The following is a 139,788-nucleotide window of genomic DNA, read 5'->3' on the forward strand; positions in this document are numbered from 1 at the left end:
CCAGCCCGCAGGGCCGCAATAACCTTTGCTTTCTCTGGCCTATGCTGGTTGGGGAACCGTCCACGTCTTTCCACCCCTCCACGGGGTCCAGCTCTCCGGCAGCTGCTCCTCCTAGTCTTCCTGAGACTGAGTGTTTATATGCACAAACTGCTCCACCACCCTTCAGAGAGCTTTGGCTGGCATCATACCCTGCTTGCTGCGCCATTTGTCATGCGGGGTGGCCTGCGGAGTCTCAGCTCCCGCGCCCCACATAAGAACACAGGATATGGTGAGACCAAAAAGGAACACCCATGGAGCCATAGGTAGGGGAGTCATACCACTATATCTCACTGGAAGCTGGATTCACACGACCTGCAACCTGCTGTCCGCTCTTCTGCCAACCAATCGACTCCCCACTTGCTAACTGGAATCTGCACTTGCCAGCCACCATCTTCTTGCTGCCAGCGTAGCCATGGCAGTTATATTAGTGGCCAATGGCTCACTGGTTACAGCTGACAGCCAACTAGCCACAGCTGATGGCCATCCAATCACAGTTGATGGCCATTTACTACCTGAGCCAGCACCTTTCCACGTGAGGCCGAGAGCCTGGAAACTGCACTCCTGGCTCTGTCCCCACATATGGAATTAGTACTACCCATGTATAATGCACATCCTTATTTTTCCTCACAAAATAAGGCCGAAAAGTGCACATTATACATGGCAAAATTTGGTAATTGAAGCAGTACTATTGGATTATAAACCAAAGTATAAAATAAATATCAGTGAGTCCATAGGGACATAAACAAACAATTAAATAAATAAATAGGAGAGAAGAGTTCATTTGAAAGGGGGATTGCTGCTAAAAACTGCAATAGTTTATTTCAACCACCTACCCCCAGCAATCTAAGCAAAACTGATGATATATGCCAGGGAGCAACGTCCCAAATGCTCTAGAGTATAACAGTTTTGCAGTCAAGAAAGGACACATTAATGAGTGAGATTTTACTGTGGGCAACTGAGGCTCAATCCTACCAACCTCTGGGGGACAGTGTGGAACAGGCCTCAGAGTTGTCCTACCGGAGGGATGTTCATCCCTCAACTAAAATCCATCATTGGCTGAGGGTTTTCTGGGGGACCAACACCTGATACTTCCAGCCTGCCTTGTAAGCCTCACAGGTGGGGCCCTGGGTGGGAGTCACAGGTGCTGGCAGGGGGAGCAGCAGGCAGGTACTGGAAACTCTCATTTTTATGAAGCTCCTGGTGCCTCCTGGCCTAGAGACCGAACCTCACCAAAAATAAACCTCCAGTCGTCTGCTGGAGTGGGGTACGTGGGGATCTGCCTGCTTCCTAAACAGACTTCCAACCAGCCCTCTGGCTGCCAATCCACCTTAATGCCAACCTCCACAAGCTCATGCCACTCCAGTGGCTGAGCCGCTGGGGGTTCTACAGGGCACAGTTGCCTCTTTCTCCTCTTCTCCACTGACAACCTATGATGCAGCTTTCTTGGGACTGCTAAGTATAGCTATATATCCATATGATTTCTGGCTCCTAAAATTGTGTTTCTGCCATCTTCTCTCCCCTTCTCTTCGTCCATTCATGTTTAAGCCTTGCTTTATTTTAGTTCTTTACTGTTGTTTTAGTGATGTATTGAGAAGGAACAGATAAATCCTATTTGTTGGATTGATTTCTCTATTGCTTGCTGTGGGGACAGAGCCAGGGGTGCAGTTTCCAGGCTCTCGGCCTTATGTGGAAAGGTGCTGGCTCGGGTAGTAGATGGTCATCAGCTAGTTGGCCATCAGCTGTTACTGGTTAGCCATTAGCCACTAATATAACTGCCGTGGCTAAACTAGCAAGCGCAGATTGCAGATTGCAGAGAGGCGCGAATTGTAGTTAGCACGGCGGATTGCAGTTGGCAAGTGAAGTTGGTTGGCAGAGAAGCAGACGGCAGGTTGCAGATAGTGTGGCTCCTGTTTCCTGTGTCTCCAACCCAGCCGCCAGCAGGAATATAGTGGTATGAACCGCTATCTATGGCTCTGTGGGTGTTCCTTTTTGGCCTCACCATATCCTGCATTCTTACGTGGGGAGCGGGAGCTGAGACCCCGCATGACACCCTGCATGACACTTGCAATAGAAAGATTCCCTATTGCATTCATGAGAATGGCTATTTGCTTGTTGTAAAAGAGACCCTCTTGGCTGAAACAAGAGAAGTTTCTTCCCCTATTACATAGTCACATAAGACTCTCAGCCAGGACTGTTTTGGGAGACCCAGGACCCTGCCATCTTGTTGCTCTGCCTCCCTTCAGGTGCTGCTCTCATCTGCGGGGTAGAAGATGGTCGCTCCCCGCCTGCAGCAGAGCCTGTGGGGAGGAGCCAAGGGGCAGAGGCAGGCCCACCTACTCCTGTCAACCGCACACCCAGAGAGTTGCAGACTTCATCTCTGCTCACCTCTCACTGGCTAGAACCCAGTCCCAGAAGCACATAAGCTGCAAAAAGGGCTGGAATGCAGTGCTTCCCCGGGGATGATGCATTCCTGGGGGCCGAAGATCAGGGCTCACTTCATATGATCCAGAGGGAAGGAGTATACAGGATGTGACTACTAGTGACCTCTGCCATGCTGATGAAGACACCGGTCTGGACAGGAAGGTATCCTTCCTGCCACAATGAGAATTTGTGCCTGCCTCCCTGTGCCTTCCTGGGCAACAGGCTGAGTGACCATGTGCCAGAACACCATTAGCAGTGAGCGTGCCTGGCTTCCCTGACACTGGGGGCTGCTAAGGGCAGGCTGGGACCCTGGACTCCCACAGGGGCAGGACCCGAAATCCCAGGAGTCCACTGAAGCCAGGAATTTCAGGAATCCTGAGGCTGCCAGAATATGTTCAGCCAGCTCCCAACTGAACAACACTCAGCCTGACAAAAGAAGAAGGGGTATCAAGTTTTTCTATTCCTGTGTTACAGATTATCACAAATTTAGCAGCTTAAAATAATACCCATTTATTGTCTTATGGTTATAGGTCGGAAGCCCAGATAGGCTTGACTGAGTTCTCTGTTTAGGGCCTCACAGGCCAAAATCAATATGGCAAACAGACTGGGCTTTCATTTGGAGGCTGTGGTAAGAATCTTTAAATCCCCCACTTGTTTCAAATCACTGACTTCTTCTGTGATGAGCAGAGAACACTCTGCTTTTAAAGGTCTTGAGGGATTAGATTACAGCCACCTGCAAAATCTCCCTTTCATCATATAACTTTACACAATTACAGGAGTGCAATCTCATCATAGTCACAGGATCCACCCACACCCAAAAGTGGGGGGGAGTATATAAGGGGAAGGGTCACTGGGTGACACGCTTAGAATTCTGCCTGCTACAGAGGCTAAACCTGAGAGCCAGAGGTGAAGAACCAGGTCAGGGCCAGGAACACAGAGGTGGGGGCTGCAGATTCAGTGTCAGAACAGAAACAGGCCCTCTGGGACGAGGAGGCCTCACCTTCATGAGTGGGGTGTGGAAGGGGTGCTCTGTGGGGAGCTTTGCAGAGCTGTGTGCTGGGCCTCGGCAGGGAGGGAGGCCTGTCCATCCTCCTGGGTCCAGGTCAGACCCAAGTGCCCTTACTGTGGGGAACTTGGGCTTCTAGTTAAGGCTGGGGTTTTACCTTCAACTCCAAGGAAGGCCTTTGGAAGCTCTAATGAGTGCGTTTAAGCTGGAGGCATTGTTTTGAGAAGGTGTGGATTTTGGGGGAAAATGTTCACAGCTTTTATCGGATTTTCCAAGGCATCAAAGAAAGGGGATTAAGAAAAAGAATCAAGTATTGAATTACTATCCCAAGGGGTTTTTTCTTATGTCTGGCTAACAACCATGCTTCATTGACCCAACTAGGAGCCACTGAGGACACGGAAGAGATGTTTAGCTGTTTTGAAATATTCTCTAGACTCACAAGTTTAGTTCTTGCTGGAAACTGAGATCCTGTCAGGCTGCTGGCAGCACCTAGGACACGGTACACAGGAGTGTAAGTTCTGTGATTGGGTCATTGTCATGTTGAAAACCCTTCATTGTCTCTCCAAAACCCTCAGGATAAAGTCCAAGCTCCCCTTTCCCAACAGGCCTGCTATGGCCCCCCACCTTCAACCCTCCCCCATTCCTCCCACCCCCAAATTCGAACACCCCCCGCCCCAGATGATGGTGTTAGAAGGTGGGAGCTTTGGGAATTGCTTAGATCATGAGGGCAGAGCCTTCATGACTGACGTTAATGCCCTTTTAAAGAGATCCCAGAGAGCTCTCTTTCCCCTCCTGCCATGTGAGGGAAGACACAGCCAAAAGATGGCTATCCAGGAAGCAGGCCCTCACCAGACACCTCATTTGCCAGTGCCTTGATCTTTGACTTCCCAGCTTCCAGAACTGGGAGAAATAAACTTCTGTTGTTTATAAGCCACCCAATCTTGGCAATTTTTGTTATAGCAGCTGAATTGGACTAAGACACTGCTGTTACACGCCTTCCTCTGGGCAGGGCAGGGCAAGGAGGGGAGGGCAGGAGGGGAGGCCAGGGCTGGGGCAGTGACATGGCAGAGCCTGTGCCAGGCCACTCAGGAAATAGCCAGGATATGTAGAGGCTGGAGTGGGGTGAGTGTGCCAGTGAGGCTCCAGCTTTGAGGTAAGTGACTCCAAAAACGATGCCCTCCTGCCCTTTTCCTGACTCTGCTCAGGAACTCAGCCAACACCCACCCCGGCTGGGATCTTTAAGGTCACTGAGATCAACAACCATTTAGACAGGGTAAGTGCAGGCCCAGAGAGGAGGTCACCTGACCAGGGTCCCATGAGGAGTCAGAAGCTGGGCAGGGGCAGCCTCCGGTCTTCCCATTTAGTCTCCTTCCAGCTACTGTAACCCAACAGCGTGTGGCTCTGTGACCACACGGTTGGAAAGAGAGAGAGCCTTCCCCCACCCCACCTGCGAGCAAGAAGGACGGGATCTAGAAGGGGTTGTAACTCATTTTTATTCTTTCTTTCCTCTGGGGGTGCAGTGTTTGGCACATTGTCACCCCGGGACTGGTCCTCACTGCGTCGGGCTGGTCCCCAGCAGGTCCTCTTCTCAGCAGTGGGAGTGACAGGGAGCTATAACAGGAGGGTCGCAAGGGCAGACCCAGCAGAGCCCAGGATGACATTGGTTGACAGGGAGAGTCCACCCGCTCCTGGGGGAGAAGCAGAGGGTGAGCAGAGAGGGACAGCTCTGTGGGACAGAGCCATGGGGCCAGAGACCCCAGGGCCTCTCCTGAGACCCTGACACCCTCCCACCCCAGGACCCACCTCTGTCTCTCCACACCCCAAGATCTCTGTTTTGGGAGGACTGCTAAAGGCAGCTCCCCAGTGGCATAAACTCCAGGGGTTAAACCGAGAGCTGGAAGCTGCCTCGCTCTCCCGGGAAGAAGGCTGAGCCCCAGGTGGGGTGGAGACGCTCCAAGTAACCCCACCAACCCGCTTTGGGCAGAGTCTACCTGAACGCAGCACACCCCAGGCCAAGATTCCTTCCCTCCCTCAGAGAAACCGAGAGAGAACATGGAGGGTGAGAAAAGGCACAGAGACACTGACGATCCCTGGGAGTAAGATATGGGCTATATCCTCTGAGACTTTCCTCGCCCTGCACAACAAGCCCTGGGACACTTACCCACGGACTGCAGAGTAGCCACCAGGCTGCCGGCGGCAACCCCGCCCCCGTTGGCAATGGCGGCGGCTGACATCATCTTGGCCGCTATGGAGGAGGCTGCAATTCCTGCTCCAGTGAAGCCCATGGTGCCCAGGACCACGGGCACAGCGCCCACGGCCACGGCTGTCAGGGGAGAGGTGCTGGGTCAAGGGGACGACTTAGGGGAATGGACCTCCCCCACACATACACACACAGTGCGTCAAGCTTGGGGGACTTTAGGGGGTTGAAGAGGGTGAGCTCTGAACCTGAGACTACTAGGCATGGCTAGCAGTCACAGGACAAGGGGAGCACAACTTAGTGGGGAAAGCAGAGGGAAGGGCTGTGGGATCGCTGGGGAAAAGGCTCTGGCCTGGGTCTGGTCTGCAGCACGACCTTCCTTGGGAAAGTCCTTTGTCCTCTGGGACTTTTCCTGCATCACTAAGACACTGGAACTAGGGCATGACTTGCAAACATCTTATCTTTGCTGAGGAAGTCTTTAATGCAATCAATCGTACTTACCCACGGGACTAGTATAAGCAAGGAGCACATTCTGAGCTCTACTCAAATCCCAACTCTGGAGCTCCATGCCATTACCACAGAGCAGTCAGGAGCCACTAGACCCAGGCTCACTGAGCAGATGGCATCTCCTCAATATACCCCTATGTTCCAACTCTGTGCATGTCTCAGCCTGTGTAACCCTCATGCTAACCCTGAATGGGCAGCATTGGCCCATTTTTCAGGGGAGGAAATGGGAGCTCAGAGTTCAAGGACATGTCCAAGGTCACACAGCCAAGGCTCTGCAAAGAGGAGAAAGGACCCCTGCCAGGGCTGCCTCCACAGCGGAGTTTCCATGACACTCCTCGTTTCAAGCGCGCTCTTTCTTGTTTCCAGGTCCTTGCTTCCTGCTCACCTCCACCATTCCATCTCCTTCCCTGCCATCTGTGTGAGGCCTGGGGCAAACCAGGGGCAGATGGGGACTTGAGTCCCTTCCCTAAAGAGACTCACCTCCTCCGATCACAGCTACAGCAGTCTTGGCTGGAAACCAAAAGAACATTCCGTGAGTGGATCCACACTGGCCTCCCTCTACTCCCTGAGCCAATGGCCCACCTATGGGGAAGGGGCTGCCCCAAGGCGGGAAACACAGGAAGGAATGGCCCCTGACACTCCCTAGGCCCCACCCCATGGCTTCACTCTGAGAAGTGGGATTTCCCAAGAAGGACCCCACGCCCCGAGCTTGGTAAGGATTGCTGCAGAGGCAAAGGAACTGTCCTGAATGGCTGTGCAAGCCCTGGCCTAGAGCTATCTGGAGACGGGGTTGGAGGTTCTTCTTCCCCAAAATTCAATCATCATTTGCAGGTTTCTGTTTTATCTGTCTGCTGATTGGTTGGTTGGTTGGGGGGTTGTGGGGAGATCAGAAGTTATCTTTTTCTTTCTCTCTGTGTTCCAATCCAGGTTTGGTCAAACTGAAAACAAACAAAGCCTTACAGGTGTGGGAGGAAGGCAAGCCACTACAGCACCCTTTCTCCGTGAATGCGAGAGCCTTGGTGAAGTAACTTAGGGCACAGTGGTTTGATTGGGGCAGGGAGAGGAGAACGGGATGGGGGTCATGCTCTCTGAGCCAGGATGTTAGTTTGTCTGAAAATAGGGTCAATGTTTGTTTAGTGGGGCATTGTATGACTTTCTCCTATTGTCCCGAAAAAACTGCATACAGCAATGAATCCTCATGTAGAGAGAATGTGTTACATTTGCACGACCTGGCTGAAGTCAGGCAAGGACTACTGAATGCCTAAAGGGGTGTTTGAGGCCCAAGGCCAGTTACCTCCAAGTGGGGAAGCAGTCAAGGCCTCAGCAGGGGATTCTAGTAGGTAGGAGACATCCAGTGTCCCCAGTAGGTAGGAGACATCCGGTATCCCCAGCAAGGATCCCATGGTAGACACAGCTGAGCCCAGGGCAGCACTGGATGGCACTGAGCAAAGGTCAGAGGTCGGGCAGTGGTCAGAGGCCCCGTTCCCTTCCCCCATTCCACACTATGCTGCCTGTGCTGGTGGAGGTTGGAGGACCCCTGGGAGTCCACCCAAAGGAGAGAAGGTGGTGTATGCACATACAATCACTTTGAAGCAGGTGGCAGCAAGGATTAGGTGCTCACCTAGCAACACTGATGAATCTTAGAAACATAGTTCTTTGTGCAGAAAAGAAATCGCAATAGAATGAGATATACAACACACTATTCTGTATGTAAATCAAAACACATGCAAACAAAAAACCCCATTTTGCAAAAATGTATATGACAAACAGATACCCATTAAACATATTAGAAAGGCTGACTGTGAGGGAGGGGGAATGGGGGCAAAAGGGAAGATACACAGCAATAATAAATAAATAAAACTGGAAAGGGGGCTCGCATGAACTAACAAAGAAAATGGGCCCAAACTGACGATTTTTGTTCAACACTCTGGATCTGAGATCCAACATTACAAACTGCTAGGAAAGGCTGGTTGTGTTACCGGGAACAACAACCGTCCTCGCTTCTTGTCTTCTTGAAAGAAAGAATTGGGTCAAGAGACAGGAGACAAGCAGACAGTAGACAGCAAAGTTTATTCGCAAAGCAAGTACGCTCCGCGCACAGAGTGGGTTGACCCGAGGGTGGGTAGCACCCTGGCCTTATATCCCATAGATTGGGCTACCCTCCTCCTCGTCCCCTTTTCCTGTTTCTCTCCTCATTCTGCAGGTCTCCTCATCCCAGTGTGCTTGCACCAGCCCAAGGCTCTGTTCTGGCTACTTGCATCAGTGGGTTTGTAACGGGATTTTGATGACGCCACTGGGTTACCTGTGGGGGCCTCCGAGTTCCTCCTCCTCCTGTTCTTATCTACCTTCCTTCCTACTTGATCAGTTGGATCCGTAGGTAAAAACAAAGGAGGTGAGTTCTGGTGGTGAATCCAGGGGAAATGAGAGCCAGGAGAGCAGGACCCAGCCTCAGGTCCCCTCAGGCTGGGTGGGAGGAGACCCGGGCCCAGTGGGGAGGGGGCCCAGACCCCCTGAGCCCCTGGCCAGGTCCTGCTTCCCTCTGGTACGCACTTGTCATATAAGGGTGTGGGGACAGAACCAGGAGTGCAGTTTCCAGGCTCTTGGCCTCACATGGAAAGGTGCTCGCTCAGGTAGTAAATGGCCATCAACTGTGACTGGATGGCCATCAGCTGTGGCTAGTTGGCCGTCAGCTGTAACCAGTGAGCCATTGGCCACTAATATAACTACCGTAGCTATGCTAGCACCAAGAAGATGGTGGTTTGCAAGCGCAGGTTGCAGTTAGCAAGGGAGTCGAGAGTTGAGTCGAGTGGAGTCGGTCAGTTGGCAGGCAGAAAAGCGGACAGCAGTTCGCAAGTCGTGTGAACCCAGCCTCCAGTGAGACTATAGTGGTATGACTCCCCTACCTATGGCTCCGTGGATGTTCCTTTTTGGCCTAGCCATATCCTGCATTCTTATGTGGGGAGCGGGAGTAGAGACCCTGCAGGCCTCCTCACAGGACACATGGCACAGTGAGCAGGGTCTCCCGCATGACAAAGGGTGATGCTGTTTTTTCTATTTTGAGATGGAAACCTCTAGTGTAATTTGATTTAGCAGTGTAGTTTAGCTTGCAACTTTTTAAAAGTTTGTGGGGACAGAGCCCCAGAAAGCAGTTTCCAGGCTCTCGGCCTCATATGGAGGGGTGCTGCCTCGGGTGGTAGATGGCCGTCAGCTGTGGCTAGTTGGCCGTCAGCTGTAACCAGTGAGCCATTGGCCACTAATATAACTGTTGTGGCTACGGAGGGAAGGAGAGCAGAGTTGAGGAGAATGGAGGAGAGTCATTGGTCGGTTGGCAGAAAAGCGGACAGCAGGTCGCACATCATGTGAACCGAGCCTCCAGTGAGACCACAGTGGTATGACTCCCCTACCTATGGCTCCGTGGGTGTTCCTTTTGGGCCTGGCCACATCCTGCATTCTTATGTGGGGAGCGGGAGCAGAGACCCTGCATGACACTCCACATGACAAAGGTGTTTTTTTTCTTTGCTTTGCTTCCCTTTCCTCCTACCAAACCTTAATGATTCCATTTACTACATATTTACTATGTACGTCAGCTTCAGCATGTTTACTCCAGACCAGTTTCAATGACTGTTTACACCCGGCCAAGACCCTCCACCCCCCTTCCCCTTTTCCTTTGTTCTGCCTCTTCCTACAGGTTCTGCCTATAAAATCTTTCGGCCATGCTGGGGGTCCGCCATTCTCCCAGAATGCTGGCATTTTGAATGCACCTGCTTTTCTTTCCACCAACCTCTTCTCTCGAGTTTTGGCTTCCGTGGACCTTTAACATAATAATACTCAGAGAGAGAGCCAATAATACTCAGAGAGAGAGCCGGGAGCACAAGGCACTGGAGAGAGGCTGCAGGTGATGCCACCCTGTCCCTCCCCACAGGTCCCTGAGGAGGACCCTGTGCCTTCCCTCCTCAGCCACCTTCTCGTTCTCCACCAGCCCTCCCAGGAACACTCACCCACAGACACAGACGACAGTCCAGTCATGACACTGCCGGAGACCGCCCCGCTAGCGCTGGCCGCCACGCTCACTGCTGAAATTATCTTGGTGACGCTAGAGGCTAAGATGGCTTCCATGGTGCACAGAGTAACAAACACTCAACAAAGACAAATCTGCAGGAAGAGTAAAGTTTTGTTGGGTGAGGGGACACCAGACCTGGGGGAATAGAGAGGCTCCTCTGAGCTTGTGGAGGCAGCAGGCCTGGAAAGGGTCCAAGTGTGGTGTTGGGGTTATGAAAGGACTTGTGTTAGCAGATGTGGGTTGCTTTCTTCCTTCTGAAAACGCCAGCACCATCTCCTTAGATATTTCAGGAACTTCCTTAAATCTCCATGGAAATTTAAAGGAAACCAGAACCAATTCTGTTTTTAAGGCATATACCATGGCCAGGTTGCTCTGGGTTCCTGCTCTTACACAATCTCCCCATAACACAGTGAGAAAGATGAGATTACTATCCTCATTTTATAAATTAGGCAACACTGTCTGGCACAGAGACCGTGAGTAATTCACCCAGGGTCGCAAGGCTTTGTGTGTCAAAGTGACCCAACCCAGATCCAGCTGCTTCCAAAGCTTGGGCTTGGAATGGCTCTGATCTGGTTCGTCCTAGACCTCTTCCCCTTGCCTATCTCACCCCACCCAGGCATGGACAAGGCTCGCTGTCCCAGAGTCCCAGAGCCTAGGGATAAGTCCCTTTGGACCCAAGACTAATCTTATCTGATGGCAGCCCCGCCCCCATGAGAAACAAAGGAACATTCTGCTCCTGGTCTCCCCTCCACTCCCTGAGGTTGGGGGCCCCTGGAAGCAGCAGCCTCTGCCAACCCCTCCAAGACTTACCCAGAGAAGAGAATTTTCTGCAAATACAGAACTGATCCTGGGGACTTGAGTTTTGAAGATTCTGGAAACCAGGCTCTGCTAATTTTGGAGAAGCTCCACCCCAGGACAGCAAGCAGCCAATGAGATAGGTTTCATTTTACAGGAAAATGAAACTACATACAACCTATTGTGTTCCTTTCCCAGTTAAGGAAAAGGAAAAGAATCTAGTTAGAGATGGGATTTGGCCACTGTGGATTAATATAAGATGCAGTCATTTAAGTAGGAGATGGGGCCTGCCCTCTGCATAATAAAGATCATAAGAATCTGATCAGTTATATAACAAAAGGATAAATATTAATTTCTAATGGAGACAAGAAGATGGTTTGCAGAATAACATTAATCCTTGCAATAGCCAGATGTTCAGAGATTCAAAACATCTATACTGAAGGTCCACCGTGCCAGACAGATCTAGGAACTGTGTCAGAGCAGGGAGCACACAAGGCCACACTATATGTCCTCATGGAGTTACAAGCTAGTGGGGGAGACAAAATAAATAACTGAGCATATAGCATGTGATTTGAAGGCAAGTACTAAAGCAAAAGGAGGTGCAAGAGTGAGCCAGGCAGAATTATGGGGGAAAGTCGTTCCAGGTAGAAGGAACAGAGATGGCGAAGAGCCCAAGCGTCAGAGGAAGAGGGAGGAGGCCAGTGTGGCTACAGCAGGTGACCAAGGGAGGGGGAGCTGATGTCAGAGGTTAACAGGGAGCCAGACCAGGTGAGGTCTCACCAGCATGCGCAGGACTTGACCTTGTGCGTAAGGCGATGCGAGATCAGAAGCCCCTGCTGGGCCTCTACGCAGTGAGATGACTTGTCAGGTTTACAACAACTGCTGCCTTGAGAGTAGACGGAATAGAAATTTCTCTAATTTAAATTTAATTCAGCATGGCTTGCGTGACAAACATGTTATTTTCGTTCGTTTAAGCTCCATTCTGAGGGCGAGCTGTAGCCTTGTTCAGGAATCCACACACCCAGCTACTTTCAACAACAGAGAATTTGCTAATTCACACAATGAATGTGTGTGTGTGTGTGTGTGTGTGTGTGTGTGTGTGTGTGTGTCTGTGTGGTGTCATTGGTCTCAACATCCTAACAATGTTTTGGGTGGGGGAATCCATCTGATTCTGCAGGATGTGGAGGGGGTGGGGTGGGGTTCACAAAGGCCCTGAGGCTTAAATCACTTCTGGATGGAATGACACCTGGCCAGGATGTGGGCATGGTTTTTATCCAGCAACTCTACAAAATTCCAATAGTAAATTCAAATTCTAAGGCTTCTACCAGTATCTCCTCCCAGCTTAGTCTCAGATGATCACCTCTTATTTCATCAAAAAGTTAGATGCAATCAGAAAAGAATTCTCGTCCCAATGGCAACCCCACCAGCCCCTAGCATCTGGGTCCATAGACTCTGCCTTCCCTCCATCGCTTTGGGTGAGCTATCCCAATTCCTAGGATTCCCTCCCCTCATTCCTTCTCAAAGACTTTGATCTTGCTACTATCCACCCTCTTTCCTGAATTCCCGAGAATGTAGAACTGAGCTTGGCTGTGTTCCTGGAGGTTCTGGCTCGGTGTTTAACGTAGGTCCACCCAGAAAGAAGCACAGCCCCTGCAGGCAGCAAATGAGGTAGGTTTTGTTTTTCTAGGAAACCGAAACTACAGACATTCTCCTCCTCTCTTGCCAGTTAGGAGAAAAAAAAAATCTAGTTATTATAGAAATCAGTTTTCTAATCACTTTCTGACCTCAGGCTCTCACCAAGTGCCACTCAATTTCTCTGCTGCCATTACAGCATATTGATGTTTACTTTTTTTTTAGCAGATTGATGACAGAGTCATGTCCACCTGCTCTCCACACTTATTTGCCCATGACTCAGCTCAAGAACTCAAATGTTACAGGTACAAGGAACACAACTTGAGAATCCCTTCCCCACAGGTAACTACTCTCCAGGACTTGTGGTTGATTGTTCCCATGCATGGTTTTGTACTTTTACTAGAAATGAATGCTAAATGCAGAACTCCCCTGGCAGTCACTGAATGTTCATTGGTATTTCATCTGAGGTTCAAAGACAGGGAGCAGTACAATAATATGCCAAGAACCTTCACTTACTAACCTTTGCCCAGAGGGTATGCTAAGAAACTGTAAAACTAGTTTCAAAAGAAGTAGAGGAATTAATCAGGGGGTTGAGATTAGAGAGGAAAGAAAGAGGGAGAAAGAGAGAATGTGAAAGAATTGGTGGGCTGTGCTTTCCCCCAAGTGCCGTGGGGGAGAGGAGAAGAGAAGGGCTCTTTCACCTGGGACCTCAGTGGGACCCCCGTGGAAAGCTTGACATGAGTCCCTCGGAATTTGAGGGAAGTAAGGCAGATGTCTGAGTTGGGCCTAAAAAGTCTAAAGGCAGGAAACTGGCTTGCAGGCCTCCCTGGGGCAGGAGGCCGAGAACGCTGTGGGGGTCAGCTGCCCCTTTAGAGCTCACGACTATGTTTCCCATGGGCCAGATGTGGCACCAGGCCAGTGGAGTTGAACTGGTCACCAGCACCATCCGGAGGATCGAGGGAACCCGGAAAGGGTGGATTTCTGGAGAGCAGGGACCAGAACAGAATTGGAGGTGTACAGCCAGGAGAGGCTCTTCTTGTCAAGGTGAGTGAACCCTGCCGATAGGAAACTACAGCCCTCAAAGAAAAAGTGAGCAGTTTGAGTGTTGCCACCAGAGGGCGCCAAAGACAGACTGCAACAGCATCAGTGGTGTGTCTGGTCCAGACTCTTGCCCTGGGGTTGCGTACATTATTTTAATCCTCACAACAACCACATACAAAGGTACTATTATCCTCATTTTACAGATAAGTCATGCAGAGGGTTCTCTGCCGATACCCACTTCACCACTCTGCTATTTACCTGAGTTCTCTGGACGCTTTCTCTTTCCCTGACACCCTTTCTACCCCCTACATCCATCGCCTCTTCCTTATGAGTCTCCACACCTACGCAGGCACGCCTCTTGACTGGCTCCTTTTGACACAGCTCAAGCCCCATTGCCTTCCCCAGCTTCCACACAAACCTCAGAAACGCAGCTTCCTCAGGCCACCCAGCTCCAATAATCCTACGTCCCCCTGTTCACTGTGGGCCCACAACCCTAGATGGGATTCCTCCACGCAGGCAACAGACACTGGTCTCAAAGACCTCACACCCTGCGCCCCTGGGGCTCTAAGAGAGGAACCAAGGAAAGCCAAAGCACCCTCCAGCCCCCCTGTAAAAACTGCACGAGGACAGAGTCTGTCCTGTTAATCCACGTGTCACAGCACTTAGAGCTGGAGTGAACACTCGACAAGTATTTGCTCAATGGATTCCCCTTCCAGCATCTTTCCCAGCGAATTCCAATCCCTCCCTCCTGCAGGCCAGTTACAGGTGCTAGGGGCTGGTCATCACAGGACTGTGACACTCTCTTCCAACAAACCCAAGGGGCATGACCAGCAGCTCTCTTTGGAAGTGGGGTGCTTGTCCCCCACCGTTCTCAGCTTTGAAGTTTAAGTTGAGATTTCTCCAAAATTGGAAATGTTTTTTAACATCCAGCTACACAAGTAAAATAGTAAAATAGGCAAAAGGCTAAATAAAATGTGGTGTGTTCTAACCATGGAACACTAAGCAGTAATTTTTTAAAACTGAAAAAGATTTATAGAAAAAAGGCCAGCTGCACAACAGTATGTATGAGGGAAAACAAAACGATATGAATAACAGGCAGAAGACAGCACTATGTAAAATGTTTCCCATGGAGCTTTCATCTGTCAACAGAACTATCACTTTAAACGGGCCTGGGAAGCTTAACCACTGCACCGTACACCTGAAACTAATATAAAATAATATAGAATGTCAACTATAATTAAATACTGGAGACCCTCTCTGGACCCTGGGCTTGTCCAGGCCTTGGGCACGCTCTCCTCCCAATCTCCAATCAGCCCAGAAGACTGAAACCAAACATCACAGCTCATCCCTTAGGCCAAAGTGATTGGTTTAGGGGTGAATAGATGACTCCTTTTAAGATATTTACCAGAGGAACATTTACCAGAGGTGTTTGGGAAAGAAGTTTCCTTGCCCTTCAACAGAAAGTTCATGGGAAAATGCTCGTTTGGGCAAGACATGAATAAAAAAGCAGGTAGTCTCCAGTGCCTGCGAACAGCCATCTTTGGCAGCCATAGCATCAAGCTGATACCTCAGGAAGCAGAGAAGGTGTCCTGAGCGGGACGCGTGGCTATCAAAGTAGCAGTCTCACATACGTACGTGCCTTCCCACAATGTCAGACTTTATCAGAATAAAGCCATGGATCTAGTCCTACTGACTCGGTTTTACCACGGGCATTAATCAAGTCTCCCTCCAAAGGACGGCCTCCAATAGTCGATGTAGAGCAGTTTTACACAAGAGGGTCATACATGTTTGCAAGCAATAGGGTTAGGCAAGGCAAACAGAGTCTTACAAGAAAGAAGGATGAGAATCCGGTGTTCAGCAAGAGTCCCTACAGCCGGCCGTGCGTAGCTTCGGGCGTCAGGCCGGGCTGGTCAGATGGTCAGGAGGCAGGGCTTCAAGCGCTCTGTCTGGGATGAGTGCAGGTGCGGCTGTCAGCTCATCAGTTGCGGCCTGAGCAATGAGCCGTCAGAGGTCGGACTTTATGCTCAAGACAGTGCCGTGCACCCATCAGCAGTTTGATAAAGCCGTGCAGATGGTCACGCTCCACCCTGTGTCTGGAGTTGTCTGGTTAGGGCGTGCACTGAGTACGCCTTTCCCAGGATGCTCTGGCATGGCTGTCTCTTTGTGACTGACACAGCTATCAGAATTGTTAGAGTCCATTGTGTGTTCATAATTATATACAGGAGGGATAGAACAAAACAGGTCTTTGTACCAGTGTTGAGCTGCTGAGTCAAACCTCGTCTGAAGCCTCCTTACCTTTGCACATTTCAGTTCTATAAGCCAATAAAGTCCCTTGAACTCCGAGCCAGTTGTAATCAAGTTTCTATTACTTATAATTATATAATCTTAAATAAAACAGCACCTCCTCCAGGAAGCATTCCCAGATAGCTACAATTAGAATTAACCTCTATGCTTCTCTGTCCTCCATGCCATTTAGCTTGATCCTCTCAATATGGTGCACACATTGTGCTGTTATCAATTAGCTATTGATGAGTAACAAACAACTGCAAATTTTAGTTACTTAAAAAATATTTAAATCATAATTCAGTGGGTCAGCAACTTAGGCAGGTGGTTCTTTTGGTCTCAGCTGGGCTCCCTCATATATCCAGTCAGCTGTGGGCTGGCTTTTCAGATCTTAGCTGGGCTTCTTCACATGTCTGGGGCCTTGTCTGGAATAAATGGGCTGACTGCGTTTGGTGTGTGTGTGTGTTTTACTGTCCTCCAACAGGCTAGCCCAGATTCAAAGGGAGGGCAAAGAAACTCCACTTCTTGGTGAGACGAGCTGTACAGATGTATTGAAAGGACAGCGATGCAGAAGCAGAATGCGGTCGTTTCTGTAACTGATAACATGAACCTTATCACGGTTAGCTGTGTGCTGGCCTGCCTGCCCTCCCCCCATCATTGCACACCGTGGGCAGGGAGGAACCCTTCTGATCCACTGCAGCCATGGGGCCCAGGATAGAGCCCTTGACGCCAACTGGGAACTGTACAAGTGAGCTGAGGCAGCACCCGAGAGCGAGCCTCGTGTGGGAAGCCAGTAAAGGAAGCACAGATGTGAAGGCCAGGGTGGGGACCTGTGTTGAAGTCCTGGAGCCAATAGTTTGAGGCCTAAGACTCCAATCTAAGGTGGGAAAGGCCTTCCAGAAGCTGGGCGTGGATTATCTGCGTGGCAGGAAGGTGGCAGGTGCCAGGTCAGTGTGCACAGAACACCTGCCACCTAACAGAGGACTGACACACGGTGGGCCTCTGGAAGTGAGTGGCTTGCCTCTCGGGAACCCTACCAGGGAGGTATGGATGAAAAGAAGGGGTTCTATGGAGGGTAACTTCAGAGTGACCTGATCATACGTTCCTAACCGGGCAGGTCACGGTAGGTAGTCCCGCCCCAGGCACATAACTTTTAGTGAAAGGTTTATTTTTGCCTTAAGCGAGCCCTGTCCATTGTTTGTGTATAAGGACCTGGCCCACAGGCAGATGAGCTGCCAGTCAGTGTGTCCTGGCTCCAGGGGGATGCTGCGTGTCACACAGCCCGTTCTGCACGCTGCTTGTCACACAGCCCGTTCTGCACGCTGCTTGTCACACAGCCCGTTCTGCATGCTGCTTGTCACACAGCCCGTTCTGTATGCTGCTTGTCACACAGTCCATTCTGTCAAGGTCTCCTGGCTTCTTGGGACGCTGCGCACATGGGAGCAGGCCTGCAGGGCCTGCCAGATGCTTTCCCCCACAAAACGCTCTGTTTAGTTGTATCTATATAATCCATATACTCATGCTTCTTCTCTGCCTGCGTGCAGATCAGTATGCCTCGGCCAGCAGCCACACTCGCCCTTGTCAGTAAGCCTCAACGAACCTACGTCTTGCACTCAGCCAGCTGGTGTGTTCTTTGGGCTTGCAGCTTTTTTGGGCACAAATCTCGGAACAACTCAAGCTTAGTCCAAACACTGTGCAACTACGTTAACAAACCTCTGAAATAACCACCCTCCAAAGAGCAAACGATGCTGTTAACAATCCTGTAGTCCGGTCCCCGCTTTGCTTCCTCCCAGCTCCGTGTCATCTTCCTTACATTCCCTCCTTCACTCCAAAGGCACAACAGCTGCAAAACCGATACTCCCCGAGCATTTCTGATCTTGTTCCCTGGCATAGGTCATCAGTTTGGCCCCCATACACTCTTGTAAGAATTCTCTACAGGTTTGGACGTTTCTTACGTAGACAGGAAGGAGGCCGAGCTATCATCCTTGCAGGCTCTGGTCACTCCCTCCCGGGGGCTGAGGACCCTGGGCTGTGGACATACAGGGACAGAGCTCTCCATTGACCCAGAGAGCCCCAGGGTCCCCAGGCCAGGGAGACACAGTGCTGCTGCACTTCTAGAGTCATGACACAGCCAGACCCTGAGTCTTGGGTAGAGGGGGGCGGGTCAGCAATGCCTGAGAGACGTTGGTAGCTGACGGTCAAAGGCTCAGTGACCCCAGAGCCAAGCCGTCCGTTACACCGGCCCTGACTGATATTTTCGAAGACACTTGGTCCAAGTTCCCATCCAAAGAGCAGCAAACAGGCTCAAAGGGAGACATGACCTCCTCAGGGTCCCCAGTGACAGGACTGGGAACAGACCTGGGTCCAGTCATGGGGGATACCCCCTGCTCCTCCCTCTGGAGTTCCTGCTCCCTCCCCCCGCCCCCCCCGCCCCCCCCACTAGACTGCAGTGCCGCCACTAGGGGAAGGTCAGAGTATCTCATCTTTATTTCTTATCCTTCTCTGAACAATTTGGGGAGGCAGGGGTCTTGTCATTTGGGGGACTGTCATCCTGAGGCCCTGGAGAGTCACCTCCAACGTGGGGGCCCCTCTCTGCTTCAGTACTGGGTCCAGGGGGAGGAGAGGAAGAGGTTGCTTTTGCTCCCAGCAAGCCTCCAAAAGAAAAGCCAGTCAAGCCCAGGAGGATGTTGGATGACGCGGAGAGTCCAGCCGCCCCTGAGGGAGAAGAGAAGGTGAGGGCACAAAGGGACAGGCAGCCTCAGCAGCTCCTGGCAAGGGTGTGGGCTCACAGACCCCAGGGACCCTCAGGAGGTCGGTGACCCCAACATCCCCCTCCTGCTCCCCACTCTACTTCCTAAAACCCTAGGATCTCTGCTTTGGGAAGGGGCTGCCCAGAGACAAGACAGGAACTCTGGTGGTGAATCCACCAGTGACAGACAGGGCAGACCCTGTGAGAAATGGCAGGCTGCCCCACCTTCCACAGGCTGAGGCTGGGGCCCAGAGCGAGGAGGGGACCTGCCCAGGTTTTATAGGGTTGACTGGGAATGCAGACCTCCTGGTCCCCCCTTTGGACCCACCATTCCCGCTCCCAACCAGAAGAGGGGACAGTGAGGGAGGTGCTGAGACAACAGAAATGGAGGGAGAGGACAGACCCTCCCTCAGGCTTAGCCTCTGGGCTGAATCTGGTCCTAGCCCTGGTGCCCCCCACCCTCCTGCCCAGGACACTTACCCACGGACTGCAGAGTAGCCACCAGGCTGCCGGCGGCAACCCCGCCCCCGTTGGCAATGGCGGCGCTTGACATCATCTTGGCCGCTATAGAGGAGGCTGCGATTCCTGCCCCAGTGAAGCCCATGGCTCCCAGCACCACGGGCACAGCACCCACAGCCACGACTGGGGGGAAAAGGAGCTTGAGGTTGGCCCCATGGGAGGGACTCCCCTAGATCTCCCTGACATCATGCCGGGGAGGAACTGGGGGTCTGCTTTGCTCTTGTGTGAGTCCCAGGGCAGGGACAGGGGCCTGATGTAAAGAAGGCCATAACTGTGGACACGAGTGAGGAGCCAGGCTCCCAGGACACCTGGGTCCCAGGCCTGTTCGGGCCTGTTTGCTGTGCAGCTGGGAAGCTCACCGTCCTCCCTGGGCCTTGGGTGCCCTTGTGTAAAATAAATTAAGTTGAAACGACCAGTTGTCTTTAAGCTTCCCCTTTGGGCAAGGAAAACAGTCTCTCCAAACACAGGGTCAACAGAAGGTAAGATCAGAGCTGCTCTTTTGAAGAGGGGATGGGGTTCTGTTAATGGCTTTGCTTTGGCCCCTGCACCCTCAGGTTCATCTCAAGCACTCCGCTTCTGCCCCCTGCCTACTCCACTCCCACCCACCCACGTCTTGGGGCTCGAGGGAATTCTGGGCTTGGTCAAGGCCTGTTGCTCTCAGAGGCCCAGGGCAGATGGGGGCTTGAGCTCCTTCCCAGAGAGACTCACCTCCTGTGGTCACGCCTGCAGCAACGATGACTAGAGACAAAAAGAACATGTGTGAGCACACCACACTGGCCCCCGTTACCCACTGCTACCCACAGTGCGAAGGGTGCTCTGGAGCTGGGATCAGAGGAGAGAGTGGCCCCTGCCTGCTTTTCCAGAGCAGTCTGGTTTACTGAGCACGCAGAGGTGGATGGAGAATATCCAGAGCTCTGTGACACGCCAGATGGGGACACGCACCACCTTGAAAAGGCTCCACACTACTCTTTGGAGCCAATACATTTGATGTCATTTTCTCAAAAAAAGAAAAAAATTAAAAAGCAAGACAAACATGCTGTTTTTATTTGCAATGGAATTAATCAAATCGTCTGTTCTCTCCCTCTTTCAGGCAGCAGAGGTTGGAGCGTAAGCCCGCCATCCACCAGGGCTCACCCTACTTGTCACTTTCTGCAGGGAGCACCCCCAATTCCACCATCTGAGGTCACCCTGCCTCCTCTGCGTGCCCTGCCTTGTGGCGGGAGCCCCTTGCAGCACTGGGCGGAGCACATCAGAACCGGACTGAATTGCTCCGAGTTCCTGGGGCTGGCAGGGACACCTGACGGGGGCAGGGAAGGACTGCAGTGTTTGGGCAACTGAGACCAGGAGCTCTGGAGATGTCAGGGCCTGCAGGAGTGAGCTCAGCAGGCTCCCACAAAAAGGCATCTGGGTCCCAGTCAAGGGAGAGAAGGTGTCAAACCAGCCTCCAGCCTCCGGAGCACGCCCAGTCACTTCTTGAAGATAGCAGCTCCTGGCTCATCACCACCTCTCTGCTACTCCTGACCTGCCTTGTTGAGTTCAGTTTCAGCATGAATGATATTTCCAACAAACTGGGCCTTCACTCCCTCACTTCCAAAACTCTGGTCTCTATATCCCACATGGTCATACCCTAGGCCCCTGCACCCACTACAGCAACGACTAGCCACATCTGGCTATTCAAATCTTAATCAATTAAAGTAAGTACAATTAAAAACTCTGCTCCTGAGTCTCACTAGCCACATCTCCAGGGCTCAGCCATCACATGTGGCTAGTGGCCACCACACCGGATGGCACAGAAAATGTGCTCAATGCTGCAGAATGTTCTCATGGACTGTGATGCCCTAGACCTTGTTACTGACAAAAACTGCCCCCTCCCTATTATCCAGCGCCCCTCCCCCAGAGACCCCCACCTCCTCCCTTTATAGATTCGGACTCTAATACAGCCTTGAACAACTCTTCAGTAACATTGTCATTTTCAATATCTGGATTAGTTTTCTGTGGCTGCTGAAACCAATGACTACCAGCTGGGTGTATATTCTCTCATGTTTTAGTTCTGGAGGCCAGAAGTCCAAAATCAAGGTGTTGGCAGGGCCGTGCCCTCTGAAGGCTTTAGGGGAGGGTCCTTCTTTCCCTCTTCCTAGCTTCTGGGGCTGCGTCACCCCAGTCTCTGTCTCCATCTTCACATGGCCTTCTCCCTGTGTGTCTCCTCTTCTTCTAAGGACACCAGGCATTTTAGATTAAGGGCTCACCCTACTCCAATGTGACCTCATCTCAATTTACATCTTAATTACATCTACAGTCACATGCACAAGTACTAGGCATTTGGACTGGCATGTATCTCTTTGGGGGGACACAGTATAACCCACAACACTGTCCCTCTTCATCCCGTGTACTCCCTGCCCTCCAGGCCCGTGTAGATTCCACACCCACTCATCACAAGTGCCCTTTGCAGACCCTTCAACTCTCTCCCTTCCTCTTCCTGTCTTGGGCTCAATCCCTCTCTTTACTCCCCAACTTTCTGAGTATCCAGAATTTCCAACTTCTCCCAGATTTTCAAACCTACTGCACCTCCCCACTCTTGTTTCACCAACTTCCTATTTCGCTAAAAAAATAAAGGCAGCCAGAAGCAAGCTTGCCTATGGTCCCTCCACCCCTGCTCCCTCACACCTCCTGCCCACCTGCTTCTGTGCTGAACAGTGCCTGCTGCTGGCCACCTGTGCACTGGGCCTACCTGCTCTCTGCAACTCAAGGATGTGCTCCTTCCTGCAGGGATCCCCCCTCGCTTCTGCACCATTACCGTCGCCCTCTGTCTTAGACCATTCCCAAGAGGATCCAACCAGACTCCACCATCCCACACCTGGAAAACAAAGGCAGCCCCTCCCTCTGTGCCTTATCTTCCTCCAGTTGCCATCTCGCTTTGATCCGTTCCTTATGGCAAGGCTCCTGCAATAGTGTTCTACATTGAGGGGAAGGCAGTAGGCGCCGCGGTTAGGCACCGGACATACAAGGGAGAAGGACATGCGGAAATGGAGACATTTTCATGGAGGCTGGATTGACGCAGCCACAAACCAGGGAGCATCAAGGACTTCTGGCAGCCACCAGAAGCTGGAAGAGGCATGGGATAGGTTCTCCCCTTGAGCCTTCAGAAGAAACATGGCCCTGTGGACACCTTGATTGATTTTGGATTTCTAGACTCCAGAACTGTGGGAGAATAAATTTCTATCGTTTTAAGCTGCCCAGTTGGTTTACAGCTGGCCTCTGGAACACTTTCCTCACCTGGCCTTCAGGAAATCATCCTTCCTCACTTCCGTTCCGGCCACACTTGCCTCTCCTTCTCGGTCTCCTTTCATCTCCTCTCCCTGATCTCTGATGAAGGCTGATGTGTCCGGGGCTCAGTCCTCAGACCCCTTCTCTGCTTTAGGTCCATTCCTTGGGTAACTTCACCCAACCACGTGGCTTTCAGGACCACCTGTATTCTGACAACTTGCGAATTGATATGTCCAGCCCAGACCTACTCAGCATGTCCACTGGGGTATCTGAGAAGAGCCTCAAACATAACATGTCAAAAGCTGGACTATTATTTCCCTCCCAAAGCTGTTCCTCCAACGGCCATCCAGGCTCAGTGAAACGCAGTCCCATTCTTTCAGCAGCTCCGGACAAGCAGCCAGGAGTCGATTTTTCCCAGTTACCCTCTCTCCACACCAATCTATCAGCAAATCCTACTGTATCACCTTCAGAAATATCCAGTCTGACCATTTTTTATACCTCTGCCTCTGCCATGATGGGCCAAGCCACCCACATGTCTCCCAAAGATTACTGCAATAATGCCCTGCCTCTGCTCTGGCTGCTGAGTTTCCATTCAGCCCAGAGCTGTTCTCTCAGCAGCCAAAACCTAGGAGTCATCCTACACTCCTGTCATTTTATCTCACTCCACATACAGTCCGTTAGCAATTCCTGCTGATTTCACCTTTCATACGTGTCCAGAATCTGATCACTCCTAATGCCTGCACCATTGCCACCCTAGTCAATTCACCTCTCGCTGTCCACAATCAGGGACATGGACCCCACACAGAATGAGACGTATATGTTGGCTGCTGGGGTACAGGGAGCAGCTATGGTGTTGAAACCCCTCCACGCTCCCCGTGGCCCACAAACACCCACCTCTTTAACGAGGATGAGTGGTCTGGCTTCTGCTTTTCTCCTCAAGCTCACTGCTATGCTTCTGTCCTAGGAAAAGAATAGAAGCCATTCCCTGCCCCTTGGTATGCCAAATTGAGGCAGATTTCCAGGACTCTGCCACCTGACATATCCTCCAGGAAACTGCCCTGACCACCTATTCCCAGTCTCCCTCAGCCACCTCCATCTATAGACGCAAGTGTGAGTCTGCTACACTCCTTTTCTGCCACAGACTCTCCCACAAGGCAAGGTCATTCTCCGTCTCCTCTGCTGGATTTTGAGCTAAGGTCAAGGGCCAAGCCTCAGTCACTGCTGCCTACCCCAGTGCCAGGCACAGGCCTATGAGCAAGAAGGTGCTGAGTATTTCAGAGAAAGAAGTATGGATCAAGAGTACACCTTGGGGGGTGGGGGGTGGGAGATGAAGGTAAGGGGGATCGAATATATGGTGATGGAAGGAGAACTGACTCTGGGTGATGAACACACAATGGGATTTATAGATGATGTAATACAGAGTTGTACACCTGGAATCTATGTAATTTTACTAACAATTGTCACCCCAATAAATTTAATTTAAAAAAAAAAAAAAAAAAGAGTACACCTTTGTGCATTAAGGGACCAGCTATGATCTGAAATTTTGTGTTCCCAAAATGTGTATGTTGAAACCTAATGCCCAAGATGATGGTGTTAGAAGTGGGGCCTTTGGGAGGCGATTAGCTCATGAGGACATAGCCCTCATGATAGGGATTAGTGCCCTTATAAAAGAGGCCCCAGAGAGCCCCCCTCATTCCTTCCACCACGTGAGGTTCCAGAGCAAAGATGGCTATTAGAAAACAGGCTCTTTCACCAGACACTAATCTGCCTGTGTCTTGATCGTAGCCTTCCCACCCTCCAGAATTGTGAAAACTAAATTTCTGCTGTTTATTAGCCACCAGTCTATGGCATTTTGTTATAGCAGCCCAAACGGACTAGGAGAGGAGACAATCAACAGAGTGGAAAGGCAATCTACAGAATGGGAGAAAATATTTGCAAATCATATATCTGATAAGGGTTAATAATCAGAATATATAACAAATTCCTACCACAAAATACTCAAGTAACTCAATTTAAAAATGGGCAAAGAGACCAAAGAATGAAGAAAACACAAACAAAAACCCAGAAAACAACAAATAAAAAAAAGAAAGAAAAATGGGCAAAGAATTCAAATAGACATTTCGTCAAAGAAGATATACAAATGGCCAATAAACATGAAAAGATGCTCAAAATCCCTAATCATTAGGGAAAAACTGTTGCGGAAAAATGACAAGGACCGAGAGACTCAAGCGGCATGCAGAGATCAGGGAGAACACAGCTTTATTACGCTGGTGGGCTCAGTGGGATTGTTCCCAAAGAACTGAGCACTAACTGGGGTCAGGCGCTTTGTTTTATTGGGTTAGGCCTCCGAGTTGGGGGGGGAATCTGGCCAGGGTGCCGGGGAGGTCCGTCCCTAGCAGCTGTGATGGCTCAACATTGTTTTGACGGGGAGGCCTCTAACCATAGTGCCCGCGGGAGACATCTCCGATAAGAGGATGGAGGGAGACATCTCCGATAAGGGGATGGAGGGAGGCAGCTCCGATAAGGGGATGGAGGGAGGCAGCTCCGATAAGGGGATGGAGGGAGGCAGCTCCGATAAGGGGATGGAGGGAGGCAGCTCCGATAAGGGGATGGAGGGAGACAGCTCCGATAAGGGGATGGAGGGAGGCAGCTCCGATAAGGGGACAGAGCTCTTGGGGGGGGCTTGCCGGGGGAAAAAACCGTCCCGACAAAACAAATCAAAATCACAATGAGGCATCATTTCATGCACATTAGTACGGCTACTATTGAAAAAAAAACAGATAATAACAAGTGTTGGCTAGGATGTGGAAAAATCGGAACTCTTATGCACTGATGGTGGGAATATAAAATGATGCAGCAGCATGGAAAACAGTATAGCAGTTCCTCAAAAAATTAAAAATAGAATACTGTATATCCAGCAAACCCACTTCTGGGTATATTCCCAAAGGAATTGAAAGCAGGGTCTTAAAGCAATACCTACACCCCCACCCCCACCCCCCAGTTCGTAGCAGCATTATTCATAATAGCCAAGAGGTAGAAGCAAATCAAGGGTCCAAAGACGGATGAACGGATAAACAAGATGTGGTATCTACATACAATGGACTATTATTCAGTCTTAAAAAGGAAGAAAATTCTGAACCTTGGAGACATTATGCTAAGTGAAATAAACCAGTCACAAAAAGATAAATGCTGTAAGATTCCACTGTGGAGGATTCCACTGTGGAGGAATAAAAGGGATTCCATGGAAAAAAATCTCATGGGTGACCTGATCGATCATACATTCCTAACTGGGCAGGTCATGGTGGGTAGTCACACCCCAGGCATATAACTTTTTAGTAAACGGCTTATTTTTGTCTTAAGCAAGTCCTGTTCATTGTTTCTATGCATCTAGGTTAACAGACCTTTGAAATAACCACCCTCAAGAGATCTTGTTAACTACCCTGTAATCCGATCCCAGCCTTGCGATCTCCCACCTCCATGTAATCATCCTTATGGCCCTTCCTTAATCTCAAATGCATAAAAGAAGCTGCAAAACTTATTCTCTAGAGCAGGACTGTCCATACTTTTTTCAACATTTTTTACCAAGGGCCATATGCGGTAAAATACACAAACAGCCGGGCCACTCACTGGAGGTGAAGTAAACCTCACATGGTTTATTTAAGTAAACTAAATATATTTTTGGAATTTGCTGAGGGCCAATTAAAAATGGATTGCAGGCCGCAGTTGGCCCACGGGCCGCAGTTTGGATACCCCTGCTCTAGAGCATTTGAGATTTTGCTCCTCAGCATATGTCATCAGTTTGACTTACATAAACTCTTATAAAAATTCTCTACAGGTTTGGACGTTTCTTATGTCAACACCACTTATAAGAGGTGCCGAGAGGAGTCAAATTCATAGAGACAGAAAGTAGAGTGGTGGTTGCCAGGGGCGGGGTGGGGAGGACGGAATGGAGAGTTCATGTTTAATGTGTAGAGTTTCAGTTCTGTGAGATGAAGAATTCTGGAGGTTGGTCGCACAATAAGGCAAATATACCTGCTAACACTACAGGACTGTACACTTCTAAATGGTCAAGTTGGTAAATCTTATGTGTATTTTGTCACAATTAAAAAACAAATAGAGTGCACCTTTTCCTGCCCTGTTGCTGGGCTGGCCCCACCTTAGAGACGAGACTGCTCTGTAAGGACTTATCAGAGTAAATGAGCAACCAGGCTCTGGGGTATCACGGAGGAACAGGACTGGAGAAACGAAACTCACTCAGGCCTTGGGTGCTGTGGGCCAACAGGTCAGGGCAGTGACAGGGAACTTTAACTGGCAAAGAGCGGGGCCTGAGCATGAGCCTGCTGGCTGACCAGGAGCCTAAGGCCAGTGTGACTGGTCTCTGTACCACCTAATCGATGTGACCTGGCACTGGGAGACCTAGGAGAGTTACATACAACTATCCCTACACTTTGCAACAAACCGATCAAGGCCCAGAGAGGGCTCATGACTGGTTCTGGGTTACCCAGCAAGTCAGCAGCAGAGCCAGGGTCTGAAGTGTCGTCCCTGTGACTCTAGAGCATCACGTACTTCATCTCCAGTGTACACCGTGCCCCTCTTCTGACAATGTGGGTGTAGCAGAGGGTCCATCGGGGACTTGTACGTTAATGCTGACAACTTAGAAGACTGAGCTGAGCAGTGAGGTGAGGTGACGTCTGGGGGACTGGTGCCCAGGGACCAGTTACCTGCAGTGCGGGAGAGATTCCTGCCTCCATCTTTGGGTGGTGGGTCTTTGGAGTCAGAGCCATGTCCCTCTGGCCCCGGAGGGGGCCCCTGTGGTGGCCCCCCAGGAGTAGAACCAGCAGAGGATGACTGGGGGACTTCATCTTCCTCTGGAAAAGAAGCGGGGTCGGGCACAGAGAGGGGACAAGTAGCTGTGAGACCAGAGGTCCAGCCTGGGCCACCTTACCTCCCAGAGCTTCCCTGAGGGCACTCACCATCTGACTGGAACTCCTGTAGGAGGGCTTCAGCAGCAAGGCCTTCTCCATCCTCTATGGCTTTATCTGACATCTTAGAGGCAGTGTGGGAACACTAGGTACACAGCCTAGAGTTACCACTGTTTTTCCCAGAAAGAGTGTGTGAAAACCAGAAGAGCTGTGCCTGATTTGTGATGAATTGTGGTATGGATGGGGACACCTCTCCACTGCCCTGAGCCCTGCCCCCTCTGTCCTATAGCAGTCTATGGGCCACTCCCAGTACACTCCCCAAATCTGCACAGACTGCAGCTTTTTCACTTAAGGACTGTTTGGCTCCCTGATCTTCAGGATTCTATTCATCTCTAATATGCCATCTCTGTCCCCTGACTATTGCCCCATACCCAGCCTAAGTCTGAGGGCTTGACAATAACCTGGGTTGGGACAAGCCCGGTTGCCCCCAAAGTCGCGGGGTAAATGTGGGCTCAAACCCCTTCCCAGCACACTCACCTCTAATCACAGTGACAGCAGCCCTGGATGGCAGCAAAGCGGGAGGCTATGAATGGAGTCCTGCTGCTCCCTCCCTTCCCCATTTCCCGGGCCCCTGCCTACCTTGAGGTAATTGCAGTGTTGGAAATCCCGTGTGTAGTATGGCTTCCGAGGACTCCAGCAGGCATATATAGTTCCACCCTGGATGACGTCCCACCCACGTATCGAGTATCAAATGAAACAAATGAGTCATTCTTAATCTAGGCTGGTAGACCTAACCTTTGCCTTGCAAATATGAGGATCGGGGGAATGTGGGCTGGTCTACAGGATAGTCTAATCTCAACACATCCCAAAGCACCATATATGATACTCAGTTTCTCTAATCCTCTAAGGATGGCCACCTGGTTTGCATGGCAACAGGAGAAAGCTTGGGTCAAGTCAGAGGAGATGTCCACACAAACCAAGGCATATTTAGAACCCTCACCCACAGGGAGAGAGCTAATATAATCAATTTGCTAATTTTGCTTTGGTTGGGAATTCTGGTGGATGGCCACAGACTCCTTTGGTAGTTGCCTTGGGAGTTGTTTAGAACACAGAGGACATGCTGCTACTGCATTAACCAAGTCACTGTACTTCAAGGGCAATCTGCCACCCCACCCAGGCAATGCAGTGGCCACTCTATATATTCAATGTGCTATGTTTACTGAAGGGTTAGTTGCTAGGGCTCATATCTGAGCTAGGGCATCAGCTTCCTGATTGCCAGGCAGTGTCAGTGCTTCATGAACCAAGACGTGGAAAACAGTAAGGACCCAAATGTCTTTCCACGTATCTTGATCTCACAAAGGCTTATTCATGGTCATCTACCCCTCTGTTTCCCATTGTCCAAGCCACAGGGCTAATCCCTTTAGAACAGCCAAACTGTCAGTGCAAAAGGTTAATGACCAGGCCTCCCCCTCCGAGGTGTGTAACTGGCCCAGAGGAGACAGGAACATTTGACCTGCCATGGGGGGGAGGGTCATGCAGCCCTTCCTCCACACTCTCCCATCAGGGACAGCTCTGGTCTCGTTATCAGATTTCTTCAGTCACCACTTGGGTACAGGCTCTATGCTACCCAGACTCTTGGGGACACACTGTCAAGTTGCCCCAAGAAATGAGTTAAGCTCTGTCCCATGGTGGCTCCAAGCTGGTGGGGAGGCTCACTAGATCTGCACTTGGTGAATTCCGTCATTGTCCTTTAGGACTTTCCAAGGTCACCAGACAGTGTATGGGAAAGGTTCCCCAGATGGTCCCGAGACACCCACACGAAAAGGTGATTATCTATTGTAAAGCTAATTTCTCTGCATATAACAAAGCAGCCAGTTTAGCTTGGTGATTAAAGCCTGGGCTTTAAAGTCAGGCGGACCTACCCTAATCATCATTGAGCAATAGGAGAGGCGCGGAAAATTGCACCTCCAACATCGGCTGGTTGGGTTGTAAATTAAATGCTGAAACGTATGCAAGGCCCAGGCACACAGTAGGTTTAACACGTCGACAGTCACTGCACTAAACCTAGACGAAGAACACAAGAAAACACGTTTCCGTGAGTGAACTGGCGTAGAGCCCTTCTGGATGTAGCACAGCGCCCTCCCCCTGCTCCCTAATCCAGAGAGGGCCCCCGCCCGCGAAGCCAGACTCACCGTCCCCAGGGCGGTCCACTACCGCACTGCACAAGTCCGCAGTCGAGCGGCAGCGAATCAGGTGGCGGCGTCTAGAATGGGGGCGGGACATCCTGCCGCACCGCGCTCGCATGCGCGAGTATAAGCCCCGCCCCTGAACTGCGGTTTGTGCTGCAGCCGAGGCAGCGCTGTGGTGTTTAGTAAGCCGGTGGTCCTGCTCCGTCTGTGGGAGCCGAGGCGGCGTCTGCTCACTGTGAGTACCGGCGCTGGAGCGGGGCTGGGGCCGGTCCCCGAAAGGAGCTGGGGGCGGGCTCCTTGGCGCTCATGTCGGGCCTCTTCAGCTCATCAGGTCCAGAGAGGCGGCTGCCGGCCCCGTCAAGCCGCCTGTCGACCCTGCGCCGGGTCCCCTTCTGTGGGTCTCAGGGCTCGGAGGCCTCGTCTTTTCCGCTTCGTGCGCCTGTTTATGCGTGAGCGGAGGCGCTAGCGCCAGTCACAGGGCTGGACGCCGCGAGCAGGCCCGCTTGCTCTGCAGGTCGCACTCCGCGTCCCATGTGCGTGACCATCCCCAGTGCCTCTCATCACTGAGCTCCAATCGGTGCTGCTTCTGGCGCTCGGCTTCGGTGGGTGGACCTTCCTGCGCCGGCGTGCTCACCCCGCGGGGCGCCATGCTGAGCGGTTTTTGACGTGCGTCACCTTTTTGTATTCGCCTAAGCGTGCAATGACACGCAGCCTCATCACCTTCATTTTACAGACGCGGAAACAGGCCCAGAGGAATCAGTGCATTCGCCACAGACTCAGCGTTGGCTAGTGATGGTCCGGCTTTGCACGGTGGCTGGTTCACCTTTGTCTTTCTCACAGGGGCTGTTATTTTGCTTAACCTTTCTGAAAGGGGAGAACAAGGATCAAGTTCCACTCAAACTACTACCGCTTAAATGGTTTGTAAATCAATTAAAATGTGATGAGAAAGATGGACGGGATGGATCGGCTTTAAGCCATTTGGCAAAGGCCAGAATGGTGGAGCAGGCGTTTAAATGTTCTTGGGGCAAGACTTGAGGAGGACGAAAGCTCTGTTCACTTTGAATAAAGCTGGCCTCCAGCTGCCCTCACCCCCCACCCCTGAAAAAAAAAAAAAAACACCAAAAAAAAAAAAATTCTCACTCTGCCTTCAATGTGGCTTGAGTATCTCAGTCTTTATCCTCCATGCTTTCCATAATTTTATTTATTTTTCTACAACATTTTGTGACAGGTATTATGAGGCCCCTCCTTCTCTCAAAGAGATGAGAACGCTGAGGTTCAAAGAGGATTAAGCAGGGTTTCCCAAGGGAACACAAGTAGTTAAGTATTGGATATGGAATTCAAACCCCATCCAGCTCATAAGTCTTTGCTCTATATTCTGTTCTAGGCCAAGCTATCTGATTTGTGGGTGTATTTCTTTTCCTTTTTTGATCTTCTCTAGCTGGGAGCATCAGTGTTCAGAGCCGTCTTTGCAGGGCCTGATATTCTATAGGCTGCTTAGAAAATATTTGTTGCCTCAGAATCCAGTGCTTTTCAGTTGCCAATCTAATGGAACACTTCTCTCCTTTTCAGCAACCATGAAGTTGAAGGAGACAAAATCAAGGTCAAAGGCACCAAGCTATGGCAAATTTCAGACAAAGGGAATCAAGGTTGTGGGAAAATGGAAGCAGGTGAAGATTGACCCAAATATGTTTGCGGATGGACAGATGGATGACCTGGTGTGCTTTGAGGAACTGACAGATTACCAGTTGGTCTCCCCTACCAAGAATTCCTCCAGTCTCTTCTCAAAGGAGGAGCCCAAGAAGAGAAAGGCACCAGCTGTCTCAGAAGGAGAGGAGGAAGGAGATTCTAGCTCCTCAAAGAAAAAGATGAAGTTGAAAAAGAGTAAAAATGTGGAAACTGAAGGAACCAGTGCTCAGAAAGAGTTTCAGGTCAAAGATGCTGAGCCAGAGCCCTTGGGAGATGGTACAGTTTGTTCTGATCCAGAGATAGGGGAGATGGCATCAGAAAGCCCAGCCCAGGCTATTCCAAAAAAGAAGAAAAAGCAAGGGAAAAAAAAATCAGAGCCTTCCCAGGATAGTACTCCAAACGTGCCTAAGAAAGCGAAGACGTGGATACCTGAAGTGCATGACCACAAGGCAGACATATCAGCTTGGAAGGACCTGTTTGTACCCAAGCCAGTTCTCCGAGCACTCAGCTTTCTGGGCTTCTCTGCACCCACACCAATCCAAGCTCTGACCTTGGCACCTGCCATCCGTGACAAACTGGACATCCTTGGGGCTGCTGAGACTGGTAAGGGCACCCTTATCTGGCCAGGGCAAGGTTGCTTCTGGATTGAGCCTGTGGCTGCTAACAGGCTGGATGACTGGGGAGAGGGGCAGAAGCAGTGGTAAATGAAGGTGTTTTAGAAGCCAACCAGCTCTGGGTTGAAGTCTGCCATCTCCTAATTGGTACCCTAGGCAGGTCATTTTATCTCTGTGCGTCGAATAGACACTATTATAAAATGGAGATAACAGTACCTACTTCTTTTGCTGTGGGTTAAATGTAAATGCTACAGCAATCTGAAATTTACACAGTACATTGTGAGTAATCTGCAGATGGTTTTTTTTTTCCTGTTCTTCGGCCTTTTCTAAATGGCTCAGAGGGGTAAACTAGGGCTAAGATGAGCCCTCTGGAGAGGTAGCTCTTCATTAGTATAAGGGATAAGTGTCCATCTCTCAACTGTGGTCCGAAGATAAAATGGGCTGCTTTGGGAGTTGGTGAGTTTATTGTCATTGGAAGGATTTGAATGTGTGAGAGATAACCATTGGGTGGATTTTGTAGGCAGGTTTGGGCATCAGGTGATTGTTGGCACTAGGCATTGGTTAAAGTTCCCTTATTCCCTGGGCCTTCTAAGACTTTGTGAAGCAAGACAGGTTGCCGCTCCCTGGGTGGACTAAACTACTGACTAGGGGGAGTGGCTTGTACTGCCTGGAACTATTAGTCCAACTAGACCAGCAGTAATTTCTAATATGTATTAGAAATTACATATTTCAGTGCCAGTGAGCCACATATGTAATTTTAAATTTCCCCGGAGCTGTATTAGAAAGGTAAAAAGTAATAGGTGAAAATTAATGTCAACAATATATTTAACCAATTATATAAAAATATTTCAATATGTAATTAATGTAAAATTATTAATGAGATATTTTACATTCTTTTATACTAAGTTTTCAAAATCTCATGTATTTTGAACTTAACAGCACCTCTCAATTGAGAGTAACCACATTTTAAGTGCTCAATATCTATATGTGGCTAGTGGCTACTACTTTGTGTGGCATAGGACTAAACCCTCTAGACACTTGGTGCCTCGGGTTTCTAGAAGAGTGGTCAGGAAACTTGGGGTGAGGTCCTACATGAGAGTCACATAGATGGAAGAGTCAGGAAACCCCAAGAAAGGGGAATGGAGGTAATAATAACAACTTAGAACATTTACTTAGCATTTAAAATGCATCGTGCGCTGCGGTAAGTGCATTATATTGATGAACTCAGTTCTCAACCACCCTGAGGTAGATTCCATTATTATTCCCATCTAACTGATGCGGAAACTCTGCCTCACAGAGGGTAGGCAGCGTCCCTGAAACCGCACAGCTGAAAGGGGTAGTGCCGGGATTCTAGACTGGGTCGTTAAGCATTCTGCTACGTTGCTTTGGTATGTGCAGAAGCCTGGAGGTAGGTTTCTGGAAGGCGGAGGCAAGGCTGTGTGAGCCACTGTGGCTAGAACCTGACCTTGGGATTCATACCACAGCTCCTGTCAGGCCTCCACATGGATTGTTGTGAGTCTGCAGGTCCAAGGTTCAAACAGACTTGGGGCTGTGGTCAAACTGCTGCCCATGGAGACAATAAATATACCCATCACCCACACAAGATGCTTTCGGCCCCTTTGTCATCTCTCCTCCCTGACCTCTCTCCTTTTCATCCTCAGGCAACCTCTGATAGATTTTCCTATCACGATAGATCACATTTTCCAGAATTTTATATATTGGAATCATACAATATGTATTTTTGGAACACGGGTATCTGTTGTTTCAAGCAGCATAACTTTGAGATTCAACCATGTTATTGAAAATACCAGTACAGTACGTCTTCACTTAATGTCTGTTAATATTTTTCCTCTTCTACCTTCTTTTGGATTAAATATTTTTTGTGATATCATTTTATCTATTTATATTGTCTTGTTAGCTATAACTCTTTGTTATGTCCTTGTAGTAGTTGCTTTTGAGGTCACAGTATATATGTTTAATGTGTCACATTCTACCTTCGAGTGATAATGTACTACTTTACATGTAGTGCGAGAACCTTGCAAGAGTATGTTTCCGTTTCTCCTCTCCTCTGTGCTTTTTGTTTTATACTTTGTGTTAGAAATCCCAAAATACATTTTTATTGTTTTTGCTTTAAGCGGTCAATTATTTTTAAAAGAAGTGTAACTAGGAAAAGCCCATCTTTTATATTTACCCATGTTACCATTTCTGGTACTCTTTATTCCTTTTGGTTGATCCAAATTTTCATCTGACTCCACCATTTCTTCTGCATGAAAGACTTCCTTTAATATTTCCCTCCCTTCCACCCCCCCCCCCAACTCCGGTTCAAGCCGTTGATTCTCAGTCTAGTTGTGTAGGACACAGCTCCCTGGCCCATGCTGGTGTTATGAGCCTTGCACTCCCCCGGCTGAGGCAGTCGGTCGCCGGTCATTGGTCGGTGCTCACAGCAGCTCTCGTGGGCTGCCAGCCACTCAGACTGGTCACCAGCGGCTCATGGCCGCACATGGTAGCCGGGGGCAGCACACAGCAGCCTGCGGCAGCTCACGCCAACCTCCAGCTGCTCACGGCAGCCCAGCTCTAGGGAGAGCTGTTGTTCACAAACTTAGCTGTAGAGGGTGCAGCTCACTGGCCCGTGTGGGAATCGAACTTGCAACCTTCGCGATAGGAGCACAGCACTCCAACCACCCGAGCCACCGTGCTGGCCCCTCCTTTAGTATTTCTTATAGTCCAGGTCTACTGATGATAAATTATTTCAGCTTTGTACACCCAAAAATGTTTTTATTTCGCATTTGTTTTGAAAAAGATTTTTGCTGAGTGTAGAATTCTAGATTATCAACTATTTTTTTCAGTTCTCCAGATACAGATGTTGTTACACTGTCTTCTAGTTTTCATTGTTTCTGATGAAAAGTGCTGTTTTTCTCATCTGAAGGTTTATGGGTCTGTTTTTGCTCTCCTTTTTTCTTACAGTTCTGGCTTATAGTACCTTGTTTCCTTAGGAGTTATTTTTTTTACTGAGAGCTGCTGATTTTCCTCTGAGAATTCTTTGAGGCCTATGATAGAGATTTGTTCCTCCAGAGATCACTTATTTGCTTCTGCTTAGGATGTTAGAACTACTTTAAAGTCTCAGCTTGAGATGTTTTGTTTTGTTTATTTGTTTGTTTGTTTGTTTTGACCACCCCGATATCGTGAATTTGGACTCCATGTACATTCAAAGGCCGGGTTGAAAATGTTCAAGCATAGACAAAGCATGCTAATTTAAAAATTTTTCCTCAAAAACTAAGAAAAAATTTTTTTTACTCCCTCCTTCCCCACCAAAGAAAGGTCTTGGTAAAATACTATACAGATTTCCATTCCCTGCCCACCATGTGTTCCTTAGCAGTTTCTCTCTCTCTCTCTCTCTCTCTCTCTCTTTCTCTCTCTCACACACACAAACATGAACAAAACTCGCCCATCTCTAGTGTTTCATTGTTTGGACGTGGATTCAGTGCCAGCCGGCCCGATTTTTCCTCAGGCTCCTCCTAATATAGGTGCAGTGCTGTTACGGGACCTGTGCAGGGTGAAGGAGCTTTGGGTTGGTCAAAGTGGCTCTTGGCTCTTTGAAGTGTCCCTTATTCTGCATAAAACAACCCAGACGAAAGTATGTGCATCTGTTGATTTGGTTGTTTTTTTCTCCCCGTTTGTTTTACTTCTAAGGAAGTGGGAAGACTCTTGCCTTTGCCATTCCAATGATTCATTCGGTGCTGCAGTGGCAGGTGAAGAAGAAGCCTCCCCCAGCTCTGAGTAACACAGGAGCGTCACCTGGCGAGACCAGAATTGAGGCTGAAGCTGAGACTGGGTCACCCAGCAAGGCTGAAACTGACTGCGGAGCTTTGTCGGATGAGATTAGCATCGAGAGTGAGGCACTGCCCAGTGAGGCTGGAGCGAAGGCTAGAGCACCACCCAGCAGGGCGACAGCCAAGACGGGAGCTGCCATCTCAGACCACCTGCTCCCCTTCTGTGATGATGATGCTGGTGAAGGACCTTCTTCCCTGATTAGGGAGAAGCCCGTCCCCAAACAGGAAGAGGATAAAGAGGAAAAACCTGACGAAGAGCAGACTGGAAAGCTAAAACGAGAGTTAGGTGGCAGAACTGCCACCTGTACAGCACATCCAGAGCGTCCCCTGCTTGGCCTGGTTCTGACTCCCACTCGAGAGCTCGCTGTCCAGGTCAAACAACACATTGATGCTGTGGCCAAGTTCACAGGTGAGGTTTGGTTCCGTTTAATAAATATTTCCTGAGAGGATCCTAAATGCTGGTGGCAAAGGTGAATGAGCTGCAGCTCCTGCCCCTACGGGGAGCCTTGCTCATCTGTCACAGAATTTAAAACCCTACTGAAAATTGAGTGGCACTTCCTCAGTTCTCCTAAGAATGACACATAGCTAATGCCATTCTAAATGCTTAGGAACTTAGTTAATTTATTGGATACAATGGATGCTGTGGCAGGGGTTGGCAAACCACCTGTTTTTGTAAGCAAAGTACAGCCATTTTTTACATATTGTCTATGGAAGCCATCGTGTGACCAAGGCAGAGTGGAAAGTAGTTAAGCCCACAAAGCCAAAAATGTTTAGTGGACTCTTTAGGAAAAAGTCTGTCGACCTCTGCCTTGGGGCATTTAAACTTAATTCTCTCAGTGAATTCCTTTGGGGCAGGGCTACACAGTGGGTATTTTAATTATAACAAAAGCAGCAGTCACTTACCAAACTTACTGTGTGCAGAGCACTTTCCTAAGCACTTTGCCTACATGATTCTGTGTGTTTCTTTCGCACTGGATACCTTGAGAAGCCCTCCACGAGACAGAACAGAACACTAGGCATTAGAGGAGATTCAGAGTAATTCTAATTGAGGGGAAGGGGCAGGGCTTCTTAGGGGAGGTGTGTCACAGCTACAAGTAACGTTGCCAGCATCGTGCTGCACCACTCTCAGTTTTTCTGGAGCTTTGAATGTACGCGTGCCTGGGTTCAGATCCAGCCCTTTGGTTGTGGTTGGAGGGGATGGAGAAGAGAGAAATGAGGTTGAGGAAGTAGGCAAGGCCCAGATAGAAGACTTGGTAAGTCCTCTAGGAGTGGCACCAACGGTCAGGCCAGGTCAGCTCTTTTAGTACCCCCTGGAGAGAGGAGCAGTGCTATCGTGTTTCCCCGAAAAAAAGGCCTAGCCAGTCAGCTCCAGTGCGTCTTTTGGAGCAAAAATTAATATAAGACCCAGTCTCGTTTTACTATAATGTAAAACGGGGTCTTATATGAATTTTTGCTCCAAAAGATGCTTTGGAGCTCATTGTCTGGCTAGGTTTTATTTTCGAGGAGACACGGTAGTAACTGACAGTCTCTGCTAATTTGGGGGTGCCTATGTCAGCTGTGGAAGAAAATAAGCAGCTAGATTGAATAACAGCGTCCCTTATGTTTTGTGTACCATAGGAATTAAAACTGCTATTTTAGTTGGTGGAATGTCCACCCAGAAGCAGCAGAGGATGCTGAAACGCCAGCCTGAGATTGTGATCGCCACTCCGGGCCGGCTGTGGGAGCTAGTTAAAGAAAAGCACCCTCATTTGAGCAACCTTCGGCAGCTCAGGTGAGAGACAGTAGCTCCCTTTTCCCCTTCATCCACTTCATGTTCTGAAGTGGGCCTCAGGTGACACGGTAGTGTATGTAGTGCCTTCTCCCTGTTGTTGCAAATCGGTGATGGTGGTCGTGGGTGGGTGTGTGTGTGTTTTGAAGGTGGGGTGGTAGTACAGTGCTGTACATGATTCCTCTTACCTGCTCCTAACCAGTTCACGTGGGTCTGGTTCTGCAGGTGCCTGGTGATCGATGAGGCTGACCGGATGGTTGAGAAAGGCCACTTTGCTGAGCTTTCACAGCTGCTAGAGATGCTCAGTGATTCCCAGTACAACCCAAAGAGACAGACTCTTGTTTTTTCTGCCACACTGACCCTGATACATCAAGCTCCTGCTCGAATCCTCCACAAGAAGCACACTAAGAAAATTGACAAAACTGCCAAGCTTGACCTCCTTATGCAGAAGATTGGCATGAGGAGCAAGCCCAAGGTCATTGACCTCACAAGAAATGAGGCCACGGTAGAGACGCTGACAGAGAGCAAGATCCATTGTGAGAATGATGAGAAAGACTTGTATCTGTACTACTTCCTGATGCAGCATCCAGGCCGCACCTTAGTGTTCGCCAACAGTATCTCCTGCATCAAACGCCTGTCAGGGCTCCTGAAAGCCCTGGACATCATGCCCCTAACCCTGCACGCCTGCATGCACCAGAAGCAGAGGCTCAGGAACCTGGAGCAGTTTGCCCGTCTGGAAGAGTAAGGCAGGCCTGCGCCCAGAGCCCAGTCTGGCCATTGGGTCAAGGTCGCTGGGATGGTGGGGAGATGGTGGGAAGCTACCTTCTATCATGGGGGCCTTATCAGTAGGAGGTATCCTTTTTTATGTGCCGTGTGAGGCAGGCTCACCCTCATCTAGTGCATTTATTTGGTCGCTTAGTAATGCCCAATAGAAAAGAAACTTCCTTAATAATGAGTAATGGTGATAGTTATACCAACCATTATTGAACACTTACTAGTAGATTAAGTACTGTGCTGGCATTTTAGATAACCTGTCACATCCATTCACTTCTAATGTTCTTAAGAAGCAGAATAGGCTGTCTGAGATCAAACCCTGGCTGTGCCACTTCTAGCTGGTCAAATTACTTCTCTGTGTTTCAGTTTTCTCATAAGTAGCATAATAATAGAAGCGACCTCAGGGGGCTGTTATGAGAATTAAATGAATTTATGCACATAAAGTGTTCAGAACAAATCCTGGCACTTAGTATGTACTTGCTAAATGTTAGCTTTCATATTTACCAGTCGTCATTATTACCATTATTCTCATTTTATCGATGAAAACAAGTAATATCTAGAAAAGCTAATCAGCTCGCCTGAGGTTTCTCAGCCTGGCAGAGCTGGGCCTCAGACAAGCCTGGCAGCCCCCAGAGCTCATGCTGTGCTCTACATGCTGTTGTCCATCTGCTTTGGGGACAGGCTGATGCTCAGGCAGCAGGGGGCAGATTGTCAAGATAAAGGCCTGGGCAATTGAGGCCTATTTTAAACTGACATTTGCCACAGTGTTTTTTTGTCAGGACTATTAGTTTCTAGAACAAGTGTCTGGTTTACCTCCCTTATTGAATGTTGGTAGGTAGAGTTAGTAGTTGACTGGATCAGGGATTTGCAAACTATGGCCCATGGGCCAAATTTGCCTCACTGCCTATTTGTAACTAAAGTTTTATTGGAACACGGCAAGGCCCGTTCATGTATTATCTATGGCTGCTTTTGCACTGTAACGGCAGAGTTGAGTAGTTTCAACAGGACTATCACCCACAAAACCAAAAATAATGTATTTGGCCCTTTACAGAAATGTTTGCTGACTTTGACTTAGAGCAGGGGTTTAATGTTTTACAAACTTTACTTTGCATCACATTCTGCAGACCGACCTCAGAGACACAGTGAATGGGGACCCTGAAGGGCCCATAGAATCTTACGTTTTTAAGACAGGCTTCAAGTGCTTTGGGTTTTTCTCAAACTATACATATGTTAAGAAACATCATTCCACCCATATTACCAAGTTCTTACTGTGAACCAGGCCCTGTTCTAGGGGCTGGTAATAGCACAGTGAAGAGTGCGAAGTCTCTTGGAGTTTACATTCCAGGGGAGGGAAATCATAAATTGAAAAGTAAGTATATATACCGTGTTTCCCTGAAAATAAGACCCAGCCGGACTATCAGCTGTAATGCGTCTTTTGGAGCAAAAGTTAACCGGGTCTTATAGTAAAATAAGATTAAGTTTTGCTCCAAAAGATGCATTAGAGCTGATGGTCCGGCTGGGTCTTATTTTCAGGGAAACACGGTAGTTGTCAGGTGGTACTAAGTGCTAAGTAGTAAAGTTATGTGGGGAGTATGCAGACTGGGTGTGTGGTCAGGGAGGCTTCTCTGTTAAGGTGAGATTTAAGCAGAGAATAGAAGAAAGTAAGGAAATGGGAATGATCTGAGGAAGACCTTTTAAGACCTGAGATAGCAAGTGCAAAGGCTTAGAGGCAAGGCCACGTTTGACATGTTTGAGGAAGAGCAAGGACATGTATGTGACCAGAGGTGAGTAAGTGGAGGGTGACAGGAGATGAGGTCGCTGACCTAGAATATGTGTGGCCTCACTAATTCACTTGAGGTGGTCTTTAGTATTGCAGAGCGTGGCTTGGTGACTGTGGTCAGTGAGACCCAGGATTGCATCCTGGCTCCACAACTGACTAGCCGTGTATGTACCTTGGGAAGTTAATCTCGCTGAGCCTAAGTTTCTAAATCTGTAAAAAGGGGGAAAATAGCATTATGTCATAAAGTGTTTGTAAGGACGTAGTGTTTAGAGTACTCAGCAGGTGGGAAGAATTTGATTAGTGATAGGTGTTACTAATGAGCTTTCTTTCTCTACCACAGTTGTGTTCTCCTGGCAACAGATGTGGCAGCTCGGGGCCTGGATATTCCTAAAGTCCAGCATGTCATTCATTACCAGGTAGGGACATCAGGGAACTTGTAGGCATCTCCCAGCATCAAGTGGGGAATTTTGAAAGCAAAGATGGGGGGCTGGAGGAGGAGCTGTCGGTCCCGAAGCTGCAGCAGAGAAGATCACTGACGTCTAGTGGCTGGCCAGCTGCTGCCGCTTCTGGAACACAGTGGTGACACTTATTCTCATAACCTCTAGGTAGTGTCTGATGTCAGAGAGCCTGGCTCTCTTTGACTTGGGCAAACTACATGATCTTGGCAGGTGACAGTCTTCGTTTCCTCCATGAAATGGAGATAAAAAGCTTAGCATGTCCAGTGCTTACCTTGGTGCAGAGAAGTAGAAGACTGGTAGGTAAGACCTGCTTCGGCTTAAATCCCAGCTGCGTAACCTTGAGCAAGTTCTTTGGTCTCTCTACCTCAGTTTCCTCATTTGTTAAATGGCAGTTATTATAGTATCTACTTCTAAAGTTCTTACTAAGTAAAATAAGTTATTACGTGTGAAGAGCGTAGAAAACTGTGTAGCACACTGTAAGCACTTAATGTTAGCTGCTGTTGATAGCGACATTAGTGCATGCCCGAGTGAATATTAGAGGGTGGTGGGTGGAGCCACACTCCTGGGGTTCGATGCTTATTGGCTGCTTCATAGTTGGCCAGCTTTGGGCATGTGACCTAGCATCTCTTGTTTCAATGTCATTGTTTGTAAATGGAGTAATGATGCTACCTCCCCTGTAGGGTTATTATGAGAATTAAATGAGCTAATGCCGATGAAGCATTTAGCACAGTGTGAGTACTCAATAAATGGTAGTAATTCTGGCATTACAGTGCTTCATGCTTTAAAAAAAATTTTAGGGTGTCAATTCAGTTTAGCAAATCTTTATTCTTCCTCTTTTTGGTGAAGAGGCTGGGTCAGCTGTGTGAAATACCCAGATGAGCAAAATACATTTCCAGCCCCTAAGAACTAGGAGATCCTCCAGAGGAGATGAGGTGACGACAGCCGTAATTTAAGGCAGAAGATAGTAGAAGGTTACAAAATACAATGGGAGAGAGAGGTAACTGCTAGTTTGGGAGCTTGGACAGTGCTTTCTAAAAGATACTGGGCATTTAAGGATGGAGAGGATGTGGGCATGCAGAGGTAGGACAGGAAGGAGGAAAGAACACGGGAAGGGGGCAGTGGCTGAGAATGAGAAGAGGAGGTGTGTTGGTAGAGGAAACTGAAGACTGGCAAGCAGAGTTCACTTCTAGCACCATTATAAACCATTCATAGTGGTGCTTGGAGCACTGCATTGGAAAAGATATTGAGCGTTATCTGGGCTCAGTGCAGAAGACTGTTCTTGATTAGTGGTGTGTGCCGTGAGTGGGGAGGGAGGGGTTGTAGCGCCCATGCCACTTTGTCTGTGGATGACATGTCCAGTCTGTATTGGAGGAGAGGCCGCGTAGCCCAGGGTTAGCATGGACTTTGGAGCTGGACTGCTTCAGGTCGAATCCTGGCTCCGCCCCTTAGTTGGATAACCTGGGAGGAATTGCTTAATATCTGTGTGTTTCAATTTCCTGGTCTGTGATATGGATCATCTTAAGAGCATCTTTTTCATATTATTGTGAGGAATAAATGGAATAATACATGCAGAGTGCTTAGAATTGCTTGGTGCATTGTAATTAAAATGTTGGTTATGATTAAAATCATCGACCATCCATGCAGAGTTAACGAAGAAGCAGGGAGTTTTTAGAGGGGGTATGATGGTGTAGGGACGGCCACGAGAGCAGTTTCCAGGCTCTCGGCCTCATGTGGAAATGTGCTGGCTCGGTTGTTAGATGACCATCAGCTGTGACCAGTTGGCCATTAGCCACTGTTGTTTTGTATATAACTGCCGTGGCTGCGTTAGCAAGTGGGGTTAGCAAGCGCGGACGGCGGATTGCAGGTGGTACGGGTTGTGTGTTCCTGCTTCCTGTGTCTCGCCCGGCCGCCAGTGAGAATGTAGTGGTATAAACCCCCATCTGTGGCTCCATTGTTGTTGCTTTTTGGCCTCAACGTCTCCTCCGTTCACCTGCCGGGAGCGGGAGCTGAGACCCTGTATTACAGATGGTCAGAGCTCTGACTCAGGAAGATGATATTGGCAGCTTTGGGCCGGGTCAGGGAGAGTGGGGAGGATTAGAGACCAAATGAGAAGTGGCTGCCATTTTCCACTTGAGTGTCACGAGGGCCGGAACCAGGACGGGCCTGGAGGGCGGGCGTACACAGTGAGCCTGCAGTGAACCTGGGACTGAGGGAGAAGGGCTGGGTCGGGCCACAGTGCTGCAGGGGCTTCTACTGCCTGGCTGAGGGGGAAGATCCCGCATTGGGCTGCGGGCCCTGAGGGGAGAGCAGTGTTTGCTGAGGGCCACATGTTGACCTCCCAGCTCCTCCTTTGGCAGGTCCCTCGCACCTCAGAGATCTATGTCCACCGAAGTGGTCGAACTGCTCGTGCCACCAATGAAGGTCTCAGCCTGATGCTGATTGGGCCTGAGGACGTGATCAACTTTAAGAAGATTTATAAAACCCTCAAGAAAGATGAGGACATCCCACTGTTCCCTGTGCAGACAAAGTACATGGACGCCGTCAAGGTAAAGGAAGTTAAAAGCCCAGGGCTGATAAGGGGAGGGACTGTACCTCACCTTGGAAGTAAAACCCCTGGAAACCAAGTAATGGTTCTGCCAGCAGCTAAACAGAGATTCATTTTTAAAAAGGGAGGGGAATGGGGGCACTGTACCTGCGATGAGGGAGAAAGGGTGAGTGGCCAAAAGTGAGAAGTTTTCTTCCTGAGCGCCTTTTTCACTGTCTGCTCCTAAAGCCTCCACCACCACCCCCTCCTCGGGACAAGGGCAGTGGGCACTGCTGCCTGGACATCCCATGGGATGGTTGTAGGCAAATGAGGTCAGCGTGTCTTATCTAGGCAGACACTCAAGGTTTGTCACATTCCTAAAGCAGATGCTGATTGGGCCTGCTTATAATATAACCCCAAAAGCCAATAATTCCTACTTTTGGGGTTATATTTTATCTTAGCAGGCATTCACTGAGTGGGTGCTACCTACTGTGGGCTAGAGTGTGTCAGGTAGCAAAGTGGGGTGGATTTTCCTCCGCAGAGGTCCCCTGGCTTGTGAGGTAGGCCAAGCCCATGCTAACGTTCAGGTACGAATGGAGCACTGGGGACTGGTGGGCACCTGGTCATACAGGTAGGAAATGAGGTTCCCTCCGAGCTTCCTGCAGGCCGAGATGTCAAAGGTGAAGAGGAGATGAAATTCCAGTAATTGAGGGAGTGAAAGTATGGAACAGCTCAAGGACTGTTGTCTCCTCAGGCTTAAAAGGAATGTTAGCCATGTGGGGAAATACGGTGGGAGACGAAGGTAGAAAGTTGGAGATTACAGAGAATTCGCAATAGTAAGGAGGATTAGGGGCCACCTCGCTTTTCTTGACCCCTTTCCCCCACATCACAAGATTTTTTTTTTTTTTTTTTTTTTGGTGTGTCCTGTTACTGAGGTCTGACTACAACACTGATGAGAGGGAGAGTTGAAATGTTTTTGGCAAAGGACAACGTGAAAGAGGGAAGGCAGTTCTGTGAGTTTTTTGTCCCTGCGATTGAGAGCTGGAGCCTAACTCAGGGCCGTTGGGGTGTTTCAGAGTCTCAGCTCAGCTATGGAAGCCAGCTGAGGTGCCTGGGAAAGCGTTGCCTTTGGACACCTGTAGATTGGCGGTCTTACTGATGTGGGCCTACAAGGGGAGCTGTTCAAGCTTGTTGTTTGGAAAGCTGATTCTTGTGATTGTGTGTGTACACACTCACATGTAGCGATTGCCATCTGCGTTTTTATCAGAGACCACTGATCTCAAGAGTGTTTTAAAAAACACAACTTAAATGAGACTTTGTTTCCCAGAGGCCTGAACCCTCAGTCAGATGAACACTTTCTGTTCCTTTCTTCCAGGAGCGAATCCATTTAGCACGACAGATTGAGAAAGCTGAGTATCGGAACTTCCAGGCTTGTCTGCACAATTCTTGGATTGAGCAGGCAGCAGCTGCCCTTGAGATTGAGCTGGATGAAGAAATGTACAAGGGTACGTGGGGGGCTGGATGGGACTTGAGCAAGGGTACGTTCAGCTGTTTTTGTTTTTTTTTCCTTTGTTTTTCCCTTCAACTTTTGTTGGAACCTTCTCACTACCATGGGTCCTGTCAAAATTGGCAAGATGCCTTTCCTTCTTTGTGACAGGCCCTAGTTCCAGATGAGCCTGAAGCCCTCAGCCTTTGTTCCCTCTGTCTCGTCTGTCTGGAGCCTTCAGCTGCGTCCCTCTGTGGAGAGGCAGTGGGGTACAGTGACATTCGGGCAGGCTCTGCAGCCAGACCGCCCGTGTTTGAGTGCTGGCCATTCTCTTAACTGGCTATGTTACCAGGTCAGGTTTTGTAATCTCTTTTGTCTCTAGGCTGTCCTCATATAGAAAACGCAGGTTGTAAAGCACCTACCTCATGAAGTTGTTGTGAAGATGGCGTGAGTTAATGAGTATAAAGTGCTTACAGCAGAGACTGACAAGTAGAAAGTGTTTGATACATTTCAAGTTACTTACTGTCATTATTTTTACTACTACACCTGTCTTCCAAGCTAACGAAGCATCTCACCTGATCTTCACAGTCTCATGACAGAAACAGCAGGAATTATTATCCTTTTTACAGGTGGGAACTAGAGGCTCACAGAAGAGAAGCAACTTGTGCAGAAAACAGCTTCACCACCTACTCAGCCCTGACTTTGAACTTGGGCCCGAGGCTAAGGATTCAGGGGTGAATCTGTGTGGTCCCTGCTCTAGGAAAGCTCCCGAGTCTAAGTGGTAGAACCACATCTGGAACTGACAATACCAGAGTTAGGTCCAGCGCTCTTGCCAGCCCACAAGTGGGCAGCTCAGCTCGGATGTTGGCATCTCGGTGCCAAAGCCAGCAAACTCAGAGGCAGACTTACTGCTATCTGCTCAGCATGGAAGCCAGGAACCAACCACTGGGCTTGATGACAGTGAGCTGGTCCTCCTGGGGGCTTGGGCTTGGGGCCTGAGCTGCAGCTGTATGAAGCCCTGGCTTCTCTTCCTGAGGCCAGGCTGGCGTGGAGTCCTGTGGCTGTGCCTGCCTCCACTTGTGCAGCCCCAGTGCTGGTGAGAGGTGCAGGAGAGCTGGGCTGCATAGACGCTGCTCACCGTCTCCTGAGGGGTTTATAGCTGTTGAGTTGCCAAACCCCAGGCAGCAACTGGGTGGGTTGTGGAAAGAAAACAGATCTTCAAGTCCAGAGACGTGGCTTCTAATCTCAATGTGACAGCCAGCTCTGTGACCTCTGAGTTTCCTGGACTGTAAAATGAAGATAACTCCTGTCTTACAGGGGTTTTTGAGGCGGGAAGGACAGTGGCCCGAGTTTCCCTCCTAAACTGTGTTAGTTAGCCGTACTAGCTTTTGCAGAGAACTTTTGAGCCCCGCCTCCCCAAAAGTTCCAAAGCAATTTTCATCACAAGTACTATCCATCAAGAGAAACCAAATGCTTCTATAAATCATAGTCAATAACGATCTATTTTGTATTTTGTTTCCAGGAGGAAAAGCTGACCAGCAAGAAGAGCGTCGGAGACAGAAGCGGATGAAGGTCCTGAAGAAGGAACTGCGCCATTTACTCTCCCAACCACTGTTTAAAAATGACCTGAAAACCAAGTACCCAACTCAGTCTGGCAAGCCGCCCGTGCTCATGCCTGCCCCCCGAAACGGTGCGTCTGCTTTGAGCTGCCTCTCCAAACAGAAGAAGAAGAAGCAGCCAAAACCAAAAGGGCAGCAGCAGGAAGAGCCACAGCCAAGTACAAGTGCAAAGTAACAGGTCAGTCTGCTGGTGACCCCACGTTGTGTATGTGTGCCCTGGTTGTATGGAAAACCTGGCCTTTCCTTCCACACCGCCCCAGTCACGGGAGAGACTGTGCAGGTTTGTGTTGTTGTGGAGTCAGAGTTCTGTGCAGCAGCTTATGTACTTCTGTATTTCAGTGTTTACAGGCTTCTTGTGGATTCAACTTGTTTTCCTTATTAAAAACAATAGAACCAGCACGTCATCCTGTGTTTTTAGCCAGAATATGGGGGACACTGTTATAGTCCTCTGGCTGCAGGGCGCACGTGGGGTGCGTCTCACCCCACTGGACGGTGTGGATGGAGGAGATCACTGTAAAATCACTTCTGCCTGGTCCTCAGCTGTGTTCCTGCCTTTCCCCAGACAGAAGCAGAGCAACTCCTTAGCTCTGCTACTCGCTCGCAGCTCATCTGAGTCACCCCGAGAGGTGGGCAGGGAACAGGTCCTCAGGTTCCAGGAGAACACAGGCCTCCTTAATATCCCAGAGCCACTTGTGGGGAAGCCGGGAACCGTGTGCTGAGTCTAGGGGTGAGGCACTCAGGATGTGGCCCTGGCCAACTTCTCTGGCCTCGTCTCTCCACTCCCCTCGTCTGTGACAGAACTGGTCGCTTCCCTTGTCCCGAGCCTTTGCATAAGCTTTTCCCTCGGCCTGATTGCCTTTGCCATCCTTGAGCACTGCTTCATGTTCTCTAGGTCCCTGAGCCCCCAAGAAAGTGCAGTGTCCTGCTGTGGGCTCCCGAAGTACCCGTGCTTACCTTCTTCACGGTACTTGCCACACTCGTGTTGTCATCTGCTCTCATTTCTGCTCCTTGAGACAGAGGCTGTTTTATTACCACTTGCAGCCCTGCAGTTTAAGTCAGGGCTTGTAAATGTGAGTTGAGGGAACCGATGACTTTCCGCTGCCACCCCAGCTTTCTCTGCGTCAGTCTGGACGAGTAGCCACAATTGCCACAGTCATAGGGTAGGATGGCAGCACTATTCCCTCAGCTCTTCTGCGTAACTGCAACAGGGTAGTTGGCCTAAACTCGGATTCAGGTATCACCGAGTGTTGAGCAAGTACCAGGCACTGTTAGTTACTGTAGTCACCGTTTTGTTTCCATCAAGGCCCTGAGACATAAGTCTTGGTATCCTTTTTTGTAGTTGAGAAAGCTGGCACCGGTTAAGATTTGCTCAGGATCACACTCTGCCAGGTGGCAGAGCTGGACATAGAACCTGGTCCTTTCCTTGTGGGCCCGGGGCAGACAGCAGTGTTGCCAGGGACTATCTCCCCAGTGACATAGTGACCTGGGGAGGAGAAGCCGAAGAAAACCGCCCTAGTCTATGAGGTCAGCTCCTGAGTGACAGCTGTGGGCATGGCAGGGGATTCTCCATTTTCCAAACGCGTGGAGATTTAAGGCAGCTCAAGGTCCCTTAGCAGCACCTGAGCCAAGAGAGGCCCGATCTCATCACCTGATGTCCGTTGGCAGCCTGCCCTTGCTCTCTAACAGCAAATTCTTCTGTTTTTGGTGGGGTGATATGTTAAGGGGGGTAGGTTTTCAAAGACGACGCCAGCCTCCCAGGCAGTCCTGCTTTCTGACCTGGCGTGAAGTTCGCGTGAGGCCGTCATTCCTTGGCTGCCTCTCGCCCAGGGGCAGGGCTTCCTGAGTATCTGGACCTTCCACAAAACAAAGAGCCCCCCAGCTACTCACACACAAGCCCACCGGTACCAAACTAAGAAGCTAGGACAAAGGTTGTTACGGAAACCAGTTTAATGCTAGGAAGACGTTTTCAACGAAGCTGCCTAGGGAAGCTGTAGGGTCTGGCCCACGTCCCACAAGACCTGGGGCCCTGGGCAGCCACTCACTGAGCCACACCCCCACCCGCATTTCTCCTTAATGTGGGACTATGTTTGGTGCCCAGACCACTGTTTGGGAATCCACAGAGCCACTGCCAAGATGACACGTCCCCCCCGTTGCACTGTCCCGCTACTCCCCTTGGGAAGTATCCCATTTGTAAAACACTACGTGTCAGGTCTTGTAGATGTTTGTGCACATAACTTCGTTCCACTTTAACCAATAATCCTGTGGTATGTAGTTATCGTCCCCATTTCATTAACGTGGGAAGTGTCTTGACCAAGGTCACATAGCTAGTAAGTGACAAAGTCAAGATTCAAACCCAGGCTGGCTCCAAAGCCCCTTTGTGCTTGGAATAGGAACCTAGTCAAAAGCAAGCACAGTTTGTTCTTTTTGTTGCTAAATATTCCCACTGATTTATAAAGTTTCCTTTGGAAAGATAGTGATAAATGCAATTATAAAGACAGACTCTCACAGCAACTTTCCTTCCAGCTTTGGGTCTGGAACGCGGTGGCTGCGTGGGATGGGGTGGAGAATTACCCTGAAGTGTGAGTGCCAGCACGACTGGCTGCTGCAGACGAGCAGGGTAACTCCCATAGACGATGGTGTTTTAGCAAGTTACAGGCTGTCCCCAGCCTGAGACTTTTTGACTGCACGGCAGTGCACAAGTGATACATGGGTTCAGTAGAAATCGGAGTTCGAATTTTGATCTTTCCCCAGGCTACCAATATGTGGTAAAATAACTCTTGTAATGCTGGGCAGCGGCTGCAAGCTGCAGCTCCGGGCCAGCCGCCAGTTCAGGAGGTGAACTACCAATGCTCTACAGTGGACTCTCGCCAGCATTTTTTAGATGCTGTATTTTGTGTTTTCTTATCCCATCATGTCTATAAAACACCCACCTGTGTCTCTTGTTGTAAGAAGAGGAAGGCAATTTTTTTTTTAACTTTTATTTAAGTGTTTTTTTCCAGGACCCATCAGCTCCAAGTCAAATAGGTGTTTCAATCTAGTTGTGGAGGGCGCAGCTTGCTGACCCATGTGGGCATTGAACCGGCGACCATGTTAAGAGCACAGCGCTCTAACCAACTGAACTAACCGTCCGCCCCCAAGGAAGGCAATTCTTGAGATGAAACTCAGGGTAATGGCCCAACTGTTGGCTAATGGAAGTGTTCTGAGCATGTTGAATGCAGGCGAGGCTAAGCTGATGTTCGATAGGTGTATTAAATGCATTTTTGACTTCAAACATTTCCAACTTAGCATGTGTTTATTGGGTGGTAACCCCGTCATAAGTGCTAGAGCATGTGAATTCTGCCACACCCCTTTCTCTGTAGTGCTTTCTCTTAGAGATAAGATCTGCGGGAAGGGAGCAATGGTTTGGATTTGGCCAGTGGTTTTTGTGGAAAAAAGGGAAAGCAGAGGTTAAGAGCATGAAAACAACTTGGCCTACCTCCCTTGGGCATTCTGACTCTAAAGAGATAGGCTCTCTCCTGGGAAGAGGGTCCCATATGAACACTGGTGGGCCCTGAGGCCTGGAAGCACAGTATACGCGAGTCTCACAGGGGATTTCTCCAGCCAGTCTGCCAAAGAGAAAGCTCTGCTTTTGTGAATACTACACAAGCCGCAGATGCAAACGTGGCAGCTAGTGCTACTTGTGCTGTGCTTGAGAGCCTGGCTGGGGGTCCAGAACCCATCTCACAACCCATCAGAGCAGCCAGGCACGTTCAGCTTGGTGTCATGTGTGCCTGCCCAGGAACGGGGGTCCTGACACTTACAAATCATGTACTGTGTCCCCCCCCTTCCAGTGTACTGTCACAGACCCCCACACTCCGACCCAGAGCCGGGTGGGACACTGAACCAGTTCACATCAGGGTCAGATTTATATTCCTGTGGAAAAGTGACATAATCACTTAGCTTGAGCCCTTGGCTTCAAATTCAAGCTGAGGGCAGGATGGGAACGTGGGGTCCCTGCCTGGAATTAAAGCACCCTGACTTCTGTCTTCGCAAAAGCAGACAGCTGACGCAGACCTGACATTTGTGTAGCAGGACGTGGAGCAGTCTGCTGTCAGTCTCCCTCGTGCAGTCTGGCCATCGGCAGACTTCCACTGCAGCACCAATAGAGTCTAATAAACCCCTACAGACTGGAACCTGTGAGAAGGCCTTTGATTAAGGAAGTGCCCCACAGGGCAGTGCCACACCCTGCAGTCTCCATTTCCTCCCACAGAGCAAGAGAGCGTGCTAGCAGAGCCCCAGGCCAGCCGGGCTCTTCGAGGTCCTGAGGCAGCAAGGTGAGGAGGTGGTTAAGGGGCACGTCCAGGTGGAGGACTGAGGAGGGTGCCAGCCAGGGCTCTTGTCGCCCAGGCAGTTTCCACCACGGAGGTCTTCCCCCACTGCCAGTTTCTTTGGCTTGCCTCTGTTCTTGCCCACCTCACCTCTCGCCAGCCCATAAACCAAGCAGAAGTGGGAAAGGGGAGAGAAGACAAAGACAATTTGCAAAACTTATCTGCTCCTCAGCTGGAGTCTACGGCTACACGTGCCAGGCTCCACATGGCTGAGGACCGAGATTCTACTTCCAGGTTATGTTGGGGATGATGAAATCGCTTCTGGGTCCCAGACCCTCTGTTTTGAGTCTTTGTCCAGGCAGTGCTGGCCCTGAGAGAGGTGGAGGAGGCCCCCAAAACTTCAGCTTCCTGCTGAAGGCCCCTTTCCAGACTTTGGCATAAAAGGCTCCTTTTCCACCACCGTCATGAATGTTTGGAAGCCCTCACATTCACGTGGCCTCAGCTGGCCAGCGCTTCAGTCAGCTCCCCACCAAGTCCAGTCCGGCAGCTGACTGGACATGACTGTTTTATAGAACTGGTAAGTCGCTTAAGACAGTTGACCTTGAGCTTTTCCTCCCCTACAGAGAGCCACTGCCCCTGGTGAAGAGAAACCAGAGGACCCTGGTTTGTTTCGTTTGTTTTATAGAACAATAGACTGTCCACACTGGTAGGAACCTCCTCCAGATGAAGAAACAGGTCAGAGTAGGAGGTGCCCTGCCTAAGGTCTCAGGGAACTGGGAGTAGAGCCAGGGATCCTGGCTTCCTAGCCAGGAGTTAGAAAGCATTTGCTTCTCCGTGAAAATAAATACTAAAAATATTGCCAAGTTACCACACTCCATAATTGGTAGGCCTCATTTCCAGTGACTTTGCCCAAAAGGCTGTACATTTTCTGTTTTCTAACTACAGTCTAAATCGCTTAAAAAATTGAAAAGCCGGAATGTTCCATTCAGAACGCAGTTCCGTTAGGTGACAGGTTCCACTGTGTGGCCTAAAATTAATCAGTGTTTATCAGCTGCATAAAGAATGTTGTAGTGGGATGTTTTATAGAGCAGGTAAACAGAAGGGACGGCAGCCTCGGGGAACACGTGGTGGTTCAGGGCCGTGTCCATCTCGTCCACGTACTCCACCTGCAGGGCAATGTTCAGTGCCTGAGACAGGGCCGTGATCTGGATGTGGTCACACTCCATGGCCATGGGCTCCACTTCCTGCAAAGGTCACAGTGAAAAACCCCGTTTAGAAAGGAGGCACAGCAGAGGACAAATGAGAAGTCCAACCCTGGCTTTCATGGTCCTGGGTCGAAGCCTCTGTACTGGGAAATAAATCTTCACAACAACCCATGAGGTAGGTGTGGACACACCCATTTTACAGAGGAGGAAATTGAGGCTTGGTGAGGAAGTAACAGCCAGAAATCACTAGAATTTCAAGGCCTGAATCTAGATCTTTTTGATTCCAAACCCTCGAGCTGTTTGTGAGAAGAGGATACTATGAGGAATCTGGAAAGGGGGCAGGAATTTTTCCGCTTGGGCTTACTAATGCACAGAATCAGAATCTCAGAGCAGGAAGGGACTCTATCATGAAGGGATGTCAAGCTTAAGTGCTTACAGAGGGCCAGGCAAGTGAGTCAGGATGCTGGAGAGAACGGGGAAAGGCAGAGATGGCGCGAGCTGGCAAGTATGTCCTACTAACTAGAGCAGCTGCCGCGTCGCTCCTGCCGATGGCTGTCATGCAAGAATAAGGCCTGGGAACTGGCTCTTCTGATTCTTCCCGAGAAATCCCGATTTTCACATGAAAACTGCCCAATGTGTAAATGTTGGCAGCTCTTTCAGATTAATGCCTAACATCAGAAAACACATCTTGAGGCAAATGTGACTCCGGGGTTGCTATTCCTTAATTATGTTAACAGTCCAGTCCAAAGCCCTTATTTCTCAGATGGGAAATCTGAGGCCCAGAAACGGAAAGTGACTTGCCCAAAGCCACACAGTTCAGGGAGCTCATGTAGGATGTTTTAGAGGGACACCCAGGTCCCCTGGCTAGGGATGCTGGTGCTAACATGTCCTAAGGGGGATGAGGAGGAGCAGAGCCCAGTGCTGCGCGCTGAGTCCCCACAGCTTGGGACCCTGCGGACCTACGTGAGTGCAGAAGTCTTTGATGTCCATCTCCTCATCGATGAAGTGTCGGAAAAAGTCTGCGCGGTTCCTGATGAAGGCGGACGTGAGCAGGCGCAGGAACTGCACGATTCGGTCCGAGGCGCTCTGGTCGTTGAACGCCGTCAGCAGACTGGACACCGAGCCGTCTTTCTCCACCAGCTCTACCGCACTGTAGAACTGGACCCCACCGGGCATGAGCCGGGACAGGCACAGGCAAGACCCCTCCCTCCGAGGGGCTCCCGCCACTGCACTCTCATTTTAAACCCTCAGGCTGAGACACCAGAATCAATCAGATCCCACCTAAGGCTGAGGAATAGGGTTAGAAGTACTTTGTAATAAGAGCCTTAGCCCGGAAACAAGTCTAGTAAACACCAGTTGGGGTCTCCCTCCAGCACCATCTGGGTGGGAGTTTTATTTAGAGATTCAGAACTGAGAGTCTTCCAACCGCACCTCTTTCACTAACGGGGTGGAGAGGGAATAGGGTGAAGGAAGCTGAGGGGACGTCTCCCGCCTGAGCTATGGCCCTGAAGAAGGGAGGGCAGGGCCCTGGGCTCCCTTTCCCACCACGGTCCCACAAGCAGGAAGCAACCCTCAGTCCTTCGCCAGCTGGGAAGAGCAAGAGGCACAACCACAGAGCCACGGGCTGTACAGAGGCTCCAGCCAGCACAGTCCTGTCTGCCCTGGCCCCTGAGCTGTCGCACCCGGGTAACTTACAGCGTTAAAGAAGTTTCGGAACTTGTGCTCCTCAAAGCCGGCAACCAGAAGGTCATTTGGGGTCTGCAGTACACGCTCTTTGAACCTAAGGGGGTGGGTAGACTGATGCTTATGGGGAAATACAGGGAGCACTGCTATGATTGTCAGCTGTCACCCCACTTTCACCCACTGTCCCCCACACCACACACCTGAGAAGGTGTATGTCACCAACGGGTGAAGGACTTCCCTACCTTGCCACATGGACCACCCACTGACTTGTTCTGTCTTCCTCATGTACAATCCCAGGGGGTGGGTATTACACCCGTTTCACAGATGAGGTAATCCCCACCCACTCCCAGACATGTTGAGTCTACCTTTCAAAGGTCTGTTGGGTCTGTCCCTCCTTGCTGTCCCCATGGTCCCTGCCTTCTCCTCACCAGCTCTGGCCTGGGCCATGCCCAGCCTTCCCTTGCTCCTGGTCCCTTGTCCATAGGGACCTCTAGAGTGACCTACCGCAGCCTTCTTCCTTAGCATGCGCGTCCAGGCAGGGTCCCTACCTACCTCACCAACCTCATCTCTAGGCCCGGCCGCCTCACAGCCTTCCTCCCACCCCACAGCCATTCCCCATCCGCACTTTCACCCTTTAGCACCCAGTGTCTCCTTGGCCAGGGACGCTCTTCTAAGTGGTGTGCTAGTGATGGTTTGTTCCCACTCAAAAGAGCTAATTAATTGTTACATTTTTTAGAACTTTGCCAGCCGCGTGTTAAAACACAGCCACTATTTAAAAATCAATTTATGTAAACTCACAGTTAAATTACAATAAAAGATAAATATTCAAAACACATCATTCCTAATTGTTTTATTACCGTGTTTCCCTGAAAATAAGACCCAGTCGAACAATCAGCTCTACTAATGCATCTTTTGGAGCAAAAATTATAAGACTCGGTCTTACATAATATAAGACCAGGTCTTATATTAATTTTTGCTCCAAAAGACGCATTAGAGCTGGTTGTCCAGCTAGGTCTTATTTTAAGGGAAACATGATATTATCTATGCTTTTACGGTTATCTGTCTATTGTGTATGTATGGTAGAAATTCAGTTTGGACTAGAGTGTGTATTGTGTATCTCCTCCCAACTCCCTGCTCCGTGCCCCCATGATGGTGGCTTGAAAATCAGTCATGATGGGTATTTACACCACAGGAATCGACTAACAGCACAAATCGGCCTCCCCACCCAAGGCCATTAAACCTTCGCCAACACTGAGCACCCCTCCAGACCTAATCCAGTGGGCCTTGCGTTGTCAGTGCTGGGCAGCCCCTGCTCCCACTGCAGGCCGCCCAATGGCACAGCCTCATTCTGGGACCTGTGCTGGTACCCTGGGGGTGGGGGGGGCATGGTGAGGAGCCCCACCCGGCCTCTGGCCCCAAGACAGCAGCAGAGATGAGATACAGACCAGGTGACTATGGTCCATGGAGGGATACATCCCACGCAAGAAGGACCACGTGAACAGGCTTGGGGACACCAGCTGGAATGAGCAGAAGTACAACCCATGCCCCGGGAGGGAGGCCAGACCCCAAGGGAGACACAGGAGGGGAGTTTTCACAAGGGACTAAAGAAAAGCCTGGAGAGGCCTAGGTGCCTTGTTTCGGGGGAGGGCATGGAGCAGAAACAGATCTAGACCGGAAGGTGGGGTGTTTTTGCCCACAGGAAACCTGGTATCTAAGTGGTTTGGCCAGGGCAGCTGGGAATGAGCACTGTGCTGGCAGCCGTAGCCTGTTCCATCACTCAGGCTTTGGGCCACAGGCTCTGCTTCTGTGCAGTGTGGGGACGGCACCTCCAGGAGGGCTGCTGTGAGTCCCTCTGGTCACTTTGTCCCTGTGAGGCCATGATGCACAGAGCTCTGCCCCCCCTCTGGCTTTCCTGCCCCCGTCGTCTTGCCCTCCCCAGCCACCCACCCCTGAACCGCCAAGGCATTCCCACATTCATGTCTCACCAATGACTGCTGAGCCCACTGTGCCAGGCACTTGGGACACACAGGCCTAGTCAAATGGGGGCAAACACCCAGGCCAGAGCTGGCCCCCACGAGCTGAGGGGAGGGATTATGGCAGTGGGACTGGGAATGTAGGCTCACAGCCCACACCGGCTTCAGTGTGGCCCTGTGGACAGGTCATTTAGCCTGTCTAGGCTCAGTTTACTCAACTGTAAAATGGGGTAACACCAGCCTCGCTCTCCCATGCCTGCTGGACACCCCTGCTCGGATGGCTCACAGATATTTCAGATTTTGCATAGTCAAAATGGAGCTCCGGACCTTCCCAGTCTCCCTTTGCAGCAAGTGGTTTCTCCGTCCTGATAACTCAGGCCAAACCCCTGGCAGGCATCCTTGACTCCCTCTCTCTGGAGGCTCAGGCGCCATGTACCACACCTGAGCTGTGAGCGAGTCCTGTCGGCACCACCTCCACGGGTATGGAAGCTGACCACTTGTCTGCACCGGCTCATGCCCCCATCATCACCTCTCTTCCGGGTCTCTCCCTGAGCACATCCCCTGCTGCTGCCTGGCTGCACCTGCCGGGTCTACCCTGCACACAGCAGCCAGCAGGGCAGCCCCTTGCTCTGCTCAAACCCTCTGTGGCTCCATTTCATTCAGGCTGAAATTCAAGGTCCTGAAAAAGGCCCGTGAGGCCCTATGTGACCTGTCCCCCTCACCTCTCCAACCCCTACTTAAAGCTGCAATCCCCTACCCCTGGACAAGCTGGCCTCCTTCCCTGCCTTTTTCCCACACTTACCACCATCTGACACCAAATACTGTTTGTATGTACTGACCACCCTCTCCTGTTACGATGCAAGCGCCACAGGCAGGGAGTTTTGTCTCCACTGCTGCATCCCCAGGGCCTACAACAGGGTCACGTGTGGCACCCTGCTGGGTGATGTCTACAGGGAGGGAGGGTGCTTTGGAGGGAGGGTACAGGGTACAGACAATAGAGCAGGCAAGCTGGGGACAGAGACATGGGCTGGGCTTTGCTAGCATCACCTTGCTGAGTCCTCACAACCCCCTGAGCTATGCAAAATTACACACTTTCTACAGATGTGGAAATGGAAGTTCAGAGAGGTTGGGTCACTTGCTCAAGGTCACACAGCAAGTAAGAGGGAGGTTTGACCTCAGAGCCCAGGGTCTCTGCATAGCACAACTCCCGGGGACACTGGTGGTGGGGGAGACCCCTGCACTGTACTGTCTGAACCTGCAAGATTGTAGGAAGATGAGGGAGGAGAATGACTTGAGATAGCTGACTCCTGTCAAAAGGGGCTGAGCCAGTTTGTCATTCAGGAAATGACATGAACGACTCATTCAAATTAAGGAACAGGTGGCTTAATTCCTATCCCCTTTGAGGGAATCTCTATTTGGAACAGGAGATAATGGCCTTAACCTAGCAATTCTCAACCAAGGTTGCCTTTCCACCCCCCAAGGAGATACTCAGCAATGTCTGAAGACATTTTTGATTGTCATGACTTGGGGAGGAGGGTGCTCCCCACATGTAGTGGGTGGAGGTGAGGGATGCTACTAAACGTCCTACAGAGCACAGGACAGCCCCACAAGAAGGATCCTGCCCAAAATGTCATTAGCGCCTCAGAGAAACCTGCCTTAGCAAAGGGGTTCTAGCACCGGGTCCACAGATCAACCCCGAGTGCTATGACTCTTAGGTCATGGGTGCCATCCCTGGCTGCTTGTCTGCCCCCACCTCCAACACAGCGGGCAGCTAGGCATCCCTGAACATCCACACTGCTGCCAGGCTGTCCTCCAGGTTACTCTGGGTTAAGGAGGTTATGCCAAGGAAAAAGCCTCAGGGAGAGCAAAGAACACAGCCTCAGAGCCAGGAAGCCCACCCAGCGGCCCCTTACCCCACTCACTTAAGGATCTCTCTGCTCTTCCCCAGCAGAGATTCCAGGTAGGCATAGCCCAGAGCCCGGTAGAAGCAGTTCCCATCCCCCTTGGTCTTGCGGATCGCGGTGAACCTTTTGCTGAGTTCCTGTGGGGGAGAAAGGGAAGTGTGGACGTGTGCAACAATATCCCCTTGTATTACGTCCTGTCAGGGCTGGCTCCCCACGTCCCCCAGGTAACACCTGCTCCCTCCTGTCAGACTACCCGCCCCTTCACAGTCTCCCAACTGTCAGTCATCCCACAAATATGAAGACACACCGACTGTGTCCTTGTGTCAGGCGCTGGGTGGTGACCCGGGCCTCGGCCCCACTCTCAGGCAGCCTACAGTCTAGGGGGAAAGATGGACAATTAGAAGATAGGGACAGAAGGACAGGGGAAGCACGGGAGGGGTGGGGCGCAGAGCAATGGCATTTACACCAGGCTTCAGAAGTCTGGGAAGTCTTCCTGGAGGACCAGGGCTCAGGAGCAGAAGGGGTGTGCATGGCAGGGGTGGCGTGTGTGAGCACAGGCAGTGAGGGGTGCAGCACGGCGGGATGGCAGGCCAGGGGGCTGCAGAGTCGGCAGGAAGTGCCTGCTCAGACATATGAAGCAGTCTGGCCAGCCCTTCAAACATTTCTCAAAAGGTGTGGCCCACCGCGCACCACCCCCTCCAGCTTTCCCCCTGAAATGGCCCGGAGTCACCTTTGCTGCCTCATGGCGATACAATTGGGGTTTTGACAACGAGTGTGGTTTTCAAGAGGTCACACAGTTCCTGCTCCCACCATAGCCATGAGAAGGCTTGGAGATGACAGGCCCACCTGAGGCAGGCCGGTCCGGGGGGAGGGGCACTCCAGGGGACAGAGAGTCAGTCAGCCCTTGTCAGCCCTTGTTCCCGCTTCAGTAAGTGCTCCCTGCGGTGCAGCAGGCAGTCCCGCCAGCGTGCAGAGAGGCAGACCCCTGCTGCCTGGCAGATGGAGCATGCCCAGGCATTTCTTGCTGTCCTCATTCTGGGAACTGTCCCTGCATCCTTGTAGCAAACTCCCGTTTTTGTAGCCCCGCTGGGGTGGGCTTTCCCTCCAGAGTGATTAAGGCTGTAGCTCATGCAATCAGCCTGCCTGGTTCAAACCCCAGCTGGTTCATGCACTAGCTGTAGGACCGTGGGCCTGCCATTTAATTTCTGTGCCTTGGTTTCCTCAGATGTAAATGTGGATAATAAAAGTACTGACCTGACAGTGTTGTAATGAGGTCCCAGTGAGTAAATAAAGTACATAGGATAGTGCCTAGCTTTTAAAAAAATTGTGTTTTTTGCAACTAAAGGATTTCTCACTGAGGCAAATGCCCAACATCAAACTATTCTGGGAGCCTTGAATTTGCCCAGCGGCCTGGTCCAAACGGTAAGCCTTTTTGCCTTCAAAGGGGCACCTTCTCCTCTGCTTCCAGCTCCAGCCCATGTAATCCAGGCTCCTCCTCTCCCAGCCCTCGGTCTCACCTGGATTTTCCTCTGGTAAATCCTGTTTTCAGGATGATCACGAAGAATTGACAGAATGTCACATTTTTCTGATATTAGGTTGAAAGATGTTTCACTCTGAAAGATAAAGCGAGGCTGTGACCATTTCAAAAGCAACTGATGGGCTTTCACCAAGTAGAAAGCCTCTGAACTGTGGTTACCTGACACGGGGACTGTGATCTTCCCACAAAAGGCACGGGTGACAACAGTACCAGGATCCTGCATGCCATGTTCCCTGGACAGGGAGTCAGGTCGGCCCCATCATGGAGGGGGTACCATCTTTTACCTGCCGAACTGATTTATCTTATAGAATATAATGCCTCAAACCTAGTGAACCTTCACGCTGGAGTATGACATGTCCCTTTGTCTCCTCTGTCCTTCCTGTCTCATTCATTCATTCCTTCTTTTAGTCATCCAACAATTCCCAAACATCCACCCTGTGCCAAGTACTTGCTAGAAATACAAAGGTTAGACCATCTGGCCAGGTGCACCACCTACTGGTGACAATTCATATTGCAGCCCAGCTCTGAGTCTCGTTCAACTCAATCCAGAGGTATTAGAAGCCTCCTGACCCAGAATCAGGACCTCAGAATGGCTGAGAACTCGCCTGGCAGGAGCAGGTAATGGCAGCTGGAAGCTCCAGGGCTAAGGCAGGCACAGGAGCTTCCAACGAATAGCCAACTCCCACGGGCCATGTCTGGGCCGAATGCTTTTCCTGCCCCGACTCGGGGCTCAGACAAGTGGGAGATGCACCGCTGCCTCCAACCCACACCAGGAATGGCTCTGAGTTCAGCACGAAAATGATGTAAGAGGAATTGGTGTTAAACCACCTGTAGTTTATAATTCAAGATAAGTGGCCCTGGTACCTGCACACAACCCAAGGAGACAGTTCTTATGCAATAGTGCACAGCTGAAAGGTTGGCGTTAACTGAGATTTTTGTAAATGGAAATCCAGTTTTCCATCAATTTGTTGCCATCATTTTTGACAAAGTGTCGCTGGAGCTCATCACTTTCACTTGATGCCTCCAACCAAGGGCCTTACCGGGCAGCCTCTCAGCCTCCTGACTGACTAGACGATGACATCAACCCAAGACCACCGGGCTCACAGAGCAGTCTAACGTCACAAACCCCCTTTCCATCTGGAGAAACGTGGCTGGATTTGTGATGATTAGATTTCTGCAAAGCTCACCACCAGAAGCAATAAGGGACTTTCTAGGATTACCCCTGTCTCCACATCAGACAGACTCAAACTTCTGACAACGAGCTCCTGTGGCGGATTCCCGTACCCAGCACCCAAGGACAGAGGCAACGCGCTATGACTGGGGAGGGGCATTTCTGGAGGGCCTGGACCCCTTCCCATCAAAATCTCCAAAGCCACACAGGCCTCCCTTGGCACAGGACAGCTTGTCAAGCCATCTGAGACTTTCTGTTCACCTGTCTGATTCCCCAGGACCCATCCCAGGGCCTGGAACAGAGCAGGGGTGAGATGTTTGTTGATTGAATGAAGGAAAGCTACCTCCTTTCCACATCCTCTCACCCTCCATTATTGTCACGACCCGATGCCTCCTCAACAGCCAGGCCTCAGGCTCATGTCTCTGCCTATAAACCCCCCATCAGCGTACCCTTTAGTGCATCTGTGCCCATCCTCCAGCCCAGGCTCTGAGGCGCTGGTGGGCCTCTCACAGCCCCACCCCACCCCTGGGCCCCAGCAGGCCATGGCGGCCCTCAGTCAGCTCAACCTCCCTCTGAGGCCACTCTGCAGGGCTCCCCTGGCTGTGAGTCAGCCTCGTTAACCAGGCCCAGCCACCTAGAAGCCAAAACTATCGCGTGGCCTGACCTCAAGCTACCGACTCCTTCACAGTAGAGGCCAGAGCCTCCAGGCTCACCCACCAGCAGAGCAGGCCCGGAAGCCAGCCAACCTCCCCTCTCAGAAGGTCGCCGTCACCTCCAGAGGCTCCCAGGGGCTCCAGCCCTGGCCTTGCCTGCCTGAGTCTGGGGTCTCCAGAGTGGGCTGGTGCAGGGGCTGGAAGCAAATGCCCTTTTCAGTGGCTGCTTTAGAGTATGATGTCTAATACAAGAATATGTGGAAGGATCAAAAACTTTTTATTGGGGTGAGTAATCAAAAATGTGTGAAGGCCAAAGACATAGGGAAGCCCCAGGGCCCTGAGTTAGTTTGCTATTGCTGCTGTAACAAATTAGCACAAACTCGGGAACATGGATTTATTATTAGCTTGTGTTTCTGGAGGTTCTGGGGAGAACCTATTTCCTTACCTTTTTCAGTTTCTAGAGGCCACTGCATTCCTTGGGCCACGATCCCTTCCTTCCACTGTCATGTCTCCTCACTCTGACCCTCCTGCCTCCCCTTTATAAGGACCTTGTGATGACATCATCGGGCCCGCCCAGGCGATTCAGGGTACTCTTCCCATCTCAAGATCCCTAACTTCGTCACACCTGCAAAGTCCCCATTGCCGTGTGAGGTACCCTGTCCACAGGTTCTGGGAATTAGGACGTGGACATCTTTGGGGGGCTATTACTCAGCCCACTCTGTTGCTCAGCTCAGGAAATAGGGGAGACCCTGCACCTGGGCACCCACACGCCTTGCGTCAATTATTCGCTGGCCTTGCACAGACCCTGAACTCAGACACTGGCCCTCCCATTGGATACCCGGATTCGTACAACATCTTCCTGGTGGCCTCTCAGAACTTTGTCTCCAGCCCTGCCCTCTCCCTGGAGTTCTGGCCTCAGTCAGTCCGTCACCAGCCACTGACATGTCTGACCAGCATCCCCAAATTACAGTGCCCCTCACTCCTCTCTCCTGCCACCCCTGCCTCCTCTCCCAGGTGTCCCCAGCTCCCCCAAAGACCCCTCCAGCCAGCAGAGCTCATACCAGAGACCTAGGAGTCCTCTTCCCCTCCTCTCCTCCCCCAACAGCTCTGCTCCTGGGTCCGGCCTGAGCTGCCACCACTCCCCCACCCGCCAGGTTGCAACAACGTCTGACCAACTGACTCCTGGCTTCCACTCCGGCCCATCCCGACCATCCTGCACAGAAGCCAGTGCAGGCTGTTTAACATGTCAATCAGATGATGACACGCCCTTCCTCAATACCCGCTGATGGCTTCCCTCACTTAGGAGGACAGCCTCCCAGGTCCTCCTCCATCTGGCCGTGCTCACCTCATTCTGCCTGAGCTCCCTACAGTGACCCTTCTTTGTGTCTCTCCAACAAGACACGTTTCTACCTGGAGGCCTTTGCGCCTGCCCTTCCTGCTGCCTGGAATGCCCCTCTGCCTCTTCACGTCTCAGGTGACGTCACCTCCTCGGAAAGCCTTCCCTGACCACTGTCTCAAGTTGTCCTTCCCTCAGCCCTATTGCCTGGTTTTATTTCTTCAGGCCATTCTGTAGGTTCACTCACTTGCACACTGTCTGTGTCCGTGCCCCAGAATGTCACCGCTGTAAGGGCAAGGACTTTGCCTGCCTGTCATGACCAGCTCCCCAGTGACGACCACACACTGCTCCACAAATGCATGTGAGTGGTGACTGAGCAAATGGATGAGCCGGTCTCAGACTCCAGCCTGGCCACTCCAGGCCCGTGTCCACTCCATTGCCAGAGAGATTGTCCAAGGCAATCATCTCTTGTCAAAAATATTGTATGGTTCTCCCCATCAGCAGAGTAAAACCCCAAACCCACAGTGCAGCTGGCAAAGCCCTTTACAGCACCTTCTGACCCCACCTACTTTTCCAGACTCAACTCCCTTACCTCCCGGGAGCTCCCTGTACCCACACAGACCACACTATCCTGTCCCAGAATATCCCATTCTGAACCATATTTCCAGGCCTTTAAGCGAGCTGGCCCCACCCTGCCTGCCATGTATTCCCCTACTCCTTCCTGAAGGATACATCCTTCAACACCCAGTTCCAAAGTCCTCCTCTATGAAGCCTTCCTAATACCCCCGCCCCAGAGTGCAATGGTACCCGCTGTGCTCCCCAAACCCTTGGCCAGACCTCTAAAGCCATGGTCAGTAGCTCAGGAATTGCTTATGTCCAGCTATGGCTTGACCAACAGGCATTTCGCTCCTAAGAGAGGGCTCCCCGGGTCTTTCTTATAAGTGCCCAGCATGGGGCCTCACTAGACTGTCTACTGGAGGCTGGTTGGACAAATAAAAACAAAGCACAGAAGGGCTCTGTGGTTATCTGTTTATGCCTGACATTCATCCATTCCCCCAACATTAAATGCACTTGGACTGAACACGAAAACCTCACTACCTACAGCCCCTGCCACTGGCAGCCACAGGCCGGGACCTTGTCCTTCCCATAGGGTGCTGTGTCTTCTACCTGACTTTTCCTCACGCTTAGCCCAGTGACTGCAATGGGAAAGGAAAAAAGACTGTGTTTTCCAGGGACGTTTTCCTCTGCCCACAACACACACTCACCACCATCCACACCATGCAGCCCAGGGCCCATGTGGTGCCTGGCAAACAGCAGGTGCTCCATAAATACTGGGGTGAATGAAAGAGAACAGACCCTGCACAGCCTTTGCCTCCCATGATTCCCAGGGAGATGTCCTGCTTAGTGGATAAACCACTTCATCCCTCTCCAAGGCAGCCAAGACTGCCGACGCCAGGTGAGGGCTTGGTGCTTTCGACCCCATCTGCCATCTAGCTTCTGGTCCCGTGAGTCCATGGCAGACTGGAGGGCAGGGTTAGAGGCCTCACTGTGCAGCACAAAGGCCAAAAGTTGAGGTCCCAGCCCCACTGCCCCTGTTTGCTCTCGGCTATCCAGTGGTGACCAGAAGGCATGACAGCTTCACGATTCAGGGTGGCTAAACCCATTATTACCCCATCTCCTGCCACTCCCTAGGGGATGATGCAAACACCTGGGCCCCCTTCCAGGAGCAGTAGAGCCGGGTAAACCCTTGGGCACTGGGTAGAAGCAGGAAGCTGGTGCTTCCAGATGCCCCAGAGACCTGAGCCACACCCCAGCAGCAAGCTGGTTTGTACAGGACAGCCCTACTCAGATGACGCAGCTGCCTGTACCACATTCAGAACGTATCTGGCTATGACCAAGCTTTGACCCATGCCCCTGTCCAGCAGCATCCAGCAGTGGTGACCCATTTCCCTGCCCAGACATGGAGGGAGGAAGCAAAGCACAAACAACCAGGCAGCTGTGCACACCTATTCCCAGGACTCTGTCGTCACAGGAAAAGCTGCCTCACCTCACGTGGTCCTCACAGCAGCCCATTGTACTGATGAGCAAAATAGTGCTTGGGAGGAAAACAGACCAACCAAAGCCCCAAGGTGTGGTGTAGAGATTTGAACTGAGGCTGTGTGACCCCAAGCCACCATAAGGGCCATCAACCCTTACACTCTACAGGATGCCTAGGGTTGAAAGGTTTCAGGCCTAGGGGGCTCAGGGTTGAAAGGTTTCAGGCAGTCATCACATCCAGTCCCCTCCAGATTGCCTGATTCCTCCTCCCCAAAAACCCAGAAGGTGCACTGATATAACACAAAGAGCACTGGACTGTGAGTCCAGAGGTTTGGGTTCAAAGTCCAGGTTCACCACAATCAGTCCCAGCCTCGTCCCTGTTTGGGCCTCAGTTTCCCCACCTGCCCAATCCCAGCATTTGGCCTGGCTCAGAGGTTCTCTGGGGACCTGTCTGCTCAGACAGGACTGAATCAGAGGTTCCTCTGGTTTCTGCTTTGCCTGAACTCCTAATCCACGTGCCTCTCAACTTGAGGCAGCCTCTCCACGTAGGTGCTAACTCCAAACCTTGTGTTGATGTGCAGGACAGAGAATGTTCAGTGTTCCGGCCACCACGCGTGCACCTTTAAGTCCATTCGTGGAGCTTGGGATGGGGTCTCTGATAGCTGAGCCGTCGGATGGGTGGGGCCGTGAGCTGCGGACTGGGGGGCTATTTAACAAATTGGGGACTACCCGTAGCCCTGGAGCCTCCCTGTCCTGATTTCAGTCGAGAGCGCCTACCTTGAACCATCACGGCGTCACCCTCGGGACACCTGGGATGAACGCGCTGGGGGCGGGAGGCCTGGGGGTCGGGCTGGGTCCCCTTAGCTGGGCATCCATGGTGGGTGGCGGGGCGCGTTCCATGCCCTGCAGGGCCTTCCGAGGAAGAACGCGAGCCCCTAGCATCCGTCCGGACTCAGTATTCCCGGGGTCCGGACGCCGCGGGTTCAGAACTGGAAGCTGAGCCTCGCGTTCGACCCCGGTCCCGCGAGTGCACAAGCGCCACGGCGGCGACCCCGCCTACCGCACCTCCCTCTCCAGCTCCCCTTTCCCCGCCTCCCCCCACGACCACTGACCATAGTGATCGGAGCTGTCGGGCCAGGTCCCGCCCCAGCGAGGAGCGATCCGGTGCGGGAGGGCGCCGCGGGAGCCACTGGCTGGTTGCGCCGTTGGGTCGGGAGGCGGGGGCCTCGAGGGCGTGGGGGCGAGCGGAGAATACACCCGACCGCTCCGCAAACCAGAGGCGAGACCTCCACTGTGTTCCAGCAAGACACACACACCGCGATTGACGTCTGAGACGGGCAATCAGAAGCCGGGACGCAGGACGTCACAGAAAGTGGGTGGGACTTCACACGCCTTCAGCCTATGCTTTAGGGTTCATTTGACAGGGTACCGCCCCCTTTTAAAGACACAGAAAGCTTTTAACTAGCGAAGTAGTTAGCCCAACCCAGAAAGAGAGGTCTTCATTTGTAAAGCTGAAGGACTTTTGACCAAAACTGCAAAATGAGGTCTTATGAAAGATTAGCTGGCCCTCATTAATTCATAAACAAGGTTTTATAAGTATAATTTGCTCAAGATCAGAGGACAGGCACTTAGGGAACACGTGTCCAATAACAATAACTGCCTGGCCTTGTGTAGCTTCTAAATAATATTTTACCCCCTTTCAACTCATGAATCAGTAGGTTGCCAGGCATCCAATTAATGTTTGTTGAATGAATGAATTTCCAGGATTGTTGATTCTGGGCCTCTGGAATTGTATGGCTATGTATTGAGACACAGACCATGAACCAGGTTTGGTGACTCACCTGGCATACAAGCTTGTTATTACTAAACATCAAACAGGAATATGTATCACTCGAAGATTCATTCACCAGCCGTTGACCCCTGGAGGAGGGGCACCGGTGGGAACAAAAGGTTTGTGGGGAAGGGGGCTGCAGTGCATTGCATGCACCCGTTTTACAAGTATTAATACTTCCATGAGCAGGTTTAAGCAATTCCCACCCCACTCTCACTCCCCTGCCCCAGGCACAAGGCTAGGCTCTTGGGCAGACAAACACCTGTGTCTTCCAAATGAGCTTTTTTATTAGGTGGGGAGTGGGGGGTCAATCCAGGCTCAAGGAGCAATAACAATAATAGTTGGTTTTTATTGAGCACTTACTGTGTATCAGGCACTGTCTTAAACTCTCAATCTATATTACCTTTCTTAGTTTTCTCAAAACTAGTTTATGGGGGTAGTTCCCATTATCCCTATTTTACAGATGAGGAAACTGAGGCACAGGGAAGTTAAGGTACTTGGCCAAATTCACACAGCACTCAGTGGGAGTCGATCCCAGGCAGCCTGACTCCAGAGCTGATTTTGAATTCATTCTGCTGTGGAACCATGTACGCAACTGTGGGGGGTGAGGTGGAGGGTGCATGTACTCCCCTTGCCTCTATTTTCTTTTCCGCTCTTTGTGTTTTACAGCCAAGGAAGCCAGAGAGGTGACAGGAGCAGCTCTCACTGCTGCTCAGCTAGGACAGAGCCCAGCAGGGCTGGATCCCTGGACTTCTGACTCCTCATTCAGCGCTCATTCCAGGCTGTGTTAGTCTTCACTTGGTGGAAGAATGACTGAGTCAGGGTGCAGCCCCATGGGGTGCAGGCAAGGGGTCTGCCAGGGAGAGGAGAGGAGGGCCTGGGGGACATTGTGTGGAGGGTGGTCTCAGGCTGAGCCCTGGTCAAGCCCACATATGAGGCATTTGGGGTCCCCAGGAGGAGGACCCTGAGTGAGCTGAGATTTCTAGGAGTGCTCATTCTGGACACAGCAGCTCCAAACCAAGCAAGCGTTGCCCTGAGGAAGCAGTGCTGGGCTGGATTTGCAGCAACCCTGGGCCCCAGGCTGGCTAGACTCTGCCACTCACTGCTGTGTGGCCTCAAGTGACTACTAGGCCCTCTCTAGGCTTCTGATTCCTCACTCAGTGAGAGGGTTGAACAATCTGGGAAATTAAAAAAGAAGATACTTGAAAATTATTTATAGTAGTGAAGCTTTTAAACAAAACACAGTCTTAGCCAGAATCTCAGTATATGTGTAATGGAATCTTGCCTCAACTGTAGTTCGAATAAGCTGGGAAAAGTGTTATCTCTTTAGTCTGTAATTAATCAGGCTTCTTCCTGAGCTCTCTAAAGCCTGGTTAGAAGAGAGAAAAGGTTTACAAAGAGTCCAGCCAGTTGTCAAGCTGGGTCTGAATTGAAAAAGTGAGCAGATCTTTCAGGGACCTCCCTGTGACTGGGGGTTAACATGTTCTGTCTGAAATAAATTGACTCTCCTTTCCCTGTACCCCTTCTACCTGGTGCCCAGGTGTCTGGGTGGAGGGGTCGGGGATGGCTGCTATGGCCTCATAGATTCAGAGAAGACGGTCTCATCCTCCAACAAAGGACTCACAGCAAAAGGACACCCACAGCACCTGGGGCTGGGCCTGTGGCCCATGTGACTCATGGTCTGACTTTTCTGAGAAGGTGACCCCACCTCATTCTCTACAATGTGGCCCCAGTCTACCTTTCTCATCCCCTATCTTCCTCGCTTCCCCCCATGCCCAGGACATGAGCTTCAGAGGATGGATTCAAGTGCCAGAACCTTCCGCATACTTTCCCACCTCTGAGCCCTTGCTCCTCCTGGAACACCCATTTCACAGGCTCCACTTGTCAGATCCCACCCATCTTTCAAATTCTGGCTCCTCCTTCATGAAGCCTTCTCAGATTGCCAAGCTGGTCATGAATTCTTCTGAATTTCCACCACACCACATCTGTTCTTCTCTGGCGCTGATCCCTCTGACTGTGATTTGGAGGGAGCAGTAGGACATGGTAATTACAAGTATGGGTAATGGCATCAAGTATATTCATGTCATGATTCCCATGGCATAGCCCCTTGAGCAAGACAGACCTCTCTGAGCCTCAGTTTCCTCGACTGTAAAATGGGGGTATTCATACTTATCTCAGAGGGCAATCGGGAAGACTAAATGAGATGACCATGAAAAGCACTTGACACTGTACTTGGTATCCAGTAAGTGCCCAATATATGTGGGCTTTGCAGGGTGGTTATCGGGGCCTGACTCATGCATCCTTGTGTGAATAAGCCTAAAGGGGACAGGTAGGGGTTTGCATGTGACAGGAGGAGCCCCAAGGAGGTTTGCGTCTGCATACCAGGAAGGATGTCATCTGCTTCCTTTCTGGATCAATAAACTGAGCCTCTGATGGAAGGGTCAGGCAGCCACACCCGTGTTGGCAGAAGCTCTTTTAGTGCAGGCCCATTTTCCTGGTGCTCTTTACATTGTGCTCTTTTGTGCTTGACTTTCTCCACCTGGCGAGCTGCGGGCAGGGTGCTCTGCAGGAGGACCAGACCCCAGGTTGCAAACGGCTTTACCTCCTTTTCCTCTGTACAGCATGTCCACACTGCATCCCCCCATCCCATATACACACACACACACAGGTCAGAGTCTGCAACTTTGACCTGCAAAACTCATTAAGATACAAGTTCATATGTTGTTTCACTGCTGGGGAAGGTCAGAAAGAATCAGAGCTAGAGTGAGCCCCCTTTACCTCCCCCAGCCCCCCTCCAGGGAGCAGAGCAGCAGCGGGCCAGCCCTGGAGGCTGTGGGCTGCCCTGGCTCCCACCCCCAGGGGCAAGATTGAGAAAGACAATTTTCTTTTTGAGGAGAAAATCTTTCCAGGATGAACACTGGGACTTGGGGGTTTGGAGGACGGGGAGATGGGTATGCCTGGACAGGGAGAACTTTCTGGAATTGGGGCAATGGGGAACGCAGGTGTCCCAGATCAGGGGTAACTCCCAGCACCCCTCCTCACTCGCACATCACCTGTCGGACCCTGAGAAAATGGGCCTGTACGGCCCGAGGGAACTCAGCCCCCTGGCCTGACTGGCGGTGACTCTTTTGTGAGGGGAGGACAAATGATTGAGATTTAATTTTCTACCCGCCCAGGGAGATGCAACACACAATGAGAGTTCATGTGAGTGGGGAAAAGCAAAAGGAATGTCGTATTTCTTGTACCCTCAGAGAGGGTCCCTGGAGAGCCAGTGGCATGTCAGGTTGTTCAGACTTTTCAAATGTGAGACAAAAAAATCTGGAAGAGAAATCATTTTACAAGGCTGTTATACCATGTCGCTGCTCACTTTTCAGTGTAAACATACCCACAGCCCCAGAAGGGTAATAGATGGGTACATTTCCCAGCCAACTGCCCATCTGTGGGGCCCCCCAGGCCTGGGCTTGAGAGCTAACATTTCTCGGTTCAGATAGCAAATGCTTGTACTCATGCAGGCTCCTGGGCTGGGCAGGGAACACTCTTCTTGCCACAAAAGGAGAAAACACTGGGTGCAGTTTACAGAAAGCAGATGGTTGGGGGTGTGGTGGGAGGCAATCCTATGCTTGGAAAGAGATGACTGTTCCACCCTGGCCTCGTCTCCCTGAGGTGAGGCAGAGAGTCCAGCCCCTGAAGGAGGCTGGAAGGTGTCCCAGCTACAGACCTGGGGCAGGTTACATGATCTCTGTGACACATAGCTTCTCTTGGCCCCCAGCAATCCCACTGCCTGTGTTCACAGGAATAATTCCCTTCCCTTGAGTGTGAGCTGGAACTAGTGACTTGTTTGTGACAGAGTACACCAAAGTGATGGCATGTCATTTTTGAGATTAGGTTACTCAAAGACCGTGGCTTCTGTCTTGCTTCTGTCTCCCTTCTCTCTCACTTGGCACATTGCACGCTGTCCTATGGAGAGGTCCACAGGGCAAGGAATTGAGGGAGGCCCTCAGCCAACAAGCCAGTGAAGAGCTTCATCTGCCAACAGCAACGTGGATGAGCTGGGCAGCTGATTCTCCACCAGTCGAGCCTTCAGATGAAACCACAGCCCTGGCCGATGGCTGGATTGAAGCCCGAGGACCCGGCAAAGCCACGCCCAGATTGCTAACCCACAGGAATGATGGGGAGGTAATACATGTTCATTGTTTTAAGCTGCTAAATTTTGGAGTGATTTGTTACACAGCATTCGATGACAGATACAACCTCTCTTGCTCTTGACCTCAGTCTGCTCCTCTGTGAAGTGGGATTAATGCTACTCACATTTCTGGGTAATTGTGCAGGTGAACCCAGCTCTGGGGGTGACTTCCTTAACCCACCCCCCCAGAAGCAGAGTGGGTTTTCCACAGTGCCATTCCTCACTACTGCTTTAGTCACACAAATCAATTCCTAATTGCAAACTACGGCAGGCGCTGGGAATGAAGAGAACAGAGTGCAAGTAGATAACCGAAGGTCCCGGCCTTGTCTGGGGGAGAAGGAGGCTTCGCAGAGGAGGTGCATTTTGAGTTGAGGTCTGAAGAATGAACTGGAAGAGGTTTCATGGGTTCCCTATCCCCAGCCTGTTAGTCTCTTTCTCAGCACGTTGTGATTTCCCATCCTAGTTCTCAGGACTCATGACTACTCATGTGTACCTGCCTTGGGGGAGCTATGAAAGGGCAGAGATGAGGTCACCACAGTACACTGAGTACTTGGCACAGTGCCTGGCACGTAAAAGTTGCTCAAGCAAAACGCACCGAATGTCCCTTAGGTGTAACCAAAGACTAAGGGACACAGCATTAGAAGTAGAGGGGCAGCGCTGGTGAAGATCTCCGGAGAGGAGCGGGTGAATGCTAGGAGCTGGGAGGGACCAGTCTGGCTGGAACGCAGGAAAGAAGGGAGAGCGGTTCAGGCTGGAAAGGTGTTCAGGGCCAGGTCACGCAGTCCTCAAAACCTGGGGAAGGGGTTTGTCTTAGAGCAATAGGGAGCCTTAGGCAGGGCAGGAGGGGACAGGACATGATCAGATGTGCTTTTCTGAGAGATCGCTATGGCTCTTGTGAGGGGATGGGTTTGAAAAGGCAAGAGCAGAAGCAGAAAACCTGGAGACGGCTACTGTCAGAGATGAGAGTACTGAGGAGTAGGGTGGGGAAGTGCATGGTATCCAGGAGCAGAAGGTGACAGGGACAGGATGTGGGGTGGCGGGACACAGAGGGTCTAGCGTGAAGCTGAGGCTCCTGCCTGCCCAGTGGATGGATGGTAGGGTGGGCAGCAAGAGGGCCCAGCCTGGATTCGCCGAGCAGAGCTCAGAGCCGGCGTGAGTCCCCCTAAGCCGGTCGCCCAGGGCATGAAACCTGACAAGTTTAGGGCTCCGTGATTCCTAGAAACTTTCTAACCCCCCCCCACCCCCCCCCAGTGCAAAGCTCAGAAACGCTTGGCCTGGGAAGGGTTGGTAAAAGCTTCTTGAAACTTGAGCCTGTGTTTACAGGTAATGAAGGTTGTGTGGGATAAGGCCCCTGGGACCACCCAGCTGGGCCAGGCAGAACTAGAAGCAGCACAAACACGGAGCAGCTTCCTGGGTCACCCACTTAAAATTTCTTATTGGGAGAAAACATGATTTTTTTTTTATTATTTCTTTTTTTGGTATAAGAACAAAGTGTTATGAAATAGAATGAGAACTCATTTATATAAAATTTTCACATGAACCACACAAGTGCAAAGACATTTGGTTCACTTAGGCCTGAGTGCCAGACCTCTGAAAGTCCGAATTCACTCTTCTCTGCTATTGGGGGCATTTGGGGAAAGTTCTAGGAGCTTTGATCAGGAAAAGTGCCCTAGCTTTGAGGTCAGCCCGACCTGGGTTCAGCCACCTGTTTGCTGTGTGACCTTGAACAAATTACTGCACTTCTGTGAGCTGAGATGTCCCTTTTGGTTGTCTTTGTAAGACCCTGCCCCTCCCAGGCGGGCTCCAAGCGTTTGTCCTCTCAGACTGGCTTTCTGACTCACACGGTTCTTACCTTGGTACCACTTGCAGAAGGAGAATTAAGATTTGCTCACCTTTCAGGGGGCGGCATTTTGCCTAGAATAATTTCTTGTATTATTCACAGGAAATCAATCACTGCAGGAATACATAACCACGGGGCGGGGGTCCCTCTTTCCCCATCGTACCCCATGCAGGACTTGATAGGAAAATTTAAGGTACTTGACAGGAAAATTCAAATTGTATAAAGATCGACTTTTTGAATTCTTTTTAAATGATGTGCTAGACTATCCTGTAGGAAAGGAGGAGAAAAGAAAAATTGAGAGCTCCTGACCCCTCACCCCAGTCAGCAAGTTTTACGATTTATAGATATTATGAGATTTTATGAGATCTTATTTTTAGTCATTTCTTCCCAAATTCATCTTCTAGGGTTGGTAATAATCTATCCAGCCATTTAAATGTATGTAAATACTCCTGTATGTGTGTGAATGGAGACGTGTGTACACACACATAAACACACACACAAACACGGGGTCCTGTTCTGGTTTTCTATGCCCCCATCTCACACATCCCAACTCCAAGTGTTAAACGCCATCAAGATCTGAGAGGCTTGGAAGGGCCCTGTGGGCCTTTGAGGCTTCGCTCACCCCAAAGCAAGGCTCTGCTGACTCCCAAGAGACGGGTGCCATCCTGACCCGAGTGGGTGTTGGCCGTCTCAGGGCACCTTCCTCCCTCATTCCTTGGCAGCAGCCCAGAGTGACTGGCTACAGCATTCTCATGATGTATGAGGCTGTGAAGAGGGGAGATGGAGCTCTTCCCCACTAATTCCCCTGGAGAACTGGTAAACCCTTGCCTGGTCTGGTAGAGCTCACCCTGGGTGGCTGCTGGGGAGACAGCTCATCCTGGGAGGTGGCGTGGCCCTGGGCACCCCTCGGCACCTGTGCATGAGGCATGGATGACCCCGAGCGCCAAGTGGTAGCCAAGTCCCCAAATATCCCTCACTTTTGGCTTCTCCATGTTCCTTAAATTTTTCACTTAGAGATTCACTCCTTTCCTTAAAACTTATGCTCATTCATTCATCATTTGCTCTGAGGATGTAAAGATGCATTCATCCTGCCCATATTTACTGAGGGCCTACTCTGTGCCAGACCCCACACTGGGTGCTGGAATAAGTGGTTAAGGCAAAGTCTTTCTTTTTGAAAACTTCTTCTTCCCATGAGGGAGTTATAATTAGGATAAATAACCGAGTGACACCTATAAGAAAATAGGTGTTCTCGAGAGTCTTAGATGAGGAGCCAGAAGCCCAGAGGTGAGCTCTACTCTGTCCCCCTGGGGCAGGGGCAGCTGGGGAGGCTTCATGGAGGAGGTGAGGCTGGAAGTGGCTGGGACAGGTAGGGTAAGGAAAGGACAGTCAGGGCAGAGGGCATCTCCCTCCAGGCACACTCAGGACTGTGTACAGCTCTCAGTGGGAACTCAGGTGGCTGATTGGCTGGCTGGACACATCACTCATCCCAGTTCACAGCCCCTTTGATGGACCCCCTGGATGCTGAGAACTTGTCACACCTTCACCTGAGGGTGATGCCAGGCTTACTACCTTAGAGCAAATTAGATCAATGCTTTACTGTACACACGAATCCCCCAGGAATCTTGTTAAAATGCTGACTGCCTTTCTCACAAGCTCCCAGGTGTCACCCATGATGCAGGTCCCCAGACCACACTGAGTAGCAGGGATTACAGTAGCATACTCGCCCTGAGTCCATCTGGGAACTGTTATGCAGCTTTGAACTTGGGCCATTGACTCCTGCCTCTAGTTCATGATTCACGCCTGTGCTACTTTCGACCTGTTAGCACCAACTCTGAAAGGAGACAGACAAGGGGCCTGGCTCCGGGGCTGTGCAACCTTGGGCAAGCCTTTAACCTCTCTGAGCCTCCATTTCCCCATCTGTACAATGGGGATAGTCACTCTCCCAGGGTTGGTATGAAGGCTGCATGAGTGATCACAAGCTCAGCAAGGTGCCTGGCACGTTGCCTCTTGTTCTTATAGTTCTTTTTGCTACCAAACCATTTCCAGTTACAGTGATAGTTGTTTCATTTGGAGTCAATGGACTTGAGTTAATGTCCCTGCTCAACCACTGAGCAGCTGTGTGACCTTAGATGAGCCACACAATTACACTGAGCTGCAGCTTCCCCCTCTGTGGTATGGAGCTAGGAAACTGACACTTTCCAGCCCACAGGTTACAGGGAGGACTCCGGGAGGTATTGTGATGCCGGGTGTCATGCGGGGTCTCTGGTCCCGCTCCCCACATACGAACGCAGGACATGGTGAGGCCAAAAAGGAATACTCACGGAGCCACATAGAAAGGGGAGTCATATCACCATGGTCTCGCTGGCGGCTGGGTTGGAGACACAGGAAGCAGGAGCCACACTATCTGCAACCTGCCGTCCACTTCTCTCTGCCAATCAACCTCACTTGCTAGCTGCAATCCACCATGCTAACTGCAATCCGTGCTTGCTAGCCCAGCCACCATCTTCTTGCTAGCCCCCCATTTTCTACTAGCGTAGCCACGGCAGTTATATTAGTGGCCAATGGCTCACTGGTTACAGCTGGCGGCCAACTAGCCACAGCTGATGGCCATGCAATCACAGTTGATGGCCATTTACTACCTGAGCCAGCACCTTTCCATGTGAGGCCGAGAGCCTGGAAACTGCACTGCTGGCTCTGTCCCCACAGGTACCATAGTCTATAAGCAGCATACTGAATCACATTTGGGGAGTTTTCACCGTGAGGACAGCCAACAGGAGCCCAACTCTCCTGATTCACTCACATGCACCTGCTTGTCCAATACTGAATGCCTGCTCTGCGCCAGGCTCCGGCGAGGCACAGAGTTACGGGTCCAGGAGATGCAGCTCCTGCCCTCACACATCCCCTTCTACAGTGCTGGAGAGCGGCTGGGGACCCGGGGCTCACTGTCTCTGGGTTCTGAATGCACTGTTTCACGCCTTACGAAATTGTGCAGAGAACCCAAGCAGCTGGCAGCCAGGCACAAGTCAACTTTGGCACCAAAGGACATGGAAACTTGCAGCATCTTCTAGAGACGCCTGGTAAGAGCAACAATGGACATGCCGGGACCAGGCCATTTGGGATTGAAGACCTTGGAGACGTTTCCTTAAAGACATTTATAGCCTCGGAGCACAAGTCTTGAAGTAGACCGGCCATTCCTGGGCCAAGAGCAGCGCTGGGCAGGGCATGGCCCCCTGGATGAGGGGCTGGGAGGAAGGCTACACTGCCCAGCGCCTTCACAGCTGGGGCCACGACAAAGAAGCCTCTTCCAGATGTTTCCTGTCATCACTGTCTGGCCAACTTCATTACCTGGAGAATGAGCTCAGATTGGGACACCATGTTTTAAGACTGGAGACGGATGGACACCCATTCAGAGAGTGGAGCCACAGTCAAGAAACCAGAGTTGCCAAACTCGAAAAAAGGCAACATGCGGGGGCCAAAAAGCTCATCTTCAGAGACTTGGAGACAGTCCTGTGGGTGAAGGACTTGATTATTAGCTTTGCCCCTGGGGACACCAAAGGTTAGGATCAGTGAGGTGCCAAGAAGACTTGGTTTCCAGCTAATTTCTCCAATTTTTAAATCAAGTATTTTTTCTTGTAAACATTATACATGATCATTGCAGAAACTTTGGGAACTATATAAATAACAAGGAAAACATTAAAAACTTAGAATGCTACAATCAGAGCTAACCAGGTAGTTAGTAACTGTGGTTAACAGAGCTAACGACCGCTAACATGGCCAAGCAGAGTTCTTAGCCACTTTTCTGCATCCCAGCATTCCTCAGGGACACAATTCAGGGCCGCCAGGTAGACTGGTCCCCACATGCTGCTGATTCTTGGAATTTGAGAGCATGGAATTTCAAGTATGCCGGTGTATCAGACAACCATTACTATAATATTGCCTAAAAACCAGCTCAAGCTTCACTGGCTTACAAATGACAAGCATTTATTTCTCACTCAGGAGTCTGTGGGTTGGCGAAGGACTGAATGATTTCGGTGGACGCATGCTACAGGTCGGGTCCACGTCTGCTCCAGGTGGCTCTCATCCCCCTGGAAGCACGGGGCTTCTGGAGGCAGGCGACTAAGCCTCACTGCACACTCATGTTTTAAGCGTCTGCTTGTGTCATAACCACACCATCCTGTTGGCCAAAGCAAGTCACATGACCAACCCAAAGTCAGGAGGTGGAAATGAATCCGGTGCCGGCCAGGAGTCTCTGGCAAGAATGTGTGTGTAGTTGGCACCACAGGGGGGTGGAGAGTTGGGACCATGAGTTTAGTCGGCTGCCCTAGGTGGGTCTAATGCTTCCCACTCATCCCGGGGTCAGATGCTCCCACTTAGAAGCACTGCTTCAGTGTATTTCCTTCCTCTCTTACATACGTGTTTTCTACCAAATTGGGTTTAGAGTCTACTGTTTAAAAATCCCTGCTTCATGTCCTATAGATATTTTTCTTTACATCAAATATTTTTGGACATGTCATTTGATGGCTGCAGCATTATAAAATCATAAAGTTTGAGCATCCTCTGAGATTTTTAAGTTGTTTCCAATTTGGCTATTACAGTGTGGTAGCCATCTTCATACAGACACTTTGTTGTATCTGCAACAAACATTTCTTGCTTTTTCTTGCCCAGCGTGAGGTCCCACCTCCCTCTGATAACAGTAGCTTGAATTCCCTTTGGGGCAACCACCTGTGCCTTTCTTTCAGTCCATGAAGTTCATGTGGCATCCACCACAGGCTCCAGGGGAATGGCCTCTAGCCAGAAAAGATGTTCCACCTCACTAAAACCCAAACAAAAATTTGTCCCAGGTCTGGCCAATCAGAGCACGGAATCCCTCCTAGTTACAGAGATTGGTTAGAGAGATATGAGTAGGTTAGAATGGACGCATAGCAGAGACCTAGTCAATCAGGGATTTGTTTAAAGGGAGGCACATGACCCAAGGTGATCCAATCCGAGTGAACCCTGGGACTTATCCAGGACTTACCGAGAAGAGACATGCTCTCTTTCCCTCTGACTTCAACTTTAGAGGCGCGGCCCAAGGTGGTTGGCAGCCATCTTGTTAACGCAGAGCCTGAGAATGAAGCTAGAGACAAAGAGAGACTGGCTTCTGCTGACACTGAGCCCCTGATGAAGCTGGGCCTGAACCTAGAATCCCTGGCCTTTTAGTTTTAAAAGCCAGTGTATTTCTTTTTGGCTTAAGCTGAGTTGAGTTGGGCTGTCTGTCATTTGGAACCAAATAGCTCTGGTTTGGTTAACTTCAATTTCTTGACCTAGAATTACTGAGCCAAAGGACATAAACATTTTTCAAGCTTCTTGAGACTTCTTATCAAATTGCTTTCCAGCGAGTTTATTATGCAAAGAGCGTTGGAGAGCCTATCTTACAAGCATTAGTATATTAGCTTAAAATGTTCTGGAGAGGCAGAAATTATATGGTTTACTTTTATTTTTAGTGGGGTGAAATATTTTTCATGTTTGTAGGCCATGTTTACTTATTTTGGGATTTGCTGAATATGAACGTGTCAATTTTTTTTGCTTTTTAAGAGTCTTTTTCAATATCAAAAGCATTGTTCCTTTTTAAAATTGTCAACAGTTTCCCACAGATTATTGTCTTTCATTATTTTGATGGGTTCTTAGATAGATGTATTTTTAATTTTTTTGTGTGGTCAAATTATCTTCAGGAGTCACTTCTGTTGCTTTTATGCTTCCAAAGTCCTTCCCGACTGAAGACCAGGTAAATGTGGACAGGTCTTTCTTCTTTGTGACATTTAGATACCCAGTGTTTCTCACCCTGTGTTTGGAGACCCGTCTGCAGCAGAACCCCATCTGGGAGCTTGTTAGAGTGTAGGGTCATGGCCAGGCCACTGCCACACCAGGCACCTGTTCTGATTCTCCTCCTTCCCAAGGAGTGTGACAAAACATCTGAACGAGACCTCACATGCACAACAGGTGCACAGCAGGCAGATGGCAGGGGACCGCAGAACAACCAGCTCTCCACAGGGCCCTAACAGGCAAAGCTACAAAGCCAGCGATCCATGTCCTGGGCCCATAGGGGTTATTAAGTCCAGCCCCTTGCAGGAGGTTACTTAGACAGGCTAGACAGGGTGGGGGCGGCCCTCTCCGAATGCCAGGTCCAGCCCCCTCATGCAGATGGAGTCCAGGCAGATGGAGGTGGTGCTCCAGGTGGGGGCAGACCCCGGCTTAGGTATTTAGGATTTGCCCTGACTCTAAAGCAGTGGTGTTCAGAGTGTGGTTCTGGAACCAGCAGCTGCGCACTTGTTAGAAACGTAAATCTAAGGCCTCACCACCCCAGATCCGCTGGGCCAGAAGCTCAGGAAGGCCGCACTATATTGTAACAAGCCTTCCTTGGGAACAGTCAAATCGAAGATTCATTGGCCTAACATGTGCCCACATTGTAGGGAGGCTAATAGGATACTTCAGATCTCTTTGGAAAGTGGATGTTGTGGGGAAAGACAGGCAACTGAGGGAGGTATGTACGTGAGAGGGTCCCTGCAATGGACTGAACGTTTATATCCACTCCCCCAATTCTTAGGTTGAAAACCTAAACCCCAATGTGATGGTAGAGCCTTTCGAGGCGAGTAGGTCTGGAGGGTTCTGCTCTCATGAGTGGGATTCGTGCCTTTATAAGAGAGACCCTGTCCACCATGTGAGGACACAGCAAGGGGACAGTCGTCTGTGAACCTGGAAGAAAGCTCTCACCAGACACCAGACCTGCTGGTGCCTTGATTTTGGACTCCTAACCTCCAGAACTATGAGAAATAAATGCCTGTTGTTTAGGCCACCCGGTCTATAGTATTTTGTTATAGCAGCTGGAGCGAACTAAGACACCCTCACACATGGCCTCTGGACCGAAGTCCAAACCTCGTAGTCTGGCCTTTGGGACCCCACGATGATTTCCCAGCCTACCTTCTCAGATTGCCCACCAGGTTCTTCATGCTGCAGCCAAACTGGAAGCCCTGACCCCTGTGTTTCCTTCCCTTTCTTCAGCCCTCCCCCAGCCTCCTCCTTCTGAAATCTGACTCAAGCCCTATGTGAGATGTGCTCTTTGCTGCAAAGGCCTGTGAGGCCAGAAATGCCAAAGGATGCTCCCTCCCCAGGTCCCTTTTGTTTAAACTGTTCTTAAGACCTGACCACACTCAGCCATCTTTATTATGATTAGCTCCCTTAATGAATTCAGTGGCCGAGTCCTACCTCACCCTCCACCCTCCACCCTCCCTCCCTCTGAGCCTCCCGCCTGCCTCTCCCCATAGCACCTGAAACACCGCAGACCCTTGGTTTTGCTGACAGCATAGCAGCGTCTTTTCCAAAACACTGCTTTGAAAGTTAGTTTTCTGACTCACCACTGTTTGCAGCTTATCAATTGCTCTTAAATTTCAATTTCTACCTAAATCAATTAACATCAGCTGATCTTCAGAGGTGAATTCTTTTCAGGACTGTGGTGGTTTCTAGGATGGTGTAACCCCAATGACACAATAAAACCTAACCAGTGCCGTCCACACAGACCTTGCATTTCCAGCCTTGACCTAGAATGTCAGTCTAGAGTGGGGACCCCTTAGACATCCTCTCACCCAGTGTTCCAGGCGGGAAAACCAGCCCAGAGAGCTGCTTTGCCTTGCTAAGGTCTCCCTAAGAGCAGCATTCGTTCCAGGCAGCTGTGGGACTCAGGGTGGGCAGAAGGCACCTACTTGGTATTCAACTTCTGGGAGCCAGTGTTGAGATGCCCCCCACACATTCAGTACCCCCAGTCTGCTGTGCTCCCCAGTCTGCTGTGTGCAAGGCAAGCTCCCACGCATCCTACAGCTCTGAGTGGCTCTTTATAAGAGTTCCTGTGACTCAGATATTCCCAATAGCCAGACATCCATCCAAAGCTCTTCGGTCTCAGTTGAACCCACTGAAGACAGAAAGGCAGCCCCAGTGCCTGGTTACAGCTCCCCAACCTGGGACTTCCCACCTGGCTGTTGTGTCTTCAATTCAGGAATCCCTGTCTCTCTCTCCCATGGCCCCAGGCAGGCCTCCCTTGATCCTGGCCAATCACCCAACATAGGGGAACAGCAACCCCCAACACAGCTGGCCCCAGGACCCCGCTCACCCTCTCACTGCCCCTAGGCTGGCTCCCACCTGCACGGGGGCGCTGGTGGTGGGAAAAGGAGGCCAAGCAGGGAAGGAGATGGCCATGGTCCTGGCAGGGCCTGCATGGCCATCAGTTGGGTCAGTACAGGCTGGAGTGCGCTGAAGTCTGGGCGCTGGGAAAGGGGGTCCTGGGGGTGAAATCTTGATTCTCTGGACATTTCCTGAAGGGTCTGGGGTACCTTCTGAATTTCTGGTCCTTGAGGCATCGTCTGGCCAGCACACGCTGGGTTCCATGAGCAGTGTGATCAATTCCACAGTCTCCATTTTGTCCAACATAAATTCCTGGGACGAAAACTTGTGACCTGACAATGCTTCAGATCCCGGACAGCACTTCGCAGGGACCAAAGCGCCATCAAAATGTACCTGTATCTCCTTTAGCTTTCACAAGGGCCCTGAAAAGGATGTGGCATCAATGACCAGTGACAAATGTGCAAACCGAGTTCAGAGAGGTGACCAGACGTGCCTGAAGCCACACAGCCCAGTGGTAGCAATGCTAGGTGACTTGGAATCTGGTTCCCGGTGGCTTCTTGACTGTGGTTGCCTGCCTCTCCTCACGGCCACCTCCACAAACCCCGCCCTGACTGCCCCTAGCCCCCCTCTCCGAAAGGCATTCATTTCTTGAGGACCAGGTGACCCTGTATGTCCCCCACCTCCAAGTCTTTACCTAACACAATGCTCAGCACATGTGGGGGACTCTAAGTCTAGGTTCAGTGGTTGTGACAGGAGATCACTGGGACCCCGATAACACCCTGTAATTTCTTCCTTTTTCTTGAGAAGATGAAATTAATACCCTGTGACTGTTTAGACAAAGGCGCCCTTATTGAAAATGTCCTCATTCGTATTGCAGCATGAAGGAGCTAAGCCTCAGGGGTGCCATGATGTGGACTTCAGCGTGAATGGTGCCCTTCAGCGGTGCCGCGGAGTGGCCCGACACTGCCTGTGACATTCTTGTGACAAGTCCTCGACTAGGACACAGGCTTGCTCCTTGTTGCTACTGGACACCGCTGGAGAAGGGACTTGCCCCTCGGTGTTCCAGAGGAGCTAAGGATCCGGAGTGAATACCTCCACTGAACCTGCTTCGAGTGAGGAAAGCAAGTTATGACCGAGGATGAAGCCACATCAGGCAGGAAAGGGTGGAATGGCCAGATCCTTGATGGTGCCACTGAGCCTTGGGTCCCAGTATGCCTGAATCCCACTCATGATGTGAGACACGCCTCTTAGACGGGCTGAGGTGGGGGCCAGCCTGGGAGGCAGGGAGCCCTCACCTGAATCAGGTCGAGCTTGGAGAAGAGGCACTTGGTTTTGGGCAGAGTGCAGGCTGAGGAGCAGCACTGCTGAGCCACGTGGTCGATGGCCTTTTGTACGTAGCTGAGCAGCTGGTTCTGCAGGAGGAGGAGCAGGAAGCAGCTCAGACTCTCCCCACATCCCCCCACCCCAGCCCAGCCCCAGCTCACGGGCCAGAGAAGCGTCCTGCAGACAGGAAGCACCTCCTCACCTGGGTCTGTGCTCCTCGCCCAGAGGCTCTGATTAGTCCCACCCCAGCTCAGGGTGTGAGGTCCTCCTGGCTGGAGACACCTGTGCTCCACACCTGGGGCAGGGCTGGGAAGGGGCGGGAGAAACCCAGCTCCTCACTCGGGGCAGTGCCACAGTGCTGGACTTCAGGCCTCCAGGGCTGTCATCAGCTGCGGCAGCCTTGCTTTTCACCTTAACAAGACCCAGAAGGGGCTCTATAAACTGCGGCCAGTCCGCTCCCCCTTTAAACTTCCACAGATCCCAATTCTCATGTCTTCCAGTTAGGATCCCAGGGGGCCTGAAAAGACTTACTCTTCTGAGCAACACTTTTCTCATCTGTGAAATAGGTATGGGGCGGAATCAAGTAATAGGAGTGCCCATTCTGAGTTAGGCCTTGTGCTAAGCACTGCCTTAATGACCAGAGAGATATGGGAATTACTGAAGATAGCGCACAAAGACCACTCACCTAGATGTCATGTCGTTAACCACAAACATGATAGAAAGACTGGGTAAGTGCCCAGTATATGCCAGGCCCTGGGACTGGGCTGGGGGAGCCCATCTCTGGTTCATGGTACTGCTGGGTCCTTAACTATCTGTGGCCTCAGTTTTCCCATCTGTAAAGTAATTGCCCCATCTTAGAGAAGCTCTTTGAAAGCTAACAGCCACCATGGAGAGAATCAGGTGAGTGGTGTGTGTGTGTGTGTGTGTGTGTGTGTGTGTGTGTGTGTATGTGTGTGTGTGTTGGGGGGTGAGGAGACAACAGCTCCCAGCCCCTGCCCCCACCCCTGGCCCAGCAGACTGAACTCACAGTATAGCTTCCTGTGTCTTTCTCACAGGCGATGTCATGTCCCAACTGCCACAACTGCTCTTGCCTGCGGTGACACCTCTTCTACAGTTGACAAAACTGGGTCATGAGGTTCTGTGGTGAGAAGGGCTGGGTCATTTAGGTGCAAATAGCCTGCCCAGGCCCCCAGAGCTCACTGCCCACGGTGGTCTGAGTGATGATGGGTGTGGGAAGAGGAGAAAGTCCTGGGTAGTCGGAGCCATTCAAAGCACCAGGACAGGGCATGTCCAGGCCAGCTGGGGTTTGAATCCCAACTCAGCCCCTGGAGCCCCGTTTTCCTCACCTTAAGCAGAGCCAGCAACCTGTGCCCTCTGGCCTCAGGGGCTACTGGGGGGACACCAGAGAGCAAGGCTGTGAAGGAGCTTCCGTGGCGCAGGCCTGTGGGGGCACATTCCAGTCCCCGCGGAAGTGTTTGGAGGACACGGGACAGACGCAAGTGTCCTCAATTCTCTGAGCCTTAAGTTTCCTCGAAAATGGGAAGAACAGCACAGCTGGGACGAAGGAGCAAAACTTAAGGGGGCCGCAACAAAACCTAGTAATTAAGATAAATAACATTTTAATGTAATGTCTTTTAAAAATCTAAGTTAAGGCACAAAAATGAATAAAACATTAAAATTGTAAATAAAGATGTATCCCATCCTGCAGTGGCATATCCACCTCCCTCCCCTCCCTGAGTCTCAGCCCTAGGAATAGAAGCACCTACCTGGAGGGGCTGGGGTGAGATTGAAATGAGATAAAGCAAGTAAAACGCTTGTCACGGTGCCCCCCATAAAGTGTCCCTGTTCTCCAAAGAAAAGAAAAAAATAAAAATGGTGTAGATTTCCAGTGCTGCCAGTAGGGGGAAGAGACTCCCTGCAAATGTCACGCAATGGTCCTTTGCAAGAATCAACCAACCTGTCAGCCTTCCTCTCCCTCTGGAGTCGCCTTCCCCTGCGTGTCCCCAGAGCCCAGCTGCAGCAGGCAATTTTTTCACGCCATGCCTTTGCCGGGGCAGTTTCTTCTGCCTGGAAGACTCTTGCTTCCTGGGGAAAGTTCTATTTATTACAAGATTAACTGAAAAGGAAAGAGAGAGGTGACTTCTTGGAGGCACTTATTTTGACACTGTTTGAGTTCCGTGTCTCTCAACAACCTAGCAGCTAGGTTGCATTGCCCCCATTTGACAGATGAAGAAACTGAGGCTCAGAGAGGGGACAAACTTGCCCAGGGCCATGCATCTAATCAGAGGCTGAGCTGGAATTTGAACCCCAGTCTGTCTGAGTCCAGAACTCATGGCTTTTCTACCACAGAAAAACATCTTGTAAGCATAAGCTGAGCCCAGGAGAAACCCCGAGTCAGTCAGCAGAAGGCAGAGAAAGGGACCCAGAGCAAGGCTCTGGAGTGAAAGCCCCACCCAGACCCTCCTGGCAGAACACCGCTGCTCCAGGTCTTCTCCAGGGGTGTAGAGGGATGGGGGCCACTAGGTCCCCAGTTCTCTGGGCCAAGGGGAATGGGCCAGGCTGCGGGCAGCTGTTACCGGGACAAGAGCTCTATGGCTCTCCTCTAGAGATCCCAGGCTCTGTTGGACGGCCTGGTTCGTCTTAGAGAAGGCCTCCAGATGCTTCTGGACGTCCTGGCTGACTGTGAAGAGCTTCCCGTAGTGCTCCACTAGGACCCCGCCCGGTCTCCTCTGGCTCCTCCCCTTCAGCTGGCCCTCACCTGCCCCCTGCAGTCGGTGATGCTAATAGGTGATGGGACTTCTGCTGTTGCCCCAGAATTCCAGCTAGAGCCTCGAAGTTGAGAGGTGCCAGACAACCCAATGTGGGGCTTATTCCTCAATGGCAGGACTGTCCAGCAGCTATTGGGCCCCATTACCCACCCCCCGCCTTTTGCCTCTTCAAAAGAAGCATCAACATTGGAAAGGCTTCCTAGCAGTCTCAGATTCTGGATTGAGGCTGCCATTGAAGCAGAAGACTGACCCTGAGGAGAAACTGCTGACGGGAGGGGACAGAAAGAAGGGGACAGAAAGTGCTGCCATCCTGAGTGATGGGGTCCCCAGCACTGAGAGTTACTCCTTGTGGATGGGTGGAACAGGGCCCAGGTGCTGAACAGGAAGGCTCCAAACCAGGAAGCTGCCCAAAGCAGCCCTGGGTGCTGGGTCTGCTTCCAGCCCCCTGCTTGCCCCGGAGCCCTACAGCCCTCCTTGGCTTGGTGCTCAAGGCTCTTTGATGTCACTCGAAATTCCAGTCACACCTCCCAGCACCCCCGCCAGGTCCTGCTGCTCCGGCACTCTGGAGCTCACCATCCCCAAACCCTCCATGCAGGCCTGTGGCTCCAGCCTATACTTGTGCTATTCCCTCTGCCCACAATGCCATTCCCTTTTGCTGAACTCATTTGAGCCCCACGAGAGGCCACCTCCTCTATGAAGCCTTCCCTGACCTCCAGAGCAGGATTCTTGGGGCTCCCACAGCTCCACAGCACTTAGTGCAGTGGCTATGAAGTCAGACCAGAATCTGCGACCCAGCCCCACCACTTCCTGGCTGGGTGACCTTGGGCAAGTTCCTTAACCTCTCTAAGCCTGGTTAATAGTCCTCAGAAGCTCATGGACAGGGTATAAAAGATTTACTAAAGAGCTTAGCACAGAGTAAATAGTAAATGGTACTAGTTATTTTTATTATTGATGATGAAATAATAATAATGGTGATAATAAACATATGTGTTTATCTCCCTTTCCCTTTCCTAATAAGCCTCCAGTACTTGTAACACTGGACTCTGGTATAAATCATGATAAAACAAAACAAAACACAAAAACCCATTGCAGATGTCTGTGTAACATTAATTGATAACAGTAAAACGTAAAGCAAAACCAAAGACAAATAAAAAACCAGTAATGATAGTTCACATTTACTGGGTGTTTGCTAAATGCTAGAGGCTTATAGAGGACGAGCTCATCCGATCCATATAACTGTTGAGGCCCCCGCTGTATGTGGATAAAGAGACCGTGACCTTGAGAACTTGCCACAGGCTCCACCGTGAGAGCCAGCAGGACGTGGGGGCCCCAGGCAGGCTTGCTCAGCACCTGTGCCCTTCTCAACCATGGTGGCTTTGGCCTTTGTGGATCCCCATTTTGCAGATGAGCTCAAGGTTCAGTAAGGCTACACACTGTGCCCCAATCCTGAGGATGGGAGGTGGCCGTGAATGGGATAGGCTTTCTGAAGAAGCAACGTACGTACCCTTGGGAATGTTCTCAAGGACCTTAATCAGATAGTCTTCAAAAAGCTTGTGCTTTTTGGTTTATATACCACATATCAGTGAAATCACATGGTTCTCTGCTTTTTCTGTCTGACTTATTTCGCTCAGCATTACACTCCTAAGATCCATCCATGTTGTCACAAATGTTCCTATATCATCTTTTTCTTACGGCCAAATAGTATTCCATTGTGTATATATACCACAACTTCTTTATCCATTCATCTATTGAAGGGCAATACATTTAAAAAATAAATTAAAAAAAAAAAAAAAAAGCTTGTGCTTCTCCACCTCTCTCTTCAGTTTCCTCTGCCTGAGGAGACATGTTAGTGAGAGTCAGAGCCTGACACGAGAACATGGTTTGGAAGCTCCCAGGTTGTGACCCCTTGTGAGGTCTCCCGCTCAGACTCGTGCTGGCGAGCCACTTCCTCCCCCCGCATCAGCAGACCACCGACTTCACGCTCTCCACCCCCAATGTACTGCTAGCAGAGTTCCTGAAACACAAAAAGGTCAAATAGATGCCAATGGTCACACTGTGAGGAAGGGGCCTTTGGGGCAGGGGTGCAGCAGGGCCTGGGGAATCTTGTACTTGGCCTGGAGCTGGCAGAGTTCCTGGAACAGCACCTGCAGGTATGTGCCCTGCTCACCGGGGTTGCTTGGGCCAGACCCCTGGCCTGTGTCCATGGCATGGCCACTGGAATTGCCCCGCATCATCCCAGGCCACTCTGCAGGACGAGGGCCACGTGGGCCAGGCAGGAAGAAGGTGGCTGGCAGCAGCAACAATCAGGGCAGCTGTGTCTTCTGACCCTTCCAACAGTCCTCGGAAACCAGGTTCATTCCCACTTCATAGAAAAGGAAACAGGCTCAGAGGGAACCGGTGACTGGCTCAAGAACTGGATTTGGACTCAGGGTTCATTAAATCCAAAGTCCAGTGCCTTGAGCTGCACCCCAGCTCTGAAAGGGCCAAATGTGACATTCTGTAGCAGCATTATTGGGATGTCCCCCTCACCACCAAGTCCCAAGGTCACCAAGAGGCCTGGGACTGCCAACAGAAGCTGGCTTCCAACAGCATCCAGGAAAGAGTCCTAGGGTCAGAGCTGAGGACTGGTTCAGAAAGCTGACCGCATAGGGAAGAGGCAGCTTTGTCATACCCGCCTCTCCCTCCACCCACTTATGCATTTAATTGACATCACAAACTCTGAGTGTACACAGAACTTACCCAGCTGGAGTGGAGACCGAGACAGACACTCGTAAGCTCATGGTCAAGCTGGGAAGGTGGTCTAGCTAACAGGTGGTTTCAACCCAGTCTTGCAAAGAGTTCCTGGGCCACTCACCTACATCTGGTTCCCAGTTAGGACCAAAAGGAGAAGAAAGTCTCCCTAAGGACACCACTCATTGGCCGCCTCCTGGGCCAGCCCCAGTACACGGAGCAGGGAGAGAAGGTGAAGGGGCTACACATCGGCTTTTCGGGCCCCGTGCATCAGACATAGGTCCAGGAGCACAGCAAAGGAGCAAGGGGCCCAGTTCACCCACTCACAACTCCAGACGCACAAAGCCACAACGGGGCCATGACGTCACAACGCTGGCTTCTGTCCTTGTGACCTGTCCACTACAGGAGCCACGTGTGGGGGGAGGGCCGGATTCTCCGTGGTTCTGTGGCCCTCCCTATCCCTGCCTCCCTGGTTCAGTTCCCACGGATAAGGGATAGAGAAGCCCTTGGGGACTTCAGCGTAGACCTGGGCTATTTCTGTTTTTTCTCTCAAGGTTGGTGGTCTGTGGGCAAGGTGGGGTCGTTCTTGGGGCTCTCACTTTATGGGAAGCCCAAATTCCACTGGTCTTTCCTAGGACTCTCCATTTCACCTCCTATCTGACTTTGGGTGGCTGCAGCACAGGTTGGATATTCCGTAACCTCAGAATGCTCAGCCCAGCCCATGGCTCAAGACCATGCCTGGCCCCGGGCAGGGGAGGGGACAAACTGAAGGAATGTTCAGGACCTAAGCCTGGGACCTGCCCTGCCTTATTGTCAAAGGCTGGGGCTGGGCTGGGGTTTGGCGAGCCCTGGGCCAGGGCCCTGGCTGGGGTGGGGGCTGAGGCAGGAGCAAGGGGAGAGTCATTGGGCTCATTTTGATTCTGGGACAACCCCCCATTTCCCACTCCTCAGCCACTCCCCTCATGACCCCTGGTCAGTGGGCAATGGATTCAGTCCCTGCCAGCCCAGGAGTCCCTGAGCAAGTCCCAAGGGAGCTGTCTTTGTGTGACCCTTCATGGTTCTGGAGCCCATCAAACATTTGTCAAGCACTAACTGAGAAATGAAGGTGAATGGGGCCTGGATCTGGCTTTGGGATCAGACTAGGGAGGAGAAGGGTACACGCCCCAGGAATTCTGGTGCAGAGGGAGAGAATCCCAGGGTCTACTGCCGCCCAGAGGGTGAGAGCCAGCCGGGGAATGGGGAGAAGGGTTGGAGTTGCCCATGTCTGAGGTGGTTCTTGGGGTTAAGAATGAGTGAAGACGTAAGGTGGGGAGGGCATTCCTGGCAGAAGGAACTGTGGGAACGAAGGCTCAGAGGCATGAAGGAGCATGACGCTCTGTGAGAACTGTAGGTGGATCCTTAAAAACTGAACGTGAAGGTCAGACTGGGAGTGGTTCGGGATGAGGCTGAAGGAGCTGCCAGTAGGAGACAGAGTGTAGAGGCCAGGCTCTCTGGTTGCCTGCAACAGAAACTCACCAGGCTACTCTGGGCAAAGAGGGCACCCATGGCGGGCTGTGAGGAAGGGCCTAGAATCGGAAGAAAAGCTAAAGACCCGGCCTCAGAGAGGACAGGGGCCCAGGGGACCCCTGGAGATCCAGGCAGCAAGAACTCAGGGGGACACCCCCAAATGAACCCTCCCCAACCATTTTCCATCAGCCTCTCCATCCTCAAGAATCAAGATCCGTAGAGAGGACGCCCACTTGGCTTGACTGGCAATCACATCGTAGGAGTTGCACCGGGGGCTGGAGGTTTCCCAGAGCCAACCCCAAGCCGTTGGCTGGAGACGGGGAAGTGGGTGCTGAACAGGTGCTCACCATGTGGTAGCTCAGATAAGCCAGGCCAAGGAGTGTGGTCTTTATCCTGGAAGTAACAGTCGCTGAAGAGTTTCCACTGGAAGCGTGGCATGGTCAGACCAGCATCTCAGAGCGTGCTCTCGGCTCAGAGTGGAGGTGAGGCGGGGAGGCCAGCAGTTGTAGTGGTTCCCCTTTGTCAGCACAGTTCTAAGCACGTTCCATGCAGGGGTTAATTTAATATGACACACTAGCTGTTACCGGGTGTGATGATTTCCTCAGCTCTTGCCGTCTCAAGGAAAAGAATTCAGATGAGAGACAGTGTTTTGTGCAGGTATAGGGAGTAAGAAGTTTATTAATAAAGGCAGAAACACTCCAACATGTGGAGCGGACCAAGCCCAAGAGGGGAAGGGCCTGTCTTTACATTGTATGAAGGCTCTTATTTCTATAAGTAGAGTGGCCTCTCCCTCTCCCTTTTCATTTCTTTCTCTCCTGCAGAGATGCCTCGTCCTCCCTTTTGGTTCCCAAGGTCATTTCTGTCAATTTTCTTTTTATGATTTGTTTGTGAATCTCACTAAAATGGTTCGGATAAGCAGGATGTGTATTCTGATTACGGGGATGTCTTCCTTCCTTCTCTGGCTCCTGAGAATGCATCCCTAAGGGTGTGTGTGAGCCTGGAATCCTGCTGGGCCAGTGAGTGGTGTCCCAAGTGAGGACAGCGGCAAGAGGTCTTGACCCAAGTAGGAGCTGCAGCAAGGGGCTTTCTAACTGGGGCTGGGTCTCTCCTTCTCCTGCTCATTTCCATCTACCTACCCTATCACTACCCACTTCACAGAAGGGGAAACTGAGACCCCGAGAGGTTCAGTAACTTGCCCAAGGCCTCACTGTGGGGAAACTGCTGAGCTGAGACGTTCATCCAGACAATCAGGAAGTGGGAGGTTGAGTCGCAGGGACTTGGAAACAGAGCCAGTGGGGGTCCTATAGGACGTGACCTAGTGCAGGCATGTTGCTCTGGGGGAGACGTGTGAGTGCCTCTGGGCATTGGGCCTTCATTTGTGAGGTGCAGACGACTGGCCCTGCCCTGGCCGAAAGCAGCTGCTGGAGCCACCTGGCCAGACCCTCATTTCTCAGGCTCAAAACCCCCAGAATCTCATCGCCCAGTAAGGGCCCTAAACCACTTGACCCAGTACAGCCATAAGCTGGGGGTTGTGAGGATGCTGGAATGACTCGCTCCCCAGTGATGATTTTATTTGTGGCCTGAGTGTCCTGTACAGTCCCCAGACAGCACTGGGACAGGGCTGTGAGGGAGACTGCGGCTGCTCCTGAGAGATTTTTTTGTCCTGCCTGGCCCTAGAGAGTGACTGTCCTAATTACCAGGAATTAACATCTATTATGGATTTACCCTCCCTGGCCCTTTGCCTGAAGCCTCTCTTTACTTCTCAAAACAATCTCCCAAGACAGTGGAAGCAGCGCTCCATTTTGCAGATGACAAAACTGAGGGTCCAGAAGGTGAAGTAACTTGTAAGGGCATGCATGAGGCTAATAACCAGTAGAGGCGCTATTTTGTGGAGCCCAGTGCTACGTGAAAATGCTGGGCTCCCTATTAAGAAAATTAAGAATTTCAAGTTAGCAATGGTAGAACATGAAACCAAATGTGGGCTCTCCTGAGTTTGGGGGCCCCTGTACTTGCTCATGTCCTGTGTTAGGATTTGAACCCCTGTTTAGGGACTCCAAATCTGTTCCTCACCATCCCTACTTCCTAACCCACCGCCTGCCTCAGAACCCTCTTCACTGCTCTGGTTCTGCCTCCTCCCTGCCCTTCACACCAACCCCCAGCAAGGGGCAGACCCCACCTTCTCTAATTAGGGGAAGAACCAGGGGCTTACATTGGGGCTGAAAGAAACTTTAGAATTGAGGAGAAGACCAAGGCCCAGAGAGAGGCAGGAACTGCCAAAGTCACACTGGTGGTGGGGCCTGGCCTCAGACAACCCAGCCCACCTCTATCTCCTGGGCTTTGGGAGAGAGAAACCCAAGGCAAGGCGTTGTGTGACAGACAGCTGGGAGCCTTGGGAGTGGGAGCCCGCTTCAAGGGCAGAGCCACAATTAAATAGCAATAGAACATACACACACCCTCCTTTTTTAAGCTTAACAAGGTCTCCTGGGGCTGGAATTTGACCCCAGGGCTTAAGTCTCACCCCCACAGTGGAAGTGAGGGTCAGATCAGGCCTCCAGCCCAGAATTCCAATTGCTCTGCAGCCCCAAATGCCCCCACTGAGGACATGGCCAGCCTTCCCCAGCAAAAAGTGGTGCTCAGGACGGAGAGTGAGGCTGTGGATCCAGGCAGGGCTCCCAGCTGTGTGACCTTAGAGAAAGTATGTAATCTCTCTGAGTTTCAGTTTCCTGAAATGCAAAGTAGAGATAATAGTACCTAGGATTAAAGGAGAAAATCCACGTGGAACACTTAACATCATGTCATTTTTAAAAATTAACGTGTGTGTGTGTGTGTGTGTGTGTGTGTGTGTGTGTGTAGACGAAAGTCTAGAAGGGTATGAATGAAGGGCCTTATCTTAGGGGCAGGAGATGCGGGGAAACTTTTCTATAATTGTAACTCTTCAGGAAAAGCAAACAGCATAGTACCTGACACATAGCAGGCATTCAATCAGCCTTAGTTTTGTTTCCTGCCCGTCCTTTCTCTCTCCCTCTAGAAGGTCACAGGGGTGCTGAACCCCAGCACAGGACCCTTGCCTGAGAGGAGTTTTGACACAGGGGGAGGGGTTGAAGCCGATGAGCCCTGTTTTGGGGATTGGCTGACAAAGGTGGCTTTAGGAACGGGCTGGGGTGTGAAGCCTGGGCATGGGGGTGGGGGCTGAGTGGGGGCAAGGAAGACATGCATATTCTGCCAGAATTTTGCTGGCACTGCGTAGATCCCCTCCCCACTCCCCACTGAGATAGACTGTATGAGACTTATCCCTACTTCCTCCCCACCCCAGGTACAAGAGGAGGCAAATCCACAGCCCAGGGCCCAGGAAGTGTGCTGTGGCCACCCCTCCCGTGAGGCCCCCAGCCTGGCTCCGACCCTCATCCTTGCCCTGCCCCTGAGAAGTTTCCCCGTCCCAGAGCTGTGGAAATGCTCCAGCACGTCCTGGGACCCTCTGAAGCCTTCTCTGAGGCAGCCCTCCTGCAACTGGGTCCTCTTGGGAACGAGGACAGAGACAGTGGCCATGGCCCCAGGCTATATCCCATGGGGACTGGGCCTTTCAGTGTCTATAATGGTGACATCTTAACTCCCCCCAGTCCCTCTGGTGGTGACGGAGGAACCGCCCTCCTGAGAAGCTGTGTGGGAAGGGGCTACTCTGACCACAGGATGCAGGGGCTGAGGGGCAACCAAGGACATCGTTAGCTGTTTCCTTTCTGTCCCCGAGAAGAATCTTCATGGCAACTCGGGGAAGCACTGAGGTGTAGGGAACAGAAAGGGTTTGGGGACCCAGCAGGTGTGGGCTCAAATCACACCTCTTTGTGCTCCAGGTGTAAGGCCCCCCCCCACCCCCACACACACTCTGAGCTTCAGTAACGGGGGTTGTCTCAGCAAGACCCATTGGTTCTGCCACCAAAACCACACGAATCCATCCACAGACCCACACTGATCCAGACCCCCATCTGTAGAGATGGAGTCCCAGAGAGCAGTTTCCAGGCTCTCGGCCTCACATAGAAAGGTGCTGGCTCGGTTATTAGATGGCCATCAGCTGCAATCAGATGGCCATTGGCTGTAACCGGTTAGCCATTGGCCACTAATATAACTGCCGTGGCTACGTTGGCAAGTCGGTGGGTTGGCAGAGAAGTGGACAGCGGATTGCGGATCGTGTGGATCCTACCTCCTATGTCTCCCACCCAGCCGCCAGCAAGAATATAGTGGTATGAACCCCCATCCATGGCTCCGTGGGTGTTCCTTTTCGGCCTCACCATATTCTGTGTCCACCTGCTGAGAGCGGGACCAGAAACCCTGCATTACACCATGTCCACCGCTGGGACACTTTGACGGCTAGAACACCTGCCCTTTCATACGCTGAGACCAAACATGTCTCCTTGTCGTGTCCCTCTCTTAGTCCTAACTCAGCTGCTTCCCCACAGCCTCTTGCTATTATAACTACTTAGTAACGTTGGCACATAGATTGATAGTCACATGTCAGCACAACAGGAACCCTAACGGCAGGTGTAACCTCCCTCAGCAGCTCCTCTCCAGTCATGAGCTGTCTGGCCTTGGGTGAGTCCCTTAACCTCACTGAGCCTCAGTATCTTCCTCTGTGAAATGGGGTTAACACTGGTACCTACCTCTTAAGTAGTTGTGGGGATTAAATGAGCTGATTTACACATACACTTAGCACCTGGGACATAGTAAGTGCTCAAAAAAACCACTATTATGACTATTCTGCATGGTGTAGATCCACTGCCAGCATTTGTGACATTTTGGGGTCCACAGTTGTTTCTAGTTAAGGCCAGGCCCTCTCTTGAACACTCTCTAGCCCAGCTGGAAAAAGGGCCCATTCTGTCTGGGCCACCCACCCCACCTTCACCCCCAGCTGTCAGAGGGTGACTCGGCACTTTCCAGATTCTCCTGGGGATTACCTAACTTTGGGGGGGTGACTCCATCCACTGAGCTTGGTGGGTGAGGCCCCCAACTCCTGGGACATGAGCTGTCTGAGCCAGGGCTGAGAATCCCCAGCTGGGGTGGCTTCTGCCAGCTCTCTGGGTGGCCTGGACCCAGCCCTCTCTTTATTATCATGTTTTTAGGAATCCTGATGTTCTTCAAAATGCTGCTGGTAGGGGATGCAGCCGAGGAAGGAGAACCAGGAGGGTGTGGTTCTGAGAACTAGGATGAAGGGGGTGGGGGGAGACCAATTCCTCACTCGGCGCCATGGCCGCCTGGGTCTAGGACTGTGGGCAGCATTCACACCCGTGATTCTGCCAACTTTCATGGCAAAAGCGATTTTGCTTATGTAGTTAAGGGTCCGGATCAGTGGACTGTGAGATACGGAGACCTCCAGGTGGGTCTGATCTAATCCCATGAGCCCTGGAAAGGCAGAGCGTCTTCTCTGGCTGGTAGAAGAGCAAATCTGAGAGATTGAAGCATGAGACAGATTCAAAGTGAGGGAGTCTGGGATGGAGGACTCAGGGGGCAACGACTCGAGAAGCCTCTGGGGGCTGAGAACAGGCCCCGGCCAACGTCAGCAAGAACACGGGGATCTCCGTTCTGTGGTGGCAACAGCGGAGCTCCGCCAACAACCTCAGCAAGTTGGGAAGCAGTTGCTTCCCCAGAGGCTCCAGATAAGAGTCCAGGCCTTGACTTCAGCCTTAGGAGACCCTGAGAACAACAGCCAGTAGAGTCTTTCCAGACTTCTGACCTACAGAACATCTGGGCTGGGCCAGGAAAGATCTTACAAGACAGGCGAAGAAATCAGAGTTAGATGGTATATTGAGGGGGGGCCAGTTGGGTATGAACAGCAAAGTCAATGTGCATTTCATGGTCACTGTGCGTTGGCCCCGAGGAAAGGAAAGGGTGCTTGAGCTCCACTGTCTAAATCAGTAACCAGGGAAGAATAAAGAGCCAATCTAAATTCCTTCTATGGCAGCCATAGGGGATAGTCACATATGTACAACCTACAAAGTTTGGAAACTAAAGGTCAGTGATTGTAGAAAACAGTGCCTGTTCTTTCTACATCCAGATAAAATGCATCTCAGAGATTTTTCGAGGCAATTTAATTGTTGCAGACTCAACCTTATCTTTCTGATACATTTTTTCCATTTGCTGTAAAACTTAATCACTGAAGCTATCTGCCCTAATTTTAACTTTTGACATACTACACCACACGCCTCTTTGCTTATTTTTCTGCCTATATAAGCCTGCCTCTCACTTCCCAGAAGTTAGAACACTGTGTGGAAGCTTCTTGAAACTCTGCTCTAGGGCCAGAGTCCTCAGATAGGCTCAATATAAAAATCTAATATTTTCAGAGATTCAGATTTCTCTCGTTGACAGATCTGTCCCAATTCCAAGTATCCCAAAGCCATGAGAATGTCTGCCTCCAGACGAAATCCCAATGGCTTCCTTGGAGGGCTATCCATGCTGGAGGTACCAGCAGCTCCTGGATATATAGGAGCCCCACAGTGAGCAGCATTTGCCCCAGGCGGGGAGTGCAGAGGTGTGGGACTCGGCTGCCAGTCCCCTGGCTCTGACAGGCATCCCTGTACCAGGTGTCATCATGTGTCACCAGGCACATCCTACAATTCTCATATATAAGTCTACAGTCTGGGTCCTGAGGCTGCCAACCCTTCTGACCTGGGGGCCGGGTGTCTGGGCCTTGGCCAAGGTCAGGGGACTGGCTGGCCCTTTTTGAGGACAGTCTGGCTCTGTAGGGTCTGCAGCAGCTGTCATGCCTCTCAGTGCCTGTGCATGGGGCCTGGCCTTACGCAGGATAGGTGCCATTCGCCCATGTGCTCGTTTGGACTCCTGCCGCCATCAGTTAAGCACCATTTCTTACGTGGACCCTGCATTTTGCAATTTACAAAATCTTTTTGCAGTAGGATCTTGTGGAGGTGCTGGCACACAGGGTCCCACACTCAGAAACTCTTGTTTTCATGCTCTGCTATTAATTGTCTGGAAACTCTTGATAATTTTTGAACAAGGGGTTGCATTTTCATTTTGCACCAGGCCTTGCAAATTTGGTGGGCAGTCCCAATCTTATCCCCTCACCACGATCTCAGAGGGGGTCATACACACACACTTTACAGATTAGAATGTGTGGGTGCCTCCAGCATAGGGACCCCTGCCCCAGGCACACGGCCTGGTGAAATGCTCAGTAAATACTGAGGCAAAGGTCCTGCGTTTGCCCCCTGAGACAGGATTGGGTGCCCTCTCTGCTTTTTAGAATCCCACCCCACCTGTTTTCCCACAAAGCAGCCATGGCACAGAGCCGTAACTGTGTGAGCCCCAGAGGGCTGGGCAGTGACTATGTCCTCAACTATATCTGCAAGGCCACATATTTAGTGGGAGCCCAGTGAGAGTCGTCAAGTGGACATTGAGTAGTAGACTGAGTCTGGGGAGATGACTTACTTGCCCAAGGTCTCGAACCAAGAAGCTCCAGACCTGGGCTCCAACTCAGGTCAGCGAACTCTGAGTCAAGTGCTCACCCCTGGCCATGCAGCTGCCTCCAGGCTCTGTGAGCCCGCTTCTGGGAGCCAGGGGCTCAGGTGATGGAGACAGCAGGTTGGGAGTTGATTCCTGCCCTGTCCCTTCAGGAGATCAATCAAGAGAGGGCACCGAGTGTCCCTTGTGCATTTGCTAAGTATAGCAAACACTGTGAGGGCCCCGCTCAGGACCCCGCCCTGACCATTCAGTGCACACCTCCAGGCTTCTACCTCTCTAAGCTGCATGTCTCACTCAGGCCCCCTTTGCCACAAGTGCCTGGGATAACTCCCTGCTAGGAGAAGCCCTCAGCCACTGACTCATGGTTGGGCGGGGGTGGGGGGGCTGTATAAATAACTACCCTGGCTCCCCCACTCCTTTAAAGGGACAGCTCTGAGGCTCTGGTTCCATACTGGCTCCCAGAGTGCCCTGCAGGTTTTGGCTTCAGCTGCCCACAGAGGTAATGAGCCAGAGAACATGGCCTTTAGTAGCTGCCTTCTCTCTTCTGTGCCACTTCCCACTCCTCTACCATGTATAACGGGATTTCTCCCCAAAAGGCAGTGGACACTCAGGGGCTTGTCTCAGGGTCTGCTCCTGGGCCAGGAACCCAAATCAAGGATTATGGCCTCATTTCTTTGGGGCTACCAGGAGTTCCCTTCTCCTGGGGCCTCCCCACAAACTCTCCAGAGTGGCCAGTGGGTCATTTCTGCTGGCTGCCACCAGATCTGTTTCTACATCTTCCTAGGAACAGAACTAGAACATATTTCCCAGCCTGTGTGAAGTTAGAAGTGGCCAGGTGACAAAGTGCCAACCTGGAAAATAATGAGTCATGCCTGTTACTTCCAAGCCTCACCGACGGAAATTTTCCACGTACTGTCGTCCACGCCCTTCCCTCTTCCACCATAATGCAGACGGACACGTGACCTCAGAAGTCACCCATTTATAAGATGGCAGAGCCACCTGGGGAAGCAGCCTGGGCCCCTGAACCACCACTGTGAGGAGACCCACGGTCAATGAAGAATATCCCCTGTGTGCAGCTTTTCAAGAGAGGAACAAACGACTGTGTTTGAGCCATTGCTGTTTGGGGGTTTGTTACAGCAGCAAATCTTTACTAACTCAGAGGGCCAGAGGCTGGGCCTGGGAGGCGGGCAGACCTCAGCTCAGTCTCGAGCCTATTACTTGGTGTCTGAGTGCCATGAGCGGGTCATCCATTAATCTCACTGCAGACTGCCCTGGAGGGATCCCTGTGCCTGTTTCCTGGATGAGGAAACTGAGGCCCAGAGTCACATGGCTAGGAAGCCACAGGAAGGGAATTCACAGTTCACAGAAGGGCCCCAGGACCTTCCAAGCCCTCTCTCTCCAAACATCCTGGTCACCAACCCCCTCAGGGCTCGGCTGCGACTTCAAAGTGGATGCAGAGAATTCGGCCACATCACTGCCAATGGCCAGGCCTTTTTTAAAGCAGAGACCTGGATTGTCTCTGCCCATCACCCTGGGGACATTTTAGAGGCTGATGCCAGGCAACTGGGGAGATGTCTTGGTCCAGCCCATCTCATCTCTAGGCTGTGTTGCTGTCCCCAGGGATGCCCCCCACACCCCAACATGAGAAAGAAGCACCCCCTTAGCTCTATCTCTGCATGGCACATTGTAGTGTCTTCAAACCCAGCCACCTCTCTAGTCAGGGGTGACCTGAGGAACATGCCACTGTACCAGTCAGGGGCCCTGCAAACGGGATGACCAGCTTTAGAAAGAAAAATACAGGACGTGCAGGGGACACAGAAGCCTTCGCCCAGTCAGCCCCCGGGGGCCTGGGTCCAAAACCGGGCCATTGGGCCCTGGAGCCTGGAGACTATCTTCAGGCCCCAGCAGTCCCTCTCCTGGGACGTGTGGCACAACAGACACCTGATCCGGTTGGGCCAGACATTGATGCTAAATATAGGCACAGAGGGGCCAGCAGTCCAGCCGAGAAGGGCCACAGCAGAGGCCTTGCATCAACAAGGAAAGTCAGCTCTCCTCCCAGGAGCCCCGGGGCTGGCAGCGCCTATCGCTGCAGGTATCCAGCCGTGGAGCACAGCCCTGGCTGTTGGCAGGCGCGGGTACATGTCCAGGTCACACGCTGTTCTGGGCCAGGCCAGGAGCTATGACAGTGCAGTTTGGGGCTGATGCCGGTCAGCTTCAATGCCACCCGAAAAACTGGGAAGAAAGGAAGAAAAGGAAAGAACAGAGAGAGAGAGAGAGAGAGAGAGAGAGGATTAAAATTTAAAATCGAAACCCCGTATGAACAGAGTGAACTTAGAACAGAGTGAACTTAGAAATACATCTTCCAGTCCCTGAGCTTCTGTCCCCTTAGCTGTGAAATGGAGATGGCCATATCTCATGCGAGGGGTCCCCCAAGAGCCTCCCAGAGGGTCAGTCTCACTGGGTGCGTACAAGACCAAGTGTGTACATGTGTGTGAGAGAGTGCCCGTGTGCACAAACATTGGCAACAGACACAATTCTGCACAACTGAATTCTGCCCAACGGCCCATTACTTTGAAATTACGTGTGACCCGAGGTTAAGTACCAGAATTCAGAGACTCTTCCCAAGTCATTGTTATCCTTTTTTTTTTTTCTGATTTTGAAAATATTTAGGTAAGCTTCGTTTGCATTCCAACTGCTTTACAATGAGAAGTTTTCCTCTCAGTGTTGTTTCAGAGGCACTGCGAGGTTGGAGGGGCCTATATTCTTCGCTGCACAGTACAGCCCCGTCCTTCCAGGCTCAGGGCTCCAGGCAGGGGAAAGATTTGCATAAAACTTTTCCAGAAGGGCCAAGATTAGCACCTTGGTGGCTCGGCCCATACTCTTTCCAATGTGTCAGGTGCCTCTCACCCCACATGTGCACACACACATGCACTAGAAAAGAGATGGAGACCTATATTTTTAGAAAACAAGAGACTTCCAGTTACTTAATATTTTTATAAGAGTAGTTCATTTTCCAACTGTCCTGCCAACTGCTGGATTAAATTCAGCTCTTCTCTCCACTTAAAGAATGTGAGCTATGTGTGTTTGGCGTGTGTGTGAACTAAGCATCAATAGTGCACGTGTGCATGTGTCTGAATGTGCCAGCTACCAGCAGGGGTGTCTGGTCCTAGCAGGGCTGAGCCCCACCTAAGGCCTCCCCTTTCCTGCTTAATGGAGAAACCCCAACCTTTGTGGTGACCACCGAGGCTGTTCCCTCTGCTTGCCTCAAATCATGGCTGCATTTCCCTCTGCAAGGACCTTCAGGGCTGCTTTACGAGCCCTGTTCAGTGAGTCACCCCTGTAACAGTCACAGGACATTTGAAATCCAAATGCCTGGCCCTCCTGATAGCAGCTATTCCTGAAATCCACAGCCGCTCTCTGGAACGGGAAGAGAGAGCCTACCCCTTCCCCTCCGCCACTCCTGCGGACTTCGTTCTACTCCCACAGGCCCTCCTCCCTCTACACACCAGCCCCCCAGCCAGGCTTTCTCCACAGCGGCACTGTGGACACTTAGACCATTAATTCTACATTGAGGAGCCTGTTCTGTTCATCATAGGACATACAGAAGCATCCCTAGCCTCCACCTGCTAGATGCCAGTAGCAACCCCCACCCTCAGTTGTGGCTACAAAAATGTCTCCAGGAATTGTCAAATGTCTCCTGGGGAGAAGTTATCCTCAGTTAAGAACCATTGTTTCCAACAAACCACCATCCCCTCCATCTCTATCAGGATGTTTAAAGTGTAACAACCTCTACCATTTATGTCTTTATTCATATATACATATACACACACATATATTATAATATATATATATATATATATATATATATATATATATATATATATATATTAATCATTGCAACCTTCCTATAAGGCATGGGTACTGTCAGTTCCCCCACCCTCTCATTTTATAGACAAGAAACCAAGGTTCAGAGAGGTTAAGTAAGTTGTCCAAGGTCACACAGCTATCAAGTGGTAGAGTTGACAGATGACTCCAGAGTCTGGGCTCTTTGCCACTGAGCTCCACAGGGATGTCTGGGGCAGTCACCTTACCAGTGAATCTGTTCTGGGAATGGCCCCAGCCTGACCTTCTGGAATGGGAATAAGGAGATACAATGATACTGACACCCAAATTTCCTGTGCTTGAAGTCTCAGGCTGTTCACCAAAGCTTGTGGTCTATTGCAAACCACAACCTCCCCACCCCTGAGCATTTCTGGGAGTCTCCAGGGGTAGAGCCATCTTGAATGAGTCCATGAGGAAGTCTAGCCTGTCTTCTGGGCTCGTCCCCCTCTGGTGTGAAGGGGTTCCTGCCAATTGCCCCCCAACCTGGGTTTTAGGGTCTATGGCACGAAGTGATTATCAGTCACTAAGATCACACCGCAAGCTGGGGGAGAACTATGGAAAAACACTGAATGGATTTCTGGAAGCTGTGGCTTCTGCAGAGCCTCACCAAGCTCCTCATTCTTCAGTCTCAGTTTCCCTTTCCTCAGAAGAAGGACGCTAGAGCAGACGAAGCCCAAGGACACCCTAGTTCCGACATGCTTTGCTCTCTGCTCTTTCAGTTCTGTGTGGGAGGAGATGCCACCATCACTGAGTTCAGGCAAGTCCCAGGAGGGCCTCGGTTCCTTCATGAGGATGACGATGCCTCCCTCACAGGATGCTCGTGCAAGGGTCTGGATCCCAGTGGGGGCTGAAAAATGGGGGTGTCTGCCCATCCCTTCTTACCCCCAGGACGTTGGGACCCCTGATCCAGCCCCTACATTCCCAACCCTGCCCCATACCTGGAACCTTGGTCCCCTCACCAGAGCAAGCCAAGGCCTCCCCAGGCGTGCCAGATCTGGCTGACATCTTTGTAATGTCACATCACTGGCCACTTGGATTCCCTGAGGAGCAAGGCCGAGGTGAAAACTGAAGCCTAAGCACAGTCAGCTGCCCTTCAGCTGGCTGCCCCTGCAGAGGTGCCAAATGGGTGACAGCTGATATCTGGAGAGGCAGCTTTGCTCCTGTGAGCTCTGTCTCCAGGGCCGGGCCAGAGACTGCGTTCGTGAGGCCTCTGCCTTCCTGCCTCCACTGCAGGTATGGAGGGAATGCCTGTGACCTGGCCCCAGCTCTGTGCAGATGGCAGGGGGCCAGCCAGAAGCTGCTGCATCCAGCGGGACATGCAGTGTCCACAGCCAGTGGCTGGTCCCTGGGAAGGAAGGTGGGCCTGCTACAGGCTCGTCTTGTGTGGGAGAGGCCTTTCCCTCCAGCTGAAGGGCAATGAAAGCTCCCAGCTCTGCTGTAAACATGTCTATGTCCATGGGAAACCTGTTCCCGGCAGCTAACCTGGGATATGGGCCACTCAGGGTTTAACTTTGTTCCCGAGTTCCCAAGTGTGACTCAGGCATGGCGAGACCAAGCCCTAGAGAGGTCGCGTGACCCAGCCAGCTGGTAGAGCCAGCAGCCTCCAGGTGGGAACAGCCCAAGACCCCCTGGACACCTGACCTGCCTGACCTACAGGAGATGCCACCCCCAACTGCAGGGTCCCAGCATTTGGCATTTCAGGAAGAAGAGGTCCGTGGATGAGCATGAGCGTCTCCTGAGCGCTGGGCCCTAGGTAGGCTGTTTGAGCCTCATTTAACCCCCTAACAGCCATGGGGGAGAGGAGTAGTCACTCCCCATTCTCAGAAGATGAGGCAGAGATCCAGAGAGGTGCAGCAAGGGGGGACTAGCTGGGGCCATGCTGGAAACAGGAGGGGGTGGTGCTGTGATTACACTTGGCTGGCGTCTCCCAGCAAGGAAGATAGTGTCTGCACAGGGCTGGCCAAGCATGCCCCCAGCACGTCCCCATCAAGCCCTGGACATCTCCAGGGGCAAGACACTCACTGGAGAAAGTCAGAGCTCAGAGCCGATGGCGCTGGGGCCGCGGGGTTTCTGCTGCAGACGGCTCCTTCCCCACGGGCTGAGCCCAGGAGTGTGATAACCGCTCTCTGCTCCTCGGGAGGGATAACTCAGGATGGTTGGAGATTTGTAAGAGGGGGAGTGGGATTTAGAGCAGGGGCTGTGAGGCTGGCTGAGGCCCTGCCACTTCTTCCTGTCCGGTAGCTCCATCCTGGTCACTCTTGTCTGGAGGGTCAGTCATGACTAGGAAGGCTCCAGCTGGCTGCAAAGAGCCCAGTGTCGCACGATGGAGTTCACACCTCAGATCCGCTAATGTTGACGAAAACCCTATAAGATCCCCCTGTTCATCCCTTTACATGCATGTGGAATGCTGGAGGGAACAGGGCCAGGGTCAGGCGGCCCCTTACCGGTCCCCAGGGACCCTGCTGGGTGGTGATACCTGATCCTAATGGTATCAGCCCACAGCTAGGGTGTCATAGGGCGTGAGGCTGGTCTGCCCTCCTCTCCCATCAGACGGGTGAGGGTTACGCTCTCATTGTGCTCCCTATAAATGGGAACACTGTCTGTCTTCTCTCCCTGAAGTTTGCCTTGACCCCTGAGCTGGGGGATTGGGGGGTGGGTTCCTGAAAGCTCCAGAAGAATGGCACTCTCAGTCTACCATTCCCCAGACGACACAGGGCCCATTTTAAAGAAAGGAAGAGGGGTCAAGACTTCTCTCTGCCTTCTCCTCACTCGTCTGCTTCCCTTTCCATAGATGTGCCTCCCTCCCTCCCTCCCAGGACTTGGGGCCTTTGTCTGCCCTCCCCTCCCCGCCATCTGCTCTGTGTCCCCTCCAGAACCTGCCCAGGAGGAGGAGCAGTATCTCGTCTGTTCCTCTTCATCTCTTGAAACCCAAATAAACTGATATCAAGAGGCAGCCAGGGCTGGGGGCCAGGACACCGAGGCCGCAGGGGCGCTTATTTTAGTGGGTGATATTTCATTACTGGGTCAGAGCTGTCCCAGCACTTGGCACTGACCCACATCCCAGCTCCTGCCGCCCCACCCACCCCCTCACTGGAAGAGGTATCACTTTCATTAGGAAAATATGGCGGTATTGGCTCTCTCTCTGGGCCCTACGAGGTGTGGGGCTCAGGGAACTGCATGCGTGCGCACACACACACACACACAAATACACAGCTTTATTCATGGGAATTCAGATTGAAATAAGCATGGTGGGAAGACTGGAAAGGAGAGGCCTGGGGTGTGTGTGTGTGTGTGTGTGTGTGTGTGTGTGTGTGTGTGTGTGTTTGTGGCCAAGAGCCAAGCTGAAACATGGCAGATACCATGTTTCCCTGAAAATAAGACCTAGCTGGACAATCAGCTCTAATGCATCTTTTGGAGCAAAAATTAGTGTAAGACCTGGTCTCATTTTACTATAATATAGGCCTGGGTTTTTATAATATAATATAATATAATATAATGTAATGTAATGTAATGTAACGTAACGTAACGTAACGTAACGTAACGTAACGTAACGTAACATAACATAACATGATATAATATAATATGAAGACCGAGTCTTATATTAATTTTTGCTCCAAAAGACGTGTTAGAGCTGATTGTCTGGCTAGGTCTTAGTTTTGGGGAAACACGGTATGTGCCAGGCGTTGTTGTAGGCGCTGGCACACAGCAGGGAACAGAAAGACCATCCTAGATGGGAGAGACAGGCACTGAACTCATGATAAATAAATATGCAATAAGTAAAGGGGCCTAGTTAGGACCAGGAGAGCAGAGCCCTTCTGGGGCCACGTGTGAGCCCGGGGGCTTTCCTTTGGTGGCCACACCCTTCTTCTTGCCCCCTGTTTGGTTTCTGCCTCTGCATCTACCCCTCATTTGACCCTCTCTGTCCCCATAAAAACCTTCCTTGGAGGCCTGTTCCACAGGACCACCTCTGGGGTCTGTACCAGGGCTCCAGAGGTCTCTGAGGCCAGGCCTTCTCAGACGCTCAATGTAATTTGTCACTAGGGACATGCAAATTACAACTGAGAAACAAGATACCACTAATGCCCATCAGAATGGATAATATGAGAAAAGAGGGAACGTGTCAAGCGCTGGTGAGGACGCGGAGCGCCTGGGAGTCTTGTATGTGGCTGATGAGAATGGAAGGTGTTACCATAACTCTGGGAAACTGCTAGCAGTTTAACCAAAGCTGAACATACACCTGTCCTATGACCCAGTGAGGCCCATCTTAGACGTCTACCCCACAGAAATGGGTACACAGATTCACCAGAAGACGTGTACTAGAATGTTTATCGCTGCACTAGTCATAATTGCCCAGAACTGGGACCTACCCAAATGTCCACCAACAGTAGAATGGGTAAATTGTGACATAGTCGTAACGTGGAATACTACATAGCAGTGAGAAGGCACAATCCGTAACTACATGAAACAATGTGGGCAAATTTCACAATATACTGTTGAATACACAGCTGTGTTCCATTCATGTGAAGTTCAGAACAACCTGTGCTGCCAGAAGTCAGGAAGGTGGTCCCCGTGGCAGGAGGTGGTTGGTGGTGGTGCAGCAAGGGGGGCAGAGAACAAAAGGGGGTTCTGGGTGCTGGTAATATTCTCTCTTTGATTTAGATGCTGGGTGTGTTCGGTTTGTGAAAACCCATTGAGCAGTACCTTTATACGTGTGCTTTTCTGTGGGTAGGGGTGCATTATACTTTAATAAAAAGTTTTTAAAAATCACTGCTGTTTGGGCCTTGACTCAGATGAAGTAAATCAGAATCTCTGGGGTAGAGGCAGGTGGAGGTAAGTTTAACAGGGTTCTAATGTGCAGCTAGAGCTGGGAACTGCTGAGTTCCCTGAACCTTTCATTGCGGAGGTGAGTCACCTGTGACAGCAGCAGTGGACCAAACTGTCTTTGTCTCAGGCTTTGTGCACTTGGACCCACAGCATCAAGCCTCCTGACTGGGGTGAGCTGAGGATCAGGGGAAAAGCACTTAGTCCCCAATTTGTATTCGTAGACTTGTGACGCCCCTTGTGCTGCACCAACATTTGGATCCCCCATGTTATGGGGAACAGAACTGTGGCCAAAGCACTGGCTTTGTGTCAGGCAGAACTTGTTCAGATCTAAGCCGTCACTTAACATTGTGGGACTATGGACACACTCCCCGATCTCTTTGAGCCTCGGTTTCCTCATCTGTGAAATGGGTTGATGATAGCACTTGTTGGGAAGGTTGTGTGAGTGCAGTGGGGTGATGTCACCATTTTTAGTCAAAGTGTGTGTGGCCAGCCCCCTTCCCTGCCATCTACCCCCAGTGCACTTTCTGTTCCCTGTGACTCTTCACCCACAATTTGAGCTCTTGATTTGCAAAAGTGGACTACAGGCATAAGGCAGCAGGATGTGGAGAGTGAGTTTCCCCAGCACCCTCAACTTTAAGAGGTTTGTCTGGACTGTAAGGGAGAGGCGAGGCAGAGGACCACCTGAGAAGGCCATACCTGGGGAGGGTTCTGTGACAGATAGAGAGCAGAGGGACCTATGCCCCATCTTCACTGCAGAGCCCATGCAAGCAGCTGGACCCCTGGGATCACTTCACGGAGCCCACTAGAACTTCTTACTGCTGAGGGAAATCCCCCCACAGTAAAGAGGACAGCCCCTCTCTGCTCTTCTCTTGCACCCCCACCATGGCATGTGGTCTAACCTTGAGGGCAGCCCAGCCCCAGTAGTCTAAGGGACCTGTCCCAGCAGGGGCAATACGTGATTCAGCAGGTGCCAGAGTAGCTGGGACACAGCCCGGGACTTATCATGTCCTCCTGTCCTCAGGACCAGATAAGACCTCCAGAACCTTGGCCTAACACCAGGGAACCCTGTATTCACTGAGATTTATTTTCAAGTGGAATATTCCATGTGAGTCTGAAGGCATCCTGAGTTCTCCTGAGTTTGAGTTGATAAATCATAAATCCAATATCCTCTAAAGGGTATGGGCCTTTGAAACTGAAATTATTTTCCACTGAGAGGAATGGACCAAGGGTACATTTCCAGGCCGCCGACTCTGGCCTGAGATCTGGATGCATATATAGGTGTTTAAGCTCCTGGAACACTCAGTGCACTCCTGGGTGCTCAATGCAAGTGACTGTATGTGTTGCCTTTGTCACCTGATGCTGACATTCTGTGCCATTCAATCAATGGCAGAAACAGGGGATATTCTTCCCTTGCCCTGGAGGAAGGGTTCCCGTCCACTGTGTGCCTCTGCCCAGGGCTTGCCCCCACGCATGTGTGTGTGTGTCTGTGTGTGTGTCTGTGTCTGTGTCTGTGTGTCTGTGTGTGTGTGTCTGTGTGTGTCTGTGTGTGTTCCCCTCTCCTCCATAGCTCCAGCCTCATCCCACAGCATCCAGCAGCTGGATCCCTGGTACCTCCAAATGGCAGGCTCTGCAAAGGTCATTTACGCTGAATACTTTCATCCCTCTCTTCCTGTCTCTTTCCTTCTCTCTCATTCAGCCCATCTTCCTTCCCCACCCTCCTTTCTCTATAGATAGCTCTCAATCTCCCTTCTTTCTCTCTGTTTCCCACCCTTCCTGTCTCCATCCTTTTTATCTCTCTTCCGTCCCTCTCTCCTCTCCCATTTGCTTCTCTCTCTCTCTCTCTCTCTCTCTCTCTCTCTCTCCTTTTTTCCAGTCCATACTGTCTTTCTCTCCTATTCCTCTTTTACTCCAGTTTCTCTCTCCCTTTTCATCTCTTAGACAATCACAATTTCTCTTTCCTTTTGTCTTCCCAGTTTTTCCCAATTTTCTTTTCTTCCGTTCTTCCGCACATTTATTCTTATCCTCTCACTCTCTTCTTACCATCCTCTTCCTTCTTTCTCTCCAACATCTCTTTCCATTGTTCCTCTTTTTCTCTTCATTCTCTTTCCTCTTCTCATCTCTCCCACGCTGTCTTTCCCCTTGTTCTCGTCTCTTTATCTCCCAGCTCTGTCTCTCTGTTCTCTTTTCCTGTCTCTGTCTCTTCCCCGCTGCATCTCTCTCCCTTCTCACTCCCTCCCGGGGAAGTTCCAGAAACATACCCATATATGGCCTCCATGTCAAGGATTACAAGTGATGACGTCCCAGGAGGGCCACTGCTCCGAGATGCTCTCTGAAGTGAAGTCCGTAACTGATGCACGCTGCAGGAGCTGAAGGCAGGACCACGGCTTCCTCCATGCAATCTTCAAACAGGAAATCTGAGATTCATAACATCTTATAGTTTGGCTTGCCATCATTGGTCATGCGGTGGGCCCGAAATAAACTCCCTGCTTCAAAGGAGAGTGTTTCAGAGCTGCCAGGCAGAGCCGCCAGAAGCTTAGGGCCAGGGCAGAAGAAACACTGGGGGCATGTGCTGAACTAAGACACCCTCAAGCAAATCCTTTTTATTATCCCTGAACGGTCCCCTTGTTTCAGAGCCTAACAGGTAATGCATGCTTTCAACTTTCTTATACAGATCTCGAGAGTGTTTGGCTGGCTGGTGCTCACCACCGTGGTGCTTATTCAGGACCTTTTTCAGTCCAACTGCTTTCTCCCTCTCTCTCCTATGCTTTTGAATTATAAAGCATGGTGGTGACTTTCACTTTGGATTTGGGGGACATAGAATCAGCCGTTTGCGTGTACTTACCCATTCTTCTGGAGGACTCTTGCTCAGAATATCACTCTGCTGTGCACTTCTAAAAATGGAAATGCAAAAGCAGTTATCAAAGATGCTATTGTTGGTTCATAGGCCTTGGGCAGTATGTGTGAGACAAATGGCTTTCAGAAATGCTTGTAGGTTGGTTGAATAGATATTTTCATGCATGGGGGCGTCCATTTCATGTGACATTTACGGATTGTCTACATGTGCCCAGTATTGTGGGTGCAACAGCAAGCAAGGTGCCATGGGCTGTCCCTGCAATGGCTTGGGATTTAGGAGAGGAAATAGAATCTGGAAACAAAAACTATGGCTCAGTGTAAAGAATGCAAAATGTTACGTGGGAATGCAGAGATGCGAGAATACCGTGTGTGTGTGTGTGTGTGTGTGTGTGTGTGTGTGTGTGTGTGTGTGTAAGCATGAGGACAAATTCAAGGAAGAGACGGCCTTTGCAAGGACAGATGGGGTGTCATCAGGCAGAGAGGTCGGGAGAGGGACCTTCAGGTCGACAAAGGCACATAGGTCAAGGTGGGTCTGGGTATTGGTGGGAAGCGCAGTGTGGCTGTGGCAAAGGGCCATGAAGGTGAGAAGTGGGGGTGAAGCTGGCAGGGGGAGCCAGAGGCAAATGCAGCTCTCCCCAGGCCAGGCAAGAGGATGGGACATATTCTAATTGTTTTTGAGCGGAACGTGGGGTTGGGGTTGGGGGTGAAGGCGGGATGTGACTTCAGGTAGCTCCTCAGGAAGCCGGGGGGAATGGACTAGAAGGAGGACGCAGGGAGGCGGGGCCTCTTAGGAAGACAGGTAAACGATGGAGACCTGAGGCTGAGTAGGGGCCAACCACCCGCCCCCTCCTCCTCGACACACACACACACACACACACACACACACACACTCACACACCAGAGAGTAGCCTCCCTGAAGGGAAAGCTCGTGCATGAGGCAGGGGCTTGAGGGACTTCACAGGGGCCCAGGCAGAGCCACCTGGGACCAGCACACCAGCCACAGCCCTCACCGCTGCCATCAGAGGCCGGGGGCAGAACACAGGGAGGCGGCCAGTGGCAGATGCTCCAGTCACTTCCAAAACACTTGGATGGGTCCCGACAGCTGGTAGCAGTCCTGTTTACAGCACGGCCTCCTCAAGGAGCTGGCAGCAGCCTCCAGCTGGCATCATTCTCATTTACATCATCCATTCTTACCCAAATGGGCCAGGCATGAGTGCCTCATGGGGGAGCGGGCATCCCCTTCCTCCTCCCTGGGGTAGGGGCCCCATATTATCCACTGCCGGTGACCTTACAATTGATAACACAATCAACACCCATGAGCGTTCACTGAGCACTTACTATGAGCCAGGCACTGAGCACAGCGCTTGTGGTGATTTCTCTCACTGACTCTCTCGAGGACGTCAGAGTTAGAGGTGATCGTTTCTCCCACTTTCCAGATGGGGAAACTGAGCTTCCAAGAGGTTAAGGGTCTTTCCTAAAGCCAGACAGCTAGGGGGTGTTGAAGCCAGCAATCAAATCCTGGCCATTTGGCCTATTGGCCGCCGGTGCCACATTCAAAGTCGCGGTCTCCGGCGGCCTCCCAGGGCACCAACACAGCAATAAACAGACCTGTCCCTGGCACAGCCAGGGCATCATAAGATGCCTGTATATGGTGGACAGGCTGGATCCAAGAGAATCTTCCCGAAGGAGACACAAAAATATCCCTGGGCCCGCCCAATGCCCTTCCATTTCTGAGCTGCAGAGAGTCAGGCTGCCTGGAGGAGGTGGCTGTCACAGGACTGATTTGTATCTTTACTTCTCATCCTTAGCACCTTCTTTTGGATTAATTAATGCCCAGCAATATAAATGAAGTCATTAAGAGTTTTGCAATTGAGGAAACTCTTTGAGAGGGTAGTGATGGGATAAAAGTAAAGTGATTCCTAAACTGCCTGAATTCTCTAAAGAAAAAGACACAGAAGAGAGGAGTGGAAAAGAGAGGAAAGATAAGGAAAGCAGAGAGAGGAGAAGAAAAAGATTTAAATAAAGGTTGGAAAAGGGGGGTTGAGGACAGAAAGAAGAAAGATCCTAGCTGATTTTGGTGTGATCTCTGTGAAAAGATTTGCAGCCAGCCCTGCCGTTGGGCCCCGAGTGAGAAAGGGGCTTGGGAGGGCAGCCCTGCCCCTTTGGACCCTTCCCACTCTGCAGCCTGGAGCTAGAGCTTCTAGAACACTTGGCAACCCAGGAGCCAAGGTGAGGGGCCACGTTGTCCTGGTGCCCAGAACAGGGCTGGGCAAGGCTGCACTTGGGCTCTAGAGACCTGGAGGCAGTGCCATTGGAAGCTCAGACCTTGGCAAGCCCCACCCCTCCTCACCGCCACCCCAGGCTATTGGCACAGATGTCAGAGCCTGGCATTCGCTGAGCTCTGGCCAGAAACTGGGTAAGGGGCCTGGAATGCTGTGTCCAGACCTACATGTAGCCAAGCCTCACTGATGGGTCTGGCTGCAGCAAGAGGAGGACAGGAAGATGAGCCAGGAGGGGCGCGGGCGGGGGTAGCTGTGCTAGGACCAGCCCAGGGCCTGAGAGAAGGGCCAGCCCCCTGCAGGGCCAGAAGTACCCTCCACTTGGGAGGCTGAGGTGAAGGTGGCTTGGGGACCAAAGAAACAAAATGAAAACTTGACATTCATGGATGCTTTTCTTCACTGGTACTCATGGCACCTCCATTATGGAGGGAGTCTGAATCCTCCCCCTCCCCCCACCATACAATTGGCACAGAGTGTCTGGGGGCGTGGTGAGTGGGAGCAGAGCCAGCTTTGGATAGGTTTAAATCCCTGGCCGTCACCTCCTACCTGGGTGACCTTAGGCCAGTCATACCCCATCTCTGGGCCTCAGCTTCCCCTCCAGCCAGTGGGGAGAAGAGCTTGCATTGTGGGGTCAGCTGAGGCCTGCATCCCTGAGCAGAACCACCCTGTACCATCCAGCAACGCTGGCCCCCCTCAGAAGCCTAAGGTCCGGGAGCCTGAGGGAAGACATGAGCTTTGTAACCAGCATCAAAGTCTGGGATTAGTGACGCTGGGAGGGGCTCTTCTAGAATCTTTAGAGTCTGGACAAAAGGCTTAAACTCCCAGCAGCTGTGAGGCCTTGGACACCAGCAGCCAGAGGCCTGCCAGCCCTACCCCACTGCAAAGGCCGGCGCTGGGGCTTTGACCTGGACCCCTCTGGGGGCGGGGTCCAGGGAGGTGGCCTGGATTCCACTCTCCCTCCCCCCAAGGCTGGCCCACGTCTTAGCCAGAGCGGAAGCTTCCAGAGTAACCCCTGGCCACTGCCCAAATATTCATTGTCAGAGGGTCTGATGAAAAGAGGGGCAGTCAGGCTTGGTCTCAACCCACTCTGCCACTGACAATCTGGGCCTCAGTCTCACCATCTGGGCAATGGGAAGAATCTTACTCATTCCTTCCCCAGGGATTGAAGGTCAAGTGGTGCAGTGCAGGAAAGTGGCCAGGAAACAGTGCAGGGACCCACAAGCACCAGCTATTTTTATGGTTTTGGTTTTAAAGCAATAGGTCCCAGGGAGGGAAGAGAACACTCTAATAGATTATTGCCACGGGCCCTCCAGCTGGAAGTGTTTCCTCAGATATCCTAGGAGCCTCCTGGATCCTGAGGGAAGAGCACATCAGAATGATAAGTTTCGATATAAACTTACTGGGCATTGCAAAGGATGGGGTTGGGGACCCCGGGGCCAAGGAATAGCCCAGGTCAGTTCCCCACTTCCACACATGGCCCAATGCTAGCCCAAGCAGCCAGTTCTCAGGACCACCTCAGGCTAAGGATCGTGTGATGTTTGGGAGACCTTGAAACTTTCGGGATAGATAGATAAGTACATACATTATATATGTATATTATACACACATATATGTAATCTTTTTGAATACTATGTACATTGTTTTCAGTTTAACTTGGGCTTTTACTCAAAGCTTACAAAACACCTGGAGTGTGCTGTTAGGTACATGGATGAGGACTAGGCATGAAGTCAGAAGACGTAGCTTCTAGTCTTTTCCATGTCAGTTTCTCCCAGGTGTGCCTCATTTTCCTCAGCTGTAAAATGGGAACAATACCCGTACACAGTTTTATCATGTGGCTCAAATGAACAACTTGAGTGCATAGATTCACTGACTGCACGGGAGGCATTATGGTCATGGTTCTCCAAGTACCTGTTGTCGTGTCTGAAGGTCTGAACCATAGTGCTTTGCACAGGAGCCCCACTGAGCAGCCCACACTCACACCTAAAAGACACCAGCGGGCCCTAACTGAAGTACTTAGCGTGTCCTAAGATCTCAGCACTGTCAAATGAACTACGTGCTCACGGAACCTCCACTACTGACATTGGTAGGTGGTCACCTTGTACGTAAATTCAAGCCCAGGATTAGAAGGAGTGGGGTGGACCGGGCTGTGGATCCTTCCAATGTCCCTAGGACCGCAGGTCACATCAGCAGGAAGGGAGGAGGTGGCAGGAGGGGTCATGGGGAGTGGAGAATTTGGAAGTGGCTGGCAAATCCTGCCTGCCCGCCAGGCTGGTTTGGGAGGGCATGGAGATCTCCTTCCTTCCTGAGCTCTGACCCCGTTCCTGACCCTGAGTGGGGCTCTGCAGGCTCCGGAGTGGCTGGCCAGAACAGCCTGCGGGCTGACAGCCACAGCTTCACATCGTGACCTTAGCTGTCAACAGAAGGTGGGCTGCAGTCGCTTTCACTGTCGCTCTTTTTAAGTGGAGGAGAGTGTGGGACTATCTAACTCCCTCCCACTGGGGCCCCTTGGAAACTGCCAACTGGGAAGGAGTTCCAAGTACAGTGTCTAAGCAGAGATGGGTCAGAGAAGACAATCGCAACATCCTGGGAGCCAGGGGATGACATCAGCAGATTGTCATGGGCCACCAGCTGGGTGCTGAGTGCCCTTCTCCTCATTTACATGTTTACCACTTTTCATCTGACAACACCTCTATAGGCCAGATGCTCTTATTATCTCCATTTCACAGATGGGCAGAGTGAGGCACCGGGGGTGGGAGTAACCTGCTCCCCATCACACGGCCAGTAGGTGGCAGAACCAGGGCTGAACCCAGGCAGTCAGACACCAGTGGCTATGTCATCTGCCACGTGCAGTAATCTCCATGATTGCTGTTTCCAAGGTTTGACCCTATCATTCATTCACCTATCTGCCCAGCATTTATTAAACATCTGCTGTGTACCTGTGCTTGGGTTGTGTCTTGGGGTTATGCCATGAATGTAACACAGTCCTGATCTTCAGAAGTTCCCTGACTCTATGGGGAGACAAGTCCAAGGAAGGCAGTTAGAGCAACAGAATGTGAGGGGTGCCCTTGGAGGCAGCTCAGGAAAACCTCAACCATCAAATCAGGGAGGCTTCCTGGTGGAGGAGATGCACGAACTGCGTCTGGAAGTATAACTAGCCAGGAGATGACGCAGGGAAGGAAGGGAAGGGAGGGGCAAGGAGGGGAGGGAAAGGAAAGCCAATGAGTAGCAATACTGGCTCCATCTGCAAACAGCCTGAGGATGGGAAGTGGCTTCTCCAGGCTCACGTTCCTGACCCAAGTCCCTGGCTGAGGGGGAGCTTGGTGTGTCCCCTTCTTGTCTCCGGCCCTCCCAACCATGCCCCCAACCCCCAGGGTTTTGATAAGACATCCAGGGAGCCACTCCTCCTACTGCAGCCCCTCAAACAGCCACAGAGACCCCAGCCCATTAACTGGTGCCAGACCCAATCGCCAGTTCCCAGGCGGACCCTGGATGTTGGTGAGCCTGGATTTGTGGGGAGGGGAAGGAACTGGGGGGAGGAAGGACCACTTTTTCAAATGCTATTATTTAATCCTCACCGCAGCTCTGTAAGGGGTCATGTTCCTATGCCCATTTCACAGAGGCAGAAACTAAGGCCAACTTAGAAGAGTGCTGTTCTGAGTGCTTTACAGGTGTTAACTCAGGGAACCCTATCACAGCCACTGTTACCCTCCTTTTACAGATGCTGCCTGGGAGGGGTGGGGGCTCCCCTGGAGCCAGTGTTTGGGATGCTGCAAAGGAGGCAAAAGAGGGGCTTCTGGAGGCCCCAGGGGTGGGCCCAGTCTCGCCTGTTTGGATTGGCCCCACTTGAGCACCACTCCCTCTGCAGGCCTTGACTGGGCAAGGCCCACTGCACTCCTGCTTTCCCTGGGAAAGGTTATTTTTTGTCCCAGTCAGCCTCCCAGAGGGTCCCTTGAGACTGCTGGCCTCTCTCCAGGGCTCAGGCCTAGGACTTGGCCCAGCCCTCAGGCAGAGGCCTCAGAAATCAAGCTTGGCAGCATGAAGATGAATGGAAACTGAGGTCGAAAGAGGGGCAAGACATCACCCGAGGTGTCTACCTCCCACCCCACACTCATCTTGCCATGACATAGGTGCTCTTTTCATGCCCATTTTACAGGTGGAGAAGTTAAGATTCTAAGAGGCCACACAGCTAATAACTGTCAAAGCTGATTTGAAACTGGTCAAGCTGACCCACAGACTGTTTCATAACTGTCCCCTCATGCTAAGGCTGAACTGGCCTACCCACCTCCGGGGGGAGGCCCCCAGTGTCCCTGGCAGGCACCCCCAGCCTAGAATTGCATAGGCCCAGTAATGGGGAGTCCCTCCTGAAGCAGCCTGGTACCACACCAGGCCCAGCACTAAGCCTGTGCACACTCAAGGCCTCTTGATTCTACCACCAAGCCCTTTTTAGTGTCTCCATTTTGCACACGAAGATTCTAAAGGTGGGCAACTTACTCAAGGACCCTCAAAAACTGAGGATCTGAGTGGGAAAAGCAAGAGATGGCCATGCCCACAGTGGGGTTGGGGAGTTTACCTTCTCAAAGGCAGAGACCCTCTCCCTCAAGGTCCCTCCAAGGTCAACCGCCACCTCCCCCATCTGCGTGGACAGAGAACTTGACGTGGTGCCCATTGCACAGGTGGAGGCCAGGAGGCCAGGCTGGACGAGGATAGCGATTTCATCCCCACTTACTCAGATCCGTGTGTGCCAGTTACTCAGATCCGTGTTCCTGGAATTCCCAGAAGAAGCACCGGATTTGAGTTAGGAAGACTGGGCTCTAACTCCCAACTTTCTAGCTGTCTGTCATCTTGCAAACCTTTCCCTTCCCCTTCCTGACCCTTAATTGACTCATCTGTAAAATGGAAACATCAAATCTTTATGGAAAGAATGGAGGTGTTGAAGAGTTAATAAGTTAATTCAACAAAAACTGTTCTTCCCTTCTAGGGCTGTTGTCAGGGCAATGTCATGAAATAACTGACAAACGGAAAAGGCTCTGGATGCCATCAGACCCACAGGGAAGGTCCTGGCAAGTCTGGAATTGGCTGCAGGTGACCCTCACCTGGCGTTCACCTCCCACAGGTCTCTGGTTAGGGAAGGGCACCACAGCTGAGCGCTGGTCACATGCCTCAGATCAGCCCATACCTGGCGCCAACAGCTGCTTTGGGGTGAGGGGCTAGAGGGGTCCCTGTCCAATGCCTGCTTTACCCACGCTGCAGCTCATGTATTGCTCCTACAGCGTGGTGAACTGGTTGTCTCATTCCCATTTTTACTGATAAAGAAACTGAGGCCCAGAAAAAGGAAGTGACTTGACAGGTCGCATAGGTAGGGAGTCACAGAATTGAAACTAGACCGTAGGGTTTCTGATATCCATATCTCAGATCCTTCCACTCCTGCCTGGTTTCCTCCATGTATAATGCTAAGCTCTATACATGGAGTGGACTTGTTGTAGTTGCCACAGGGGACCCCCAGGGACAGAGTTTGGAGTTCAATAGCACAGAGCTAAAGCAAACGTCTCATTGAGCTGTAGAAGCTTCAGAACTCGAAAAGCCCTTGGAAACCTTCTGGCCTAAACCCCCCTTTTGCATTAAGAAAATGGAGGCCCAGAGAGGTACAGGGACTTGGCCGAGGTTACACAGCACGAGCATCTATAGTGCCCCCAAAGGTAACCACTCTTCTGACTTCTATCACTGCAATTTAGTGTTGCTTGTTCTTGAACTTTATATAAATTGAATCACGTACCTATGTTTGTTATCTGACTTCTTTTTCTCCCTGTGGTTTGTGAGTTTCATCCCGTTGTATGTAGTGGTAGTTTGTCTGTTTCATTAGTACGTACTGTCCATCACCTGAGTATACACAATGTAGTAATCCATTCAACTGTTGATAGACATTCGGCAGTTTACAGTTGGTTTTATTATGAATAGCATAGCACTGCTATAAATATTCTTGCACTTATCTTTCGTTGATCATATTACATAATTCCCTTGGACAAAGAGCTCGGAGTGGAATTCTGGGGTTACAGGACATGTGTACATTCGGCGTTAGCCAATGCCATTGATTTTCCAAAGTGGTTTCACCGTTTGACACTCCTCCAAAGAGGGTGAACATTTCAGTTGCTCCATATCCTCCCCAACACTTGCAATTTCCCATCTTTTTCACTTAAGCCATTCTGAGGGATGGAAACTGGTATTGCATTGGGGTCTTATTTGGAATTTCCCCCAAACACATAGGAAGGTAAGCACCCTTACATGTGGTTCTTGGCCATTTATATATCCTCTGGGTAAAGTGCCTGGCCTAGTCTTTTGGGGATCATTTAACTAGGGCCACAAGAATGCTGCATAACAAAGCACTCCAAATAGTAAGTGTCCTGCAGGAGACCCTGCTCGCTGCGCCATTTGTCATGCAGGGAGGCCTGCGGGGTCTCTGGTCCTGCTTCCCATACAAGAACGCAGGATGTGGTGAGGCCAAAAAGGAACACCCACGGAGCCATAGGTAGGGGAGTCATACCACTATATTCTCTCTGGCGGCACTATACTGTCAATGGAGGCTGGATCCACACTGTCCGCAAACCGCCATCCACACTTGCCAGCCCAGCTACCATCTTCTTGCTAGCCCCCATTCTTTCTCCCCTCTGCTAGCGTAGCCACAGCAGTTATATTAGTGGCCAATGGCTCACTGGTTATAGCTGATGGCCAACTAGCCACAGCTGATGGCCATGCAATCACATTGATGGCCATTTACTACCTGAGCCAGCACCTGTCTATGTGAGGCCGAGAGCCTGGAAACTACTTTCTGCGGCTTTGCCCCCACAGTAAGCATTTATTCTCATGCACTGAGGCTGCAGGTCCTGACAGGATGGGGTCCTCTGTGCAGGTTGGACACAGGCTGCCCCCAGGGAGGTTCCCTTGGGGCCCAGCTAAGGGCACTGGCTCCAGGGGAAAGTCTTGGTGGCAGAAGAACAAACCCCAGGGCAGAAGTCAAGCAGCTGCTTAACCATGTCCACCAACATTTATCTGCCAGAGCAAGTCAAGTGCACGGCAGAACCAAGTCGCAATAGGGAAGGGAGGGGGGATCCTCCGCCTCCAGGGAGGGGGTGAACGTTTGCCGAGCAAACCAAATTATAATACTGGTATTTGGGGTATTTTTAAAAAGACTTCACATGATCCTAACGCTCAGCCAGTGCTAAAATCCGCTGACCTGCAGTCACACTGCCTGTCAGCCAGTCAAAATGAAAATCAGGCTTAGCTGATTTTACTTCATCAAAGCAGTTGACTCAACTAATGCTAAGCTCTATATACAGAGGCATTTTCTCCTTGAGGCATTTTCTTTTCTTTTCTTTTTTTTTTTAGAGAAGAGTCCCTGGAATTAACATGGCAAATTAACGATCAATTTTAACTAGATCATGGGATCTTAAGTAACGGGCTTGTGTCTGATTCGTCTCTAATATTCTCAGCACTCGCCCAGTGCAGAGGAATGGAGAAATGCTGGGATGAGATGTTGGATAATTGGAAGGAAGGAATGTAAGTGGTGTTGGGTGAGCTCCATGGGGGCAGGAATTTTTGTCTGTTGAGAAAATTGTATCATCAGTTCTTAGAAGAGTGCCCGACACAGAGTGGTGGTCAGTAGGTAGTCTCCCAGTTAATGATGCATGTGTACATAGGCTGTCTGGACAGGAAAAAATGAATCGTGGGTGAGTGAGTGGTTGGTTAGCTAGGTGGATGTATAGACAGATGGGAGGATGGATGGATAAATGGATGGATAGGTGGACAGCTAGATAGATCAGAGGGTGGATAATGGAGGGATGGGTGGATGTTGGATGGTTGGATACATAGATGAGTGGACAGATAGGAGCATGAATAGATAGATGATTAGATGGCTGGATAACTGGATGGATAAGTGGACAGATGGGAGGGTGGATAAATGCATGAGTAGGCAGACAGATGGCTGCATGGGAGGAAGAGTAAATGGACAGATGGGTGGATGGTAAGATGGATGGTTACATAGGTGAGTGGATGGATGGATGTGTAGATGAATGAGGGGTTGAGTGGATCATATGACAAAACGAATGGATACAAAATGACTGTGTGATTGCCAGAAGAAGGCACAGCCTTCCATGTGGGTAAACATAGCTATTTTGCAAAACTGTTAGTGACCAGGATGGTTTTGGTCTCCTCCCTCACAGGGTTTTCTGATTTGATGCTTCGTCCTCTCCACTGAGTGTCTGTTCTGGAGGCGGAGGTGAGCGGGGGAAGAGGATGGCTGCGGAGATCAGTGCTCGGGGCAGACAGCGCGCCATTGGGCATGAGGAGTACAGTCTGTACAGCAGCCTGAGCGAGGATGAGCTGGTCCAGATGGCCATTGAGCAGAGCCTGGCTGACAAGACGCGGGGCCCAACCACTGCTGAGGCCGCTACGTCCATACGTGCCAACCGCCAACCTGCCCATTTCTACCCATGGACCAGGTGAGTGAGGACAGGCCAACTGGGGCATCCACAAGGGGCAGATCCCAAGCACTATTAATCCAAAAACAAATTATCCTGGTCTCTAGGATACACTTTAACATCGTAATGACTTATATTTATTATCTAGACTTCTGGTGGTGCCGGAGCTTCTCTCCAGCTCTAATGGTGCCGAGTACCATGTGAGGTGCTATAGCCAGTTTGCCTCATTGCACCCTCGTAGGACCTCCTAGGAGGCTCTACGCTGTATTTCCATTTTACAGGGGAGGAAATGGAAGCGCAGAGCTGAGTAACTAGTCCAAGGTCACACAGAGAGTAGATGGTGGTGCAGAGCTTGGAACTCGCTCGTTCCAAAGCCCATGGCTTGGCCTTGTACCACGGGCCTTAGGTTTGAATGCAGTGGAACTGACATTCTGTGTCCAGCCAGAGCTTCTAGCCCCACCTATGCAGTATCCCTGGGAAAACTTATCTGAGAAGCAAATGACATCTGCCCAGCAAGGCCATCCTGCCTCCTTGTTCTGGTTCCCCGTCCCAGCACAACCTCGTCCTCCCAGCAACAGGACCATATCACACCAATTGAAACAGGACACGAGCCACAATTGCAACTCCACATATGCCATTTTGAATGTCCTAACAGCCACATTAAAAATAAGAGAAACAGGTGAGATTAATTTATGTCTAGCATATTATTTCCATGTCATCGATATAAAAATTATGAATGAGATTTTTACATCCTTTTTTTCATATCACGTCTTTGGAATCCAGTGTGCGTTTTGCACTCGCAGAATATCTCAGTTCAGACTGGCCACATCTCAAGGGCTCACGAGCCATAGGTGACCACTGGCTACCATCCAGGACCGCACAGATCTACAGGACAACTTCTTTGTAGGCGTGGGAGCCAGAAACATAATTAAGCACTGGATCTTAAAGTGCGTGTAGAAAAGAAATACATACATTTGAAAAATGCTTTTGCTTACTACTGAGTCCAAGTCGAGTATGTATTTGGGGTGGGTGGCAGGGGGGTAGAGATTGCTGTAACAGTGTGTTGGTGTTATCTTGGGGCATGGGACTCAAATCTCATTGTCTCTGGCAGCCAGCTGACTCCCTGTGTGACCTTGGGCAAGTCACTTAACCTCTCTGAACGCAGTTTCCCTTTCTAATAATAATAGCAACCACGGCAGAAACAATAGACAGCTTTTTCCAATGTCCAGCCCCAGGTGACAGGGATGAAAGTGGATGGTGGTGCGTCTCAGCCTGTCCCCTGATGGAACCTACCAGGGTGCTCCCCAAGGGACTTGGGCCCTTGCTGAGGCTAGATCACCTCTGCCAGGCAGGCTGGGCAAAGGCCTGGGATGTCCAAAGGCAGGCAGCCTCCTTGGGCAGCTGGGAGGAGTACGAAGGTTCCAAGTTACTGAGCTGCCCCTGAGTAGGTCCTCTTCTGGGGCCCAACCTGAAAAACAGAAGCCCAGAGCCAAGGACTCACAGTGACCTATGCTTTAGGAGGCCCTGGTTCCTGTTCTGGCTGGTTCAGCCTGTGTCAGACCACAGGTTCCTCTTTCTCAGGAGGGGATCAGAGAGAGGAGCATCCTCCTTCCCACGGGGCCATCAGCACAAGCCAGCATGTCCCAGGGTGTCTGCAGTCTTCTCCTCTCTGTGGGAGCCCCACACAGGAATCTTGGGGACATGTAAAAACAATAAAACTGAGCCGGCACCCGAAATGCAAGCCCTGACCTCCGCCCTCCTCTTGAGAGTAAAGAAGTGGGACCCACCGAGGGGCAGGTGTGAACACTTATCCAGCCTCCTGAGAACAAAGCTCTCACAGAGAAGCGAAATGACCTATCCAGGGTCCTGTTGCTCTCCCCTAAGATCCACGCACAAGTAAAGTTGGGCAGGAGGATTCAGCCTGCATCTTCTCACTCCTGACGCGACCTGAAACCTCCTAGGTTCAGTTCTGCGCTTTCGTTTCTGAGAGGAGGCCGGGCTTGGGCCCTACTGGGAAAGGCAATCCCACTAATATGATTTGGAATGTAATTCTCCTCCTCCTCCTATGCACCGAGTGCTTCCCATGTGCCCAGCACACAGCCATCTACTGAAGCCTTACAAAGCCACGCCAGCTGGGTATTTTTGTGCCCGTTTTACATGTGACAAAACATGGGCACAGCAGGGCCAGAAACTGAACCTAAGTCTGTCCGCTCTGAAGTCCCCCCTACCCAACCAGCTCTGCTGATTCTGCAAAGGCCTCTTTCTGTTTCCTCCCCCTCCTCCACCTGGGAGTAGGGTGTGGGTCTCATGACGTCTGCCTTCTACCCACAGAGATTCAGGGGCCCCAGAGACAAGAGACATGCAGGCTTGTGTTCAGACGCCCAGACATGGCGTTATAGGAAATCAGGACCCGATAGAGTCCCTGTGCACTTTTGTACCTGAATATCATAGTTTCTACCCAAATAGCCCCAGAGTAGGTTTAGGAACAGGGCATCCCACATGTCCCCAGGGACTTCATACAGCTGGCTCTTTCTCATCCTTCAGGTCTGAGGTTAAATGTCACCGCCTCAGCAAATCGTGCCTGACCACCTTCCCAGATCACGTAGGTGGCCCCTCTACCTCAGTCTCTCGGCTGTTTCCTTCAAGGCCCTGGCTTATAATTTCTATGTTTCCCCCATTAACCTGTGAACGTGTAAGGGCGGGGGCTTCACCCAGCTTCCTTCCTGTGAAGCCCCATGACAAGCACTGAACAAGCTGTGAGCGCATGAGGGTGTGAATAAAGAATGAATGAAGAGACAGCAGAGTAGAGAGGCAAGAGAAGTGGAGGTTCGAATCTTTCCTCTGTCACTTACTGGCTGTGTGACCTTAGTCAAGTTGTTTAACCTTTCTGAGCCCCAACAGTCTTATCCCTAAAATGGCAATAACAAGAACTTTCTGAGCCCACCTCGCAGTGTTCTTATGAAAAGTCATAAAACGAGGTAGGCGTTGGAGCCTTCCCCACATCCAGCTGATGAAGTGACCTCCCCCTACCACCTCCCTGAGTATCCGAGGACCCCCCCTCATGACTGCCTCTGTATCATGGACAAGCTTTTGTGTCACCTAGGAAGGTATTATCTGGCCTCCTGAGACTGTCCCCAACTATACTGTGTGACCTCCTTGGGGACAGGGAGCAGATATTGCTCACTTTTGTATCCTCAGTGCCCGGCAAAGAGCCTGGATCATTGTAGGTGCCCATTGAATGTTTTTAGGCAAATAAATACACTTTGAAACCAATACAATTCTCGAAGAATGGAAGTTATTGTTATCATCTTGTGACCAAAATGACAACGGTGGACATAGAGGTCCACTGAGTCTTTGGGGTTCTAGAAATGACAGCCAGATCAGCAGCCCAGAGAAATTATAATGCTCCCTTTTAGAGCCATTTTCCAGTTGGCTTCTCTCCCACCACAATGGAAGGAATGAAGTTTGAAACGTTCGTGAGGATTACGTGCCAAGCCTTGGCCCACGGAGGGCTCTCTGAAAGGCAGACCCAACTTTCTGTTTCATGGAGAAGTAAGGTTCAGGTACTCATGAAACTGGGACCCCAAGGTTACTGTGATGGACCAGCCAGAGTGAGTGCAGGAAGCTGGGCCTTCACAGTCTTTGAACTTCTGCATTTTAGTTAAGGTTCCATTTCTAAGAAGACAAAGGCGGAAAGCATGAAGCAGGAACTTGCATGGGTTGATGTGTAAACAGCTATAAACAATTCAAATCGGGCTACCCTCACTTACTGTGGGCATCTGGATATGATCAGGTGTGGTCTTGCCCTCCCCAAGCTTACAGTCTCATGAGGGTAAAGGCACAGAAGTACTTGATGCCCCAACAGGAAGGATGCAGCAATGAGACTTGCCTCAGTTTCAGAGGGACACAGAAAGGGTCCATTCAGTTACTTAAGGAGATGGGCTTTGCAGGATGAATAGGAGTTCACCAAGCAGCCTAGAGGAAGCAAATCTCTTTGAGCCTCAGTTTCCTTATCTGCAAAAAGGATCCAATTACGTCCCCTTCACAAAGTAGACTAGAGGATGAAATGAGATGCCTTGTGCCATGTGCTTTTCACAAGGCTTCCGAGCTAGCTGAAGGTGCTGCATTCCTGACCCCTGGCCTTCCTGCCCACAGAAAGGATGGGGCCTTACCTGGGCCTCCTCCAGGGCATGACCTGTGCCCACATCCCGCCAGGTTCCTCTCACTTTTGATGACTCAGAGCAGATGGTTTTCTTGGTGGGAATCCCCCTGCTGGGCCTGAAGGGAAGTGGGGCCTGCAGCCTTGATCAGAAAGAGCACGGAACCCAGTCAGGGGCCTGGCTCCTCCTCCAGCTTGAGAGCACGGCGCAGTGGCTCTGAGCATGTACCCCCCCGTAGTACCAAGTAAAGCACCAACTTTAGGGCTTCCAGAATGAGTTCTCCTGCCCCTCTTTCAGCCCCCCAACCCCCTGCAGCTCTGACATTGTGTGTGTGTCCTCGTCTCCCACCCTGCTGGTCCCCAAACAGCTTGAGGATCAACAAAAAGAAGGGTCCTATTGGTCTGCATCCCCAGGTCCCAGCGAGGGGCACGTGCCCGAGCAGGAGTTGTTGACTAGAATTCAGTTGGTCTGTTTCCTCCCCTGCAAAGTGGGAACCATACACCCCCTGAGTCCATCCTGGGGAGGGGGAGGGGGAGGATGGACATGAGGCACCATCACAGGAGATGCCATCACTGCCATCTCACTGCTACCCCCACCACCCTCACTGTCCCATTGTTGCTGTTACTATTATTATGCCATCAGAGAGAGGGACTAGCTTTAGGGTGGTGTGTGGGTTTTTACCAGTGTTTACTATCTTACTAAAAACACTTGACCCTGTGAGGAAAAAGTTTGGGTTTCTACTGACCCGAATGTGTTGGATCGTCATGTGTTGTTTGTTCTTGCTTTATTGATGCCCAGACGCTTTAGGACAGGAGAGCGAAACTCTAGACATATAGAATCTGCTGTTTGTCTTTTATACAGTTAACAGAACACGGTAATGTGCCTTGGAGCTTAGCAACCTGTAATAAACTTCAATTGATATTTTAAAAAAAAAAGGGAGGCCACACATGGATCAATGATGAGGGTGGCCGGGACCCCAGTGTCATGAGGAGACACAAGCCTGCCCAGCACTCTCCCCTTTCTAGGGCCAGGAGCAAGCCCAGACAATAATACCAAGCCCAGGAGCTTTCAGGGCCAGTGGAGAGGGGGCCTGGTGGGGCCAGGCTTTGCACCCCCTTCCCAGGATGGTCTCTTAGATCTGTTTGACACACTCAGTGTCCACGTAAATTCATTTCAGCAAAGGCTACAACAGTGTGGAGTGACTGCCACACCTCCTTTTACCGCTTCCATCTTCAATATAGCGCGATGGGGTGGGGAAACTGAGGCTCAGACAGGCAAAATAATGATAAAATTAATGGTGGACATGTGTCCAGCACCCCTATGCTGGGCCCCCTGCAAAGCACTTTATACCATTCACTTACTCAGGCCTCTGAGACTGGTCTGTTCTGGAAACGAAAGCCCACAGAAGTTCAACCTGTCCATGGTCACGTGGCCAGGAACTGCCAGAGCCTGGATTTGAACCTGTATCCATCTGAATCCCAGCCCTGACTCTGATGACCTACCTCAGGCATCCTTTTCCTGTAAACTTTATACTGTTTGTTCCTGACTGTGGGACATACGCCCGTCTAATGAGGAGCCGGCAAGGTGGGATTGGAGGCACAGACCCTGCTTGGCTTTCCAGCTTTGCTCCCCTGTCCTCCATCCCCAGGAAGCTCTTCTCCAGCCCTGTTAGTCCCGGGACCTGCCGCTGACACTGCTCACATCCTCAAGGGTGAAGAATGTCACCTTGCTTCATATCTGCCTCCTGCGTGGTTGGCTGGGGAAGGGGACCGCAGGAGTGGGGGTGAGGTTAACCTCATTGTTGTCTTATATGGTCATTTAAATCTCCCAGGGCTTCCTCCAAGGGCCAAAAATAATCCGAGACACAGCAGCTGTGTCCAGCACACAGAGAGGACCCGGCCATCTGCTTTGGTTCAGAGCCCTGCGTCTGTCTGTCAGTCTCTCCCCCTGCTCTCCCTCCATCCTCGTTCCTGCCTCTGGCCATGACCCGCTTCTCATATGCAGAGTATTTTTCCCTCTTTCACTCCTGCCCTGCGCCCTCCAGGTCGACAGCGCCTCCTGAGAGCCCAGCCTCATCCCCCATGGGTCTGTTCCAAGGTGTCATGCAGAAATACAACCAACGGAAGACCTCACAGCTGGCGTAAGTGACCCCTGGCCCGCCCCCAAGACCATCCAAGTTCACTCTCCCAACTGGGGTTGGTGGGGATAGGAGGTAGGAAGTAGGCCCCCAGCCCCCAGGAAGAGGAGAACTTTGAGGGAACTCCCAGGCACACCCTTCCCAGGTGTGTCCCCGGAGACCCTGCTGCTCCTGCTGAGCTGGCCTTGGGGTCTTCAAGCAACTGCCAGCTAGGCTGTGATTGCAAAGAACCCCTCAATGCCCCAGAATGAGACTTGTGTGCTAGAGTGGTCCCGTGGGGCTCAGAATCTGAGGACCCAGCAAAAGGGAGACTGGGGAGCCGGCCCTAGGACCAAAGAAGCCCAGAGGAGCTCAGAGCTGAAGGTGATGAGTCAGCCACACAGCCATACCCTTTGTTTGTCTGTTTCTCCCGCCATCACTGCAGGGTGGGAGATGGTTGTTTTGCTTTGTTGCCTTTAGTTGTTAAGTGCCAGGTGCTAAAATCCAGAAACAATCCCAGCTACAGGAGGGATTCTGTTTGCCTGGTACCAGGGTGCTGGGCTAGGTGTGTCCTGGGAAATAGTGCTGTGTGGTTAGCTTCTCTGCTCCCCATATTGACCCCAGAAACAGCTAAAAGCAAAAGAGGGGCCCCATAGCTGGAACCCCTATTTCCTTGCTCAGATATGTTGCAGAGAGGGGAGGAGGCAATTGGCCACTGTTTTACTTCTCCTTCCCAGCGCTTTTCAAACTCTGCCGCCTCCACTTCCTTCATGCTGCTAGTGGGATTTGCATGTGTGGAGAAGGGAGACCAGATTCTGATCTCAGCGCGGCTGCCACTTCCTGTGTGACTGCCCGTGAGTCGCTGAGCCTCTCTGAGTCTCCCTTCTCTGCGAGAGAGGTTGGAGAGGACAGAGTGGTCTCCAGGATTCCGTCCAGCTACTTAGTCTCTAATGGCTTGACACCGCAGCAGCCACCCCCGGGGCGGGGACTTTGGCTGATAGAGAAGCCGTCAGCGCGGGCTCCTGAGAGCTCCAGGGGCCTTGCACCACAGCTTCCACGAGACCCAGCAGGGCAGCGGGTCCTGAGAGTGTTCTCGTGACACTGCACACTCCCAAGGCCACAGGAACAGCCAGCCAACCTCCCTTTCACTTCGGCTGGGGTCCCACAGCAGATCTTCCAGGGAGACGGGACACATACCCCACTGGGGCTTTTCCTGATGCCAACACGGGCTGCTCTGGCCGCTCATAAGAGGAACTCATCAAGGTGACACTGATGGCGTTGAGGGGGATTTCAGGGCTTATCTGGTCAGTGATCTTTCTTGCCGGGTCTGTAATTAGCCGCCATCTATGCTCTGATGCTATTAAAAACCAGAGAGGCTGAGTCAGGAGGAAATGCTGCTCGCGCTGGAGGAAGCAGTGGGAGGGTAGAGGGCTGGTCCTGTGGACCCTCAGGGCCTATCTTGGCCCCTGCCAGGGTGAGGGCACTGTCTCCCTTCTCCACCTGGGACACGGGGCCATTTATGCAGAATGTTCGCCAGGAGTGGATGAGGGAGTCACAGCAGCCATGGTCCTCACTGACTCTCCAAGGACGGGAGGAAGGGGGCACAGCGAACGCAGGAATGAATGAATCAACAAACAAACGTTGTGGCTGTAAAGAGTCAAGCAAAGAAGTTATCGTTTGTATTAGGCTGAGATTCTTTTTGACATTCAGAAGTTTTACATTGTGAAGGCTTCGAATTTAGAATCCTTCATGTATTTTAAGTCTTTCAGCAGCTAAAAGTTGGTGTAACATTAGATGCATCCACTGAACACCTCAGGACAGAAGGGTCCCCTGATTGTCTTTCAGCCACCAAGGAGCTCTATCTGAAAGGGACCCTTGGTTTCCATCTGCGCAAGGAAAGGAGCTTGCCATGTTTCAACTCACTTCTAGCAGATTTTCCCTACATGGTGCCTGACTGGGAGACGAAAGGTGTAGAAATGCCCCACGATGCTGGCAAGGGAAATTAAACACTGGCAAGGCTTGATCCAGACCCCCCACACGTACCTATAAGCCAGTATGACCTCCAAATGCTCAAGGGAGGCCATTGCAAAGAATGTTTTGAACAAGATATAAATAGAATTCCCAAAGAAGCAAGCAGAACTCTGATAGGGAAGAGGCTGTCTGTTTTGGAAATAGAAGGGATGAAGGGATGAAATAATCTTTCGTAGGTTCTGAATTCCTTCTTTCCTCCCTCCCTCCTTCTCTTTCTCTCTCTCTCTTTCATGCACCAAATATTTTTTGAGCACCTGTTATGGACCAGCCACTGAGCTGGGCCCTGGGAATTAAACCATGAGGGATAAAAGAAAGAAAGACACTGTCCCTGTCTTCTCGGAGCTCATAGTCCAGTGGGGAGACAGACAGTGATCAAATAATTATTCAAAGACATATGAAGTCCGGTGGTTACATGAGGGCTTATGACTGGAGGCAGGGAGAGGCTGACCTGGGCAGGCAGGCTGGTGAAGCCGTGATGGAGCTGAGAGCTGGGGAGGCCGAGGTCAGGGCTGAGGTCAGGGCCAAGTTCCCAGGGCATACCCATGTGGGTTAGGAAAGATTATTCTCATTGTGGAGGACATTGGCTGCAAGGGGGTTGAGCACCTGTCCAGACCAGCAGGGACAAGCAGGGCGGAGTCATCCCACAGCTGGCACTGCTCCTGGCCACCCTGCTTTCCCTCTGGGAGAGAGGCTGCCTGGCCCTGCCTCCGTCCTGAGGAGTGGCCCACTCCTTGCTTTCACAGGCCCATGGACCCTGTGCTAAAGGCCATTAAGGAAGACGATGAAGGGGCCTTGAAGGCAATGATCAAGGACGGGAAGAATCTCACAGAGCCCAACAAGGACGGCTGGCTGCCGCTGCACGAGGCGGCCTACTACGGCCAGCTGAGCTGCCTGGAGACCCTGCAGCGAGGTGAGGCGGCCGATATGGGTGCAGCCAGAGGTGGGAGCGGGGCTCCTTCCTTCTGGAGCTGCATGTTCTTTGCCCGACCACAACCTGGGTGAGGGGGGCAAGGCAAGGTTACCACCTTCTTTGTTGCAGATTTAAAGTCATCAAGTTGGGAGAGGGGAAATGACTTGTTTCCCCCACTCCCAACAACACCCCCACCTCCAACCTCCCCAGGCTTCTCAGGACAAGAGAGACTAATTCCTAGAAAAGGAAGGCGAGAGGGCTGACTTTTGGCAGAGTCACTGCCAGCTTATTCTAGAATGTTCCAGGGGCTGATTTGGTGTGGAAAATACTGCAGCTGTGCCTGTGCCCGCCAAGGCCGTCCCCCACAGCTGTAGGATCCTCGGCAAATCATACCTGCTCTCTGAGCCTGGGCTTCCCCACCAGCCAGATGTGGGGAGGTAACAGCTGCAGGCAGCATGAACCCCAGACAGCCCACCACACTCAATGGCAAAAACAGCTATAAGAGACTGAGCTTCTGGCAGTGGCTGGAGGGAGTGTAAGGAAAAGACAGGGTCATTCAGAGAAGGAGGGACTCAACCAGGGAAGGCTTCTCGGAGGAAGTGGCATCTGAGGTGGATTAATATGACCAGGAAGCTGAAACAGCATTGTAAAAGGTACTGAGTCCAGGGCCAAGATGATGAAGGCAGTCTTCGTAAATTTAGGCAGATGCCATTCAAGCCTGTCCTTGGAACTGGGAGGAAATCAGGACCACTTCTATGCTGGGAAAGAGGCATGTATCTTCCTCCTTCATGAATGTCCCATCTGTCCTCCCCAGCATACCCAGCAACAATCGACCAGCGCACCCTGCAGGAGGAAACGGCCCTTTACCTGGCAACGTGCAGGGGACACCTGGACTGCCTCCAATCCCTGCTCCAGGCTGGGGCCGAGCCCGACATCTCCAACAAATCCCGAGAGACACCACTCTACAAAGGTGAGCCCCCTGGTGGAAGGGTTCCAGAAACTAGGTGGGCAATTGGGAGCACTGCTCCTGAGAGGCATAACACCCCACCCCCACCTCCACCCACCAAGGAGTCTACTTTGAAGGGGTGCCCTTGCTTGGACGTATCACTGAGGTGATTGAATCATTCATTTGTGCACGTATTCAGCCAACATTTCCCAAGTCATCCCATGGGCCAAGGACGTTGCAGGGCACTGAGGGCTCAGAGATGAAAAGATATGGTGCATGCCTGAGTGCTCTCCCAGTCCAGTGGGCATCGACTCACAGAGAAAACAGTCAGCTCAGGGTGTTGGAGAGCTTGACTCAAAGCACCGGGGAGCACAGGGAAGGGGCCCTGATACAGGAGGAGGGCACCCCCAAGAGCTGAGCTGAGCCTGAACAGGAGCGATTTCCCAGCTGGACAAGCAAGGGCACAGCATAAGCAAATGAGAAATGGCATGAGAGAACTTAGACCTCTGGGATGGTTAATAAAACTGAAAAGTCCTGGCTGACTCAGTACAACATCCAAGCACACTGGCTACCCTAGTAAGTGCCGAGAGTCAGAAATCGGAATAAACACAGCAGCTGGCATTTATTGAGTGCTTATGCCAGGCACTGTCCTTTCATTTACCTTCATACCCATCTACATCTGAGGTAGGCACTGCTAGTATCCCCATTTTACAGATACGGGCCTAAGCCATAGAGACCTGAAATGAGGTACCCAAGATCACACAGCCAGGGGCAGGCAGACCTGGGGCAAACTCAGGGAGCAGGACGCCAGCACCACACTCTGAACTACTGCATTTATAAAGTGTCTAGTTCATGCCTACACGTTTAAGCAATCAGCCTTGGCTCTTGCAAAAATAAGAGGGCCTTTCTACTTTGCAAAACTACAGAAATCCCTGATTTGCCATGTGTCTGGTACCCAGCACCTGGAACATTCCATAAGCAGCAGAACTGGGGAGCCGTTAACCGGGTCTACTGCAGACCTGCAGTGGGAGTGTCTCCCAGAACTGATGGCCACCCGGCCACCGCAGCCTTCACCTGGAGCCTCAGCTGTCCCAGCGAGAGCTCCCCGGATGCTGGGCTATTGAAACCCGAACCTTGGGCCCTGGTCCTGCATGAGCTCCAACTATGTGCCAAGTACCATGCTAGAATGTTCCATACATTACCTCACCCAGTATTCCCTCAGTGTCCTATCGGGAGGGTTTTGTTATCTCTGCTTACAGATGAGGGAACCAAGGCTTTGAGAGGTGGGAAGATTCACCTGGGATCCTGTTTGAAACACTACACAGGCATCACCCCCTTCCTTCTCACCACCCGCTTGACTGACTCAGAGAAGCTTCCAGCGGTGGTTAATTTGGACAAGTGCCCAGCCTGCCTGGTGATAACTCTGTCCAGAGCCAAGAGTGCATTTAGAGTCGAGAGAGAGAAGAGGCTTAAAAGGCGGGTTTGGACAGGTTGAGAAAGACTTGACAAGCTGTACCCAGAAGATGAATTTTATCCCAAATTAAGTGAGAAGCCTTTGAGGAGGGAATTTGAGAAGGAATATGACTCTGCCCTCCTCCTCCTCCCCTTCTGGCCTTGGCAATGTGGAAGACTGAAGCCAACAACGTCGTAAAGGGAGACAAGTTTGGGGCATCCTGGAATATTCTAGAGGACAGAGACTCTGGACCCAATGATCTGGGTTTGAATCCCAGTTCTGCCATTTTCTATCTGTGTGACCTTGGGCAAGTCACTTTACCTCTCTGTGCCTCATTTTTCATCATCTGTGAAAGGGAATAATAACACTACATCCTTTAAGGGTGGTTGGGAGAACTAAACTAGTTAATCATGTAAAGTGCTTAGAACAGAGTGCCTGGCACATAACCAGTGCTATACACACGTCATCAAATATTATTGCTAACATTAGTATGGCTATTACTGTTAGTTGTATATTCTAGGTTTAATGCAGAGACTGAAACTTAATCTAGACCCAGTGGATACTTGTTGAATGAATGCCTGATGAGTGAATGAGTGAATGCACAAGTGAACAAATGAAGTCTTGGCTAACAGTCTTGCTTCTGCCTGGGCACAGCTTGCGAGCGCAAGAATGTGGAGGCAGTGAGGATTCTGGTGCAGTACCACGCAGACACCAACCATCGCTGCAACCGAGGCTGGACAGCTCTGCACGAGTCTGTTTCTCGCAATGACCTGGAGGTCATGGAGATCCTGATGAGTGGAGGTGCCAAGGTGGAATCCAAGAATGCCTATGGCATCACCCCCTTATTTGTGGCCGCCCAGAGTGGGCAACTGGAGGCGCTGAGATTCCTGGCCAAGTACGGTGAGTGCTAAGGGTCCCTGGGTCATGGTGTCCCCAGAGGCCACAGCTGGGAAAGATCGCAGAGATCAGCTCGAAGGGAAGGCGAGTTTAGGTGTCGTCTTGTGGGCATACTCTGATAGTGAGGTAGGATCTTCTTGGAGTGCTGTGTTAAGAAGGATTCTGAAACTGTGTCTGGGCTCAGCAGGAAATGTGTTGAGATCCACTAGTGATGCCTGCGATTAGCGACAAACTTGGGGGAGAGTGGAACACATGCCACATATTTGTCATCTCTAATCTAGCCCAACATCCTGGTTTTACAAATGAGGAATCTGAGGCCCAGAAAGGGGAAGTGAGTTCTCTACAGTTACATAGCAAAGTAGTGCTAGAATTAGCCAGACTCTTAGTTTCCTGACATCCAACCACTTCTCTTTCCATAGTGTCACACTTCAGGGCCAGAAGGAACCTCAGACAACTCTAGAGCATCTTCCCATTTTATAGCGGATGAAACCAAGGACCAGGATGGGAAAGTTATTTGTCCAGAATCACACAGCCAATTAGTGACAGAGCTAGAATTTGAACCCAGGTCATTGCACTCTTTGCCTGTGAAAAATCTTTGTTCACTTAAAGGGACAAAATAAAATAATGTTATCTTCATTATGATGTTCCAGTAGCAAAAGACCCCAAGACAGTGGCAGACATTCTTTTGGTTAAAGGAAATTATTTAAAGGACATTATATTCTGATCGCCCCCAAGAACACTTTCGATATTTTTTTCTGTCTCTTTGGGAAGTGACCCTCTTTCCTTTTTTTCTTTTCTTTTTTTCCCCCTCTTCCTCCTCCCCCCACCCCACTCCAGTTCAAGCCATAGTTTCTCAGTCTAGGTGTGTAGGACACAGCTCCCTGGCCCCTGCTGGTATTATGAACCTTGTGCTCCCACCCCTCCCCCACCCCCACGTCTGTCGCCAGTCGTTGGTTGGCCGCTCATAGCAGCTCTCGACAGCTGCCAGCCGCTCATGATGGCTGCCAGGGCCACTCACGCTGACCACCAGCCACTCCTGGCAGCACAGCACCCAGCAGCCCACCGCTGCTCATGTCAATCTCCAGCTGCTCTCGGCAGCCCAGCTCCAGGGAGAGTCGTTGTTCACAATCTTAGCTGTAGAGGGCGCAGCTCCCTGGCCCATGTGGGAATCAAACCAGCGACCTCAGCATTAAGAGCAAGGCGCTCCAAGCACCTGAGCCACCGAGCCTACCCGGTGACCCTCTTTCTTTAGCCAGAGGAAAGCCAGACCCTGGGGCAGAGCTGGAATAATTTGTTGAGGACCTGCTGTGTGCCATACTGTGCTACGCATGAACACAGATTAGGCCAACGGGGTTTTCCCCACAGCCGTATGAGGTAGGTAGTGTCCTCACCACATTGTGTAGATGAGGAGACTGAGGCTCAGATGTTAAATGATTGGTCACAGCCAGAGCCTGGATCCTGACCGCGTCCATCTGACCCCAAGCTGCATGTTCTTTGCACTCTGCCACACCACTCAGGCCTCCAGAATGGCCATTGTGGGTTTGCTCAGTAAGTGTCCACTTACTCAGTGTGCGCCTACCAATGAGGGAAACAGGCCCAAGGCGCTTCCTTGCAGCCGAGGACGAATGTGGACTGGCCGTCTTGAGAACAAAGGGGCACAGGCAGGGTCCTGGGAGCCCAGGAGAGGAGGCTGGGCGAAGGGCAGGGTGCGCAGCGGGTGGGGAACCAGCTAACTCTGAACATCTGCCGAGCTCTCCTGCTGACACTCTGAATAAGGTCTGTTCCCTTTGTGGGCTGAGTCCATTTTCAAATCCAAATATTTTTCTTGTGTGAGCGGGTGGCTTTGCTGGCGAGGTCCAGGCTTCCAGGGTGCCTGACGTCGAGAGCTCCTGGGGTTAGCGCTGCTGGCGGACTCTTCCTCAGGAGGGCAGAAGCAGCCTCTGTGCCCAGGGCCACTCTGTCCTGAAGAACTGCCATTGGCTGAGCACCTCCTCGGGCCCAGGCGCTATGCAGGAAGTCTGTTGTCCATTCGGGCGGCTATACCAGAATGCCACAGACTGGGTGGCTCATAGTCAGCTTATTTCCCACAGTTCTGGAGGCTGCAAGTCCAAGATCAAGGTGCCAGCAGATTCGGTGTCTGGTAAGGTCCCACTTCCTGGTTCACAGACAGCCGTCTTCTCGCTGTGTCCTCACATGTTGGAAAAGTGAGAGACTCTCTGGCATCCTATTTATAAGACCACAAATCCCATTTAGGAGGGCTCTAGCCTCGTGACCTGATCCTCCCAAAGTCCACACCTCCTAACACTGTCACATTGGGGGTTTGGTTTCAACCTATGCATTTGGGGGAGGGGACACAAACATTCAGTCTATAGCAGACATTTACTTACTACTTGTCACAGTAACTCCAATTGGTAGGTACTATTATTCCTGGTCAACAGATGAGAAAATGAGACTCCTTAAGGCTGCCTGAGGCCACAGAGCTTACAAGCCATGAAACAGAAACTTCACCTTGTCCTTGTCTGTGACAAAAGCCTACGTTCATTCCACCAGGCCAGAAATCAGTCAACAGAAGTTCAAAATTAGCACAAAGCCCAGAGAGAGGGGCGCTGTGGTTAGCAAATGCTTTTGATATTAGCCCTTACCAGCATTCCACTGCCATCTCAGTTCTATTTGCTTCCCGAATAAAGAGGGACTGGTGAACAGGCTGCACCTCTTTTTGCAGACAAACCTGAGTGCACATCAGGTCTCTCCATCACCACTAGGAGATGAAGAAGGTGGTAGGAGGTTGGGCTGAAGGGAGACTGTCACATGATTCCTCCTCCTGTCAGCATGGTGTAGTGTTTTCTTCAGAGGAGACAGGAAGTGATTCCGCTCTTATTTGGAAATGGAAGGCAAAGAAGTACAAATCTCAGTTAATAAACTCATTGGGGTTTTTCTTTTTTAGGGGACTCTGCTCTCTAAGAGCTGTGAGGGTCTTCTTCAGTGCAGGGCCTAAATCCTTCTATATGGAGTTAGGGTTAAGAGTGTGGCCTCTGCCATCAGACCAACCGCCTTCGCCTCTGCCATCAGACCACTTGGGTTCAAGTTTTGGCTCTTTCCTTATGAGCTGGGTGGTCTGGGGCAATTGCATAGATTTCTGTGCTTCAGTGCCCTTGTCTGTAACACAGAGATAAGAGTAGAACTAATCACACAGGGTTATGTTGAGGATTCAAAGAGATAGCAGAGGCTAAGCACAGGGCCTGACACATAGTAGGTGTTCAGTGAATGCCAGCGTCATCATGGCAGCTTCTTGCCTCTAAGAGGCCTCTGCTCAGACTGGCAGGCCAGGGTCTCGGTGTTGCAGAAGGGAGCTGGGGTCCTCCAGTTCGACTCCTCCTTTCCAAGGGTCATTGTTGAATGACCCAGTGTGTCATGGTGGTTGGCACAGTCTGACGTGGACGTCACATCAGGGACAGTGACCACCCCGATCACTCACTGACCTGCCTCTCCTTCATCAGGCGCAGACATCAACACACAGGCCAGCGACAGCGCGTCGGCCCTCTACGAGGCCTGCAAGAATGAACACGAGTTAGTGGTGGAGTTTCTGCTGTCGCAGGGTGCGGACGCCAACAGAGCCAACAAGGATGGCATGCTCCCGCTGCACGTCGCCTCCAAGAAGGGTAACTACAGGTCAGCCCAGGCCCTGCCACCACCACCCAGCCCACACGGGGGGTAGGGGGGGCACAGGATTAGGAAGGCCCAGGTCAGAGAGGAGGGTGCCTCTGGGGAAAACAGGAAAAGCCCTCAGCAAACGAGGGTGAATGCCTACAGTAATGGTGACAATAATAATAGAGAAAAGCTACGCAGCACTTTCCATTATTAACTGATTGAATGCTTTTGAAACTCTACTTTTAATGATACTTTTAATGAGTCTGCAGAGGTGGATACTGTTATCTTTGTTTTCCAAATGAGGGCACTCAGACACAGAGAGGTTGAGTGGTTTGCCCAAGGTCACACAGCTTGTGGATAGCAGGAACTCACCTACTCGAAATGTCACATCTACAGGAATTCTACTCAGGGCGCCAGGTATGAGTCTGGACTAGGGGATATTTCTGGTGGGGATGCAAAGGTAACTTCTCAGGCAATCAGCAAGCATGCAGGGGATACCCACAATAATACAAATAGTGCCAAAGATAATAGCCAGACTGTATGGAGCACTTCCTATGTATGGGTACTTTGAGTGAGATGAGAGAAACTTACGTTCTCAGGGAGGGATCTGGTGGGAGGGAAGTTGCATGTGTATGTACACACACACACGCACACGCACACACACACACACACACACGATATGATGAAAGAGCGTGAAGAACTAAGCCCCATGGTGGTTCTAGAGGAGACACCCCAGTGGACTGGGCTCGAGGGGGCCCATCTCAGCTCATGGGACCAAGTGTTTGTTCATGCTGATAGCGTGAACCTGGCCACGGGGAGAGTATTTACACCACCGGAAATGGTGAATGCTACAGATCAGGGCCGCCCCACCCCTCACCCCAAGCCAGTTGTTAAACATCCAGCAGCACCACCATACCTGGCGGGGAAGATCTGCCCAGAAGGTGGAACCCCACCTGCGTGTGAAGGATGCACAGGGCCTGGTAATTTCCATTTGACCAGTGTTCCCCACACTCGGACCAATCACAGACTTTCTTCCTGATTTGAGACCTCTATATTCTCATGGCTTACTATTTTCCTTGAAAGGCATTTTTACCTGAAATAAATGTGTTTTCAAAAGGAAACATTTATCACACTATTAAATTGTTAAAATTACCAATTTATAATGAATAAAAAGCCTTTTTGCCCCAAATCCTATTTTGTGTACCCCAGATGACACTCTGGGAAACATAGCCCTGTCCTCAGCAAGGAGAAGAGGGAGAAACACAGATGGCTGTATGTTGGGGTGTGGGCTGTCTTGGCTAAGGCAGAGGGAAAACAGGGGTGAAAGTGACATCCCAGAGAATGAGGTGGGGACACGAGGAGCCCCAGGCCCTGCTCTGCGGGCAGGCGGCACACATGACCAACCAACGCTTCCAGCCCAGGGGTGGCCCCGGTGCAACCACACCTTATGTGCCACAGGGGAGACCCTGCCTTCTTTGGGCCACGTAGTAGGCTGCGGGGCAGACAGAGCTGGATTTGGATTCCTGCTGAGGCCATGGGGCATGTTGCTTAACCTTTCAGAGCCTCAGTTTCCTCTTCTACAAAATGGGAGGTAGTCACACCTGACTCATGGGTTGTTGTGGGGACTAGTGAGAGGGGTATACAGGGATATGCAATGGAAATAAGCACTCAGCAGAGCATCTGCCACGGAGAAGGTGTTCAGAGGGTCTGCACTCCCTCCCTCCATGTAGAGAGAGTACATTCCATCATTGTTCAGTTAGCCAATGGAGAAAAGAAAACAAGTCAGGCAGTGGTGGTGGGTGAGATGGTATCTTTCTCTTCAGCTCTAGAAAGTTCCAGCATCAGTCAATAAACATGGTTTATCTGAAACCTGACCCCAGAAAGATCCAAAGAGTGAAAGAGAGAGAAGAAATCTCCTTGCCCAGTGGCTTCCCATACTTGCCTGTACAGCACAGTCACTCTGAGTTGTTTTTTTAAATGACACATCCCAGAACCACTGAACTAGAATCTTCAGAAGAGTAGGAACCCAAGTTCTATCTTTGAAAAGATCCTCAACCGCATACAGCCCCGCCGTGCTTTCAGGGGAACCACTGATCTAATCCAACATCTGATTTGCAGAGGAGGGAATTGAGGCCCAAGATGGAAAGTGCTGTGCCAGAGAGGGGCAGAGCTGGGCCTGTCCCTGGCATCCTTCAGTCACACCCAGATGCCTTCAAGTGGACCCAGATGTCTGGCCCCAGCTGGAGGGGAGTTGGAAGGTGCACTGGGGGGGCCTAAGTATCATCAGGGAGCAAGGCTGGTCCTCCCTGGAACCACCTCAGTGAGTGCTTGACCTTGGCCCAGAGTTTTCTGCTGTGGATTCATGCTGAGTCCCAAGATGATTTCCCTCCATTCCCAGGCCCCATTTCCTTCTGACCCTCAAGACTCAGAGGGGCCAGGCCACTTTTTGAGAGCTGTCCAACAAAGGGTTAAGCCAGGTTCCCAGCAGCTTCTGCCACCTGGCAGGGCCCGTGGGCAGACCAGCCCCTCACTCACTCCCTGGCATGTGGTATGAATGGTCCTTTCCACACTGACCTCCCATAGGCTGCTTGGGGATTTGATGTGACATTCCATAGGCGTTCCACACTCAGCCACCTGCCAAAACACTCTTCCCCTCCATAGCACGGAAAGGAGTGCCCAGCAGCCAGTCTCAGTGTCTGCCAGTCGGTTCCCACTGGGGGTGCAGGGTTCCTAAAAGCCACCCAGATGGTTTCACCGAGCAGCCCAGTGGAGAACCAATAGTACGTCAGAGTCCATTTGTGGCTGACATATAACACAGACTTGCATTTTGGGCCTCACTTCTGACCCCCTTGTTCTTAAATATTCTTTCTCTTTTCCTTCTAATTTATACTACCTTTGCAAGCCACTTAAAACTCTTTCTGGAAAAATGGCAGAATAAAAAACATTGGATATGTTAAATTAAAATGCAGCTTATAAAGTATGTTCACAAACAAATTAGTAACCCCATTAATTAAAAGGGCCACTGAGGCTCAGAGCTCAAGGCCTCACAGAAAATAAGGGAAGCTCCTGGGCGCAGGTCCCTCTTCCCAACCCCATCCCCTGCAGGAGGCTGGTTGGCTGTCCGTGTCTTCTGGGGAAAATGATAAGTGTTTGCATCCACGTTTCTCAAGGCGTGGTGCGTGGCTCACAGGCCGCAGACTCTCAGGGGCCTCCCCAACCTGCTGAATCAGAATCTAGATAGCAGGGCCCAGGAATCTGCATTTTCAGTGATTTCCTGAGCAATTCTGAGTTGCACTGTGATTGAAAACTGGCAGTTTGCATCTTCAGCAAACTCCACTCTGTGTCTGAAGACCCAGAGACCCCTGGACATGCTCGTTTAGTGCAGCAATCTGCACGGAGCTGCTGCGTGCCTGCCCTTCCTCCTTCATGGAGGAAGTGCTCCCCACTCCAGTTCCCAGCATCTCCTAGAAAAGCTGCAGACTTGCCCCCAGACGGATCCCTCCTGGGCAGGAGGCCCTCTGTGCCCTTGGCAACCTCCTCAGGCAGATGTTCCATTGGTAGACCTTGGGGGACTCCAGCATGAGCATCACACAGGCTCAGAGAAGAGGTAATTCACCCCACAAACACATACTCACGCACATACACACACACGTGCACAGTTTTACACAATGCGGCTCAGTGGTATTGGCAGAGAAGCTGTCTGTGGGCGACTGGTTCCCTTGTGAAAGTCCAGTCCACAGTCAAAAGTCACACCACTGTGACCTGGTGACCCAGAATGCCTCCACATTTGGAATTGCAGGGCAGCGCACTACAATCACCCTGGAGGTCAAGGTTCAGCTTGAATAAACAGCCACCATTTATTGGGTGCCTACTATGTGCAGACCAGCTTAATGTATAAGATCTCATTTTATCCTCAAAAGTAGGCTCAGTGGAAGTATTATTTACATTGTGTTTTGTAACCTGGGCAGGGTGGTTACAAAGAGTAAGTGAGATAAAGTACTTAGCTCACAGGATCAGTTCCAGGATTAAATAAGCGAACTGGGCAAAGCACTTTGAATGGTGCCTGGAACACAGCAAATGCTCAGAGATATTATGGTAATTATTATTTAGGAAGGGAAAGTGCTCACGGCAACTCATAGGAGATCAATTAAGGGTACCTACCATCATCATCCTCATCTTCATCATCACTTTTACAATTAATTACCCTTCTGTTATAGATGTGGTTCAGAGAGGTTAAGTGACATGCCTGAGGTGGCCCAGCACTGAGACGTGGTGGTGGAACCCAGGTCTACTGCCCCAGGTGGGACCCCCACACTGCTAGCCTGCTTGGGCTCAAAACTCTGCTCTGTTCCCTGCCACTTGGCTGGGGTTCAGGTGGGAGAGGCGGCATGGCAGGGCTGCAGCCTTCGGGAAACTAGAGTCTTGGATGAGAGCCAGGGCCTGGAGCAAGGAGAGTGGGGTTCAGTTACGGGTGGCTTCTGAGAACAAGGCAGGGGCCCAGTTATTGGGACGGGGGTCCAAGGTCACCTGCTGAGCTGCTGCTCTGAGCATCCTTGGAACAACGCTGAGCTGGGTCTGCTCTGGTCTCAGGGCCTGAGCTGCTGCAGCCCCCACCTGGGGGAAGGAGGCGGGGCAAGGAACTGGCCTCTTAGACCTGAGGGCTCTATCAGGCCATGGGCACCTTCGTCCTTCGTCCATACAGTACACTTTGAGCAATAGTTCTCTAGTCCCAGGACCTGCCCGTGGGAGAAGTGGGAAGGCCCCGGCCTGTCCTCCCTCCCACGAAATGGGCTAGGGGAGACAGGTAATGATATGCATTGGGGCCACCAACACGGCCATTCCCTAGTGTTAGCGGGGCTGGGGCATCATGGAAAGGCCAGGCCCTGGGCATGTTAGACACTCACGTTCTGGCCTGGCTTTGCCATTCACCTCCTGTCCAACCTCACTCGTATTCCCACTCATAGTCGGCCTCAATTTTTACCCTCTATAAAACGGGAGGGCTGGACACACTGATCTCCAGACCCCATCCAGCATGACAAACGTACGTTCAGATTGGCACAGTCCTACAGACGCATATGACAAAAAGATGACTTGACTACGTTATTAAGATGATGCTTCTGGGACTCTGGGCAGTGTCCAGTCACGTCCCCAGATTTCTGCCACTCCTCCTCAGTTCAGCAGGAGGTTGCTGGAGACCAGCTGTGACCTGCCAGAGATACCAGCCCCATCTGGCCCACAGCCCCAGGCAGTCCCTCTCCATGTTCTTTCCCGAGTTTGGGCAGGTTACGGCTGTTAGCGAGCATTTGTTGCCACTGGCCTCAGTCCAGGGTGAGGCCCCAGCCCTGCCTTTGACCAGCACCTCTGCAGAGTGAGGTCAGGCCTCCGGTGCCTGCACAAATAAAAATTAGGAGGCAATTAGCCCCCCTGGGTGTGTGAATTTCCTTTTGAGGTTTTAGAGGCAGATTTTAGGCAAACACAGCGTTACTAACAATAATAACACTTTCCAACTGAGATCCTAGTGGGAGGTCGCTGGCATCAGATTTCCAGGAAGTGTGG

The 139,788-nt window shown here is 51.2% G+C and overlaps 6 protein-coding genes and 1 long non-coding RNA gene across 18 annotated transcripts in view; 2 read left to right on the top strand and 5 right to left on the bottom strand.

Annotated features, from left to right (window-relative positions):
• Positions 1-4,936: 4,936 nt before the first annotated feature.
• LOC109454793 (uncharacterized) lies at positions 4,937-15,793 on the bottom strand. Of its 4 annotated transcripts, none has more exons than XM_019745783.2 (6): positions 15,527-15,666; positions 10,169-10,322; positions 7,465-7,611; positions 6,651-6,680; positions 5,628-5,789; positions 4,937-5,154 (listed from the first exon to the last, which is right to left on the bottom strand). In XM_019745783.2, exons 2-6 carry the CDS (start codon positions 10,284-10,286, stop codon positions 5,078-5,080), a joined length of 534 nt encoding a protein of 177 aa, XP_019601342.1. In that variant the 5' UTR covers positions 10,287-10,322; positions 15,527-15,666; the 3' UTR covers positions 4,937-5,077. The 4 variants fall into 4 exon arrangements, with proteins under 4 accessions (XP_019601342.1, XP_019601333.1, XP_074183104.1 ...); XM_019745774.2 differs by lacking the exon at positions 15,527-15,666 and adding an exon at positions 11,041-11,174; XM_074327003.1 differs by lacking the exon at positions 7,465-7,611 and having other exon boundaries at positions 15,527-15,793.
• A 2,652-nt stretch (positions 15,794-18,445) lies between these two features.
• On the bottom strand, positions 18,446-29,764 carry LOC109454771 (interferon alpha-inducible protein 27-like protein 2). Of its 4 annotated transcripts, none has more exons than XM_019745749.2 (8): positions 29,628-29,764; positions 29,358-29,499; positions 28,075-28,152; positions 27,487-27,559; positions 27,235-27,381; positions 19,958-19,987; positions 19,211-19,372; positions 18,446-18,696 (listed from the first exon to the last, which is right to left on the bottom strand). In XM_019745749.2, exons 2-8 carry the CDS (start codon positions 29,367-29,369, stop codon positions 18,467-18,469), a joined length of 732 nt encoding a protein of 243 aa, XP_019601308.2. In that variant the 5' UTR covers positions 29,370-29,499; positions 29,628-29,764; the 3' UTR covers positions 18,446-18,466. The 4 variants fall into 4 exon arrangements, with proteins under 4 accessions (XP_019601308.2, XP_019601298.2, XP_074183102.1 ...); XM_019745739.2 differs by having other exon boundaries at positions 27,487-27,580; XM_074327001.1 differs by having other exon boundaries at positions 27,487-27,605.
• Positions 29,722-51,328, top strand: DDX24 (DEAD-box helicase 24). 4 transcript variants are annotated; one of them, XM_019745704.2, is made up of 10 exons: positions 29,722-29,859; positions 31,194-31,913; positions 35,615-36,163; positions 37,372-37,525; positions 37,748-38,263; positions 40,417-40,492; positions 42,892-43,080; positions 44,434-44,563; positions 46,067-46,341; positions 51,094-51,328. In XM_019745704.2, exons 2-9 carry the CDS (start codon positions 31,199-31,201, stop codon positions 46,336-46,338), a joined length of 2,601 nt encoding a protein of 866 aa, XP_019601263.2. In that variant the 5' UTR covers positions 29,722-29,859; positions 31,194-31,198; the 3' UTR covers positions 46,339-46,341; positions 51,094-51,328. The 4 variants fall into 4 exon arrangements, with proteins under 4 accessions (XP_019601263.2, XP_019601249.2, XP_074183100.1 ...); XM_074326999.1 differs by lacking the exon at positions 51,094-51,328 and adding an exon at positions 30,465-30,541 and having other exon boundaries at positions 29,762-29,859; positions 46,067-46,562; XM_019745690.2 differs by lacking the exon at positions 51,094-51,328 and having other exon boundaries at positions 46,067-46,562.
• A 41-nt stretch (positions 51,329-51,369) lies between these two features.
• Positions 51,370-65,275, bottom strand: OTUB2 (OTU deubiquitinase, ubiquitin aldehyde binding 2). The gene is made up of 6 exons (XM_019745762.2): positions 65,082-65,275; positions 58,753-58,848; positions 57,254-57,372; positions 53,371-53,455; positions 52,639-52,833; positions 51,370-51,714 (listed from the first exon to the last, which is right to left on the bottom strand). Exons 1-6 carry the CDS (start codon positions 65,082-65,084, stop codon positions 51,508-51,510), a joined length of 705 nt encoding a protein of 234 aa, XP_019601321.2. The 5' UTR covers positions 65,085-65,275; the 3' UTR covers positions 51,370-51,507.
• A 14,808-nt stretch (positions 65,276-80,083) lies between these two features.
• On the bottom strand, positions 80,084-88,340 carry CCDC197 (coiled-coil domain containing 197). Its single transcript, XM_074326741.1, is given in 11 exon segments — positions 80,084-80,205; positions 80,208-80,286; positions 81,270-81,386; positions 81,637-81,708; positions 82,325-82,435; positions 83,874-84,055; positions 85,570-85,626; positions 85,873-85,898; positions 86,175-86,310; positions 86,805-86,808; positions 88,311-88,340. Coding segments are annotated over 11 exon segments (936 nt in total).
• An 8,386-nt stretch (positions 88,341-96,726) lies between these two features.
• Positions 96,727-109,047, bottom strand: LOC109454753 (uncharacterized). Its single transcript, XR_002138518.2, has 4 exons — positions 108,660-109,047; positions 107,311-107,359; positions 106,727-106,882; positions 96,727-97,994 (listed from the first exon to the last, which is right to left on the bottom strand). It is a non-coding gene; the product is annotated as an uncharacterized LOC109454753 (long non-coding RNA).
• ASB2 (ankyrin repeat and SOCS box containing 2) overlaps positions 106,788-139,788 on the top strand; it is a 38,977-nt gene continuing 5,976 nt past the window's right edge. Inside the window, exons 1-8 of one of the 3 annotated variants that reach the window (XM_074327004.1) lie at positions 106,877-107,109; positions 116,981-117,151; positions 117,814-118,092; positions 124,276-124,371; positions 127,122-127,288; positions 128,103-128,258; positions 130,342-130,587; positions 134,082-134,253. In XM_074327004.1, the coding sequence (XP_074183105.1) occupies positions 117,887-118,092; positions 124,276-124,371; positions 127,122-127,288; positions 128,103-128,258; positions 130,342-130,587; positions 134,082-134,253 (1,043 nt within the window). In that variant the 5' untranslated portion in view covers positions 106,877-107,109; positions 116,981-117,151; positions 117,814-117,886. Of the gene's footprint in view, positions 107,110-116,980; positions 117,152-117,813; positions 118,093-124,275; positions 124,372-125,194; positions 125,611-127,121; positions 127,289-128,102; positions 128,259-130,341; positions 130,588-134,081; positions 134,254-139,788 lie in introns of those variants that run through there. The other 2 variants (XM_019745667.2, XM_074327005.1) reach the window with 2 other exon arrangements.

The sequence above is a fragment of the Rhinolophus sinicus genome, linkage group LG03 (assembly GCF_036562045.2).
Source record: "Rhinolophus sinicus isolate RSC01 linkage group LG03, ASM3656204v1, whole genome shotgun sequence".
Lineage (NCBI taxonomy): Eukaryota > Metazoa > Chordata > Mammalia > Chiroptera > Rhinolophidae > Rhinolophus > Rhinolophus sinicus.

Coding starts and splice junctions, on each gene's coding strand:
- LOC109454793 (XM_019745783.2), bottom strand. CDS start 10,286: ATGGAAGCCATCTTAGCCTCTAGCGTCACCAAGATAATTTCAGCAGTG. Junction 7,612..10,168: donor ACTGTCGTCTGTGTCTGTGG/GTGAGTGTTCCT, acceptor ACCTTTGCTCAG/TGCCATCCAGTGCTGCCCTG. Junction 5,790..6,650: donor TGTAGCTGTGATCGGAGGAG/GTGAGTCTCTTT, acceptor CTCCCCTGACAG/CCGTGGCCGTGGGCGCTGTG.
- LOC109454771 (XM_019745739.2), bottom strand. Junction 27,581..28,074: donor AACACTGCAATTACCTCAAG/GTAGGCAGGGGC, acceptor CTGTGTACCTAG/TGTTCCCACACTGCCTCTAA. Junction 19,373..19,957: donor TGCAGGCGTGACCACAGGAG/GTGAGTCTCTCT, acceptor TTTTCCCCCCAG/TCGTGGCTGTGGGTGCTGTG.
- DDX24 (XM_019745704.2), top strand. CDS start 31,199: ATGAAGTTGAAGGAGACAAAATCAAGGTCAAAGGCACCAAGCTATGGC. Junction 37,526..37,747: donor AGCAACCTTCGGCAGCTCAG/GTGAGAGACAGT, acceptor CTGGTTCTGCAG/GTGCCTGGTGATCGATGAGG. Junction 40,493..42,891: donor AGCATGTCATTCATTACCAG/GTAGGGACATCA, acceptor CTCCTTTGGCAG/GTCCCTCGCACCTCAGAGAT.
- OTUB2 (XM_019745762.2), bottom strand. Junction 53,456..57,253: donor AAGAGCAGAGAGATCCTTAA/GTGAGTGGGGTA, acceptor CCACCCCCTTAG/GTTCAAAGAGCGTGTACTGC. Junction 52,834..53,370: donor TCCGAAACTTCTTTAACGCT/GTAAGTTACCCG, acceptor GGTGGGGTCCAG/TTCTACAGTGCGGTAGAGCT.